We start from the raw sequence: 144,179 nt of genomic DNA, 5'->3' as shown, positions 1-144,179 counted from the left end.
ATAACGGTAAACGCCTTTGTAGGATTTATCCAGAGCCCCTCACATAGGCTTCCAACAGTGATTGCTGGGTGGATGGAGAAATGAACAGACTCATATCTAATTGAACTTATAGGTGAGGACTTTCAGGAGGCACAGCATTAACGCACTAGGATGGTGTCCCAGAGGGGGCGGATTTTCAAGCTTACTATTTTCCTTAGAGGCAGGGATAGGGTTTTCCTTCTTTAACCCAAGAAGCCAGCTATATTGAGCAGGTGTGGGGATAAGAGCCGCATGAGAAGAGAAGTGAGATGAAGATAGCTCTTTATCAGTTTTCTACCCCCATAAGCAATGACATAATCCATCATAGTTAAAGAATGCCCTAGAATCAGGACAAAGTTAGACCGGTACTTTATAATTTTATACAGAGTGTGTTACAGTTGAGAATTTGAACTCAACAGCACTTAGTTAGATAACTTAGGAAAATGGAAAAAAATAAAAAGCAGTAGGCTAAAAAGAGTGGGTTAGATTTTCCTGAATTTGTAGTGAACAGAAGCAGTATTATTTTTAGAATTTCTACAGCAGCATTTGAGGGTCTATTATGTGTCAGGTACCTGATAGGCACTAAGGAAAAAAATGAATGAAAGGAAAGCAGAAGGTGTATAAAGTTATCTGCTACTATTACATCTTTCTTTCCAGAAAATATACTTGGAGTTCCTGAAGGAAAAAAAAGACCATCTCAAATTTTTACCCTGCCTTCTCTTGAGAACTGAATGCCATTAACTGTGTTACTCTCCAAGTGCCCCTCCGCCATCAACCATCCAGGCTACTAAGATGTAGCCCCTGTATTCTGACACTTTCCTGCCCGCTGGAGCCCTGTCTTTGATGGAAGGGTGGTTATCTGTAACCGCCTATCTGTACTTCCACTATCATAAAGTGGAATTGTGAGTGAGAGTTACCAATCCAATTCCTTAGGCCCATTTTCCCTAACAGTTAGTTTAAAACATACATCTAGATCCTGTAGACAGATGCATGAAAAGGTTAATGGATTTTAGAGGGACAGAAAAATCATTTGTGAAAATCATGAATTATCTATCACTTACAAGGAACTTCTGTGATTTTCAGTGGGCCATTTGTTACTGTGGAAACGTCAAGATATAATAAGTTCCTTTAGTTTCTCTAGGTAAAGTTAGCCATTTGTTTTCAGGCCATGGCTTTGCTGAAGCCATTTTCATGTTGAATTGTAATGATTCGTTTTTGTGTTACATATTCACTAAAATGTGAGCATCTTAAAAGCAGGGGTCAGGCTCGGGCCAGTTTGTAATCCTTGTGCAGAGCCAAAAATATAATACTCGGTTACTATAGACGAGATAAGTTATAATGGAGTCCTTGTCCTCTAAGTTGTACAATCTCTAAGATAGACAAATAATTCAAGACAGTTATTTGCTAAGGACTAAAAGAGAACTTTGTAATAATTGCTAAAGAGATCCAGAAAAGAAAGAAGTTGCTGTGTGCTGGAGCACACAGAAGGTGTCTAGAGCACATGGTAAGAGATACAGAGGGAAAGAATGGATCTCCAAGCATACACAATGGCATAGCTAATATGTTGAGGCAGGAAAACACAGTAGCATATTTAATAGAGTTTGCTAATTAACTAATGATACTAATATATAATTAGAAATATTAAGGGCCTAAGTTTAGGTAATAATGCTAAAAATGGATGAAAAGTAAAAGATATCTTGTATATCTTAAGCCCAAGTTGCTGGGAGAATAGGCTTTCATTCAGAAGGCGTGATCAGTCATGATACAGCTAAGTACAAGGGTCCGGCAACACTTGGAAATGTGGAGAAGGCGCTCAGGGTAAAAGTTTCTAGAAGAGATATTAGAATAGATATTTGTACATCCACCATAGCAGCATTATTTACAATAGCCAAAATTTGGAAACAACCCAAATGTCCATCAACAGATGAGTGGGTAAACAAAAGGTAGTATATTCATTCAATGAAATATTATTCAGCTTTGGGAATTCCCTGACAGTCCAGTGGTTAGGACTCCATGTTTCCACTGCAATAGGCACGGGTTCAATCCCTGATGGGGAGCTAAGATCCTGTGTGCCACACAATATGGTGTGTGTATATATATATATGTGTGTGTGTGTATAAAATTATAATTCAACATGAAAATGGCTTTAGCAAGGTCATGGGCAGAAAAGGAATGGCTAACTTTACTTAGAAAAGCTAAAAATGGCTTATATTTCCTGACATTTCCACAATGGCAAGTGGCCCACTGAAAATCACAGAAGTTCCACATAGGTAATAGAATGAAAATATTTAATATTTAATTTAATGAAAATATAAATATTAATATTTAATTAATATTTTATTATATATAATTATATATATGTATATAATTCAACCTTAAAAAGGAATAAAATTCTAATATGTTACAACATGAATGAATCTTGAAGACATGCTGAGTGAAATAAACCAGTCACAAAAAGACAAATACTGTATGATTCCACTTACATGAAGTTCCTAGTCAAATTCATAGAGACAGAAAGTAGAATGTTGCCAGGGGCTGGGGGGAGGGGAGAACAAAGAATGATTATATAATGGATAGAGTTTCAATTTGGGATGACAAAAAATTTCTGGAGATGGATCGTGGTGATGGTTGCACAACAATTTGGACTCATGTAATACCATGGAGCAAGACCCTGAAAAATGGTTATCATGGTAAATTTTATGTTGTGCATATCTTACCACACAAAAAAAGAGATATTAGATCTGCATATTGTCCTCATAAAAGGGATCACTGATTCCATGGGAGAAGTGAGAGCTCTGAGGAAGAGTGAAAAACAAGAAAAGAATAGAATCCTAGGGAATGCCTAAAGGAAAAGAAGTTTAGAAAAACCTTCCAAGAGTTTGACATCCCTAATATTCAAACTTCTAGCCTACAAGTTAAATTTGAAAAATCTTAGTCTCATGGATTATTCCTGAAATGTTCAGTGGAGGCATTGAAATGTAAAATTGCTGGGGGATAGAAAAGATGGCAGTGATTTTAATCTACTTTTCAAGTTGTTACACTGACAACTCTATGAATATATTTTGAACAAATATCAGTAGCTGCTTGGCAAGAAATGAGTTCTTGATAGTCACTGGCTTCTAGCCAGTTTTTCTCTCAGATCTTGAAAAGAGAAATGAATACATCACAAAATATTTTCCTTTCACTCAGTAGCAGAATTGCGGTTCTGTGCATGTGGGATGTAAGGAAAGGATGAGTGTACACATGTATGTGTATGTGTAGAGAAATATAAGGAATATATGTAAAGAATAGACGACTTACAAAATACAGCACCTCAGCACCTGTAATTGTGTTTACTTAGAGAAACTTTGTTTTAAAAAAAAAAAAAAAAACAGGAATGTTAAAATGCTTTTCAAGGAGAAGTACTGATTGTCTTTTCTTTGCAATCCCATCCAGGTAGGCAGCTGAAACAAATAGGTCTCTAAATTGCAAATAAGACTTTGGTATGAAGAGATTTTTCTTCTTTTAAAGTTCATTTGAAATACACCAGATTTTTCTAGGAATATATACTAATAATTTTATTCTACCCCACGCCCGAGGTTGGCCGAGAGGAGCAACCCCACGTCCAAGGTAAGAAGTGGCGGCTGCGCTTTGCTGGAGCAGCCGTGAAGAGATACCCCACATCTAAGATAAGAGAAACCCAAGTAAGACAGTAGGTGTTGTGAGAGAGCATTAGAGGGCAGACACACTGAAACCATACTCACAGACAACAGGCCAATCTGATCGCATGGACCACAGCCTTGTCTAACTCAATGAAACCAAGCCATGCCATGTGGGGCTACCCAAGACAGCCAGATCATGGTGGAGAGCTCTGACAGAATGTGGTCTGGAGAAGGGAATGGCAAACCACTTCAGTATTCTTGCCTTGAGAACCCCATGAACAGTATGAAAAGGCAAAAAGATAGGACAGTGAAAGATGAACTCCCTAGGTCAGTAGGTGCCCAATATGCTATTGGAGATCAGTGGAGAAATAACTCCAGAAAGAATGAAGGGATGGAGCCAAAGCAAAAAATAACACCCAGTTGTGGATGGGACTGGTGATAGAAGCAAGGTTCAATGCTGTAAAGAGCAATATTGCATAGGAATCTGGAATGTTAGGTCCATGAATCAAGGCAAGTTGGAAGTGGTCAAACAGGAGATGACAAGAGTGAATATCGACATTCTAGGAATCAGCAAACTAAGATTGACTGGAATGGGTGAATTTAACTCAGATGACCATTATATCTATTACTGTGGGCAGGAATACCTTAGAAGAAATGGATTAGCCATCATAGTCAACAATAGAGTCCGAAATGCAGTACTTGGATGCAATCTCAAAAACGACAGAATGATCTCTGTTCATTTCCAAGGCAAACCATTCAATATCATGGTAATCCAAGTCTATGCCCCGACCAGTAACGCTGAAGAAGCTGAAGTTGAACAGTTCTATGAAAACCTACAAGACCTTCTAGAACTAACACTCAAAAGAGATGTCCTTTTCATTAGAGGGGACTGGAATGCAAAAGTAGGAAGTCAAGAAACACCTGGAGTAACAGGCAAATTTGGCCTTGGAGTACAGAATGAAGCAGGGCAAAGGCTAATAGAGTTCTGCCAAGAGAACACACTGGTCATAGCAAGCACCCTCTTCCAACAACACCGGAGAAGACTCTACACATGGACAGCACCAGATGGTCAACACTGAAATCAGATTGATTGTATTCTTTGCAGCCAAAGATGGAGAAGCTCTATACAGTCAGCGAAAAAAAAAAACCGGGAGCTGACTGTGGCTCAGATCATGAACTCCTTATTGCCAAATTCAGACTTAAATTGAAGAAAGTGGAGAAAACCACTAGACCATTCAGGTATGACCTAAATCAAATCCTTATGACTATACAGTGGACGAGAGAAATAGATTTAAGGGACTAGATCTGATAGACAGAATGTCTGATGAACTATGGGTGGAGGTTCGTGACAGTGTACAGGAGACAGGAATCAAGACCATCCCCAAGAAAAAGAAATGCAAAAAAGTAAAACGGTGGTCTGAGGAGGACTTACAAATAGCTGTGAAAAGAAGGGAAGTGGAAAGCAAAGGAGAAAAGGAAAGATATAAGCATCTGAATGCAGAGCTCCAAAGAATAACAAGGAGAGATAAGAAAGCCTTCCTCAGTGATCAATGCAAAGAAATAGAGGAAAACAACAGAATGGGAAAGACTAGAGATCTCTTCAAGAAAATTAGAGATACCAAGGGAACATTTCATGCAAAGATGGGCTCGATAAAATACAGAAATGGTATGGACCTAACAGAAGCAAAAGATATTAAGAAGAGGTGGCAAGAATACACAGAACTGTACAAAAAAGATCTTCATGAACCAGATAACCACGATGGTGTGATCACTCAGCTAGAGCCAGACATCCTGGAATGTGAAGTCAAGTGGGCCTTAGGAAGCATCACTATGAACAAAGCTAGTGGAGGTGATGGAATTCCAGTTGAGCTATTTCAAATCCTGAAAGATGATGCCGTGAAAGTGCTGTACTCAATATGTCAGCAAATTTGTAAAACTCAGCAGTGGCCACAGGACTGGAAAAGGTCAGTTTTCATTCCAATCCCAAAGAAAGGCAATGCCAAAGAATGCTCAAACTACTGCACAATTGCACTCATCTCACATGCTAGTAAAGTGATGCTTAAAATTCTCCAAGCCAGGCTTCAGCAATATGTGAACCGTGAACTTCCAGATGTTCAAGCTGGTTTTAGAAAAGGCAGAGGAACCAGAGATCAAATTGCCAACATCCGCTAGTTCATGGAAAAAGCAAGAGAGTTCCAAAAAACCATCTATTTCTGCTTTCTTGACTATGCCAAAGCCTTTGACTGTGTGGATCACAATAAACTGTGGAAAATTCTGAGAGATGGGAATACCAGACCACCTGCCCTGTCTCTTGAGAAACTTGTATGTAGGTCAGGAAGCAACAGTTAGAACTGGACACGGGACAACAGACGGGTTCCAAATAGGAAAAGGAGTACGTCAAAGCTATGTATTGTCACCCTGCTTGTTTAACTTATATGCAGAGTACATCATGAGAAACGGGATGGATGAAGCACTGGAATCAAGATTGCCGGGAGAAATATCAATTACCTCAGATATGCAGATGACATCACCCTTATGGCAGAAAGTGAAGTAAAGAGCCTCTTGATGAAAGTGAAAGAGGAGAGCGAAAAAGTTGGCTTAAAGCTCAACATTTAGAAAACGAAGATCATGGCATCTGGTCCCATCACTTCATGGCAAATAGATGGGGAAACAGTAGCTGACTATTTTTGTGGGCTCCAAAATCACTGCAGATGGTGATTGCAGCCATGAAATTAAAAGACACTTACTCCTTGGAAGGAAAGTTATGACCAATCTATATAGTAATTAAAAAGCAGAGACATTACTTTGCCAACAAAGGTCTGTCTAGTCAAGGCTGTGGTTTTTCCGGTGGTCATGTATGGATGTTAGAGTTGGACTATGAAGAAAGCTGAGTGTCGAAGAATTGATGTTTTTGAACTGTGGTGTTGGAGAAGACTCTTGAGAGTCCCTTGGACTGCAAGGAGATCCAACCAGTCCATCCTAAAGGAGACCAGTCCTGGGTGTTCATTGGAAGGACTGATGTTGAAGCTGAAACTCCAATACTTTGGCCACCCGATGAGAAGAGCTGACTCACTGGAAAAGACCCTGATGCCAGGAAAGATTGAGAGCAGGAGGAGAAGGAGACGACAGAGGATGAGATGGTTGGATGGCACCATTGACTCGATGGACATGGGTTTGGGTGGACTCCGGGAGTTGGTGATGGACAGGGAGGCCTGGCGTGCTGTGATTCATGGGGTCGCAAAGAGTCGGACATGGCTGAGCGACTGAACTGAACTGAATCTTATTCTCTGGCAGATTCGATGCCCACAAAAGTCAGTTGTAAGGGCAAAAGAGGAATATAAGGAATACAGGAAATACAAGACAAAAGTGATGTATGTCTGTAGTATAAAAACTGGCATGTTTGAGAGTTTTTTGATCTGTTTCCTGAATATCTGGAACTACTATTAATATATTGCCTTCACAGTGGAAAATCTTCACATAAAATAACTCTCCTGAAAAGCTAATCCACTGCCACACGTGATTGGATGAACAGTTTTTATATTATATATCTGCAAAATCTCTGCTGAAAAAGTCTCATAGTAAACCAGCAACCAAATTTTTAAAAATTTTAACTTTTAAGAATTAAAAAAATTTTTTTTTTACTTCAGAAAGTCCTCCTTGATGATCTAAATTTATGTCCTTTGGACTTTAGTTTTTATCCAATATGATAAAGTTGTACCACATTGATGACTGAGAACTGGTGGTCTATGGGCTGAATTAACCTAACAGATATTTTGTTAGGGCTGTGAAAAGAAAGTGAAACTGATAGTTACCTAGTCGAGTCCCACTTTTTGTGCCCTAATGGAGCCTACCAGGCTCCACTATCCATGGGATTTCCCAGGCAAGAATAACTAGAATTGGTTGCCATTTCCTTCTCCAGGAGATCTTCCTGACCCAGGGATCAAACTTGCATCTCCAGAGGATTTTTTACCACTGAGTCACCTGGGAAGTCCTAATTAACCATATATGTGTGAGTTGATTTCTAGGCTCCTTGTTCCATTGTTCCATCAATGGAATTCCATTGATTTATGCATCTGTTTTAAATGCCAATATCATGCTGTTTTGATTGCTATAGTTTTGCAATATAGCTTGAAATCCGTGACACTTCCAGCTTTGTTCTTTCTCAATAATGCTTTGGCTATTCAAGGTCTTTTGTAGTTCCATACAATTTTAACATTGTCTGATTTCTACAAAAACTGTCATTGGAAGATATGGAACTTCTATGGGCTAATTGGCTTAGGCCTGGGTGACTGTCCTTCCCTAAAACAATCACAGTGGCAAGAGGGATGAGATGGTGTTTATTATGAAGAATGCTTCTTCTTACTCCTGATATTGCTTCTATTAATGTAATTCTAGCCTCTCTGTGCTCCTGGGAAGATGGATATACTCATTGGATATGGCAATTTTGTAAAGACTGAGAACATTCTACTCAGCTCTGCCCTTCCTTTTGGAATAGGTTTCCTCTCAAAAATCAGATGTTCTTTTTTGTTATTCTGTGTTGCTGGACCCATCACAGTCCATCATGCCCTGAGTTGTATAATTTGGCGTTGAGTATTAGTAAGTCCACTTGGTGAGCAGACATGAACTATATGCCTCTAAGACAATAAAAGTGCAATTTGGAATCTTCATATTTACTCTTTGTTTTTTTTCCAAGTTGTTCAAAATGACGGCAGAGAAGAGATGACACTTACCAGGAACCTTCTTTCAATCTCTAAGGAAACCATTGATTAACTTAGGACAAAATAAGCCTAGCCTTAGAGCTGGAAGTACTACCCAAGTACTACCCATACTACCCAAGCAGTGACTACTCCAATGAGGAAGAGTGGGTTCCTCAAAGGAAAGTCTAGGTGCTGTCAAGATAAGAAAAAACCAAAATCTATTGGCTGAGAATCCAGCTGTTGGGTTATCCCCTAATGTTGTTTGATTGATAGTCTTTTTGCTTGTTTATGTCAGTTAAACAGGAAACATGCTCACAGATTTAGTGACTGTTATTACCTGAATGTTTGTGCCCCCCAACTTCAAAATTCTTATGTTTAAATCTTAACTGCCAAGGTGATAGTAGTAGGAGGTAGGGCCTTTGGGAAGCGATTAGGTCATGAGAGCAAAGCTCTCATAAATGGAATTAATGCTCTTATAAAAGAGGCCCCAGAGAGCTCCCTGGCCTCTTTCACACTGTGAGGATACAAGAAGTCTGCAGCCCAGGAGAGGACCCTCTTATGACCATGCCGGTACCCTGATCTCAGACTTCCAGCTTCCAGAACTGTGAGGAATAAATTTCTGTTATTCATAAGCTAGTTTGTGGTATTTTGTTATAGAAGCCTGAATGGACCAAGATAGTGCTGAAAGCGTTAAGGCCAAATCTTAAAACCAAAATTGTTTAGGTGGTGGACTTTTTCATATCCAGTCTCTGTTACTCCCCATCCTGATCTTCCTTCATTTAATGGAATACACCTTGCTTCCCTCTCTCTAGAGACTTTGTATACACTGTTCTATCTGCAAAATCTACTCTCCTGCACCCATTCATTCTATTTAACTCCTTATATCCTTCGGATCTTATTCAAAGATACCTCCTCACAGTATTAGCCCAAGGACTCTTTCCCATCATATACTGTCAAGCATGACATACTTTGTGTGTGAGAGAGAGACAGAGAAGAGACAGAAAGAATCACACTTCTGGAGCCCAGAAGCCCAAAAGTAAGATGTTGGTAGAATCTCTCTCCCTCCGAAGTCTTGAGAGAAGAATCCTTTGTTGCCCCTCTCAGCTCCTGGTAACCTGGTAGCTTGGTGGTTGCTAGTAATTCTGCATTCTCAGTCATGTACCTTTTATTGATAGCACTTCAAAGTTTGTAACTATATGTTTACTTGACTGATCAATAGGTGAATAAGTAGTGTCATCTCCATTCACTTTCCAAGTGGAGATTTATTTAAGGCATGTTATTGTTGTTGTTTAATCACAGTCATGTCTGACTCTTTGCTACCCCATGGACTATAGCACACCAAGCTCCTCTGTCCATGGAATTTTCCATACAAGAATACTGGAGTGGGTTGCCATGCTTTCCTCCAGGGGATCTTCCCAACCCAGGGATTGAAACAACACCTCCTGCATCTCCTGCATTGGCAGGCAGATTCTTTATCCACTGAGCCATCAGTTCAGTTCAGTCGCTTAGTCGTGTCCGACTCTTTGCGACCCCATGAGTAGCAGCATGCCAGGCCTCCCTGCCCATCACCAACTCCTGGAGTTTACCCAAACTCATGTACATCAAGTCGGTAATGCCATCCAGCCATTTCATCCTCTGTCGTCCCCTTCTCCTCCTGCCCCCAATCCCTCCCAGCATCAGAGTCTTTTCCAATGAGAACGCTTCGGATGAGGTGGCCAAAGTATTGGAGTTTCAGCTTCAACATCAGTCCTTCCAATGAACACCCAGGACTGATCTCCTTTAGGATGGTCTGGTTGGATCTCCTTGCAGTCCAAGGGACTCTCAAGAGTCTTCTCCAACACCACAGTTCAAAAGCATCAATTCTTCGGTGCTCAGCTTTCTTCACAGTCCAACTCTCACATCCATACATGACCACTGGAAAAACCATAGCCTTGACTAGACGGACCTTTGTTGGCAAAGTAATGTCTCTGCTTTTTAATATGCTATCTAGGTTGGTCATAACTTTTCTTCCAAGGAGTAAGCATCTTTTAATTTCATGGCTGTAATCACCATCTGCAGTGATTTTGGAGCCCAAAAAAATAAAGTCTGACACTGTTTCCCCTGTTTCCCCATCTATTTCCCATGAAGTGATGGGCCCGGATGCCATGATCTTCATTTTCTGAATGTTGAGCTTTAAGCCAACTTTTTCACTCTCCTCTTTCACTTTCATCAAGAGGCTTTTTAGTTCCTCTTCACTTTCTGCCTTAAGAGTGGTGTCATCTGCATACCTGAGGTTATTGCTATTTCTCCTGGCAATCTTGATTCCAGCTTGTGCTTCTTCCAGCCCACTGTTTCTCATGATGTACTCTGCATAGAAGTTAAATAAACAGGGTGACAATATACAGCCTTGACGTACTCCTTTTCCTATTTGGAACCAGTCTGTTGTTCCATGTCCAGTTCTAACTGTTTCTTCCTGACCTGCATACAGGTTTCTCAAGAGGTAGGTCAGGGGGTCTGGTATTTCCATCTCTTTCAGAATTTTCCACTGAGCCATCAGGGGAGCCAAATTTGAGGCATTGTTACAAGGAATATAACTGAAGCAGAATCCAAATGAAACAGTCCTCTGTGCACAATACAAATGGCCCAATCCCCAAATAGGAGTGTGGAGGCAAGATTGGAAGTGGGCTTTAGGAAGTTGGACAAGCTGTCCTCCATACAGCTGGTTGTTTTTCAGTCACTAAGTCGTGTTTGACTCTTTGTGACCCCATGGACTGCAGCACGCCAGGCTTCCCTGTCCTTCACTACCTCCTGGAGCTTGCTCAACCTTATGTCTGCTGAGTTGGTGATCCCATCCAACCACCTCATCCTCTGTCATCCCCTTTTCCTCTTGCTTTCAATCTTTTCCAGCATCAGGGTCTTTTCCAATGAGATGGCTCCTCACATCAAGTGGCCAAAGTATTGAAGCCTCAGCTTCAGCATCAGTCCTTCCAATGAATATTCAGGGTTGATTTCCCTTAGGATTAACTGGTTTGCTGGATTAATCCTCAGAACACTTCAGTGGTTCCCCATCTTACTCCGACTAAGCACTGAAGTCCTCACTGTGGCCTCCAGGGCCTCCACTGCTCTTTCCTCGTCTTTATGACTCCCTGTACCCCAGCACTTCTCTACTGTGTGCACCTGGCCCCCGTGCTGCTCCTCAAACCCTCCAGGCAAGTTCCTGCCTCGTGGCCTTACACTGGCTTTATCCCCTGCCTGCCTGGAATGCTTTTCCATCAGACCTTCTTTAGGCCATATGCCAATGACAACATCTTAGTAAGGTGTTCCCTGACCACCCCAGCCTTGGGGACAGCAGTGGGGGTCACTGTGGCTGAGGCAGCGGTTAGTGGAGAGACCCCCAAGAACGATGTCTCTGAGCCTGCCCAAAGCACTGGTGTCCAATAGATAGGAAGAACTGGTCTGGGGAGCAGAGTCATGGAGCAGAAAACAGCTGTAGCCATGAAGCCCACATGCTAAGTCGCTTCAGTCATGTTTAACTCTTTGTGACCCTATGGACTATAGCCCGCCAGGCTCCTTTGTCCATGGGATTCTGCAGGCAAGAATACTGAAGTGGGTTGCCATGCCTTCCTTCAGGGATGAAGCCCAACACGTCCAACTAAAGGCTTGGTGTCTCCCCATTGCTAGACAGGAAAACGACTACCACTCCAACCTGGATTTTTGGAAGATCCAAAGAAGAGAGAGAAATTCCCCAGCACAGCAGAGAGTGACTTTCCGAACACTTGCCTGTGAGGACTAGGAACTATAGTTGTTGGATTTAGAACATGTAGATAAGGTAACAATTCATACACCCAGTTGTTCACATGTATACCACTGCATTCAGAGCAAAAAGATGAGTATAAAAAGATGAAAGAGGGAGAAAACCATCAGGTTGTATACTTTAAATACACAAATTCTGTCAATTATACTTTAATAAAGCTGAAAAATATAATTTCTTTTAAAAAAGGAGCACGCAGAACAACAAACTCCTAATTATATGAAGTAAATATAGTATTTCCTATTTCATGTAAGTCACATCCATGGAGATGATGATGTTACAATAATCATACGCATATCTGTTGATTAACACAATGAAATACCTCAAATCTCTCAAAAACTTTGCTTTACTCTTTTATTATGCCAAAAAATCACTACTCAAATTAAATCTTCACCTCTCTGATAAAGCCTCAACTATTTTGTAGGTTTTCCTTTTTAGTGATGCTGTGTTAGCCAAAGAAATGTGCAAAAGTCCTGTATTCATAAATAGTCTGATACCAGTAACCACTTGTTTATATTGTAAATAGGTAGCCAGCTGAAAAATTTTGACAATTTAATTGCAGCTTGCTAGCTATGAAGACAAGCCAACAGGCTACCCTGCTGGCTCCATAAATCTGACTCACACACATTGAACGAGCTGCTTGATCTTTGATTGTTCACAAAAGACAAATCAGTAGAGAGAGGAATTCATAAAAAGAGAATAAAGCTTTGCAAAATTGAAACTGTCTTTGGATTTTCAGAAGTGACTAAAATATTTTAATAGGGTTCTTTTACTGTCTCTGCTTACCTATGAAATATTGACAGGTCTTCCTGACTGGAAAAAATAAAAACTCATTAAATTCTCTATGTCTTACTTGGTTGAATAAAAGGTAGAAAGATAGACTGGTTATTTTGAGAAAAGAGAAACAATAGAAAGTACGGAAATTGGGGCGCCAAACATCAATCTTAATTTGTGCATTCCTGAGCAATTTTCTAACTAGCCATCCCCTTCCCTTACCTCTGTGGTGAGCCGTTGTCTTCTGGGCATGCGGACCTGCCAACCAGCGCCTTCCAGTCCTTGGTGCCTCACAGGTTCCTTCCATTTCCAGTTTCTTCAGATATTCCCCTCCATGATATGTGTGTTAACTTCTGTTTTGAGACTAGGTCCAAATGACACCTACCCCGCTTCTGGATTGAAAGGGTACTATAAGCACAGGAAAGTCAGCTAAGAGCTCACCTGAAGACACAAGCCTTTGCTCTTTCTGATTTTTAGATAAATGGAATGTTTTGATGAGAGGGAAATGGGTGAGGGAGGTGATAACTCATGTCAGGATGAAGCAAATATTTAAAAAATCTGATGCTATTGAAAGACAAATACTACAGTAGGACTCCCACGAGGCAAGCTGTAAATACTAATGCTTTCTCCCCCCAACCCTGAGTGTTTGGCTCTTCAGATTAACAGCCTTGTTGTTAAGTTGTTCAGTTGCTAAGTTGTGTCTGACTCTGCAACCCCATGGACTGTAGCACACCAGGCCTCCCTTCTTTCAATCATACTTCTGATGACTAAAGCCTCAACATTTTCCTCCATCCTGGCCATCTTATTCATAAATAGATAATGTAAAATAAAACAGATTAAAAAAAAAACAGATAATGCAAAAATTTTGTCTTCTATTTTCATTCTTCTCACAGCTGTTGCAATTTCTTGCCTTGTAATTCAATATTTGTAGTGTTTTATAGCTTGCAATAATTGTTATATATATATATATATATATATAAAAATTTATATACAAGTGTTTTATAGCTTTCCGGGTAGCTCATCTGGTAAAGAATCTGCCGGCAATGCAGGAGATAGGTTCAATTCATGGGTTGGGAAATTCCCCTGGAGAAGGGATAGGCTACCCACTCCAGGATTATTGCCTGGAGAATCCCCATGGGCAGAGGATCCTGGTGGGCTACAATCCACGGGGTCGCAAAGAGTCAGACAGGACTAAGTGACTAAGCACAGCATAGCTTGAAAAGCAATGTACATATGTTATCTCATTTAATCCCCACCACTCTCAACTTTACAGATAAAGAAAACTGCAGATCAGAGAGGTTAAATTGCTCAAGGACACACAGCTCATATAAGAAAGAGCTAAAACCCAGGTAGGCCCTTATCTTCTAGTTCAGTGCTCTCTTCATGCACCAAATTAAAGAAGACGAAGAGTTTTGAAGTTCTGGATAAAATTGAAAGTGATGCTTATTTTCCAATATTGCTTATAAAAGTGTCTAGCTTTATGAGAAGTCTGAGAAAGATACAATTTCAGTGATTGATTCAAAAGCAGTAAAGAGAAAAAAGATATTATCCCATTTCTTCATTTTAAATTCAAGGTCTGTTGGAGAACAAGATAGCCTATAAACTCAAAATCCACTTAGAGCCACATAAATCACTTTTTTCTTTTTAATATGATATTCTGAATTTCATTTCTATAAAAATGTTCTGTTTTTAAATCCTCTGATCAAAAAGTTCTAGGGATTAGAAAATACACTTTAAAAATAATATCCTCTTACGTTTCCTTCCTCAGAAGTTGACAGATTAGAACGAAAATTCATATATTACTGAGAGTGAACTTTTTCCAACAAACAATCAAAATAAAATGTAATATCTCTTAACACATTATGCATTGTGACTATGAATTATACTTCCTATGATTTCTGTTTCATTTCCACAGTTTCTTGCAGATTTGCGAATTTCTCAATAGATTGAAAGAACATACTCTGTGCACTGAATAGGTTTTTTGAGAAATGTTATTGGGCTGCTGGACTCCATAAGTTCAGAAGTTTGGAAACTTCCCCTGTGTTTCTGAGTAACAGATCTTTGTGGGTTATGTGTGTGTGTGTATACATACATACATTTTTATAGTAAGTATAACACCATTATTATAATAATTATCATATATTAATAGAACATAAATCAATAATATAATTAATCATGCTGTATTATGCTGTTTTATAGTCTAATATAAATTATAATATACAGTTTAATCTCTTCCCTTTTAATATTGATAGCTGTTGATTCACTTTCTTTCCTTATGGCTTGCTAGAACCTACCAAAAAAAATCATTAAGTAAAGTAAAATGATTAGAATGGGCAGCTCTTCTTGTTCTCTACTTTAATGAGGATAGTATGACTGTTTCACAAATTAATAAGATTCTTGCCATTAGTTTCTAACAAATATCCTTTATTAATTTAAAACAATTTCTTTCTGTTTCTAGCATATAAAATTTTTTTATTAGGAGTAGAAGTTGAGAATGGAGTTTTGGCTAAGACATGGTTACCTCTAGGATCAGACCTGATCTACTGTGCTTTGGGCTATTGAGAAAGAGATTTAGCAACTTCAGCATCATAAAGTGAAAGCGAAGTCACTCAGTCGTGTCCGACTCTTTGTGACCCCACGGACTGTAGCCTACCAGGCTTCTCTGTCCATGGGATTCTCCAGGCAAAAATCCTGGGGTAGGTTTCCATTTCCTTCAGGGGATCTTCCCGACCCAGGGATCGAACCGGAGTCTCCCGCATTGAAGGCAGACGCTTTAACCTCTGAGCCACCAGGAAAATCTAAATCAAAACAGTTAAAAACAAATTGTTTAGTGCTATAAAGCTCTCAACCCAGAGGAAAGTGTTTTTTAAAAAAACAAACATTTTGTATGCATCCATGTCTTGAAGTGAAGTGAAGTGAAAGTCGTGTCCAACTCTTTGTGACCCCATGGACTATACAGTCCATGGAATTCTCCAGGCCAGAATACTGGAAGGGGTAGCCTTTCCCTTTTCCAGGGGGGTCTTCCCAACCCAGGGATCAAACCCAGGTCTCCCACATTGCAGGCGGATTCTTTACAGGCTGAGCCACAAGGGAAGCTCATCCATGTCTTGAATGTCTCCATATGCACTGAAGAAGGAAGCTTAATTTCAAAATAATTATAAAATAATCCTGACACATTCTGAATGTGAACTAGTTCTTATGCTACTTGAAACATAATTAAAGAACAATTTTTCTTAACTCATATATATGGAATTTAGAAAGATGGTAAAGACAACCCTATATGCAAGACAGCAAAAGAGACACAGATATAAAGAACAGACTTTTGGACTCTGTGAGAGAAGGCAAGGGTGGGATGATTTGAGAGAATAGCGTTGACACATTTGTATTACCATATGTGAAATAGATGACCAGTCCAAGTTCAGTGCATAAAACAGGGCACTCAAAGCCAGTGCACTGGGACAACCCAGAGGGATGGATCAGGGAGGGAGGTGAGAAGGGGGGTTCGGAACGGGGGGACACAGGTACACCCATGACTGATTCATGTCAATGTATGGCAAAAACCACCACAATATTGTAAAGTAATTAGCCTCCAATTAAACAAATTAATTAAAAAAAGAAAAAAGAACAATTTTACTGTTTGCAAATGATGCGACTGACAAGGGTTCAGTTTCCAAATATACAAACAGCCCATACAACTCAACAATTTAAAAAGCCCAAGTGAAAAATGGGCAGAAGACCTAAATAGCTATGTCTCCAAAGAAGACATATGGATGGCCAACAGGCACATGACAAGGTGCTCAACGTCACTAATTATTAGAGAAATGAAAGTTAAAACTAGAGAAATGAAAGTTAAAACTATAATGAGGTACCACCTCACACTGGTCATAATGGCCATCATTAAAAAGTGATTAGCAAATGCTGGAGAGGGTGTGGAGAAAAGGAATCCTCCTACATTATTTGTGGGAGTGTAAGTTGGTGCAGCCACAGTGCGAAACAATATGGAGTTTCTACAAAAAACTTAAAATAGAGTGGCCATATGATCCAGCAATCCCATTCCTGGGCATATATCTGGACAAAATTATAATTCAAAAAGAGACAGGCACCCCTATGTTCATAGCAGCGCTGTTCACAATAGCCAAGACATGAAAACAATCTTAATGTCCACAGACAGATGAATGGATAAAGCAAATGTGTTACAGATATACAGTGGAACACTACTCAGCCATAAAAAGAACAAAATAGAAACAGATTCAGACATAGAGAACAGACTTGTGGTTGTCAAGGGGGTGGGGAGGGACAGGGGTGAACCGGGATTAGCGGATGAAAGCCATTATATTTGGAATGGATAAACAAGGTCTGACAGCACAGGGAACTATATTCAATATTCTGTGATAAATCATAATGGAAAAGAGTATAAAAAATAATGCATATGTATGTGTAACTGAATCAGTTTGCTGTACAGCAGAATTAACACAACATTATAAATCAACTATACTTCAGTTTAAAAAAAGAACAATTTTTATTCTGGTGTCTTCTAGACTAATTAATCCAAACAGGTCATAAGAGCCAAAGTTATTTTGTGATTATTCTTATTGTTTTTAGAGTTCTTCACTGTTATAGAAAGCAATTTTACACATAATAGTTCACATTTCTGATACTCCATCTCAGTAAACATTATCTCAATATTTCCAGGCATTTAAAAAATGTGATTTATTTAAAGATATGTTTTTGAACTCTTTGATCTGCATTTTCACATTTACTAATATAATCCTCATCTATTTAGAAAAATTGTACACATTGGCTCTGGGCATAAATCCAGGAGCAGTTTTCTGAAGTTTGCTTTCTGTTTACTCTGTAGAAATACGTTGGTATTACTAAGTAGCCCTGAATAGTTTATTTAAAACAGCGAAAGTCATTCCAGCATGATAACACCAGCTTTTGGGGGGGTGGGCGGGGGGCATATGAGACTTTCGAGGTCTTATCTACCTGACCAGGGATTGAACCTGAAGCCCTCGGCAGTGAAAGTGCAGAGTCCTAACCATTGAACTCCCAGGGAATCCTCAACACCAGTTAATTATTACCAGAGAAGGAAATGGCAACCCACTCCAGTACTCTTGCCTGGAAAATCCCATGGACGGAGGAGCCTGGTAGGCTACAGCCCACGGGGTCGCAAAGAGTCGGACACGACTGAGTGACTTCACTTTCAGTTTCAATCATGGTGTTAAACAAAGATTAACTCTAAATGGATTAAAGAGCAAAATGTAAGATCTAAAAATATAAAATTCCTAGACTAGAAACTAACGTATCCCAGGGCAATTATCCCTCAACAATATAAGCTCTTGGTCATTAAGATTACAGAAGGAGAGGACAGACTCATTGCCATCCTTGGGAAGAGGAAATCAAGCAGGAAGATTGTATGTCCTGGCTGTCCTTCTCAGATGAAATTCCAGTTTGCCTTTCTCATATTATGCTCAGAATATAAATCAGCACTTCAAATTTCCTCTATTTCTTTCCTCAATCATTATGCTTTCACTAATGAGCTTTCTTATTTCTATTTCTTGATGTCACACTGACATTACTTTTTAGTATTTCATTTTATAGTCTTTAATAGCTTATTAATTATATCTTTTTTGTTTGTTTTGGTTTTATTGTTGTTTTGATGTGTACAGTATCCAGCCTTAATATCATAGTTTCCAAGTAATATTAATAATAATATTAGTAGTAGTAATGATAATCTACATACGGTATAAGAACTTTGCTTATTGCATGAGATCCATACAACAGCATTCTTCCATTTTCCTGTCCCAGCTTCTGTGCTATTGTTGCATACATTTTCTTTCTAAATATAGTTGATCCTCATTACTTGCAGATTCCATATTTGTGAATTCATCCACTTAGTAAAATTTATTTGTAACCCAAATCAATATTCATCGCACATTCATCACACTTTCTCAGTCATTTGTGGACATATGCAGAGGTGGAAAAACTTTGAGTCACCTGAGGCACACGGTCCCATCTGAGGCAAAACCAGGCAATGCTCTGCCTTGTTTGTTTCACCTCTTACAGGACCTCTCAAATAGTCCTATTTGTGGTCTGTTAGTGCCACCATTCAAAGTTTGTACTTGTTGGCTATTTAGTTGTTTAACATGGCCAAAAGCCTGTATACTGAAAACTACAAAACGCTACTGAAAGAAATAAGCACTACAGATAAATGGAGCAACATGTTCCTGAATTGGAAGACTTTGTATTATTAAGCTGTCTCAGTTCAGTTGCTCAGTCATGTCTGACTCTGCAGCCCCATGGACTGCAGCATGCCAGGCTTCCCTGTCCATCACCAACTCCAGGAGCTTGCTCAAACTCATGTCCATTGAGTCAGTGATGCCATCCAACCATCTCATCCTCTGTCAGCCCCTTCTCCTCCTGCCTTCAATCTTTCCCAGCATCAGGGTCTTTTCCAATGAGTCAGTTCTTCGAATCAGGTGGCCAAAGTATCGGAGTTCCAGCTTCAGAATCAGTCCTTCCAATGAATATTCAGGACTGATTTCCTTTAGGATTGACTGGTTTGATCTCCTTGTAGTCCAAGGGACTTTTAAGAATCTTCTCCAACACCACAGTTCAAAAACAGCAATTCTTTGGCCTTCACCTAAATAATCTACAGATTCAGTGTGACCCCTATCAAAACCCCAATGACATTTTTTTTTCAGAAATAGAAAATTTACCTTAAAATTCATATAAAATCTCAAAAGACCCCAAATAGTCAAAACAATCTTGAAAAAGAAAAATACAGTTGGAAGTCTCACACTTCCTGATCACAAAGCTTGACTATGAAGCTATGGTAATCAAAAGAGTAGTAGTGGCATCCAGACAGACATGTAGCCCAGTGGGAAAGAATAGATGACCCAGAAACAAACTTCAAATGATTTTCAACAAAGGTGCCAAGAGTATTCAATGAAGGAAAGGATGTCTCTTCAACTGCTTTCCAAACTGGATAAAAGAACAAAGTTGACTCTTACCTTAAACAAAGATTAACTCTTTATGGATTAAAGACCAAAATGTAATACCTAAATATATAAAAGTCCTAGAGGAAACCATAGGGGAAAATCTTTATGACATTAAATTTGGCAATGATTCCTTGGATATGACACCAAAAGAACAAGCAATAAAAGAAAAAAAACAGATAGGACAAATAAAATTTTAAAGCTTTTGTGCATCAAAGCACAGAATCAACAGAATGAAAGGCAACCTACAGAATGAGATAAAATATTTACAAAGCATATACCTAATATATAAAGAACTCCTACAACTAAAGAAACAAAAAAATCAAATAACTCAATTAGAAAATGGGCAAAGGGACTTCCCTTGTGGTGCAATGGATAAGAATCTGCCTGCCAGTGCAAGGGACAAGGGTTTGATCCCTGGATTGGGAAGATCCCCTGGAAAAGGGAATGGCAACCCATGCCAGTATTCTTGTCTGGAGAATTCTATGGAGAGAGGAGCCTGGCTGACTACAGTCCATGGGGTCACAAAGAGTTGACACGACTGAGTGACTAACACTTTCTTTTCACTTAGAGCTTATCACTCCTCTGTTCAAAATCCTCCAAAACCTTCCCAGTTAACTAAAAATAAAAGCCCAAGCCCTTATTCTGATCTACAAGTCCTGCTTCATAATCATTTCACTCCTACACACACACACACACACACACACATACATATACTCACTCACAAACTCTAGCATTCTGTCTCTTTACTGTTTCCCAACTATTTCAGGTGTCTCCCCACTTAGATATTTGCTTGGAATTCTTTATCTATGTTTGGAATTATCTTGTCCACACAAGCCACATGGTCAGTTCCTCACATTCCCTTCAGGTCTTTTTTTAAAAGTTACTTTTTCAGTTCAGTTCAGTTCAGTCGATTAGTCATGTCTGACTCTTTGCAGCCCCATGGACTGTAGCATGCCAGGCTTCCCTGTCCATTGCCAACTCCCGGGGCTTACTCAAACTCATGTCCATTAAGTTGGTGATGCCATCCAATCATCTCATCCTCTGTCAGCCCCTTCTCCTCCTGCCTTCAATCTTTCCCAGCATCAGGGTCTTTTCAAATGAGTCAGTTCTTTGAATCAGGTGGCCAAAGTATTGGAGTTTCAGCTTCAGAATCAGTCCTTCCAATGAAGATTCAGGACTGATTTCCTTTAGGATGGACTGGTTGGATCTCCTTGCTGTCCAAGGGACTCTCAAGAGTCTTCTCCAACACCACAGTTCAAAAGCATCAATTTCTCAGCGCTCAGCTGTCTTTATAGTCCAACTCTCACATACATACATGACTACTGGAAAAACCATAGCTTTGACTAGATGGACCTTTTCTGGCAAAGTAATGTCTCTGCTTTTTAATATGCTGTCTAGGTTGGTCATAGCTTTTGTTTCAGAGAGCAAGCATCTTTTAATTTCATGGCTGCAGTCACTATCTGCAGTGATTTTGGAGCCCAACAAAATAAAGTCTGTCACTCTTTCCATTGTTCCCCATCTATTTGCCATGAAGTGATGGGACCAGATGCCATGAACTTAGTTTTCTGACTGCTGAGTTTTAAGGCAACATTTTCACTCTCCTCTTTCACTTTCATCAGGAGGCTCTTTAGTTCTTTTTTGCTTTCTGCCATAAGGGTGGTGTCATCTGCCTATCTGAGGTTATTGATATTTCTCTTGGCAATCTTGATTCCAACTTGTGCTTCATCCAGCCCAGCATTTCTCATGATGTACTCTGCATATAAGTTAAATAACTTTTTCAGTTAGATGTTATCTAATTTTACTAAATATCTGTATAGCTTCCTGTGTTTTTCCTTATTTAATCCTCATCACCCTATAAGCAAGGTACTATTAATTATCCCCATTTTACAAATAAGGATAATAGAAGTTAGACAGGTTAAGTGAACTGCTCAAAGTCACACTGCTAGTAAATGGGTGAGCTTGCAGACAGATTCCAGAAGCTTCTCTAAATCCTACCTATATTTATTCTATCTATAGGATAGTTAGTCTGTTTATATATCATATATGTATCAGTCAGTTCAGTTCAGTCACTCAGTCATGTCCGACTCTTTGTGACCCCATGAATTGCAGCACACCAGGCCTCCCTGTCCATCATCAACTCCAGGAGTTCCCTCAAACTCACCTCCATCGAGTCAGTGATGCCATCCAGCCATCTCATCCTCTGTCGTCCCCTTCTCCTCCTGCCCCCAATCCCTCCCGGTGTCAGAGTCTTTTCCAATGAGTCAACTCTTCGCATCAGGTGGCCAAAGTACTGGAGGTTCAGCTTTAGCATCATTCCTTCCAAAGAAATCCCAGGGCTGATCTCCTTTAGAATGGACTGGTTGGATCTCCTTGCAGTCCAAGGGACTCTCAAGAGTCTTCTCCAACACCACAGTTCAAAAGCATCAATTCTTTGGTGCTCAGCTTTCTTCACAGTCCAACTCTCACATCCATACATAACCACTGGAAAAACCATAGCCTTGACTTGACGGACCTTTTTGGCAAAGTAATGTCTCTGCTTTTCAATATGCTATCTAGGTTAGTCATAACTTTTCTTCCAAGGAGTAAGCGTCTTTTAATTTCATGGCTGCAGTCACCATCTGCAGTGATTTTGGAGCCCCCAAAAATAAAGTCTGACACTGTTTCCACTGTTTCCCCATCTATTTCCCATGAAGTGATGGGCCCGGATGCCATGATCTTCATTTTCTGAATGTTGAGCTTTAAGCCAACTTTTTCACTCTCCTCTTTCACTTTCATCAAGAGGCTTTTTAGTTCCTCTTCACTTTCTGCCTTAAAGGTGGTGTCATCTGCATATCTGAGGTTATTTATATTTCTCCCAAGATTCTTGATTCCAGCTTGTGCTTCTTCCAGCCCACTGTTTCTCATGATGTACTCTGCATAGAAGGTAAATAAGCAGGGTGACAATATACAGCCTTGACATACTCCTTTTCCTGTTTGGAACCAGTCTGTTGTTCCATGTCCAGGTCTAACTGTTGCTTCCTGACCTGCATACAGGTTTCTCAAGAGGCAGGTCAGGTGGTCTGGTATTCCCATCTCTTTCAGAATTTTCCACAGTTTATTGTGATCCACACAGTCAAAGGCTTTGGCATAGTCAATAAAGCAGAAATAGATGTTTTTCTGGAACTCTCTTGCTTTTTCGATGACCCAGAGGATGTTGCAATTTGATCTCTGGTTCCTCTGCCTTTTCTAAAACCAGCTTGAACATCTGGAAGTTCACGGTTCACGTATTGCTGAAGCCTGGCTTGGAGAATTTTGAGCATTACTTTACTAGTGTGTGAGATGAGTGCAATTGTGCAGTAGTTTGAGCAGTCTTTGTCATTGCCTTTCTTTGGGATTGGAATGAAAACTGACCTTTTCCAGTCCTGTGGCCACTGCTGAGTTTTCCAAATTTGCTGGCATATTGAGTGCAGCACTTTCACAGCTGCAGGATTTGAAATAGCTCCACTGGAATTCCATCACCTCCACTAGCTTTGTTCATGGTGATGCTTTCTAAGGCCCACTTGACTTCACATTCTAGGATGTCTGGCTCTAGGTGAGTGATCACACCATTATGATTATCTTGGTTGTGAAGATCTTTTTTGTATAGTTCTTCTGTGTATTCTTACCACCCCTTCTTAATATCTTTTGCTTCTGTTAGGTCCATACCATGTCTGTCCTTTATCGAGCCCATCTTTGCATGAAATATTCCTTTGGTATCTCTAATTTTCTTGAAGAGATCTCTAGTCTTTCCCATTCTGTTGTTTTCCTCTATTTCTTTGCATTGATCATATATGTATATATAGCTACATATACCATATATGTATATATAGCTACATATATCATATATGTATATATAGCTACAATTAAATAAAGCTGTTTTAACCTCCATGTCTGAGGCAACTGGTAGAGACTTGGAAGTTGAATGATGCATTGACTCAGCTGCTATCTATTGGGTATCTACTAACTGCTAGGCATTGTGATGAATGCTAAGGATGTAGAGATGAAAAAATGCAGTTGCTGTCATTAACAGTTGGGAAAAGGGAAGAAGGCAGGCACCTAAAAGTCCCATGAGGAAAGAACTAGATAAGGACCCAGGGACAGAAATTATAAAGGAAGATTCTGATACAACAAGTAACTTTTCCTAATGGTCAAAGCTGTCTGAAAATGGAATAGGGTGATCTATTACAGAAGAGACTGACTCAGGAATAACATGGCTGATCAGCCACTAGGCAGTCACTTTGAGCTGGGATTTTTAAAGAACGATTTCAACAAAATGACTTCTTGCAGAGATGTGTGCAGGACCGAGGGAAACTAACGAGAATTTTGAAGCTCCTGTTGTTGTTGTTTAGTCGCTCGATGTTGTCTCTTTGCAACCCCATAGACTGCAGCACGCCAGGCTTCCCTGTCCTTCACCATCTCCCAGAGCTTGCTCAAACTCATGTCCATTGAATTGCTGATGCCATCCAACCATCTCATCCTCTGTCATCCCCTTCTCCTCCTGCCCTCAATCTCTCCCAGCATCAGGGTCTTTTCCAATGAGTTGGCTCTTCAAATCAGGTGGCCAAAGTATTGTTCCTAGGTACTAGCAGAAGCCAGAAGACGTTTCCACCCTTTTCCACGAAGTTGCAGGAAGAACCGGATTTAAAGTTGGGGCCTTGGAAAAGAAATTCTCAGAGAGAAAGGGAATTTCTGGAAGTAGCAGAATTTGCCAGAACTGGGACAATATGGTATCCCCAGAAACAATCAATATACTTCCGCTTCTCTCTCATCAGCTTATTCTGTTATTTGCTGTGCCACTCATTCACCAAACCCAAATGAAAGCCAGAGTCAAGAGGCTACAGGAAAGTGAAAGTTGCTCAGTTGTGTCTGGCTCTTTGCAACCCCAAGGACTATAGAGTCCATGGAATTCTCCAGGCCAGAATACTGGATTGGATAGCCCTTCCCTTCTCCAGGGGACCTTTCCAACCCAGGGATCGAACCCAGGTCTTCCACATTGCAGGTGGAGTCTTTACTTACTGAGCCACAAGGGAAGCCCAGAGGCTACAGGTGAAATAGTTAATAGACCATGTAATACAATCCATAGGGGCCAGTGTCTGCGGCCCCCACAGGGCAGAGGAGAGTGGAGATGGATCTAGACCAACAAAAGGAGACTAAACAGCACAGTTGGCTAAGAGCCCTTCTTTACTAAGAAGCAAAAACTTCTCCCTGAGATTTGCAAAAGTGAACAATTAGGAAAGTGAATATCAACAATGTTAGACAGCCAGTGGAAATTTACTGTATGATGCAGGGAGGTCAAATCCAGTGCTCTGTGACAATCTAGAGGAATACGGTGGGAGGTGGGAGGTGGGAGGGAGGTTCAAAAGGGAGAGGATATACATATACCCATATGGCAGAAACCAACACAATATTGTAAAGCAGTTATCCTCCAATTAAAAATAAGTTAATTAAAAAAAAAAAAAGAAACCTCAAGAATGGGAGAAAATTAGAGCTCAACAGAAAATCCGACTGTGCTCTTCCCAAGCCTCTTTGCCAGCGCAGCATCCCCCTGCTGCGCTCCAGGGTGCACCACCTGCCATGGCGTCTGGGTGAAGCATCGGTCAAGCGCAGCCTCCTTCCGGCGCCGGGTACCAAGACCATCCCGGCGCGGGTTAGCCCAGCTTTCCCAGGACGAGGAAGCTAGGCTGGGGCAGGCGTTCCGCCCCGCCCAGGCGCTGGTGCCCGCAGGGTCCGCCCAGCCGTGTTCTGTACGCTGAGTTCGCTGAGACCATTCAGAATGCCCGCTGCCAGACAAGCAGGGCTCTCCACGTGGGCAGAGGCAAGGCTGTCAGGTGGCAAGGATCCAAGGCGGAGCCTTCTTCCCCTCCGGGTCCACCCACCGCCCCTCCCCATCCCCGACCCAGAAAAAGACACGCACACAAAAAACTTTTGCCACACTATTAATATATTCGCGTTTCCTCCCACTTTCCCAATGGGCTACCAGCTGCAGAACTCCTGAATAGAAAGCTTAATTGTGCTTTGTCATGCAGAGTACCTCGATTTTCTATAGAAGGTTACAAAGGGCCATTTGAAGTATTTCTTTCTCGCCTAATAGTGAACCATTTGCATAGGGCACCTCTGCGCCTGCCAGACCCAGGTAGTTCTGCCCAAGCTCCCAGGGGCCCCCGGGTAACAAAACTCAGGGCGGTGTCCAAGTGGCGCCCCACCCCGCCTCCAATCCCGAGTTCCCACTCTTCTTTCCACTTTCTCGGACCACGGCCAACCCGGGCCGCCGATCTAGAGGATGTGAAGCTTGAGGCAGGCAGACCGCGGGGCCCGGCGCCTCCAGCTGACCTCTCAGGGCCTCGGGCTATCCAAGCCCTCTTCCGTGGACTGGGGCCTGCTCTAGGCCTGGCCTCCGAGCTCAAGCGGTGTTTTAAGCTCCTACCTGTGGGTCCAAAACCCAGGCTGTTACCCAAGGGAGGCCCTGTGTTCTCTAGCTTCTGGCATAAGGCCCAAAGGAGTTGCAGAAGGCACTGCCGCTGAGTTTGATTTGGATAGACGCTGTTCCATTTCTCCTGGGTGATTGGCAGGACTGCCTTCCCAATATCTTTTCTTGTTGCTTGTTTTGACAGTTCAAATCCAGGTCTATGTGACATATAAAGCTAATAAAATTCTAATTTCATTGTTAATCTTATTTCATTGCCGTATAGAAAGTTTTTACCCTCACACCTGCGTGGCAGGGTGTAATTCCATTAATAAAAAAAAATCAACATATTCATTGCATGTCTTTTCCCTGATGATATATTGTGAGCAGTGTGAGTTGAAAAAGAACCATTTATTCCCACCGTGAATGAGCCTGCATGGGGCGGGAGCTTCACCTGCCCCTCAGTCAATTAGGAATGTATCGAAAAGTCTAGCAGAAAACGAGTTAAATTAACCGTTGGCTAATTTCCTTGTGTCCCTCCTACATAATCCCCCCTTTTCAGCTTGCCCCAGAAATTACCACATGTTGCAAGGTTCAAATAGTGCCTAATGAAACAGGGACTAAACGCTTCTCTCTCCAGTGCCACCGACGGGGGAGCCTTTTCGCTGGCCTTCAAAGCCTGAGCGATTCTGGTTCTCAGGTCTCTTAAAAATGATCTTTTTTTGTTTGTCAGAAAAAAAAATTATTTTTAAGCTGTCAGTAACTCATGATCCAGCGGGTGAACACTGCTGCCCACTCACTTCCTGCCACTGGGGACGCAGTAAGATTCAGAGCTGTGGTGTCCTGACAGGGGCCGCTGGGGCATCCTCCCATCTCTGGGGACAGCTGGGGTCCTGCCGTTGGGAGGGTTGAGCCAGGGCCAAGGGAGATTGGAGGAGGATGGGGAGATCGGCCCGGAGAACAAAGAGGATGAAGATTCGGAGAAACAGAGACATACCAAGGCAGAAAGAGTATGAAAGACAGGAAGAAAAGCAGAGGCAGACACCCAGGAGGGAAGCAGATAGAGAGATACAGACAACACTGCCAACTTTCAACTTGCTTCTCCCAACTTAGAACCACGTGCCTGGCTCAAGCAACTCATCAGCCCCTGGGGGAAGGTGTTTTGAAGTCTTGAGATGCAAGGCCCTAATAATTAATCGTGGTCATTAATTAATTAAGGAGGAAAGGGGGAGGTGGCTTGCTGCTGCTTGACCCCAAACAATTTAAATTGGGCTTTGTGAAGGTAGACTCCGAAAACCTGCCCTCCCCCTCCTTCCTATTATTTCTCTTTCACGCTTTCAAAAATTTCCATTATAATCCTCAGCGGTCTGGGGCCAGCAGAGCTGAGAGTCCCTCTCTCAAGCCCTTCCTAGCAAACTGAGGCCAAACTGGCCTCCACTCCTCTTCTCCTCCTTGGAGCCGGCTGCCGCCCATGGACAGCGAGCTCTTTCCCATAAGGGGTAGCTCCCACCTGCCTTTTTTCTCTGCACCTGCTGCGGGTTGTTTCTCCCTGAACTTCAGAAACCAAACAGTTGCTTAAAGTTGAATTAGTCCGCTGCAGTGCTCACACAGGCTAAATATCACTACAGTCTCCCTCTCTCCCTCTCCTTCTCTCTCAGTCTCCTTTTTCCTCCCTCTCACTAGAGACTTGAGTTCCTTATTTGAAATGGGGCCGCTAATACAAAGTCATCAAAGCACTATGGTTCTTGTCTTAAAGTGACAGCCCTCTTTATGAGGCTGTTTGAAATACGCCCCCTGCTTTTCAATGTCTCTCTATCCATCTTTGTCTGCTCTTCAGAAAAGCGGACAATATAAAGCCCAGCCTGGCGAGCTCCCCACGCTCAGGCCTGGGCAGTGCCAACCTCCGCCTTTAAGCAGATTGAAATTGTCACTGCTTCATTAATCTGAAACTAGTTACTTTCCTAAGCACACAGCACACACTTCCGATCTGACCAGATTCACTCAGAGGGGCCCCTGGAGCCTTCCTGGGTTTGGGATTTGGAAGATTCAACAAAGGTAGGACAGAATTCAGAAACACATAGGGCTCTGCTTGCAGAAGTGCAATGCCTGGTGCAGAAGGGCAGGCACTGACCCCAATATAAGGGCACGCAAAACACCGTTTTCAGAGACAGTGGGATGGCCAAGCTTTTGGAAGGTGCACTTGAGAACAAGAAGTCTAGCTATGCGAACTGTTAAGGATATCTATCTCCATATAGAGTAGTTTATGGAAGGGATGTGAGGGGCTCACAGGCTTTGGATTTTCTGTCCCCAAACAGAATAAATTTGCTTCCAAATGGGAGCCAGGGTTGGCTGTTGTTTCTTCATCTGAGCTCTGCTTAGTTCTGTTCCTAAGAGATCTCTTTAAGTTCTAGTTCCCACTGTAGCCTGTGTTACCCACTCCAAGTGCCAGAGCCTTGGGTGAGGAGCCCTTCATTCCTGTGGAATTTCTCGTCTTCTGGGAGACAAGCTGACTCTTCTCTATACCTCCACCATTAACAAAGGACAATACAAATTCCTCTACTTTTAATATTTCCAGCTGGCTTAGAATAGCAAGTTTTTGGATTCTATTCCATCTAATTTAGGGGAGAGACATGGGCTTTTTTTTTTTTTTTTTCCAGAGAAGCTCAATCTTCAGTAATGTGAGCCTAAAGATTTATAAAATAGATTTATATTAAATTATGTTAATAGAAGCCTAGTAAATGCACCATTTAATTGCATGGAAAAAAATTTTCCCTTTTAAGAGGTCTGTCACCTTAACAGGTACATTCAAAGATTCCCTGTGAATAATGAAAGTAGGAACAATTGCTTTGATGCACTGAGCTGCATTCACGTCTAGGACAGCTTTAGGCTGTGTTTGGAGAGAATGGGAGGAGTTCTTTTTAAAGCAGTGATTGCTCCTTTAAACCCAATTTCCTCCAGCAAATAGATTCTATTGGAAGTGTCACTTTCCCCCTCTCTCTTACACCCTTAAGGCTGGACCTGAGATCTTACCCAGAGCTGTCATGGTGCTTTAGTTGTGCTAAGTCACGTCTGACTCTTTCGACCCCATAGACTGTAGCCTGCCAGGCTCCTCTATCCATGGGATTTCCCAGGCAAGAATACTGGAATGGGTTGCCATTTCCTTCTCCAGGGGATCTTCCCGACCCAGGAATTGAACCCAGGTCTCCTGCATTGCAGGCAGATTCTTTACTGACTGAACTACAAGGGAATCTTTTTTCCTCCTTCTTCTAGCACAACTCTCAGTGTCTTCCTGAATCCCTCAAAGAAATCTCCCAAGCAGTGCCATGAAAAATGAATGGAAACTGCAGAAAAAAAGTGGGAAGAAAAGAAAAAAGAAAAAAAAAATCTAGTAAAAATAACCCTTTCCTTTCCACTTACACGACTGCCATCAGGAGTTCCCCCCACATACACACACATGTATGGGTGCATGCATATACACACACAGACCCAGTTGCCCTCTGTGACCACCTTTCATTTAGAACAACCACCTTTCTGGCAGTTCTCTGACCACAGTCAGGATGGACCTAGCAAACTGCATTCCTAATCCTGATTAGATATAAGTGGGCAGCACTGGTGAGGAGTGGGGGCAAGGGGAGGAAAGAGGAAGTCAGAAGATCAAAGACGTCACTTCAAAATTTTTGTTTCTCCTAAACTATCTTTGGATATCCTTGGGGGGATATGTTGAGGGTTGGCAGTAGGGAGTAAACTATGATCGCCACTTCAGAATAAGGAGAGGAGTAGGATCTACCATCACAGTGTCTCTATCACCTGGGTCCAGGGGTCCATGGTGATCGTGCCTCTATCACCAAGGATGGCTGCCTTTGTTGTGGTTTGTAATCAAGAAGCCTTGCTGAGTGCCACTATTATTGTTAGGCCCTTGGCCTTGGGCTTGTGTTGGTCACTGAGTGGGAGGGTGAAGGCGAAAGGTCTCTTCTCTTCCTCTTTGCTGGGAATGTCTGGACTGGGTCAGGACACAAAGGCAGGAGGTCATTCTTCCTGCTGTCCCTCCTCCCCAATCCCCAGCTCTTTCCCTGTTTAAAGAGGTGGATTTATCCCTACTAATGGCTCCTGCTGCTCACTTCTTTTCTATTAGTGGAGCAAGGTCCTGATTTCTAATTATCATTTTTATTCTATTTATCTTTCCATGATGTGGTTATAGGCCCCCAAGAGGCCAAACTTTGTGGGAACAGTGTTCTGTGTCTCAAGGGAAAACTATTGAGAAACTAGCATCTAGTGCTTCCCAGGTAGAAAAGTAAGGGTGACTCCATACATCTTAAACCTTCTTCTTTTAACAAGTCTGGGGACAATTCTCTTAGAGTGGCTGATGTCAAGATTGTTGAGCAGAGTATGTGTACACCTGTGTTGGCTTAGGTGTTCTTAACCTAAGAAAAACTATAGGCCTTTAAAATCAGACAGACCCCCACAGCCTTATTCCCAAACTTCCTAAAAGCTCAGCTGAAATTTTTCTGGGAGGAAAAGGGTTGGGGGAGTGTAAAATAGTAGACAAGGAAACCTCATGGTCCACTTTGACAGTGACAAGAACATTCACTCTGCTCCAAATGTTCTAGGACAAGGAGGACCTCCCCAGGAACCCCGGAGAAACTTTCTTTGGAGAATGTCCAACGTCTTTGCCTGAATCTTTATGCCTCTGGTGCAGGATCCCCTGTTTATTCTCTCTTCCCTAAGGAATTTCCCCAAGAGGGGAGGGAGAGGTACGGAGACCATCCAAGGAGGACTGGTACCGCGTCTCCTTCTCAGGGAGGTGGAGTTGGGCAAGGAGCGGCATCCGGTGGGGCAAATGGGTGGCTCTGGGCGCTGGATCTGGGCGGGGATGGGGGTAGTCAGGAGAGGTGCAGATACTCAAATCTGCGAGGGCAGAGACTTGGGGAGGAACAAGCCCGGGGACTTGGGGAGGAACAAGCCTGGGGACGACGGAGGGACCGGGGCGGGTGCGGATGGAAGGGGATGGAGTCGTCTGTCCGGGAACCAGCTGAGGCTTCCCTTTGGGCAGGAGCGCTCAGAGGTGCAGCCGGGGCTCTTTGGCCTTCGGTTACTTCCTGCGAAGGGATTCTTCCTTAGACGCCCGTTCTTTGCGCTACGAAACTCCCTCCTTTCCACCCCTGTACTGGTGCCCAGAGATGCCTATCTATTAGGAAGGAGGAGGAGGGGATCTTCGGAAAAGGCAGCGGGCCAGCGCCCTTTCCCTTTAGCGGCGGCTCTGCCCGGGGCAGGAGCGAGCCGGTCGTCTGTGACCACTGCGCAGGCCCAGTCCCATGTCCCTGCACAAAGCACCAGCAGCTCCCTATTCAGGGCGAGCCGTCCAGCTTCACCCACCCCCACCCCCGCACCTCGCCTGCCCTGACTAGCACCGGAATAAGAGTTGACAGCGGGCCTCGGGAGTCTGAAAGGAGACTTTCCTTCTCCCTGAGTTCTCTGGAGAGAGTGTGTGTATGAGAGAGAGAGAGACAGAGAGAGAGAGAGAGACAGAGACAGAGAATATCTCTGGCCAGGGAACCCATGGTCACATCTTCCCCCCTTTTCCTCCTTCCCATACTAAATCTGCAACCTCACCTGTTGAGATTCCAGTCCCTATAGACCTAAAGTAAATCAGACCTAAAGTGTGAGTATGTGTTGTCAACAGTTCCCATGGCTTGGACCTTTGGGGTGGCATGTTTACAGAAAATAATCAGAAATAACACCAGTGGGTGTTAGTGGGACTCAGCCTTCGGGGAATGAGATCTCCTAGCTTCCATGTTCCAGCTTAACTCTCTCCATTAAAGGATACAACCTAGCTGTGCTGAAGAGAGAGTCAGGTTGCCTTGCTTGGCAGAGCCAGGGCAGAGCCAAAGTCTTCTCCAGGGCCAGGCTTGCAGGAGTGAACTCTGCAAGGTGATGGGAACAGTGGGACTAGAAGGGAACTAATTTAGGTGAAAAGGAGACAAGGAAAAAAATCCCAAAGTCCAAGGGCACCTCTGAGCTATTTTGGAAAATTGAGAATGTATATTTTTGGACAGACTAACTCCCTATTCCTGAAAAAATATTTTTTTCCACAGCAGTGGTAGAAACCAGCTAATTTCTTAGCTAGACAAACACTCAAAAACAGTATTGCTTCTAGTCACTTGTAGCATCATTCGTAAGTCTCCATGTGTTTGCTTCCAACCTGTTTGATGGATTGTTGCCCTTTCTAAAACAATTCCTACTATTCAGATTCCTTCATATAATTCAGGTTTTAGTATTTGAAAGAAATGAAGACAGAAAAAAAGGGAGGAGGGACTGCTACAGAAAATAAATAGGAGTAAGGGACTTTCAACTTCCCCTCCTAAATAGATTGAAAGGTTTGCCTGTCATTAATTGTCAGTGTCACTCTAAATGGATTTATCCTGTCAATTGTGAGGAAGAGAGCTATTTTAAGAATGGGGAGTACTACCTGGTAGGCAACATCATGACTGAAAGTGTCCTGGCAGAAGTTTTGGTGACACAAATCCTACAGAGTCACAAACTCCCTCAACCAAGAGACTCACATTATCAAATTACAGTCATTACTTTGCTGTAAATTCTCAGACACTTTTATTCTCTATCCATATGGGGAAGAGAGAGACAGGGGAAGTTGGTGAGAGCCAACACCATGAATTTAAAACCTTGATTTTTGTCTCATTTATTTAAATAAATATAAATATAAATTTTATATAAAACTATTCACAAAGAGACTTCAGTGACTTGGATTTGAGACTCTTCTCAGGCAGTTTTTCAAAAAGCAAGACCTTACAGGGTTTAATTTTTCTAAGTTATTTGTAACTCAATACCTTCATTTAAAAAAATAATCAAGAAACCCCATGTTCTTATCTGGTTCTGAAAGACAGGGAAAGGGAAATGACATGCGCTTTAAAAAAAACCGACATACAGTTTTAAACTTAAACCAATCCTGTTTTTCCTTTGTTATATGACAAAACTGAGTTGAATCTAGATTATTTACATAAAAAACAACAACGACGACCTATAACTGCGAGAGGAGCCCCAAACAGACAGATCAAGGAGACAGGAGAAGGGTCAGGCCCGGCATGCACATCCCCGGGGAATGCTCCTCTCCAGGTTCTCCAGGTGGGACCACCGAAAGGGTGAGGATTTTGGCCCCTGGGTGCCAGCCACCTCGGGAGTTAGGGGAGATGCCGGGAGCGCGTGGTGTGTGTGTGGGCGGCCCTCCCTCATAAGGGGGAAATCTCCTTGTCATCGTTGGCCGAGGCCGGCGACAAGGAGTCCTCATCCTCGGAGCGCGCGAAGTGCGCCTGGCTGCCAACGCACTTGCAGCCCGCGTGACTGTTCCTTTGCGTGCCCTTCCCTTCCTTCTTATGCTTCACCCTGCGGTTCTGAAACCAGATTTTCACCTGCTTCTCTGACAGATTCAGGTACGTGGCTATTTCGATCCTCCGGAGTCGAGACAGGTACATGTTGGAAGAGAATTCCCGCTCCAGCTCTAGGAGCTGCGTGCTGGTGAACGCCGTCCTCATCCTCTTGCCATTGGGTACCTGGCTGGTGTCCGAGCCCCCTGCAGATGGGCCAAGAGAGGGCAGAAAGGTAATTCTCCAGCGAGGCGCTCCCACCCCAGGGCCCTCCCTTGCAAACGCTGCCTCTCAAGGACCCACCCGCGAAGCTCAACCAAACACCTGTATCCATCCCTCACTCTTTCTCATTTGGAGACAAACGGTTACTTAGCCAGGAAGGACAGAGACGCCCAAAGCAAGTGAAGGCCTTTGATCTCGGGGATGTAAAGTCAGAGGATTAAAGTGGGGGCGGGTGAGGGGTTGGGAGAATCCTGCGGTCTCCTGTCCACCCTAGCGGAAAGGCAGGCAGGCTTAACCAAAAGCATCGAGATGCTTTTAGCCAGCCTCGACGCCCGATTGCCACACTTCAGTTCAAACACACCAACCCCGGACCTCAGTCAGTTAACCTCCGGTTTTTCAGCCTTCAAGTTCAAAGTCGCAAAGGACCCTCTACTATCCCAGACTCGAACACCAGGTACTGGAGTCGAGCGCACCAAGCTGCTTGGAGAGTCTGGCAAGGCTAACTTTCACCTCGGAACTTACGAGACGACTCTGCAGTTATTCCAAAAGCCCCTCCTTCGCCCCCTCCGCCCACCCCACAGGCTCCCACTTCCTCCACTGAAGGCGAGACGTTTTACTCCCGGGAGCCAGCAAGGCGTAGCGCGCAGGTGCCCAGGACCCGCCCTACCCATGGTGAGGCAGTGAAATCTCCGCGGGTCCGCCACGTTGTAGGTGGTGGCGGTGCAGACAGGTGCGTGGTGCTGCGGGTGCCCCAAGGCCGCCGCGGCCGCCGCCGCTGCCGCCGCGGCCGCCGCTGCTGCTGCAGCTGAGCCGGGCTGCTGGGGCTGGTGGTGGTGATGGTGGTGCTGCGGCGGGTGGTGGTGATGGTGCGCGTGGCTCACGCGCGGGCAAAACTGTGCGTCCCCGGGACCCGAAGAAAACTGACTCTTGAGCAAGGGCAGGGCCCCGGCGGCTCCTGCCGCTCCGCCACCCGCGGCCCCTGCACTCCCGGCCCCTGCGTTCCCGCCGCCGGAGCTCGCGGGCCCACGAGAGGAGTGCAGGTGCGAAGTGACGCAGAGCGGGCAAACGCAAAACGCTCCGCTCTTGCGGGACGCGCAGCCCGGCCCGGACATGGACATCACCAACGGGGACGGCATGCCCAGCGGGATGAAAAAATCTGGCCCGGGGTGTGGCTCGGGAAGCGAGGGCGCGGGCCGTGAGGAGTCCTTGATGATGAGCGAGTCGACATAGAAGGAGCGCGACATGTCGGGAGGGGTGGGTGGCTGGAGGGCCCGGCCGGTCGTGGGGCCCCCCTCTCCTGTCCAGAGCTCTGGCCCCGGGCGCGGCGCGGACGCAGGCGGTCAAGCCCTTGGGAACGCCGAGGTGTCGGTGCCTGGACTGCGAACAAAGGGGTCCCTGGAGAGGGCTGGTCCTCACGTCCCCCGCCCGACGCCCCGGCTCCGGGATTTTATAGCCCCCACCCCGACACGTGATGCTGCGGAGTACCGCTCGGCTCTTGCTCCTCCGCAGCTCCCCACCCTCGGGATAGGCTGCCCGAGTCACAACAGAAGCGGCGAGGAGGGGCGGGCGCGCGGCAGGGAAGAATTCGGAGGAGGGGGATGGGGGAGACTTTGCAAAGTGTAGGTTTTGTTAATTTCCCGGGGAGGCCAGCCTCTTCCCCCTCTTTCTCCACGCTTTCCCGAGAAATCACAGAGCTGCATCCTCCATCCCACCCCTCTCCCTAGCCTGGGCCCCAGACCAACTCCTCCAAGCTTCCGGCCTCACAGCGCACCAGGTGGGGACTTGGAGGCCTTTCTAATCGGAATGCCCCGTGCTCCCTGCTCCTCTGTGCCAGCCGTGGATACGGCACGGAATAGTGTGAGGCCTGAGGTTTAGAACAGGATTGTGCCGCTGTGGACTGGCAGCGGCCCAGTCCTGGAGCGAAACGTGGGACAGGCACACACAAGCACACAGAGTCCCCCAGCTTTTGGACTTGGCCAGTGTCATTCAGGTGGTTAGTTGTGAGGGATCTGGGAGGCATAACAGAAAGGCCTCCCAGCTAAGAAGAGGAACTTTTCATTTTGATGCTTGAGAAGTTCTAAAGTGCCTTTGCACTTGGGGCCTTCCTGGGACCACTCAGATCAACCACCTTTCCTTGTGCCTTTTTCTAACCCGAAACTCCCCTTTGGCAGAGAGAGACACTGAAGGGGTCACTCTTTTCTTTCTCCACGGGGTTCCATTGCTACATTTCCAGGCCAACCCTACAAACTCTATCCTAAGGACTTTGGAGAGAGGCCCAAACCCTGGCCCTTCTGGAAACTGGGCAGGGGCTGAGGGAAGCCTTTGCTCTGGGTCCTGCCATCTCCCACCCCTTGGCATTTTACAGATCTTAGGCAGCTAGAAGACTAACTAGGAAGCACTCTCTTCTATGCACCCCCTTTAAAGCCCATACAAATTAAAAGGAATTGAGACACTTGATGCCTCAGTAAGGGAGAAGTGGTTTGGTAAAGGAAACCTCCCTGAATGGCAGTGCAAGACTGGTGCACCAATGACTGTGCAAGAGACTAGCTGCCCCCCTAAGGGCTATTGATCTTTGGGGAAGGCAAGGCTACAGAAATGACAGCTTTCTCTTCTTTCACCCTGTAGAAAATCTGGCTGGAGCAGGGAGGGTGAGCACCAGCTCCAAGTCCAATCCTTTTCCTCAGACTGCAAACTTCAGGCCTGAGATCACAATGATGCGAAGAAACTTGGGGACCATACCCCTCCACCTGTGAGAGCCAAGGGTCAAAATACTAGGGGAGGCCAGCTTCTCAGCTGGTGACATGGCTGTCTCTATTTTTCTGTCTCTCCTTTTCCCTTTCCATCTCTGTGACCATCTCTCTTGCCTGCTAGAGAACTATAATTGGGTTGTAGGGACGCCCCGCTCTGGGGAGCCCAGGATTTATGGATGGCAATTAAAGTTTTATGAATTGCAGCTGAGGCTGGTTATTGAGCTATTTGAATGTGATTAGAATTCAATTAGAAAGCGGTTAGTGGACAGTGGGTCTCCAGAGTGTAAACAGACAGCTATTCCAGAAATGTGCTAATCCAACATCTTGTGACAACAATTAAGGAGTCTCAGGGCTTAACTCAGGGCAGCTCAGCTGTAACTACTTTTGTACCACAAGGTTTGCTGCTGCAGCCATCGCAAGCTCTCAGCTTCAACCCAGCCTGCCGGGCTCAGCCCATCTTCAAATGGGAGAATCCAGGCAGTCCCCAAGTCATTACAGCCTCAGAAAGAAGACTGGGAACTCTACCATTGGGAGGTGCCTAGTACCAGGATGTTTTTACAGGCCTAAATCGTCCAAATAGGTGACATGATTTTCCTGTTCATTTTTAAGTATATACATATTTTTTCACTTAAATTTTATATAATATATGCGTTTATTTATTCACTATGATCTGCAGTGGTTCTAGTTCTGTGCATGGGGAAAACTTCTATGCTACTATGCTGGGAGTTGTGCCTATGTGAGGACCATTTTATTTTAGAGAATCCTAATTATGATGCTTGAGCATCTAACTCAATTAATGTCTGACTACAGAAACATCCGGTTGGTGTGCTGGGGAATTTTGAAAAAAGTGAGAGGCCCCTGGGGTTGCTTAGGACTGCAAGGGGAGCAGCGGCTTGGGGCCGGACTGAGGCTGAACGCAGACCGCGACTGAGCAATGTGTCTATTAGGGTACTGGGTTAATGGCCAGAGCCCACCACGAGCAAGCATTTTGGAGTCATGATCCACACTGGAGTCTCTCTTTAGTTCTCTTTGAATCTCTCTCTCGGTCTCTCCTCTTTCCCCCACTTCAGCCCCATCTTCATAAGCTCCTCTTCCATGTGTGTTGCCCCCTTATCTCCCCCCAGGGCCCTGGACAGCTCTGTGACTGACCCTGCTAGCCCTGCCCTTGCTCAGAATAGCAGCTCCTCCAACCCATTTGAAGCAGAAAGGGACCCTGGGCAGGCCATTGGCGTGCCCCTATGGGGCCCCCGCTGCCACCCAATTTTATTTCTCAGTGATCCTGTCCGATAAAATTTCATCGTCCATTAAGTAATCCCCGAAGTGAGAGCTCTTATGAGCCTATAATGAGCTCTAATTGCCACGACTCGGGGAGCCACGTGGAAGGATTTATTCGGCATTAAGCAGTCGGGTACAGAGTACAGGCTGTTACCTAAGCCATTGCTTTCATAATTCAAGGAGAAAATTAGTTCTTTTGTGGGGGGAGAAATCCTTTGATTTTTTTTTTTTCCTCCCTCTTGCTGGGGATGATAGAGGATGGCTTTGCTTTGTCTTTGATGATGTCACAAATGCAAAGGTAACAAAAATTGTCCCCCACCATCCCCCAACCCCTGCGCAGTCGGGATACCCCATCCTTACCCTCAACTGAGGGGAAGAAATTCCCCTCATTTCAGTAGAGCCACCTTTTTGCCTCTAAACTGTCCAACTCAAGTCTGGATGAGTGGTTTCCTCGCAGCTCAACCTTGAGATGTGAATTCTTGGATATAGCTTTCAGAAAGTCTTCCAGTACTTTCCCCCATCTGGGATCACACCAGACCTGAACCCCACGTTTTCCTCTTCCTGTTTCCTGTCACCAGCAAAAACAGGGAAATAAGAGGTGGCATGGACTTAGCATTACTTATTCAACAAACGTAGAGTTCTGACCCACTGACGTGCTTACTGTTTTTTTTTTTCCGGCGGCTGTAACTCCTACTTTGCCCCTCCCTCTGCTCCCCGCCTCCCCCAACTCCAAGTCCTTTTTTTTCCTCTCAGTTTCAGCGTTTGCCCACACGGTTCTCCTGCCGGATCTTCTGCCCGATACGGAGGAGGCTGGGAGCAGGGCCCGACAGCCGGGAGTTGGCCGGGCCTCCTCGGATTTATTTGCTCCTCTTACATTGATTTCATATTAGTTTCCAAAGCGATGAATGATCTCAAAGCTGGGTTTTGTTAGACGAACACAAACAGGAGACAGGACTTACTTGCCCCCAGCTCCCTTTAATGAGGTCATTATCAAAGCGTGAACAAGTCTATGAATGTTTTATTGAAAGCGCATCGTTAACTTGTATCCATCCTTTTCTCCGAGTGGCATTGTGATATTGCTGTCTGTGGCACATCTTACCCGATATAGCCCGAGATTTCCCCATTCTCTGTAACCAGGCAACCCTTTCTGAATACCCCAAAATTGAAAAGAACCGCTTAGTCTTCAAGAAAGTCCTCAATAATAGTGGAAAAGAACAAAGATCCAGGAGACAACAAAATGCCACAGGGGTGACTTTTCATGAGCAATTATCTCTCATTAATCAGAAGAACAGCTGCAATATTAATTTTCTCTCTTTCTTCCTCTCTTTTCACAGTCCCCAACATTTGAATAATCATAAATTTTGATTTTATGAAGGAGTCACATTTCAGGGGCCGCAGGAAAGCAGCTACCTAGGTGAAGACAAGGAGAAAACGCGCTCATTTGATTTTTGTTGTTGTTGTTTGGGTAAAGCTGCCAATAAAGCAAAATGGAAAAAAATATATAAATAAGAGAGAAATACGGGAGAAAACGGTCCTCCCCCACCACTTCTTCTTGTAGATGGTGACTGAGAATCAGGACTTTTCCCACTCCCCCTTCTAAAATCTCCCCCTCCTCCCCCTCCTCCCTTGGACCCACTCCCCAGTTGTGTTGTGAGCAGGGCGGAGGGAAATGCCCCGGCGTCTGGCGTGGGAGTTTCGGCAGGGTTTCTGCCCGTTTAACTTGCAAACGTGAAGCCAAGCGTTGTCGATATGACCAAAGGGACACTCTTTGGGCGTAACTTGCATTGTGGCCATCAAAAGCCCGCTGGCTTTGGATGAACCGAGACGTGCATTCAGCAGAATTGGGGCGCTCGCTCGCTTTTCAGGAGCCAGAGAGGAAATTGTTCCCGGGATGTGTAGCCAGAGTGGAAAATGAAGGTCCCCAGATTAGGCTGTAACCTGCAAACGGGCTTGGGGAAGTTGAAAGAATCTCATTAAGGCCGAGGCTGTAATTACCAAAGACACACTCTTAGAGAACCCAAGCCCCTCTTGAAAAGCCCCTAGTGGAGAGAAAGACGGGCAGTTGGGAGTCAGTCCCCACATTCCAGCGCTGGCTGAGTGGTGAGGACTCAGGCCCTGGCTGCCCCTTCAGCTGCCCCAATACTGTTACTTTTAATGCATGGCTGGGAGAGGCCAGTCCATGGAGAGCTCAGGCTGCGGACCTTGTCCTCACCCACCACCAAAAATGATCTTGCCTGTCCCCACTGTTTATTCAGAACCGATGGGCCTTTGAGAAACCTGAATTCGCCTTTGTGCTCACCACAGGCGCACGAGTTCAATTCGGCCTTCAAGAGAGGAAGGGGTGGGGGAGGTTCTGGGAAAGAAGTGAGGAGTTTGGCCGAGAATTTCAAGAACGGCCTTCAGAACAGAGTTTTGATGGCACCCAGTCCCCACCACACAGCCCTTCTGCTCCCCACTTCACCTTAATTAATATTCACCCAGTCCCAAATCCTTAAGCCTAACAAGGCATCCCTCCCCCATTTAAAGCTCTCCTCTGTCACCAGAATAAAATTTATTGAGCGCCTTCTCAGTGCCCAGCGTGTGCTGGGCTCCACAGGGAGCAAGCCTGAAAAGGCCCAGACTGTATCCTATAGAATATTGTTTCATTTTAGTAACAATGGTCTGAGGTGGGGAACAATTATCCAGATAATTGAAGCAAATGCTGCATCTCCCTCCCTCTCCAGTTCTCTGGGCGCTTGCCTTTTTTTTTTTTAAGTGGGTTTTTCAAAGTTAGCGGTTTTGGTTGGAAGGGGGGAGATGGGAATATAAGGGGAGGGCTGAATTAACACCAATTCGCCACTTTCCTTGGCCTAAGTTTCCTGAAAGCACTGGCCCAAGTGGCTCCTTAGTAATGGGATTCAGGACGGTTTTTTATTTTTTAAAAAAAAGTTTCCAAAAAGAGAATGAATCATTATAATTTATAGCAAGCTGGCATTTCTGGTGTTCAACCTTGGCCATCTACAAAAATCACCTGGGGAGTATGGATGCCCTAGAGATTTCGATTTAATGGTGTGTGGCCAAAACACTGAAATTTAAAACAACAAACAAAAACCATGGCGCACTTTCTACGTGGTCCTGATGCTGGTGAGGGCTGAAAAATAATGGATAAATCCTACTTTCACTTATCCAAAATAATAACCGCTTTGAGTCCCATTGAACAACTGATAGTGGTTGAAAGTGTGTATTGAGAGCCTACTATATAACAGGTTCGGGACTGGGGGATCCACTGCACAAGGCCCGTCCCCTGGAAATGTCCACTTTGTCGAACGAAGCGGTAAACCAACTCAGAGCTGGTGAATTACAAAAGGTCGCGTGAATATAAAAGCAAAGCCCTAGCGGCTCTGGGAGCGGAGAAAGCCCAAGTGTGAAGTGACCTGCGGGATCACCGGCTATCTTCGGCCTGGGTCGGGATTGGAGGGAATGTCAGGCCACCCAAAGGCGCGCCCAAATGCCGAGAGGAGTCTCTTTGGGCTAACTGAAAGAATTGAAAGGAGGTCTCCCTTAGACTGGTAGAAGAATATCAGGGTCAGCCTCTGTGAACCAGGGAAAAAAACGCCCGCCGCTTTCGAGTCTTTTCGAGGAATTAGGGGATGCCCCTAGCACCCGGCCTGGTGTTTAGTGAGAGTTCGTGGCGTCTCTTGTTTTCTGTAATTATCTGCGATCTGCAGCTCCACGGATCCTGAGGTTTGGGAAGCAGGTGCCAGAGCCCAGGGTTTCGTAGTGAGTAACCAGGAAGCCGGGGCCTCTGCCCAATCACCACTCCGCCCCCACACGCCTTTTCCCGGCGGGATTTGCCAGCTAAGGCTCCTCCGCAGGCCGGCGTCTTCTCCCTAAAGGCACTCAGTCCGGTGGTTTTTCCAGCCCTCTATTTCTGGGCGAACAGTTCAGTAGCCTCCTCAACCTGGGCCCGCCAGGAAAACCTCGCCACCTCCTATTCTCCACGCTCGTCAAAGGCCTGGAGCTCTATCTTGGCAGTCCCTATTTAGGACTGCGCTCTAAATTTCAAGGCTCTTTTGGCCTGGAGAAACCTTACAGCTTTGAGGACGGTTTTATAGAGGAGGAAACAGGAGGGTATGAGCACCTCTATTTCCCGAGTTCTCACTGTGTGCCTTGTCCTTAATCAGGAGCCTTGCCCACAAAACCTCATTTAATTTACATAGCTGCCCTACCAGATAAAGCACTATTTTTCTGTTATTTCTCCACTGAGAATCCTGAATCTTATTTAAGTTCAAAGGCTTATCTAAGGTCACAGAGCTAGAGATGAGGCAGCCAGGACTCAGATCCTGTCTGTAGAATGTAAAAGTCGGAAGTTTTAAGCACTAGGTAATACTATCTCCTAATAATATATCGGATATTTATTGTGCACCTACTATATTTTTAAAAAATGACCTTTATTGGAGTATGCATGTGTGCTCAGTCGTGTCCAACTCTTTTCGACCCTATGGGCTGTAGGCAGCCAGGCTCCTCTGTCCATGGGATTTCCCAGGCAAGACTACTGGAGTAGGTTGCCATTCCTTTCTCTAGGGGATCTTCCTGACCCAGGGATTGAACCTGCATCTCCTGTATTGGCTGGCAGATTCTTTACCACTGAGCCATCTGGGAAGTATTATTGGAGTGTAGTTGATTTACAATGTTGTGTGCTAGTTTCAGGTATACAGCAAAGTGAATCAGTTAAACATATATCCACTCTTTTTAAAATTCTTTTCCCCTATAGGTCATTACAGAGCATTGAGTTCCCTGTCCTATACAGCAGATCCTTATTTGTTATCTATTTTATGTATAATAGTGGAGCACCTACTATGTCCTCAGTTATGAGTTAAGCCTTTAATGTATCATTTATTTCTCATAGTGACCCTGTGAGGAAGATACTTTTACTATTTCGAATTTGTTTATTGTCCACTCCTTGGTTAATGTGGCTTTCCTGCAAATTAAAGATTACAAAGGCCAGTCTGCTGCTGCTGCTGCTAAGTCGCTTCAGTCGTGTCCGACCCTGTGCGACCCCATAGACGGCAGCCCACCAGGCTCCCCCGTCCCTGGGATTCTCCAGGCAAGAACACTGGAGTGGGTTGCCATTTCCTTCTCCAGTGCAGGAAAGTGAAAAGTGAAAGTGAAGTCACTCAGTCGTGTCCGACTCTTAGCGACCTCATGGACTGCAGCCTACCAGGCTCCTCTGTCCATGGGATTTTCCAGGCAAGAGTACTGGAGTGGGTTGCCATTGCCTTCTCCGAAGGCCAGTCTAATGTAGCCCATATTACAAAAAAGGCATAGACTGGAGTGGGATGAGATAGGGAATATGACTGTTTTTATTCACTTGCTCCCAGAACATAGTGCTAAAGACAGTCGACCAGGTGAAAGCAACATGTTACTCTTATTTCAAAAGCTGTTATCATAATCGGTATTTGTCTTCAGGTTTATTTCAGTGCTGGTTGAGCATCTCCCCCAGTTGACTGCAAGCTGCACTGGGCAGAAACTGCATCTGTTTTGTTTATTCACAGGTGTCTATAAAACGTCTAGCCCAGAGGTGGCATATATTAGGAGTGGAATAAATACTTGTTGAATGACTAATCCCTCATTTTGCAGATAGGATAAATGAGGCTCAGAGAGGCTATGCAACTTGTCCAAAGACACGCAGCTTAGAAGTGGGAGAGGGAAGATTCAAACTGATGATTTTCTAACTGCTGACCCCGTCCCGCTTTTCACCCTGGCTCACAGCTTTCTGTGCTGTGTCCTCTGGGTCACAGGGACTGGCGCTGCGTGGCCAGGGGCTGTCCCAAGTCCACGTCCAGTCACTCCCTTCCCCAGGCCGAGAGATACAGAAGCTGTCGGAGGCCGGAGAGGCTGCTCCCTAGACGCGGTGAATAGGCACTCTCCGCGGGTCGGCCCCTACCAGCTGCCACCGCGGGAAACCTGCAACCCACTCCTTCCTGGTGTCCGTCTCCATCTCTGGGTCTTGATCTGCTCCTCTCCCTGGGTAACTTCTCACTGGAAAACGAAGCGACTCTAAGAGATCGCCTTGAACCCATAACCTGCAAACGCTTCCATCAGCAACAGTCTCCAAACTCCAAGCACATGGGCATCCACGCTGGGCACAGCGTCCTCACCATAGCAGGTGCGCATGCGCAAGCGTGAGTGCTGGGCAGGAGAACCGTGTGACTCCGTGCGTGCGCAAGCGCGGGGGAAGCGTGTGTGAGAGAGTGTGGGGGTGAGTGTGAGTGAGTATGAGAATGAGTGCATGCTGGAGGGTATGTGTGATGTGCATGTATGTATCAGCAAGTGTATGAAGAGGTGAGGAGTGTGAATAGCGTGTTAGTGTAAAAGTGAAGAGTGTAGGTATTTAGGAGCTTGAATGGGGGTTGTAAGCATAAGGGTGGCTGTGAATATTGGGGTGTGTGGATGTATGAATGTGAGAATTAAAGAGACAGTGTGAGGATGTATGTGTTGCCGAGGGTGCATGAATGGGAGTGCGACTGTGAGTTTGTGAGAAGTGTGGGGTCCCATGCGTATGTGCGAGAGTATGTGTGTTTGTGGAAGCACGTGCGTGCGCGGGCCCGCAAGTGTGTACTGAAGAGTATGGGGAATATGAGCGTTTGAGTATGAGTGTGAATGTGGAAGAGAGCGTGTGTGTGTGTGTGTGTATGTGTGTGTGAAGTTGGCATGTGAGACCACCTGCCTTCGTGGGGCGCGTGCATGGGGTTCGGGTACTTCCGCGGGCCTCATAGCTGCTCCCTCCAGCCCACCCAGTGGGCATCCTCCTTAGCGCAAGCTCCTCCTCCTACCGGGGGCCTGGGAACCTGCCAGGTCAGAGTCGGGGTGGGGGAAGCAGAGCCTGGAGAGAACCTCACGGTGAAGCCAGGACCTGCTAAGTGGGAGCGGCTTTGGAGCAATGCCTCCGGGAGTCCCCTTCTTTTCTTCACTGCCTGCCTCCAGTTTCCCTCACTCCTGCCTGGATCCTCTTTCCATCCATTTTCTCACTCAGTGAACATTTATGTGTCCTCTGCTTTAGGACATTTAGACAAAGCCAGGCTCTGCTTTAGGTGCTGGGGAAACCAGGAGAACTAGATAGCTTAGGTCTCACTCACTATGCAGTTTTCACAGGGGTTTCTGTTCATGAGTAACTGCTTTGCCAAATACTGATGATTTGATACAAACTAAAATTTTGGCCTCTGCCCTCAAGCAGAAGGGCATGGAAGGCTTTTAAGACAGACAGTGATATCAGTAAGATAATTCACTGAACTAAGTGCCTGTGCATCCCGGCTCCATTCCAGCCTCAACCCTTTCACTGCTCTACTGAGCTTGGGCTTAGGGTTAGGAGGTCCTGGGTGTGAAGCTCCCCTCCTTTGACAATGAAAATAATCATGACTCTTCTCATAGGGTGGCTGTGGGTGTTAAATGAGTTAAGTCATGATAACTGTGGGAAAATGCCTGGCACACGGTAAGCACTCAATATGCCAGCTATGATGATGGTGATGATGATGTTCCCCAGGTCACATGCAATGTGGGAGAAGGGGAGATGCTGTGTTTGTGGGGTACAAGTTTAAGAGATTATCCAAGGATTTAAATTAATCTATGTATGATTATCCTGCATTCCTCTCCAGAATCAGGCTGTATCAGATACCTGGTCTTCAGTCTTCTCTAGTAACTTCTTTATTTATTTATTTTTATTTGGCTGCACTGGGTCTTCATTGCAGCATGTGGGATCTTATTAATAGTTGCAGCATGGAAACTCTTAGTTATGGCATGTGGGATCCAGTTCCCTAACCAGGGATCGAACCCAGGCCCCCTGCATAGGGAGTGTGGAGTCTTAGCCACTGAACCACCATGGAAGTCGCCCTAGTGACTTCTTATGCTCCAGAACTAATGACACCAATAGTGCTGTTGTCAAAAAGAAATGATAAAGCAATGAGGGAAGAAAGCAAGAATCTACAGGAGCCGAATGTTCTTTCAGGCAACCTTAGAAGCTTTTCAAGTTCACTCATGTACCATTAAAGTGAAAGGGAGTATTTTAACAGTGACACAAAATTTAACTTGTGAACAAGATTTCTGATGAAATATGACATAGGAAATATGTTTCCTGATTAGCTAGGTAACTCCCTGGAACAAGATACTGTATAAACAATTGCAGGACGTACTTTTTTTTTTTTTTTTTTTAAGAAATCTGTCTAATTAACATTCATTTTTTGATGTTCTAACTAGGATTCCAAAATAATTTTCTTTTAAACCATAAAGGGCATGTTCAAAGATTGAATTTCCTTATTGAGACTTTTTTTTTGGAGGAAGAAAATACATCAAAAATAAATCTTGAAAAGTGTGAGAATTGGTGGCACCATCTACATTCTTGAATTTAGCAGCTGAAATGAAATTTTGCCGTTATCCTGCTGGCTCATTTCATATTACAACTAGAGAAACTGAGGTCCAGGGAGATGAACTAGTGCGAATTGTCAGTCCTTCCATCAATCACCAAATAGATCATTTCAATCTTGTTCCGCTAGGCAGAGTTTTACATTTGCAGGAAGAATTCCTGCAGCTAGGAGGGAAAAGGGAGGAGTTTCAGCTCCCTTCCATATGGGCACATCTCTATTGCTGGCAGCTCTGCCTTCTGGTCAGTCAGACCCAAATTTTGTAGTCTTCCTGACTCCTCTCTTTTTGTACATTTAATCCACTGGGAAGTCCTGATGGCTCTATGTTTAAAAATATCCAGAACCTGACCCCTCTCAACATTCCCACCACTGCCACACTGGTCTACCTTACATTCTAGTCTCCTGACTAGGCTTTTTCCCCCTATGCTTGTCTCTACAGTCTGTTCTCAACCCAGCACCCAGAGGAGCCTCTAAAAATAGGAGTCAAATCAGGTCAGAGCTATACTGAAGATATTACAGTGGCCAAAAAGGCCCTCCACGATCTGGCCGTGTGTCTCTCTGACCTCCTCTTCTTCTATTGGCCTACCTGCCTGCTTTGCCTTCCTTGCTTGGCTGGCCCTCTCTTGCACTGGCCTTCCCTTCTGCTGAGAATTCTTCCCCACAAGCTCACTTCCTCACCTTCTGGTCTTTTCTCAAATGCCATTTTTTCACTATTTAAAAAATACCAAAGCCTCTACTATGCCCTCTGTACTCCCAACCCCCTTATTATGCTCTGTTTTGTTCTCTCATAGCACTTATCATTTTCCAACATGCTGTATAATGTACTGTGTGTGTATGCTTATGGCGGAATCTCCCTGCAAGAATGAAAGCTCCTGGAGAATGTTTATCTGTTGGGATCTGTTGGGGTCACTGAGAACAGAGCCTGGCACAGTAGGCGGTGCTCAAAAATACTAGAAACAGGATTGAAAGAAGAATGCCAGTATTCTAGGTAGATGCCTAAACACAACTCATATCTTACATCTACATACATTTTGGAGTTTACAAAGAATATGTTTGAAACGTATCTTAAATATGTTATGTCACTGGAGCTGCACAATTAATATAAGCTAGATAGGACTATTTCCCCCCAGTTGTTATTTCCACAATGAGGTATTCAGAGGTTAAAAGACTTGCCCAAATCAGATCCAGGACTAAAATCTAAATCAGGGTGTCTTTTTGGGTGAGAGACACTTGGCTCAATGAGGAAAACTAATAAGTTACTAGATTCATAGTAGACCCTTCTAAATGCTGCCCCAGGATGAAGGCTGGGGTCCTCCCTCCACTGTCTGCTTTTCAGCTAAGTGGTGCTTGGGGGAACATAACACAATGGCCACATCCTCTTGTGTTTATAATTTGCACAGAGTTGAAAACAAGAGATATTGTCCTGTTGGCTCAAGCTTATTTGGAGTCTGCCCTAAAACTCTGGACTTGGCGGGATGCCCTCCCTTGTCTAACTGCTCTGGGCAAACCAACATGCCGTCTTAGTCAGTGTATTACAGTTCTTTCCTCATGTTTGGGCTCTCTGTCAGTCCATCAGATTTAGCTGATGAGCTCATTGACTACAAACTGATTTAGCAAGATAATATCCCTCATTCTCTGGGCGTACACAGCGCTATTGTCTTCCACAGATACTAGTAAAAATTGACATCTCCTTTCGAGAGCATTGATGTCTCAATAGCCATTAATCAATAATTGTTTTTAAAGCAACAAATTATCATATTGAACTACAAAAGGAGTTAAAAAAAGAAGTAATACGATTCAGAAAATAGATGTAAATATAAAATTAACAATTCTGAACAAAATTTTAGAGATAATACTTTTTCCTCAAAGATGTTCACATTTAATAAAATAAATGACAGTTGCTTCTTTGTTATTCCCCAACTGGCATAAATTTTTACTTTTTTATGTGAATGGGAAAAATTTAAACATTTCGAGGCAAGAAAAGGAAAAGAACAATTTAATTGTTTATTGAAATATTAATTCAATGTTTGGTTATTCACAGATTATCTCCATGCCATCTCCATTTAGAATACTTGTCTCAGTTATACACTATTTTTTAGTTCCAGGTGCTCTAAAGCAACAGAGATGTTAATTATGAATGCAGAAGGCATAGTTCAGAAAGAAACAATGGCAGCCAAAATTAACTGTATCACTGCTGCTCTAAAGGGGGTTTTTTACCTGTTCTTTTTTCTGAGATCAGGCAAATTAATGGAATTTCCAACAGTGTACCTAATAATGATCACAATACCATTTATATTGGCCAGAGAATGATTCTTACCCAGATAGGATTCTTGGATATTTAGTTGTAAACTCTAAAGAAAGCATATCAGAATAATGGCCAATTTTAAATATAAGGTCTAGGCCATATTGCTAGAGGAACTTCTGGAAATAGAGCTGCAGTTGCTATTGAAATTCAAATCAGTTTAATTCACCATTATTTCCTGAGTGCCTATATGTGCTAGGTACTAGGGTTACAAAGATGGCCAGAATCTAACCACAGCCTTCGATGAGTTCTAATGGGATACAACAGTCTATGGCACCATGGAGAACAGAGCCCTTCTTTCTTCTAGCTGGCATCAGAGACTCTGGGATTGGGACTTGAACTGTTTGTAGGATATGCTCAGCTTCAAAACAATGCCACCACCACAACAGCCGTGAGAGAAGAGACTTCTAGGTCAAAGGTCTGCTGGTGGGCACAGGCCTAGAAGATGGATGTTCCATCATGTGGCAGTGGAATGACTGCACACAGCAGGGTGAAACAGCAAGGGCTGCTGAGAGGCAGAAAGCAAAGGGTCTAAGTGGCGGGTGAAGTACTAGGAGATATCTCTATATTCAATGGACAGTCACTGAAGGTGCTGAGCAGAAAATTGCAATGATTATATTATAATCATTGAAAAGGATGGATTGGGAGAGAGAGAAACCAGAGGCAGTTAAAGTCTTAAAGTCTGGTCCTGAGATGATGAAGGTCACATTAATCCATGGTGGCAGGAAAGGAAAAGAAAGGATAAATTCAAGAGCCATGTGGAAGGAACTACAAACAGTCCTTGGTTACCAATTGGTTGGAACATAGGTACAGAAAGAGAAGAGGCAGTGGGAAATTTATATTTCTATCTTAGGTGTCTGCATTGATGGTGATGATGTTAAATATTAACGCAGTGGTTATAGCTGCAAGATAAGCTGGTTTTTTTGTTTGTTTCAGAGTGGGTGGAAAAGGAAGAAGAAAAACTATTTGGTTTTAAAGATTTTGAGTTGTAAGTGTTGTCTGAACCACCAAGAAGAAATTTTTTACATATAGTAGTGTTGTAAATATGGATCTGAAGTTAAGAGAAATTGGGGTTGGAATAAAAATGGCATTCACCTACAGTATTCAAACTGTATTTATATAATAGTTGCAGCATTAAGATAAGATGAAATTACTGAGGGTTGAGGTGATGGTTAGTATGGTGGTTGGGAAAGGCCTTAAGGTTGTTATTTTGGTATAGTGCCCATCAGAGTAAATGGTACACAGTATTTAACATATTTGTTGAGAGCTGATTCTATTCCAGAGTCTCATTTCTTTGTCCTCAGGCACTATATAATCTCTTGGTCACACTATCTTGACAATGGAACTGGAATACAATAGATTTGAAAATCAAATCAAAGTTGTAAGGCAGCTTGGTAGAAATATGGGATTAGTATTCAAAAGAGTCTCCTTTAGCCAACCAGGTGCCTTAGAAGGTTGGCCCGAGCACTCTTCTCATCCTAACCCATCTAATAGAAACAGAGCAAAGTAAAGAAGTCCTAAGGTAGTATTCAGATAACTTGCCTTGTTTTCTTTCCAAAAGACTTCCTTTTCCATGTAGACCTTAGACGTTTTCTGATGAATATGATTTTTTCTCCATGGGGCCTGTTGACAACTTAGCCTGCCAAGGACCCATCAAGTAGGGCAGTCAGATGTTTATGATCTGGTCCTGAGCAGCAGCATCACCCAGATTCCCAGTGTGAGTCAGAATCCCACATGACTGTTCCAGGTCACAAGATGTTTGTATTTCCTTAAAGACTTCAAGTGCTTGCAAAATGGTCTGTCATAGCCACCTCCAGAAAGAAGGTTGCTCATCTTTGAGTTCCCCAGTAGATGAAAACAGCAGGGAGAAATGGTAAATCAATGCACAAAATCATACACCTTTGCACATACTTTTATTATCAGCTATAACTTTTTATTTATTTTCCATTCATCACCTCATTACCTAATTGCCCACATCCTAGTACATTCTGGACCAACTTCTTTGTTTTAAACAGTCAGGCCTGTTTGTGGTCCACAGCACATAGAGTTCTGTGTTTAGGGCTTCCTACTGAATCTTTCCCCCACTTAAAGTGCCTCTACCCTTTTCTTCTACCTTTTTCTTCCTAATAGTGAAAACTCAGGTCATCTAATAAAATTCCTCAATGTTTACATAAATAGTAGCTATAAGTTTTATTTCTACATAGTATATACTGGGGTGTAATTTCTCAGGTTCTATTTACACAGATGCTAATCTTTCAAGAGCAGAATCTTATAGACTAGCCCTAGCATCACCTTGAGAGATGGTTGAGTTAAATGGACTATTCAACTAAGTCAATTTGAAGTTTCTTAAATGATGAGTATAATAACAATAGTAACTATCATTTATTAAGTGTCTACTATGCCAGACTAATGGAGACAGGCATGCCAATCCATTCCAGTATTCTTGCCTGGAGAATCCCATGGACAGAGGAGTATGTCAGGCTACAATCCATAAGGTCACAAAGAGTCAAACACAACTGAAGCGACTTAGCACACACACATCTGTGCCACACACACATGCCAGACTAAACATTTTGCTGTGTTATTACATTTGATTGAGTGAGAAGATACCCTCCTCATTCTACAGATGAGAAAATGGAAGTTTAGAGACATTACATTGCCTGCGATCACATGATTAATAAGGATCAGAACCTGGATTCAAACCCATGTCTTTGAGACTCTGCCATTCATAATCTTACCAAAACACCGTATTTTTAGTGTTCATTTTTTAAAGAACAGAAATAGTTTCTGTATTTTCTTGATCTCTTTCCATTCCTCCTTGTATAGGGCTGAGTACTGAATGCTGCAATTAAATGGGCTATTTTTAGTTACAGGAACACACAGATACTCAATTTTCCTGTGTGGATTGAGTGTTTTTGGTAAGGATTTGCCAAGGGTATATCTCAGCAAATGTGAAGCTAGACCAATGGAGAACTGGAAAAATTGTTTCATCGTATGCCCATTTCTTTCAAAAAGGCTTACTTAGAGACCTATGGATCCTCCTTCCCTTTGAGAACAAAGCTTGCTAATGTTTGGATAGAAGAACCTTTTTTAGAAATTAGTTTCTTCATTAATTCCACAAATATTTATTGAGTGCTTATTATATGTCAAGCAGTCTTCATGGCACTAGGGCAAAGAAAAGAGATATAGTTTTCTCCTAATTGGGCTTATTTTCTAATAGTTCCTTATATTAAGTTTTAGAGATATGCTGATAAATCTCATGCGGCTCATGTTTTCTTAATGCTTATTCTACAGGTTTTGAGTCTTCTCCATTTTTAAGATTGTACTTGAATTAAGAAGCAGGTATACGTCAGTATTTCCCAAATTTATTTATAGTGAACATTGATTAATTATTTCTACAGCATTCATAGTGTTTGATTTCAGCCTTGGAATTCTAGGGAAGCTGACACTATCTATGGCTCCAAAGAAGAAGCTGTAATCTGGACTAAACTGATCAGAATATATTATCCCTTCCATAATGATTGGCTTGGTAAATAGCTTATAACCTGAGCGGGTCCAATAAGAGCAAATCTCAGAACTTCTGTGGGTAGGGGGAGTTTAAGAACATTTAGTCTCTCACATGCTCTGGAGAGTGTGATTTGTAAGCTGGATCTGCTGCAGTCATTTTGCAGAGAAGAGGAAAAACCTAATACACAGATATAAACAGAGTTCAGAAATGGAGCTGGAGGTCTGATCAAATTGTACCATGTCTGTCCCACCTCTAGTCTTTAATCATCATGAAGTCAACAAATGTCTACTTACTGAGACAGTTTGAATTCAGTTTCATTAATTACAACTTAAAGCATAACAATTGACGCCAAACAACAATGACAAAAAGGAAGAAAGGAAGAAAAGGAAAAAGAAAAAATACTTACCTTCCCTTTTTGTTTTTTCTAGAAGCATTTCACAGGACTAGATATTCTCGAAGTGAATTCACATTGGGAAATGCTGATTTTGACAAATGGTGGCTATTACCCAATATCCTAGAGAGGAGAAAATATGTGTCCCTTTGATCAAGATCTTTCCACGTTTTAAGAAATATCTTTATATCCACTGTTCTGTAATCTAAGTGCAAAGAGGTATTATTAAAAGCTAGTCTTAAAAAAATGGCATGTAGTTTAAATTTTTAACAAAATTTTTCAGTGAGTGATTAAAACATCTTTGAAATATTGCATGAATGCATGCTCAGTCACTCAACCATGTCTGACTCTTTGAGACCCTGTGGACTGCAGCCTGCCAGGCACCTCTGTCCTTGGGATTTTCCAAGCAAGAATATTGGAGTGGGTTGCCATTTCCTACTCCAAGGGATCTTCCCAACCCAGAGATCAAACCCATGTCTCCTGTGTCTCCTGCATTGGCAGGCAGATTTTTTTAACCATTGCACCACCTTTGAAATATTACCTAAGGAAAAAAAAAGAAAAACAGAGGATACTATAATTATGATGAAAGAAATAATATATCTCAGGGGAAAGAAAATATAGAAAAGTTGGAAGAAAATAAAGGTAAAGATAAAAATCAATTTTCTGCAAAGGGAAGTTTTAACCCTAACCTAGAAGAGAAAGTATGTAGTAAAATTTGTAAGGTTGTATAATTTTAATGTCATGTAGGAAAAATATAAAGATAATAGTTAATAAATCATAAGATCTCTTAAGATTGAGTGGACAGAAAAATGAATAGAAGGCTCAATATAGATAAATATAATTCAAATTATATTAATAAAGTTGTTTCCATGTTACTTTAATTATGATACAGAAACAAAAAAGGGATTAAGGATTGTAGGAGTGTTCCTTAATGTTATAAACCTAATCTGACTCAATTAAATCAGATTGAACAGCTCTTCTCAACATAACCATCAAAATGTTGTTTTTGATCATTTTAGGAATGAAAACAGAAAGCAATATCTGACTCTGGCAGTGGCATTTATCAAAATGACATTTGATGCATATGTGATGGTAGGTCCTGAGCAACTCAAAGTTTGAAAACTCATTTCAATAACCTGAAAAAAGTCTCTATTCAGATCAGATCAGATCAGTCGCTCAGTCGTGTCCGACTCTTTGCAACCCCGTGAATCGCAGCACGCCAGGCCTCCCTGTCCATCACCAACTCCCAGAGTTCACGCAAACTCACGTCCATCGAGTCGGTCATGCCATCCAGCCATCTCATCCTCTGTCGTCCCCTTCTTCTCCTGCCCCCAATCCCTCCCAGCATCAGAGTCTTTTCCAATGAGTCAACTCTTCGCATCAGGTGGCCAAAGTACTGGAGTTTCAGCTTTAGCATCATTCCCTCCAAAGAAATCCCAGGGCTGATCTCCTTCAGAATGGACTGGTTGGATCTCCTTGCAGTCCAAGGGACTCTCAAGAGTCTTCTCCAACACCACAATTCAAAAGCATCAATTCTTTGGCGCTCAGCCTTCTTCACAGTCCAACTCTCACATCCATACATGACCACAGGAAAAACCATAGCCTTGACTAGACGGACCTTTGTGGGCAAAGTAATATCTCTGCTTTTGAACATGCTATCTAGGTTGGTCATAGCTTTCCTTCCAAGGAGTAAGCGTCTTTTAATTTCATGGCTGCAGTCACCATCTGCAGTGATTTTGGAGCCCAGAAAAATAAAGTCTGACACTGTTTCCACTGTTTCCCCATCTATTTGCCATGAAGTGATGGGACCGGATGCCATGATCTTCGTTTTCTGAATGTTGAGCTTTAAGCCAACTTTTTCACTCTCCTCTTTCACTTTCATCAAGAGGCTTTTGAGTTCTTTTTCACTGTCTGCCATAAGGGTGGTGTTATCTGCATATCTTAGGTTATTGATATTTCTCCCGGCAATCTTGATTCCAGTTTGTGTTTCTTCCAGTCCAGCGTTTCTCATGATGTACTCTGCATATAAGTTAAATAAACAGGGTGACAATATACAGCCTTGACAAACTCCTTTTCCTATTTGGAACCAGTCTGTTGTTCCATGTCCAGGTCTAACTGTTGCTTCCTCACCTGCATACAAATTTCTCAAGAGGCAGATCAGGTGGTTTGGTATTCTCATCTCTTTCAGAATTTTCCACAGTTTATTGTGATCCACACAGTCAAAGGCTTTGGCATAGTCAATAAAGCAGAAATAGATGTTTTTCTGGAAGTCTCTTGCTTTTTCTATGATCCAGTGGATGTTGGCAACACTAATTATACACTTATATGCAGAATACATCATGAGAAACGCTGGGCTGGAAGAAGCACAAGCTGGAATCAAGATTGCCGGGAGAAATATCAATAACCTCAAATATGCAAATGACACCACCCTTATGGCAGACAGTGGAGAGGAACTAAAAAGCCTCTTGATGAAAGTGAAAGTGGAGAGTGAAAAAGTTGGCTTAAAGCTAAATATTCAGAAAACTAAGATCATGGCACCTGGTCCCATCACTTCATGGGAAATAGATGGGGAAACAGTGGAAACAGTGTCAGACTTTTTTTTTGTGGGCTTCAAAATCACTGCAGATGGTGACTGCAGCCATGAAATTAAGACGCTTACTCCTTGGAAGGAAAGTTATGACCAACCTAGATAGCATATTGAAAAGCAGAGACATTACTTTGCCAACGAAGGTCCATCTAGTCAAGGCTATGGTTTTCTCAGTAGTCATGTATGAATGTGAGAGTTGTACTGTGAAGAAAGCTGAGCGCTGAAGAATTGATGCTTTTAAACTGTGGTGTTGGAGAAGACTCTTGAGAGTCCCTTGGACTACAAGGAGATCCAACCAGTCCATTCTGAAGGAGATCAGCCCTGGGATTTCTTTGGAGGGAATGATGCTAAAGCTGAAACTCCAGTACTTTGGCCACCTGATGCGAAGAGTTGACTCATTGGAAAATACTCTGATGCTGGGAGGGATTGGGGGCAGGAGGAGATGGGACGACAGAGGAGGAGAAGGGACAACAGAGGATGAGATGGCTGAATGGCATGACCGACTCCATGGACGCGAGTTTGCGTGAACTCTGGGAGTTGGTGATGGGCAGGGAAGCCTGGCGTGCTGCAATTCATGGGGTCGCAAAGAGTCGGACACGACTGAGCGACTGAACTGAACTGAATTAAATAATTAACATGTTGGAGACATTGCATTCAGGGTTTGATTGGTATCACTCATAGTTGATCTGAGATTGTCATTTAAAGCGCTTTTGATTTTGGATTCATTTGCCAAGGTGCATCATTCATAAAACATCTCAAATCAGGCATGACAGGATAGAACCACATGCTGGTACTATGGAGTGTAGCTGGGTCTGAATGGACCCTGATTTAGTCAACAATCATGTTTTCATCATGAATGATCAGCTGCTCTATGGTACTAACAAGAATGATCACCTGCTTGTGTGACACGCCCTTAAACAGGGCCTCATAGTTGGTGGTGGATGGCAGGAGGGCTGCTCTGGGAATGAAGTTACAGTAATCTGACAGAAGGAGGGCGGAGCAGGACTCTGAGCCAGCGTGAAATCACTTCTAAGGTGAGTGGGAGCTACAACAGGACAGCAAGGACATTTGGAGGAAGCAACTCCTTCAACTGCTCACACACTAATCACTATGCTAATACACAACAAAGCAGTTTGTCCATTCCTTAGATGAGACACACATTACCACCTCAGTGAGCCTCTTATAGATAAGGTAAGCTGTTGGGTTAAATCTCAGAAAACAATTGAGTCAAGTTGAGTGTTCCTTCTAGTTCAGGCATTGAATTTTAAGTTGCCAGGCAACTGTGTATATCTGAAGGGATGGCTACTCAAAACCCCCTTCACAGCTCCACAGTGTGGCTTTGCTCAGAATGTCAAGGAGGGAGAAAGAAAGGGTGAGAAAAATGGTTGTGGTGTCTTCTTATATTTCTGTAGGGCTTTGCAGATGCTCAGAACATGATCCAACATGGTGAATTATTTCTGCAGGAGCAGCTAGGAAGGAGTATTGCCTTCATTATCTAGATAAGGGTATTGAAGGAAGATAATTTAGAGTAGGTTGATTATAATGCAGCATGCAAATACATGTCTACTACTCTTTATTCTAGTATTCTCTCCACACTGATTAAAATGGCATCATCATCATTAGTCATAACAACTAGCACTTATTGAGTACTTATCATTCTTTACAGGTATTATCTCATTTAACCCTCCCAACAGCTCTGTGCAATAAGCATTATAATTAGCTCTGCTACATAGATAAGGGTAACAAGTATTGAGTCAACCCCAGTTTCCTGTTTTTTAAGTATCATCCTGGGATTGCTAAGTGTTTGGGGAGGTAAAGAATTTTTTTTTTTAATAACCACTCAGCAGTTCCTCATTATGTTGCATAAAAATAGTTAGCCTTGTTTTCTCTTTAAGTTTCTATTTTTTTCCTTCCTTGTGGTGGAAACTTACCCTCAGAATCAAAAAGAGTCTTAGGTCTTCATTGTATCTCAGCCTTTTAGGAGCCAGTTGAACTTGAGTCTCTCATTTAACTTCAGCTTCCTCTGAAATGTATAGAATGGAAATAATATCCCTCTGTTTTTATTTCACTGGAGTGTTGTGATGGTCAGATGAGATATTCTAAGTGAAAATGTTTATGAAATGATAAGCACTATGTAAACATTGATATAAATATTTATTCTACTTGTAAATTGTCTTTTTTCTTTGCCTCATTTTCCCTTATTTTTCTGAAGAACATTGCATTCTTTTATATGTTCATATCCAAATGTCTTCTGAACAGTGCACTTAACTGTAACACAAAAGATAATAGAAAGATTCCTGGAAAAGTTCACTTAGAACTATTGTGTTCCTCCAGATCTAAGTTTTCCCAGTGGTAATGGGTACCTTTAATTTTCAGAGCCTCCAGATTACCTCGCAGCAAGTTACATCTTCAAAGGACACTTTGGTGGTCTTTAAGTACATCAAGTGCAGAGTTCCTAGATGATTTCCCCAAACCTAAAATTATTCATGCATCTTCTTAGGTGCTTAGCATCACTAAGAGCAACATAATGTGTTGGGTATTGAAGCCCTGAAGTTCATTTACTTGAGAGAATTTGTTCTTTACAATTTTAGTTCTACATAAAAGTAACTCAGGTTTTACAAAGAGGCTGAATCATAGTAGGCAATGAAAATAGAAAAGAAAGAAATTTCAAAAGTATGAATATAAAAAGCAGGTATTCAAAAAGAAAATAATGAGGAAAATATAATAAGAAAACAGCAGATGTGATTAAAAGCACATCATTGAGCATTGCAAGACTATCATGTATGTGTTGGGGGTTCAGTGAGCAGTGGAGAGAGAGAGAAAGGCCAGCAGCAAGTTCTCTCCTAAGTTCCCATGTGAAGTTGGGTGTTGTCTAAACTCAATCATGTGAGAAGTCCAGCATGATTAGAACCATTAAGTCCCAACTCTTCCCTGTATCATGTTCAAAGAAGCGGAGAAACACCTAGACATTAGTGAGTAGGAAGGCCATTGGTTCCCAGTGAGAGTTCCCAAAAGGTAGAAAATAGATTTCACCACACCCAATTCAAGAGCAAAGATTGGTTATGTCCCTCAGCCTTAAAGGTGAAGCCCAATATTGCAAGTTATGTATTGAGTGTCTATCTAGGGGGGCTTCCCAGGTGGCGCTCGTGGTAAAGAACCTGCCTGCCAGTGCGGGAGATGAAGGAGATGTTGGTTCAATCCTTGGTCGGGAAGGTCCCCTGGAGTGGGGCATGGCAGCCCACTCCAGGATTCTTGCCTGGAGAATCCAAAGGACAGAGGAACCTGGCGGGCTACTGTCCATATGGTCGCAAAGAGTCAGACACAACTGAAGCAACTTAGCACACACGTAAGTATGGCATTGTGGCAACGTACAGAAGCATAAAACAAAACAATCTAACTACAAAAGATACCGAGCAAATGTTTACACATGGACACATATACACAAATTTCCCCAAAACTGTACAAAGTAATAGTTTCATCAGTCCATTGAATCTGTTTTTCTTTGTCTTTTTACTGTTGCTACCAAAGTCAAGAAGGAAATGTTAGTCTCTTTATCTTCTGAGTTGGCTTTAATAATCGTGTATCACAGCATAACAGATTACCCCAAAACTCAGTGGCTTAAGACAATAGTAGATGTTTGTTACTTTGAGAGTTTCCATGGACTAGGGATTGGTGGTCTGGCATAGGATCTCTCATAATGTTGCAGTCAGCATGTTAGCTGGGGCTGCAGTCATCTAAGGGCTTGAGAAGGGTTGTTTTCAGGATGGCTCACTCACAGGATTGGCAGGAGGCCTCAGTTCCTCTCTTCGTGAGCCTCCCTGTAGGGTTGTTTGAGGGTCCTCCTGACATGGCAACTGGCTTCCCCCAGAATGAGTGAGTTAAGACAATGAAGTATATATTGCCATGTCTTCTATAACCTAGTGAGGGAGGGGTCTACAGAAAGGTGTGAATACCAGAGGATGAGGCTCATTTGGGATTGTCTTGGACATTGACTATCACACTGGTCAAATCACAGTATGTCTGGTCTGAACCCCAAATAACAAAATGGCTATTGACCCAACAAGGCTGATAAGAGTCAGATATAGACTTTGAAAAGAGTCAGAAAACTTGAAACTACCTTCTTGGAGGAAAAATTAAGTAAATGGGCATGTTTAGCTGAAAGAAAAAAGATTTTTTTCACTTACTTGAAGGACTGTTACATAGAAGAAAAACTAACTTGATTTCTGTCTCTCCAGAGATTACAAAGAGAATTAATAGAGGAAGATATAGTGAATGACTCTTGAATTCCAGGCAATAACAAAGGGCTTGGAATAAAAAAATGAAGCCAAGACATAGTCCCAGACCATAAAGAATCCAGTCTTTAAGAACTGTGGAAAATATAATAAAGCATTTTTGCATATATGCAGTACATTACAGATATTTAATAAAACTATCAAAGATGTTCAGTAGAGCAGGACATACCACATGATTTAGGCTGAAGCATGGTTTTGGAGGTTAGTGTGGACAAGATGACTTCTAGACTTCATTCTGGTTTTATGAGCCTATGATTTTAGGAATAGACTCTAGACCTTTGTGGATTTGAAAGATGGCAATAAGGAAAACCCAGTACAACTTACATGTCATATTTATAGCATTGGTTTAAATCAGGTAAGCAGGTATAGATAATTATTCTAGTGTAATCTAGGAGATTGGCTTAAAGTTGGCTTAAAGCTCAACATTCAAAATAAAGATCATTGCATCTGGTCCCATCACTTCATGGCAAATAGATGGAGAAACAGTGGAAACAGTGGCAGACTTTATTTTTCTGGGCTCCAAATTCACTACAGATGGTGACTGTAGCCATGAAATTAAAAGACGCTTACTCCTTGGAAGAAAAGCTATGACCAACCTAGACAGCATATTAAAAAGCAGAGACATAACTTTGCCAGAAAAGGTCCGTCTAGTTAGGGCTATGGTTTTTCCAGTAGTCATGAATTGATGTGAGAGTTGGACTATAAAGAAAGCTGAGCGCCGAAGAATTGATGCTTTTGAACTGTGGTGTTGGAGAAGACTCTTTAGAGTCCCTTGGACAGCAAGGAGATCCAATCAGTCCATCCTAAAGGAAACCAGTCCTGAATATTCATTGGAAGGACTGATGCTGAAACTGAAACTCCAATGCTTTGGCCACCTGATGTGAAGAGCTGACTCATTTGAAAAGACCCTGATGCTGGGAAAGATTGAACGCAAGAGGAGAAGGGGACGACAGAGGATGAGATGGTTGGATGGCATCACCGACTCAATGGACATGAGTTTGAGTAATCTCCAGGAATTGGTGATGGACAGGGAGGCCTGGCGTGCTTCAGTCCATGGACTCACAAAGAGTCGGACACGACTGAGCGATGGAACTGAATCTAGGAGAATCCATATGGATTTTATAGATTTGTTATAAAAATATTTGGAGATCAGACATTGAACTAAATATGTATATACAGTATGAAATGATCAAAGAAAAAATGAGAACGAGTTCCTGTGTGTAGTCCCTAATATTTATAAAGGTGTTGGGAAAATGAAAGTGATCTGAATATTTCTCTGCTGGTGTTTAAGATGGGAGAGCTTACTGGTAAGATCATGGGGTGAGAAAACATGCTGTTTAGGCTCAAATCCTGGTTCTACCATTTCCTAGCTGTGTGACTTTGGGCCAAGATACTTTAATTTCCTTTTGCTTTAGTCTGCATATATATGTGTACAATAGGAATGAAAATGGTACCTATGTTAATGGGATGTTTGTGAGGCTAAATGGGTTGATACATGCAAAGTGCTTAGAACAGTGTCTGGGATACTATGTATGCTATATAAGCATTTGTTTCTTTTCCCAAATAGAGTAGATTCTGCCCTTAGGAAGCTCCCAGTCTAGTTTATATCACCTTCTTTCCCCCTTCCTCAATCACCACAGTTATTCAGATGACTGTGGAAGCAAAAAAAGATAACTGTTCCTCCCCAAAGGCCTTTCACATGCTTGTATTCTTATACATGACCTTTCCCTAGGTGCTGGAATGCAGGGCTATTTTTCATTAGTTATACTCTGAGCACCACAAACTTGAGGAATTGGGACACAATGTGCCAATTTTATGTCAAAATTTTTTTTTTACAATTATCAACGTGAGTTGAAAGAATTAATTTCTTTTTTGGAATTATGTCTTTGAGTGAAGACATTTTGTTTGTTTTCCTGGAGAACCAAGAAATTTGAATTTCTCCAGATAATCTAAAACTCTCCTGATGCAATTAAAAATTCTTCTTTTTTAAAAAAGTTTTTGTTTTAAAATATTAATTATTTGACTGTGCAGGATCTTAGCTGCTATATGCAGGATCTTTAATCTTTGTCTTGGCCTGTGGGATCTTTAGTTGCAGCATGTTCAGTTTAGGCATGCAGGATCTAGTTCTCCCTGAGCAGAGATTGAAGCCTGGCCCCCAGCAAAGAGAGATCCGAGTCTTAGCCACTGGACCACCAGGGAAGTCCCTTAAAATTCTTCTTACCTGAGTACTCATGGCTGACACCAAATATTTTTTCTCCTAAGGCCATGTTCCTTAATACAACATCTATCCTATCCAAATATCTAAATAAATTAGGCTCAAGAACATACAAAATCAAATGTTATTATTGATATTATTGTTCCTATCACTCTTGTTATACAGTAATAGAGACAGAGTAATAAGAAGAAAAATAGCTAACATCTTCTGTGTAATTATCAGGATCTAGGCACTATATTCTTGGAGAAGGCAACGGCAACCCACTCCAGTACTCTTGCTTGGCAAATCCCATGGACAGAGGAGCCTGGTAGGCTGCAGTCCATGGGGTCGCTAGGAGTTGGACACGACCGAGTGACTTCACTTTCAGTTTTCACTTTCATGCATCAGAGAAGGAAATGGCAACCCACTCCAGTGTTCTTGCCTGGAGAATCCCAGGGATAGGGGAGCCTGGTGGGCTGCTGTCTCTGGGGTCGCACAGAGTTGGACACGACTGAAGTGACTTAGCAGCAGCAGCAACAGCAGCAGCAGGCACTATATTCTAGATCCCGCTCATTTGCCTTTTTTGGAGTTCATATACTAGATATGATTCCTCCTTCAGCTAATTTCTTAGGTTGGCCATTCCTATAATACAAGTGTGGTGTAAATTTAGACATAGCAGTAAAGCAGGGTGCAGCCTGAGGCTTTGATTTTTCACCAAAGATCTTTATTTCCCCAACCCAGAATTCCAGTAGAAAAATCTTTTGCATTGCTTCCTTGTCCCACGGACAGAGTTTTTTTGGTCTCTCTCCTGCAGCCTTTCCTGGTTGGTTGTTGTCGTCCTGCCTTGATCCTTCCCAGGGTCAAGTCTCCTATCACAACATGTTAAAACTCCTACCTTTAGCAGCTGGGACCTATTTCTGGTCCAGTAATTCTCCCATCCCTTTCCCCTTCTAGCCCCATAGTGTATTCTATGAGTCTATTACTCAAGCTTTAAGCTTTATCTTTGCTTCTGGCACTAAAAAGTTTCTCCTATCCTTTGAATTCAGTATTTGCTGTACTACTAACTTTTTAAAAAATCAGGCTTTATTTTTTAACAGCTCTTTTTAGACTATAAGGGAAATTGAGAATATAATACAAAATCTTCCGTATACTCCTGCATGCAGTTTTTCTTTATTATTAACATCTTACAGTATGTTTGCTAAAAATTATGAAGCAACATTGATACATTATTATTAACTAAAGTTTATAGTTTATTCAGATCTTCCTAGTTTATACCTAATTTCCTTTTCCTGTACCAGAATCCCATCCAGGATGCCATGTTACATTTATTTGTCATGTCTCCATAGACTCTGCTTGGCTGTGACAGTTTCTCAAACTTTCCTTGTTTTTGATGACCTTGGCAGTCTCAGGAGTACTGTTCAGGTATTTTGTAGGATGCCTTGCTATTGGAATTTGTCTAGTGTTTTTCTTTGATTCTATCGGAGAAGGCAATGGCACCCCACTCCAGTACTCTTGCTTGGAAAATCCCATGGACGGGGGAGTCTATTAGGCTGCAATCCATGGGGTCGCTAGGAGTCGGACACGACTGAACGACTTCACTTTCACTTTTCACTTTCATGCATTGAGAAGGAAATGGCAACCCACTCCAGTGTTCTTGCCTGGAGAATCCCAGGGACGGGGAGCCTGGTGGGCTGCCGTCTCTGGGGTCGCATAGAGTTGGACACGACTGAAGTGACTTAGCAGCAGCAGCAACAGCAGCAGCAGGCACTATATTCTAGATCCCGCTCATTTGCCTTTTTTGGAGTTCATATACTAGATATGATTCCTCCTTCAGCTAATTTCTTAGGTTGGCCATTCCTATAATACAAGTGTGGTGTAAATTTAGACATAGCAGTAAAGCAGGGTGCAGCCTGAGGCTTTGATTTTTCACCAAAGATCTTTATTTCCCCAACCCAGAATTCCAGTAGAAAAATCTTTTGCATTGCTTCCTTGTCCCACGGACAGAGTTTTTTTGGTCTCTCTCCTGCAGCCTTTCCTGGTTGGTTGTTGTCGTCCTGCCTTGATCCTTCCCAGGGTCAAGTCTCCTATCACAACATGTTAAAACTCCTACCTTTAGCAGCTGGGACCTATTTCTGGTCCAGTAATTCTCCCATCCCTTTCCCCTTCTAGCCCCATAGTGTATTCTATGAGTCTATTACTCAAGCTTTAAGCTTTATCTTTGCTTCTGGCACTAAAAAGTTTCTCCTATCCTTTGAATTCAGTATTTGCTGTACTACTAACTTTTAAAAATCAGGCTTTATTTTTTAACAGCTCTTTTAGACTATAAGGGAAATTGAGAATATAATACAAAATCTTCCGTATACTCCTGCATGCAGTTTTTCTTTATTATTAACATCTTACAGTATGTTTGCTAAAAATTATGAAGCAACATTGATACATTATTATTAACTAAAGTTTATAGTTTATTCAGATCTTCCTAGTTTATACCTAATTTCCTTTTCCTGTACCAGAATCCCATCCAGGATGCCATGTTACATTTATTTGTCATGTCTCCATAGACTCTGCTTGGCTGTGACAGTTTCTCAAACTTTCCTTGTTTTTGATGACCTTGGCAGTCTCAGGAGTACTGTTCAGGTATTTTGTAGGATGCCTTGCTATTGGAATTTGTCTAGTGTTTTTCTTTGATTCTATCGGAGAAGGCAATGGCACCCCACTCCAGTACTCTTGCTTGGAAAATCCCATGGACGGGGGAGTCTATTAGGCTGCAATCCATGGGGTCGCTAGGAGTCGGACACGACTGAACGACTTCACTTTCACTTTTCACTTTCATGCATTGGAGAAGGAAATGGCAACCCACTCCAGTGTTCTTGCCTGGAGAATCCCAGGGACGGGGGAGCCTGGTGGGCTGCCATCTATGGGGTCGCACAGAGTCGGACATGACTGAAGTGACTTAGCATTTCTTTGATTAGAATGGGATTATAGATTTAGGGGAGAAAGATCGGAAAGGTTCAGTGCTATTTTCATCATATCATAAAAAGGCACATACTATCAATGTGATTTATGGTCAACATGATGTTGACCTTGATTAGCTGGTTCAAACAGTGTTTATCAGTGTCCCACTGTGGAGTTAGTTCCCCACCCCCGCTTTTCCTTTGAAAGAAGTTACTATGTATGGTCCACACTTAAGGAGTGGAGAGTTATGCTTCCCTTTATTACTGTTTTTTTTTTTTTTTAGCAGTTATATGTAACCAAGGGGTTTTTTGTTGGCTCTGTCTGTCAAAATGCTACTTAAAGAAATTGAGTCCTTTCTCGGGATCTTCTGTTCTCTTTAATACAGCTGACACTGGTTACTATCTTACCTTATTTCTGCAATGTCTCACAGGAACAGTTACTACTTCCTTCTTTGACTTTTCTCTTTCTTTACTTGAAACACCACACTCTCTCCGAGTTGCATTTTACCACTTTGGTTGCTGCTGCTGCTGCTAAGTCATCTCTGTCGTCTCCGACTCTGTGCGACCCCATAGACGGCAGCCCACCAGGCTCCCCTGTCCCTGGGATTTTCCAGGCAAGAACACTGGAGTGGGTTGCCATTTCCTTCTCCAATGCATGAAAGTGAAAAGTGAAAGGGAAGCCTCTCACTCGAGTCTGACTCTTAGCGACCGCATGGACTGCAGCCTACCAGGCTCCTCTGTTTATGTGATTTTCCAGGCAAGAGGCTCTCTCAACTTCCTTTGTCAGTTCTACCTCATCTCCCCATTTCTACTCGCTGAAATTCCTTCATCCTACATCCTCTTGTCTTCACTCTCTCCCAGTCACCTCACCTCTTAGCTTCTGAGCCATCAAGGTCACTACTATGGCTAACTTCACCATCTATGAGTTGATGGATCCCATGTATTTATTTTCTACCAAGATTTATCTTTTGAGCCTCTCCCCCAACTCATTCTTTCCCCTTTCCTCTCTCTGTTTTATCTATCTCTTCATTTATCTACATATCCATCTATCCATCTATCCAATATCTCTGTCTATCCATCTATGTTCTACTGGACATCTCCACTGGGTGTCTTTTATTTCACAAACTAAATCCATTATCCTCTCCTACAAACCTGGGAAATTTAAAGTGTAGCTGAACTCAGGGGACTCAGGACATTATCATTAGGAAAAGTTATGTTTGCTTCATCCCTTGCTTCTGCTTTCCTCAGCGCTGGAATCATTCTTAGACTATTTCTACCATAAGAACGACATGGTTCCTAGTAGATCATAGAAAAAGAGGTCCCCTTCTTCCCAATAGTTCTATTAAAAGTCCTGATATTGTGAGGATTTCCCTGGTGGTGCAGTGGATAAGAATCTGCCTGCCAATGCAGGGGACACAGGTTCAATCCCTGTTCTGAGAAGATTCCACATGTTGCAGAGCAGCTAAGCCCACACTCTAGAGTCTAAGAGCTGCAAGTACTGAGCCCATGCATCTAGGGCCTGTGCTCCACAACAAGAAAAGCCACTTCAATGAGAAGCCCATGAACCATAATGAAGAGTAGCCGCCACTCTCCGTAACTAGAGAAAACCCATGTGCAGCAATGAAGACCGGCATACAACCAAAACTAAATAAATTTTTTTAAAAAGAAAGAAATTTGAAACCACCCAAGACCACTCAACTAGATAATGTGAAAATTTGGAAGTTTTCAAATCTAGGAATATTTGCCTTAAAAGCAACTGCAGATTTGTTGCCTCATGAGGCCCCCCCAAGGCATTATCCTGTTTGGCTTTGAACCATTTGGTGTGAAGCTAAGTGTGAGAGTGTGTGAAGCAGGGATGGAAAGGGGAACTCAAATGGAAAGGAGTCCATACTTCAGAGAGCAGGAGAGCACATAACAGTGAGGGAAAATACACTGAGAAGGGAGATCTGTCCCCAGGAAGAGACTGGGGAAGGCATGTGACAGGAAGTTGGACTCTGGAGGGCTGGAGGTGGAATTTGGGATTATGATGTCAACCATCATCAGGGAAATGTTTGATTCATCTTCCCTCACCCTCTTGGCATTGTTCCCAGGCCCTATATCCTTTTGCTGGCTCTGACAGGTTTTTCAGAATAGGACAAAGAAGCGCAAAATAGGAAGAGCAAAAATAAGGTAGCCCCCACCTTACACCGAGGTAGTGGGAGTTACAAAGATCTCTCTGCTGCATAGATCTTAGAATAAAGAACATTTCTCCCACACAAAACCACTGTTAAGATAAGGGTGAGGTAGGTTCTCACAGTCCAGGGAAGCCTAATGAACTCATGATGTTCTGGAAATAGCACCAGTAACAATGTATCTCAATTCAGATAACATTTATTGAGCCCCTTCTTTGAAGCAGGAGCTGCAAAAGTGCTGTATATCACTTCCCCTGCCCTTGGGAAGTTGTCAGCTATGTGATGATTTAGATATTTTGGAGCATCAGCCCCTTATCTTGGCCACTATTTCTACAGGAAGGTGAATTCTCAGTCACGGTACACAGGGTGGGCCATGTGTGCAACATACTGACCTTTCTTCCTCAGGTTCCCTTTGCTCACTCTCCCATTTGCTACCATTCCTTTAACTGAGTGCAGCCACTTGGCCTTCTAGTTCCTGCCAAGAAGGAAATTCAGAAGCTCTGCCTATCCAGTGCACTGAATTGAAGCCCTGAGTTTGACTCTTAAGTAGTTATTTGGCTATAAGGCAGTCATGTAGCATCTCTGAAGCTAAGGAGTAAGTTACAACCTTGGTTACCTCGTACAGTTTTGGGGGAATGTTAAATGATATATGTGCTTCATAAACAGCAAAGCATTCAGTTCAGTTCAGCTCAGTAGCTCAGTTGTGTCTGACTCTTTGCGACCCCATGAATCGCAGCATACCAGGCCTCCCTGTCCATCACCATCTCCCGGAGTTCACTCAAACTCACGTCCATCGAGTCAGTGATGCCATCCAGCCATCTCATCCTCTGTCGTCCCCTTTTCTTCCTGCCCCCAATCCCTCCCAGCATCAGAGTCTTTTCTAGTGAGTCAACTCTTCGCATGAAGTGGCCAAAGTACTGGAGTTTCAGCTTTAGTATCATTCCTTCCAAAGAACACCCAGGGCTGATCTCCTTTAGAATGGACTGGTTTAGATAATGCAAAAAAACTGAGCTGATCCTCAGAGAGTTAACTAGTTGGATGGGACCATAGAGATACCCTCTTGCCACCCAATATTTACTATGTGCGAGGCTTTCTTCTAAGCATTTCACATGTAGTGACTTGTTTAATCTGCAGAGCAACCCAGTGGGGTAGTACTATTACTATCCTCATTTTACACATGAGGAGCAGAGAAGTTAAATGTCTGGTCCAGAGTCACATTGTAAGTGACAGAGCTGAATTCAAAGTCAGGCAGCCAGTGAAGTCACTCAGTCATGTCTGACTCTTTGTGACCCTATGGACTGAAGCCTACCAGGCTCCTCTGTCCATGGGATTTTCCAGGCAAGAGTACTGGAGTGGGTTGCCATTTACTTCTCCAGGGGATCTTTCCGACCCAGGGATCTAATCCTGGTCCCCTGCATTATAGGCAGATGCTTTTACCGTCTGAACCACCAGGGAAGTTAATCACCAAACCAAGCTCCCTCCTGTGTGCTCTATTACCACCCTCTCTATACTTCTCTGGGAGCGCTCAGCAGGGTTATGATTGCTTGCCTTAGTGATAAATAAGCTACTAGAAGGCAGAAACTATACCTCATCATACATACACACCACAGTGCCTGCCACATGGTTGGGGCTCAGTACATATCTCTTGAACGAATAAATGTCCTCAGGAGAGACACATACCAAGTTTGATTTGATCTACTATGTTTTTCTTTAATCTTTTCTTAGCTAACTATGTTCATTTTTTCCAACCATTACTAGTAGGAGGTTCTTTGGCATTGCTCACTTGCCCTGATTGCCCGCCTTTGCACTTTCTCAACTCAACAACGAATCATCTAAACTGGTAGGAAGTGAACACTGTACTTAGGAGTATATTCTGACCAGCACCAGGTCCAGTATGACTATCCTTTCCTGCTGTCAGTATATATTCCTTATCCTGGACACTCTCAGGAGCCCACTCCTGCCCCTGAACTATTTGTTTGCCTGGGCAGGTTCTTGACTATGAATATAACCAAGTACCCAGAGTGAACCTTGGGCCTTTAGTGATGATCTAGGCGGGTGAGAGGAATCCACTAAATTCTGCCTCCGCTCTCCTCCCTTCACCTTTTCTTTCCTGGGAGGAGCTGGAAGGAAGGGAAAGGGATTCCCTAAGTTCTTAAAGGAGAAATGAGGTTATGGCTTGTGAAGAAGTTGAGGGAGGCAACTGCATCTTCTAATCTGGAATCCAGAGTTTGTTAATTTTGTGTCATGGCCTGACTACAGTGAGTTTTCTCCTAAGAAAAAAAATGTATCAGCACCACTGGCCTCATCTATTGGACTATATTTAAGGGGACGATGGGACAAGATGTTTGAACTGCGCATATTTTGAAAAATCCTATATTACGGTGGGCAAACATATTTGAGCTGTGTCTGTTGGGTTCCTCAAATTGGAAAACTACAGACTCTGATTCTCCTCACAGACTAAAAAAACTGACGAAAATTAAGATTCGATTATTGGATAAACCGGCAACCACATGCACAATAATCTATTCCAAACTAGGGCCTTTATTTTTAGTTGTTTTGGTTAGAGATTACTCTGGGGAACCAAGTGCCCCACTGGACACTCAGAGCTCTGTTCTTTGGGTCGGGGGTCAAAGCCACCAGTTTCCAGAGACAATCTCTTTAAGCGTCAGCGACTCTTCTCCTGGAGGGCGGGGCCGCGCCTGCGGGAGCGCGCTCCAGGAGTAGACCGCGGGTGGAAGAGGAGGAAGGCGACCTGGGGAAGGGCGCGAGGCCTCACGTGCGCGCTCCCGCCCGCCAGCCCGCGCGCTCTCGCGCCCACGCGCCCGCTCACCCGCCCGCCTGCTCCCGGGAAGTCTCGCGATGTCGTAGCCGGGTGCTCCCGCTGCGGGAGGCTCTGGCTGTTGCTGTGGTTGCCTGAGTTGCTGCTGCGGCGGTCGCGGCAGTGCTGGTGGAGGTGTCGGCCCTTGGGCGGATGTTGACATTGTGTTGTTGTTATTGCTGACGGTAATGGCGGCGGTGCCGCCGACGGCCAGGACCCCATCTCTTCTGTAGCCGAAGCCGAGACTACACAGAACGAACTCCGCGGCCTCGGAGCCCGCGGTAGCGACTCCTCTCAGCCTTCGCCGTCTCGCCAGCCCGTATCTCGGCCTCCGTCTCTGGACAGGCCCCTTCGGTCCGAGGGTCTCGGAGTCTCAGGATGGCGGATTTCGACGAGATCTATGAGGAGGAGGAGGACGAGGAGCGGGCCCTGGAAGAGCAGCTGCTCAAGTACTCGCCGGACCCGGTGGTGGTCCGCGGCTCTGGTCACGTCACCGTGTAAGGCCCGGTGGAGGGCGAGGGCGAGGACGGGAGGTGCAGGGCTGGGGTGGGCCCCTTACTCCGCGGGGGCCTTCTCTCCCGGTGTCCGTCGGGTGTCTGAGGCCTTCGGGAAGAGTAGGCGACCAGGAAGTGAGAACTTGCTTTATTTTCATTTGTTTCTGTCCCCGGAGTGGGGACAAACGCTGCCCTCCGCACCCCACCTCCTCCTGTTAGCAGGCCCCATGGGCCTGGGCGCTCTGACGGATCCCAGGAGGAAGGTTATTCTTTGGGGTCTGCCCTTCCGGCCACCCCTTCAGCTTCGGGGTGGAAATACACGTATTTCTAGGTGCCTCCCCCAGTTTTCTCATCCATTTACCTTGTGGTTCTCTTTCCTCGTTTGTGCCTTTGAGCCTAGTGACATATGGCTCAGAGGCCGGATCTGGGCCGGGTGAGACCCTGGCGACGATCGGTAATGAGTGGTTCCCTGTCTTCGTGTCTGTTTCACTCATACCCACAAGTCTTCCCAGTTTCTTGCAGAGTCAGTTTGTGCGGAACCAATGCAAGTTCCTGTAATTGTATATGATAAAAAAAAATGTATGGATGAACATATGTATTTAAGATGCAGAATGATGTATGTTTACATATAATTTTAAAAAAATCTACGTGATGGGCACACACTGCTCAGGTTACTCAGGGTTCTCTGTAATCTAAGCCCTTCCTTGGGGCACGAACTCTGGGATGGTTTCTTCATTTGATAAGGGTTCCTGTAAGTTCAGTTGGCAACATTTTAAAAGTCTGATATTATTCAAACAATAAGGAAGGAGCACTTTCTGAAAGGTCATGACTAATAAAGGAATGTGAAGACTTGAACCAAATAATGAGCTGTCCGGAAGCAGGAAGTTTTGTAATGTTTGTCGGAGAAGTTCAGAGTTTTGTACAAGTTGAAGAATTTATGCCTTTTCATTTTAGATCTCTGTTCAAATCCTAGGTCAAACTTCATGCTGTCAGACATCTCTCCACTTTACCTTTTTAGTAAAATACAAAGGGCCAGTAAGTTTGAAATTGCCTGGAACACTTTATATTTTATTTTTGGCTTAGGGTGAGTGGGATGTGCAGTGAATAACTGTTAGTGAAATAGTAGGACTTCTCATATAAGACTGTCAGCAAAATCTTTTCACTTCTCAAAACATGATATGACCAGCCATATTGTTGTTTGGGTGTGCTTATGTAATGCTTTGATTTCTTTAGCACCTGTTAGTTTATATTCTGGTGACTTAGTATAAAAACACTGCATTATCTCTGTCACAGTGCCGTGAGAAGACAATAAAATATCACCGTACTAACAGTTACTTAGTATTTTAAGTGTCATCACTAGCATCATTAAGACATATAGCCAAATACTATGGGATATTAAATCTTTTTAACATATATCACAGAAATGTTTACATCTCAGAGCCTGCCATTTGTTTTGTTTGACTATTTGAACCTTAATGCATTCTTTTAAACCTAAGGAGTGCTTAAAGATTGGTTTTCAAACTTTATCATGGTATCTGTCCACCCTTCCCCATAAATTCCTCGTATCAAAGAAAAGCTGGCAAAATTTTATTTTAAAAGGTGCAGCTATAGTTATAATGTTTCCTCTGAGTAAAAGAAAAGCTAAGTACATTGTTGGGCCTGATGGAAAAGTCAGAGAGCTCAGCACCGAATAGGTGATTAGTAAATTTGATTTTAGTTGGCTACTTACAGAGGTTAACAGAGTGGGAGAGAATTATTAGTGGTTCCCAATCTTAATTGCCCATTGGAATCACTTGGGGAGTTTTTGTCATTGCCCCAGTGGAAGCCAAGTTTCTGAGTGAGGTCCTAGTTTGTTTAAAAAGTTCCACAAGTGACTCAAGTAGGTACCCAGGATTAAACACCACTATTCCAGAGTATTAAGAGAAACTAAATGCCCGCAATAAACAGTATGCCTTTCTACATAGAAGTTAATTTTTCTATGCTCTCTCTCAACTTCACTTTCTTTCCTGTTACTTTGGTTCTAGGCTCTGGGTTCAAATCTACCCTTTGCCACTTCTTGGGTAAATTATTTATCTGTGACTCTTCATTTAAAATGGGGCTAGTTGTAGTCCCTAATTGTTAAAATTAAGGATTGAGACAGTACGTGCAAAGAATTCATCACATTGTGTGGTACTGTGCTCAATAAATATAGCCTTTATTAATTATCATCCACACATATAGTGTTCCTCTTTGAGAAACATAGGTATAAAGCACAGTACTAAGAAATCCAGACTGCCTTTCTCAAACTTAATAGTGACTCACTTTAGTCTTATTTTTCCATTTCTGGGCGATTTGTATGAGGGTAAATTGTGTGAAATATTTCAAGGAGAATTAATAAGAATCTTCTACATTGAAGGCCTAATCCTGTTTTGTGGGGACATAGATAAGTACAGTTAATAGTAGTACAAAACTTTTTGTATCATTCACTGGCATACTATGCAAGTAGGAGTCAGTTAATACCTATAATGGTTTTTGAAATTGGTGTTTGTGGGTTGCTATAATTGTTGAGCATGTTCAGTTTTTCTTGCCTGCAAGTATAAATGGGAAGAGCTATTAAAACAGTTGAAAGACTACTGGTTAAGCTTATCACTACAGCTGTCCTATCTGCTCCTTCTCTATTTAAACTAAGGAGCTGCTCAGAGCTGTTTTCCCTTACTGGTTTGGAAGTCAATATAATGTAATGTATAGAATCATCTGCAATCCACATCAATCTGAAACTATATAGATCTATTCATGTGTGTTTTTCACACATGTCACTTTTGAGTAGACCTTCACGATTGATTATTTCTACTCTTTTCCCCTCCATGATATAATACATCATGTTATATTGCTGTTATTTTAGAAGTCACTGTATTCTCGTATAGAAGAAGGCAATGGCACCCCACTCCAGTACTCTTGCCTGGAAGATCCCATGGACGGAGGAGCCTGGTAGGCTGCAGTCCATGGGGTTGCGAAGAGTTGGACACTACTGAGCGACTTCACTTTTACTTTTCACTTTCATGCATTGGAGAAGGAAATGGCAACCCACTCCAGTGTTCTTGCCTGGAGAATCCCAGGGACGGGGGAGCCTGGTGGGCTGCCGTCTATGGGGTCGCACAGAGTCGGACACAACTGAATCGACTTAGCAGCAGCAGCAGTATTCTTGTATGACATAATGCGGCATGTCATTATAGTGATGTGAGAAAGTAAGTCATCTTTCATTTTCTACTACACAGGCAGGGCTTAGTTAGTTTTGTGGCATAATCAGATATTGGGCATACAAGTATTTAAAATGTATAATTTGCCTAAATGAAGTTTGCTTTAATGTAGTTTCTAGTATTTTCATATTGACCACAAGTCAGGCTTAAACTGTGTACTTCCATTAAGATCAGTATTCTTTCTTGATATTTTTCTAGATGAGTGTAATAATTTCCTTCATTTTTAGATTTGAATGTAGCAATATGGAACAAGCTGGCAGCTCCAATAGGAAGAAATCTTATACAAAATAGTATTTTGAGGAAAAGTGTTTGAAGGAAGAGAGGGAAATGATAAGTTCCTGTTATTGCATAATTTTTATGTACATCTAATTTAAAAGACTGGAGCTCACAGTTCAAAGATTTTTCTGTGTGTGTATGTGTACTTCTCAGTTTATTATGTAATGAAGATGAAGGAAAGGTGATTAATTTATTAGGTGTTAATTGGCAAAATTGGTTAATATTTTTTTAAATTATGACATTCTGTTCCCCTTAGAATAAATTTTTGTAACTATCATTTGTTGAAGAGTTTGATTTTTCACAGTGATGATAGCAGTGTGCTTAATATAAAAATTAGAATTTAAAACTAGGTTTTAGGCCAGTATTTCCTGTCTAATCTGTCATCATAACTGACATTATCAGTTCCTATCTTGTTTCATGCCCTCCCATATAAAAATCAAACTTGGAGCCTCCCTAGGGAATGTTTAATTTTTGACTTCTAACATAAGCCTTGTCATAGAACCAGCTTATTTTTAGATTTGTTTCTGATGTTATTCTCCTAATTTCACTAAATTACTGTGTCTTCGGATACTTTCCTCTGAGGTATAATCTTTCTACGATGTCCACAAAAATTCCTCATCCTTTACCAGCTTTTATCAATGGCTGTGAGACATCACTCTCTTTATCATTCATCTCAGGTAAGCTGTGGAAAATTGAAAGATTTAGAAATGTGACTTGAAATAATATGGATAGGACCTTTGCATAGGAGACATCACAGAACACCTCAGTATATATTGACCTTTCAGATAGTAGAGTTAAAAAAAATTCTATCTTGAAATGTACTGGACCAAGATTGCTACAGCATGCTGTGGTAAGCAACAGGAGATTTGCTTAAATAACAGATTCACTTCAGTTAAATAATTTTATAAACTTTTGTAACTCTCACCTTATCTCCACTCAGCATAATTATTCCATTTTTAAAGATTACATTTTTTGTTTGGAGACTTTTAAGGTTCTTTTTGATATTTCTCCACAAAGCTGGATAGTTCTTTGAAGGCAGGAATTATGTTTATTGGTTTTTATTTCTCCACTACTTAATGTGGTGTCTGGAATAGTGAAGTGAAGTGACAGTCACTCAGTTGTGTCTGACTCTTTGCCACCCTATGGACTATATAGTCCATGGACTTCTCCAGGCCAGAATACTGGAGTGGGTAGCCTTTCCCTTCTCCAGGGGATCTTCCCAACCCAGGGATCGAACCCAGATCTCCCGCATTACAGGCGGATTCTTTACCAGCTGAGCCACAGGGGAAGCCCAAGAATACTGGAGTGGGTAGCCTATCCATTCTCCAGTGGATCTTCCCGACCTAGGAATTGAACTGGGGTCTCCTGCATTGCAGGTGGATTCTTTACCAACTGAGCTATCAGGGAAGCCCTGTCTGGAATATGATAGGTTTTGAAATGTTCTCTAAATAAATGAGGTAATTGCATACATCTTTGGATCTTGTCAAACTTGTCAAAATAATAACTGTTTTGTTTTTTTGGTACCTCTGAAACGAAGGCAAACTATTGTACAATAGAACTCTTATAACCACATTCATAAGATAAATGGCTTATCATTTTTTACTTTATTTTTTTATTTTTGGCTGCACTTTCAGGATCTTAGTTCCCTGGCCAAAGATTGAACCCTGGCAGTGAAAGCACAGAGTCTTAACCACTGGACCTCCAGGAAATTCCTTGGTTTGTCTTTTTCTAAAAAGCAAATTTGGTGATTGTGAGAAAATTGTCTGTTTAAAGTAGATATTATTTTCCCAGAGATTTTTCTTGCTCCTTATAATTTGAGAGGAAATTACTTTGATTTAGAACACAGCATTGAGCAATTTCTGACACTATAAAGAAAAAAGTGCTCAATATCTTAACTGGACCAAGTGCTAAAACTTCTCAGTGAGTGAACTTTCTTGAAGAAATGAGAAATATGGTAGTAAGCTTGTTTCAAAATTTTACTGTAATTTGAAATTCACGTGATCAGTTCAGTCGCTCATTCGTGTCCGACTCTTTGTGACCCCATGGACTGCAGCACACCAGGCTTCCCTGTCTATCACCAACTGCCAGAGCTTACTCAAACTCATGTCCATCGAGTCTGTGATGCCATCCAACCATCTCATCCTCTGTCGTCCCCTTCTCCTGCCTTCAATTTTTCCTGGCATTAGGGTCTTTTCCAGTGAGTCAGTTCTTTGCATCAGGTGGCCAAAGTATTGGAGTTTCAGCTTCAGCATCAGTCCTTTCGGTGAATATTCAGGACTGATTTCCTTTAGGATGGATTGGTTGGATCTCCTTGCTGTCCAAGGGACTCTCAAGCGTCTTCTCCAACACCACAGTTCAAAAGCATCAATTCTTTGATGCTCAGCTTTCTTTATAGTCCAACTTGCACATCCATACATGACTATTGGAAAACTCATAGCTTTGACTAGATGGACCTTTGTTGGCAAAGTAATGTCTCTGCTTTTTAATATGCTGTCTAGGTTGGTCACAGTTTTTCTTCCAAGGAGCAAGCATCTTTTAATATCATGGCTGCAGTCACCATCTGCAGTGATTTTGGAGCCGCAAAAAATAAAGTCTGTCACTGTTTCCATTGTTTCCCCATCTATTTGCCATGAAGTGATGGGACCAGATGCCATGGTCTTAGTTTTCTGAATGTTGAGCTTTAAGCCAGCTTTTTCACTCTCCTCTTTCACTTTCATCAAGAGGTTCTTTATTTCTTCTTCACTTTCTGCCATAAGGGTGGTGTCATTTGAATATCTGAGGTTATTGGTATTTCTCCTGGCACTGTTGATTCCAGCTTGTGCTTCATCCAGTCTAGCATTTCTCATGATGTACTCTGCAGGCTATGGTTTTTCCAGCAGTCATGTATGGATGTGAGAGTTGGACTGTGAAGAAAGCTGAGCGCCGAAGAATTGATGCTTTTGAACTGTGGTGTTGGAGAAGACTCTTGAGAGTCCCTTGGACTGCAAGGAGATCCAGCCAGTCCTGGGTGTTCTTTGGAAGGAATGATGCTAAAGCTGAAACTCCAGTACTTTGGCCACCTCACGTGTAGAGTTGACTCATTGGAAAAGACCCTGATGCTGGGAGGGATTGGAGGCAGGAGAAGAAGGGGGCTACAGAAGTTGAGATGACTGGATGGCATCACCGACTCGATGGACGTGAGTCTGAGTGAACTCCGGGAGTTGGTGATGGACAGGGAGGCCTGGTGTGCTGCAATTCATGGGGTCGCAAAGAGTCGGACACGACTGAGCAACTGAACTGAATTGAACTGAACTGAACTCTGCATATAAGTTAAATAAGCAGGGTGACAATATATAGCCTTGATGTATGCCTTTCCCAACTTGGAACCAGTCTGTTGTTCCATGTCCAGTTCTAACTGCTGCTTCTTGACCTGCATACAGATTTCTCAGGAGGCGGGTCAGGTGGTCTGGTAGTCCCATCTCTTTCAGAATTTTTCACCATTTGTTGTGATCCACACAGTCAAAGGCTTTGGCATAGTCAGTAAAGCAGAAGTAGATATTTTTTGGAACTCTCGCTTTTTCAATGATCCAACGAATGTTGGCAATTTGATCTCTGGTTCCTCTGCCTTTTCTAAATCCAGCTTGAATATCTGGAAGTTCACGGTTCACATATTGTTGAAGCCTGGCTTGGAGAATTTTGAACATTATTTTGCTAGTGTGTGAGATAAGTACAACTGTGTGGTAGTTTGAACATTCTTTGACATTGCCTTTCTTTGGGATTGGAATGAAAACTGACCTTTTCCAGTCCTGTGGCCACTGCTGAGTTTTCCAATTTTGCTGGCATATTGAGTGCAGCACTTTCACAGTATCATCTTTTAGAATTTGAAATAGATCAGCTGGAATTCCATTACCTCCACTAACTTTGTTTGTAGTGATGCTTCCTAAGGCCCATTTGACTTCGCATTCTAGGATGCCTGGCTCTAGGTGAGTGATCACACCGTCGTGGTTATCTGGGTCATGAAGGTCTTTTTTGTGTAGATCTTCTGTGTGTTCTTGCTACCTCTTAATATAGTCTGCTTCTGTTAGGTCCATACCATTTCTGTCCTTCATTGTGCCCATCTTTGCATGAAATGTTTGCTTGGTATCTTTCATTTTCTTGAAGAGATCTCTAGTCTTTCCCATTCTGTTGTTTTCCTCTATTTCTTTGTATTAATCGCTGAGGAAGGCTTTCTTATCTCTCCTTGCTATTCTTTGGAACTCTGCATTCAAATGGGTATATGTTTCTTTTTCCCCTTTGCCTGTAGCTTCCCTTCTTTTCTCAGCTATTTGTAAGGCCTCCTCAGACAACCATTTTGCTTTTTTGCATTTCTTTTTCTTGGGGATGGTCTTGATCAAAATTTTGCTGTAATTTGAAATACACATGGATATTCCAGTCCAAACAGTTCATTGTGGGATTTCTGCCTGCCAACAGATGTGAAACTATCTAGTACTTAAAATGTTATGCGTTTAGCTAAGTGGAATATAGGAACTAAATGGTGGAAAGTAAATGATAAGAGATTCTTTATGATGGTACAAAAGCTGTTATTATTCTAAATAACATTATTCTAAAGAATAATATTTTTGATAGCTGCTCTTGAATCCCAGCTTGAGTTTATATTCCTAATAGGTTAAATGCCTAGGATATTAGATCAACTGTGTACTCAGAAGGGAATCTTTTTTTCTTTTTTTAATACTTTTTATTTATTTTATTTTTTGTGCTGGGTCTTTGTTGCTCTGGGCTGGCTTTCTCTAGTTGTGGTGAGCAGGGGCTATACTTTGTTGCTGAGCATGGTCTCTAGAGCTCAGTAGTTGTGGCACAGACTTAGTTGCTCCATGGCATGTGAAATCTTCTCAGATTAGGGATCGAACCGGTGTCCCCTGCATTGGCAGATGGTTTCTTATCCATTGCACCACCAGGAAAGTTCAGAATGGAATCTTTTAAGTCTTTTTAGTATCTATGGCTTAGCTTTTTAATCTACTATAAAGCTACTTAAGATATTATTCTCAATGAAATTAAGCTTTAAAATATAACAGCAACAGTTGCTTTTAAGTATCTTACTCTGATGTCTTCTGGGTAAGATTTGTTGGTGACTTTTCATAATTTGTTTCAGAATCCATTTGTAAAATCAGATGTTATACCAGTGTTTCCATGTTCATGCAATCTTGCTTAATCTCAGTACAGTATTTCTTAAACTTGCCTGATTATTAGAATCACTTGCCTGATTATCAGAATCACTAAGGACATTTTAAAAAATACACATTTCAGACTTCCTCAATCAGAATCTTTAAGGGAAGAGTCTAGGAATTTTTATTTTTGATAGGAGCTTGGGTGATTCTTAGACACGTTTGGAAAGCAAGAGATGGTTCTGTGGAAAGAGTGGTCTCTGATGTCAAGCAAATTGATTTCAGTTCTCAGAGACTTCTGAACTGTAGCCATTAACTTTTCTTAACTTTAGTTTTCTCATCTGCAAAAGGGATATCTATCTCAGGGATTAGGTGTGACAGTCAGAAATAATTTATCTGATTACCTGAACCCATAATAGACATTTGGCAAATTATTGCCATATATTTTTATATTTATCCCTTCATGTGTATTTTTTGGTTAATCTTTATCATTGTCTTGAAAATCAGTCGGAAACATGCTCTCCTGCTTTAAGATCCTGTCAGAATTATCTGTTTGAGTAGAGGAAACTTTTAATCAAAAGAAAATCTTGACAGATTGGTACATTGTGGTGTTCTTAGAGGCCATTGAGGTATTTTAAAGTTTGAGGATCTTTTTTTTCTAAATGGCACTTTCCTTTTGAATTTGCATATGAGAGCTTTTGCTTTCTGTTTATGTTCTTCTTTTCTTTCTAATTGATCAGCTGTAAGTTAGAAATGAGACAACCAACCTTATAAGACCAATGTATAAAGTAAGAAAAGTTGGTTCTGAGTGCTGGATTTAGATGCTTGAATTTTAATACTTGGGTTTTGAGATTCTTATCTCCTCAGAGTATTTTTCAATTAATCCTTCATTATCAACTGTCTTGTTGAGGTTTCCTGATAAGTAATTTAACAAGTATTTATTAAATTTTATGCCCAGTATTATTTGAGGCTCTGAGTTTACAGTTATGAATGAAACATACATAGTTCCTCTGCCCTTCAGGAGCTTACAGCAACAGATAAATTATGTCTGAGAAAGTTACTGCGAAGGAGACATTAGCATCTGTGGCAGAAAATAATGTGATATAGAGAACCCCTCTGAGAAGGTAAAGTTTAGGAAGGGTGAAAGAGTCCTGTGAGGAGCCGCACGGGTCTGGAGAACAGCAAAATAAGTTTGGCTTGCCTGAGGAGCTGAAAGGATGCTGCTACTGCATTGTGGCCAGAACATAGGAAACAAAGGAGATAGCTCCTTGAAATGAGATTGGCAAGCTCAGTAGGGACCAAAAAGGATTATAGAGAGATTCGAGTGAAACTGGGGAGAGTAGTTGGGAGCTGTTGGAACAGTAAAGATGAGATGATAGTGGCCTGGTTTAGGGTGATAGACTTTAGATAAAGGAGGTGTTACAATTCTGGCTGTAAGCCATCAAATTTAGCAACTTTTCTATGAGGTATGGCAGAACATTGCATCGGTCACTTTTGCCATCTCATTTCCCAGTTGTGTTATTTTTTGTTTTCTTTTGGTCTTTGTTTTGGCTTTGTGAACCGTAAGGTCAAAGATCAGTGGCTGCCCTTACTGTTGACTTGAGACTGTCATGATGACATACCTGCATTTCCTGTTCTGCTGCCACAGGGCAGCTAAGTATGACAAGAGAACAGTGGCTACTCCACAAGATCGTGGCTTTCCCACAAGACGGTAGATTTTGAAATGAGGACCTTTGTACCCTTTAGCTACAAGATGTATGGTGTTTGACAGTGATCTGTTCATTAGATTTGAGGAAAAGACTGCGTTTTACATTTTTACTCTTAAAGCTGAATTGTCTACATAAGGACTGAAATTTGCTCAAAAATCTGGAGAAATGATTTTCTTGACGCTCTTTTCCATTCTACATTTAGTAAGTAAAGTTTACTTAGCGTAGAGTTGGTTGGACTATTGTTTTAACTTACTTTGTTTTTTGATTGATAAGAAGTGAATGTGTGTGTCTGTATCTCTGTCTGCCTCATCTGTCTGTCTGTCTGCTTGCTGCGAGAGTAACTGGTTTTATTCTCTTTTGTTATGCATTGCAATTACAGTGGAGTCCTTGATTAGTCCAGTGAAGGAGTTCCTATGTATTCAGCCTTCTTTCTCTGCCCTTTCTAAACTGCTGCTGCTGCTGCTAAGTCACTTCAGTAGTGTCCAACTCTGTGTGACCCCATAGACAGCAGCCCACCAGGCTTCTCCGTCCCTGAGATTCTCCAGGCAAGAACATTGGAGTGGGTTGCCATTTCCTTCTCCAAGGCATGAAAGTGAAAAGTAAAAGGGAAGTCGCTCACTCGTGTCTGACTCTTCGCAATCCCATGGACTGCAGCCCACCAGGCTCCTCCGTCCATGGGCTTTTCCAGGCAGGAGTACTGGAGTGGGGTGCCATCACCTTTCTAAACTATCCAGTTATAAATGTTGGAGGTGGGAGGGAAGCTCATGAGGAGGGAATATATGTATGCATATAACTGATTCACATTATTATATAGCAGAAACTAATATAACATTGTAAAGCAATTATATTCCAATTAATAAATTTAAAATTTTTTAAAAAATTGTAAATGTTACTTGAAGTTGATATTTTGGTAGTCTGTACTGTAAACCAGTTCAACCGTATATTGCTTCTTAAATGGACATAGTTTATCATCATTGTGTTGTTCATAATGTTATATAAATATGAAGCATATTCTAGACTGTATACAGATTAGATATATAAAATCTTTTTTCCTTAGTCTGATTCAGATAATGTAAAGTAGTTGAGTTAGATTAGTTGCATCCCTAATTATCAGAAGTAAAACCTTGAAGTTTAATTACTATATATTTATAAAACTTTCACTGCTTAACAACATATGTAATTGTCTGATGAAAATATAAGCTTAATAGTTGAAAACTAGTAAAATTCTAATACTAGAATATTGTAAAACTGTATAGTGATGAGGTATAGTGATGAGTGATTGTAGTACATGATTTAAGTAAGTTTTTGATTTCACTAGTTTATGAATGAGATTATACTCTCACAGAGCTGGTGGAACTCAAATGTATAGAATTTTGTCACACAGTTAGAAATTTTTAGAGTTATATTCTGAGACTCATATATTTGTGTCTCCAACTCCAGGGGTTCTGTATCTTCTGGGTACACTTTCAGTTCTATCCTTCCATGAGCCACATTGATATTTAGATGTGTATTAAGGTAGCCAGATGAATTTAAAGCATGATTTTTATATATTAAAACCTATTAATTTCTTCTTTGATTATGACTTCATCTCCCAAAATAGCTAAAAAGTTGACTTCATTGAGCTCAGAGTTCGGCATTAGAAAATAAGTGCTGTCTTCACTTGCCATTTGTATAACCTATGTGTTCAGATTGTATCTGAAATTTCTGGTTTATATCTCACACGCTAGCAAAGTAACGCTCAAAATTCTCCAAGCCAGGCTTCAACAGTACGTGAACTGTGAACTTCTAGATATTCAAGCTGGATTTAGAAAAGGCAGAGGAACCAGAGATCAAATTGCCAACATTCATTGGATCATTGAAAAAGCGAGAGAGTTCAAAAAATATCTACTTCTGCTTTATTGACTATGCCAAAGCCTTTGACTGTGTGGATCACAACAAATGGTGAAAAATTCTGAAAGAGATGGGACTACCAGACCACCTGACCTGCCTCCTGAGAAATCTGTATGCGGGTCAAGAAGCAACAGTTAGAACTGGACATGGAACAACAGACTGGTTCAAAATTGGGAAAGGAGTATGTCAAGGCTGTATATTGTTATCCTGCTTATTTAACTTATATGCAGAGTACATCATGCGAAATGCTGGGCTGGAAGAAGCACAAGCTGGAATCAAGATTGCCAGGAGAAATACCAATAACCTCAGGTATTCAGATGACACCACCCTTATGGCAGAAAGCGAAGAAGAACTAAAGAGCTTCTTGATGAAAGTGAAGGAGGAGAGGGCAAAATTTGGCTTAAAGCTCAACATTCAGAAAACTAAGATTATGGCATCCAGTCCCATCACTTCATGGCAAATAGATGGGGAAACAATGGAAACAGTGTCAGACTTTATCTTTTGGGGCTCCAGAATCACTGCAGATGGTGACTGCAGCCATGATATTAAAAGACGCTTGCTCCTTGGAAGAAAAGCTGTGACCAACCTAGACAGCATATTAGAAAGCAGAGACATTACTTTGCCAACAAAGGTCCATCTAGTCAAAGTTATGGTTTTTCCAATAGTCATGTATGGATGTGCGAGTTGGACTATAAAGAAAACTGAGCGCTGAAGAATTGATGCTTTTGAATTGTGGTGTTGGAGAAGACTCTTGAGAGTCCCTTGGACTGCAAGGAGATCCAGCCAATCCATCCTAAAGGAAATCAGTCCTGAATATTCATTGAAAGGACTGATGCTGAAGCTGAAACTCTAATACTTTGGCCACCTGATGCAAAGAACTGACTCATTGGGAAAGACCCTGATCCTGGGAAAGATTGAAGATGGGATAAGAAGGGGACAACAGAGGATGAGATGGTCGGATGGCATCACTGACTCAATGAACATGAGTTTGAGTAAGCTCCGGGGGTTGGTGATGGACAGGGAAGTCTGGCATGGTGCAGTCCATGGGGATCTCAAAGAGTCAGACATGACTGAGCCACTGAACTGAACTAATGTTCATATGTGTTATCATATTGACAGGAAGATAAAATTCTTTTGAGTCTATAGATTTGTATGGGTTAAGTGTCTCAGAGTCCAGAATATCCAAAACTGAGTTTGTATTCTTCCCCCAAACTCAGCTTTCAAGTGCAGCCTTCCTCTTCTCAGTTGATGGCAGACCTGATATCCTGTTTGCTTAGAGTAGAAAAAGTCTTTGACACATCCTTGATGTCCCTATTTTTCTTTTACTGCATCTAATCTATCAAGAAGTAAATCTCTTGACTCTGTCTTAAAAAAATATCCAAAATCTGACAACTTTTTGCCATCTCTGTACTGCTGGTGTGAGTTGTCATTGTCTCTCTTCTGCCTTATATTACATACTTTTCTTCACCCTGCTCCCACCTTTGCTTCTTAACCTTTACAGTTTTTTTTGGTACATCTGACACAGAGATTCTTCTAAAACACAAATCAGATCATGTCTCTTTTCTGTCAGAACTCCCCATCTTCAGAGTTAAAGTTCCTTTTAATGGCTTGTAAGACCCTACCTGATGTGGCCCATCATTATTTCTCTGACTTCTACCATTCTTCACTTGTTTACCCTAGTCTAGTCACACAAGCCTCCTTTCTATTCACTGAATTATTCTAGGCACACTTCTAGCTAAGGGCTTTGCACTGTTTGGTTCCACTTTCTGAAATATCCCTCTGCCCCAGATACCCAAATGGCTAGCTCCTTCACCTTCTTCAAATCTTTCACAATTATCTTATGAGTCCTGTCCTCCTTTCTACTTAAAATTAAAACTCATCTGCTTCCCCTTACTCTGTGCTTCTCTTTTTCCATAGTGCTTTCTCTGTCAGAATGTGAGATGAGCCACACTTGGTAAAGAGTACAAACTTTAGCAAGGAGGAAAACTCTCAAACTTTGTTGATAGGAATAAAGCTTTAAAACTTTCTTCCATTTTTTTGTAGTAGTTCTGCCTATAAAATGTGAATCCAGAAAACCTTGCTATTTTTTTTCCTTAAAAACTTTGAAATTGCATTTGACCTTTGGGCATAAGCGACCCTGAGAACAGGTTGTTTTATGTGAGGCAAACAAACCCAGAAAATTTGCTTTCTTGAGATAACATATCTAGTTGATATCTGAACCAGGGTTAGAATTCAGGCATTCTGTTTCTCCATTGTGTTGCTCTTGTATTTTCACCACAGTAACTTCTTTGTACCTTTCAACCTTTGTCTTACCTGCATGGATTCCTGGCCTCATGCTTGCCCATATTAGCTCCAACTGTTTAATTTTTCCTAGCTTTCCTGAGGGGCGTTTCTGGTGGCTCAGAAGGTAAAGAATCTGCCTGCAGTGGGGAGACCAGGGTTCAGTCCCTGGGTTGGGAAGACGCCTAGGGAAGGGAATGGGTACCCACTCCAGTATTCTTGCCTAGAGAATTCCTTGGACAGAGAAGCCTGGTGGGCTTCCTGAACCCAGCACCTCTCTGTGTACCCTGTTTCCTCCACATTAACCCTGACCTTGAAGAGGTTGGCAGAAGGTTGGAATACCTTTGACAGTTAACATTAGTTTTATCATTGGCTGTTTTATTTGCTAAGCTGTTTGAAGAGGGTGTTTGTGAAGTCATTGTGATCTGGACTTTCTCTAGTTTATCGTTATCTATAAAAAGTGAAAGTGAAGTGTCTCCGTTGTGTCTGACTCTTTGCGACCCCATGGACTGTAGCCTACAAGGCTCCTCCAGCCATGGAATTTTCCAGGGGAGAATACTGGAGTGGATTGCTGTTTCCTTCTCCAGGGGATCTTCTTGACCTAGGGATTGAACCCAGATTTCCCATATTGCAGGCAGACGCTTTACTTTCTGAGCCACCAGGGAAGCCCCCTATCATTATCTATAGTGGACGTTAATGATAATATTGTCAGCTTTATTAGAAGAGTGATAACTGTAATAAAAACATAGCATACATTTGCATTGTTATAGCATATTAAAAAGCAGAGACATTATTTTACCAACAAAGGTCCGTCTAGTCAAGGCTATGGTTTTTCCAGTGGTCATGTATGGATGTGAGAGTTGGACTGTGAAGAAGGCTGAGCGCCGAAGAATTGATGCTTTTGAACTGTGGTGTTGGAGAAGACTCTTGAGAGTCTCTTGGACTGCAAGGAGATCCAACCAGACCATCCTAAAGGAGATCAGTCCTGGGTGTTCATTGGAAGGACTGATGTTGAAGCTGAAACTCCAATACTTTGGCCACCTCATCCGAAGCGTTCTCATTGGAAAATACTCTGATGCTGGGAGGGATTGGGGGCAGGAGGAGAAGGGGACGACAGAGGATGAGATGGCTGGATGGCATCACCGACTCAATGGACGTGAGTTTGAGTGAACTCTGGGAGTTGGTGATGGACAGGGAGGCCTGGCATGCTGTGATTCCTGGGGTCGTAAAGAGTCGGACACAACTGAGCAACCGAACTGAACTGAACTGATAAAAGCAGTTAAACATATGGAGTTTATGCAGTGTATTGTTGGTGGTTTATGTATGTGAATTCATTTAATGAGTTAGAGGTGGTTATCCTTGGTGTATAAATAGGGAAACTGAGGCTTAGGAAAAGTAACTTGCTCAAAGTGACACATCTAGAAAAGGCAGTGTCAAGATTTCAGTCCAGGCAATCTGGCTCAAGTCTTGTTTGCTTAATTGCTTTTATTGAACCAGAGCAGCAAACTCAAGTGTTCTCTATATAATTCATCAACAGAAATACTTACAGGAAAATCCTACATATGTGGGGATTTTAGATACAAATGTGAAAAGCTCAAAACCAGATTTTTCCCCTAGATCCATATGAGAATGTTAACATTTATTGTGAGCTATTTTTTAATGCATTCTTGTAGTTTATCAGCATTTTAAAATTTATTTTTAAAATATTTATTTAGCTGCACTGGGTGTTGTAGCTTGTAGGATGTTTAGTTGCAGCATGCAGAATCTTATAGTTGCAGCATGCAAACTCTTAGTTGCTACTTGTGAGATCTAGTTCCCTGACCAGATATTGAACCTCAGGCCCCCTACATTGGGAGCGTAGAGTCTTAGCCACTGGACCACCAGGGAAGTCCCACGTGTTGTTTTTAATTTTATAATTTCTATTTGATGGAAAAAGTTTTTTTCTCTCCAGTTCCCAAATATTTTCTCAATTTAGAGTTTCTAGTTCAAGGAGAGAAAGTTATTAGAGGCATTGTCCAGTAGTAGAAATTACCCAGGCTTGGGTTCAGGAGAATAAGGCTCTAGCCTAGATCTTACATGTTAATTAGTTATGATACCCAAGTTATTTGCATTCTATGCATCAATTTCTTCATTTGTAAAATTAAATATTTGGACCAAAGGATGGTTGTGGTCCCTTTTAGCTCTCAGATTCAGAGATTCTATTGTGGAATTAGGAATTTTTTTTTCTATTTAATTTTCAAATTTTTACAATTTATTTAACATATATTTAAATATACTTTAAAAATCCTTAAAGTATGCCCTGAAATACACTTTAAACTAGTAGAATTATCTTGAAATCTAAACATGTCAATTGTGTGTATATTTCCTTCAGTTCAGTTCAGTTCAGTCACTCAGTCATGTCCTACTCTTTGCGACCCCATGAATCACAGCATGCCAGGCCTCCCTGTCCATCACCAGCTCCCAGAGTTCACTCAGACTCACGTCCATCAAGTCAGTGATGCCATCCAGCCATCTCATCATCTGTTGTCCCCTTCTCCTCCTGCCCCCAATCCCTCCCAGCATCAGAGTATTTTCCAATGAGTCAACTCTTTGCATGAGGTGGCCAAAGTACTGGAGTTTCAGCTTTAGCATTATTCCTTCCAAAGAAATCCCAGGGCTGATCTTCAGAATGGACTGGTTGGATCTCCTTGCAGTCCAAGGGACTCTCAAGAGTCTTCTCCAACACCACAGTTCAAAACCATCAATTCTTCGGCGCTCAGCTTTCATCGCAGTCCAACTCTCACATCCATACATGACCACTGGAAAAACCATAGCCTTGACTAGAAGGACCTTTGTTGGCAAAGTAATGTCTCTGCTTTTGAATATGCTATCTAGGTTGGTCATAACTTTCCTTCCAGGAGTAAGCGTCTTTTAATTTCATGGCTGCAGTCACCATCTGCAGTGATTTTGGAGCCCACAAAAAAAAAGTCTGACACTGTTTCTACTGTTTCCCCATCTATTTGCCATGAAGTGATGGGACCAGATGCCATGATCTTAGTTTTCTAAATGTTGAGCTTTAAGCCAACTTTTTCACTCTCCACTTTCACTTTCATCAAGAGGCTTTTTAGTTCCTCTTCACTCTCTACCATAAGGGTGGTGTCATCTGCACATCTGAGGTTATTGATATTTCTCCCAGCAATCTTGATTCCAGCTTGTGCTTCTTCCATCCCAGCGTTTCTCCTGATATACTCTGCATATAAGTTAAATAAGCAGGGTCACAATATACAGCCTTGACATACTCCTTTTCCTATTAGGCAAGGTTAAAAATAAAAAACTCCTTTATCTACTTTTTTTCAGGTTTAATACTTTTTCTAATTCTAATAAAAGCGTAAAGATTATTAAAAATTGAAAAGTAGTATTTCCCAGCAGAAAGTAAGTCATCTATTATCACCAAGAGGAAAAGGTCATTTAATATTTTGATGTACTTGTCCCTGATAAAATATTTGGTTTAAAGTACATATATGTAATTATTGAAGTTTTGGAGAACATGAAATTGTGAAAGTGAAATGCCACCCATAATATTATTGCCTAAGATTAATCAGTATTTTGATAAACTTTTTCTGTTTTTATGTTTATGTAAATATTTTTGTTAAAAAATTGAGACCATGCTTATAAAGTACTTTGTATTCTGCATTTTTCATTTACTATACTAGGAACATTTGCCAATGTTATTACCAGTTCTTACATAGTCTGAAGTATTAGGCTCTATTAGATTTCCAAGAACAGAAACACTCGGGGGTCCTTTCGTAGTGCAGATTTTTTTAAGAGTGCATGGAGACTAAAGAAGACAGGAAACTTTGCGATTGTATAGCCAGACTTCACGGAGACTGGAATATTATTGTTTTGGCTAATTGAGTGCAGCTCTGGTGATGAAGTTATTGTGTCATTTTTCTCAGCAGCTTGTGTCCTTTGGTCTAGTGGTCTGTTACAGCGACTTACCTTTCAGTTCTAGCTTCTGCTGTTGCCTCTTTTTCAGACCTCTTTTTCCTTTTATCTTAACAGTTTCTGTTTACTGTTGGCTTCAGCCTATTCTTTTTTTTAAAATTTGTTTTAACCTGTACTTACTCATAACTTTACTGTATCTTGGCTTTCATTTCAGCTTCTTGTTACCACCTGTTGTTTCTTTCTCAGATACGTCAAGAAAGAGGATCAGATTGAATTAGTTAATGTTGTCCAGGTTGCGTAGCCCTGGCCATCCCACAGCCCAGGAGTTAGTTATTCTTAAAGCAAATGCCCATTTGTGATCTGATTCACCAGAGTTTAGGGGGATCCTAATTAGGCATGCAAAGTAACAGACTACTCTCTAGTGTAAATGGTTTTGAGCTGTGTAGTATTTTTCAGATTAGTGTATCATAATTAATTTCATACAATTGTAGTTTTTCTTCTGTTTTAAAACTTTCACTGTTAAAAGTAGCACTGCACTCAAGAAACAAGGAAAATAAACATAGAACAAAACAAAATTGAAGTCAGATTGTTATACTTCTTTTATTTAAAAGGCAAAATTCACTGTGAGTTCAAAACATATTTTAATTCAAAATAACAGTGCACCACTGGATTCTAAGAGACATTAATATGAGGAGATACAGGAACACAGAAGAATTAAAGTTAAAACAAAAAGGATGAGCTTATATGGACTAGAACTATAGAAAAGGTTGAAGTGCATCCAGGAAAGCTGATTAGTGAACCCCAAACTTCTTTTTTACTTATGATAACATACCTAGTTAGTACCAAATAAAAGATTCAAATATAAGAAATTATGTTGATGTTATTATATGTTATAAAATACTTTTAATATATTTGCTTGTATATCTACTGAAAAATAGATCCTATTTTAAGAAACAACAAATGAAACAAAATGTGTTTAGATCTCCGTCACCAAAATAACACTGCAGGGACTTCCCTGGTGGTCCAGTGGTTAAGACTCTGAGCTCCTAATGCACGTGGCCCAGATTCGATCCCTCCTCAGGGAACTAGATCCCACATGCCACAACTAAGACCCAAGGCAGCCAAATAAATAAATATTTAAAACAAACAAACAAAACAGAAAAACACTGCATAATATTTGGTTATTAATGAACATATCTGTGCCACTGTAATGAATTTTTTTAAGACCCTTTGTGTGTGTGTGTGTGTGTGCACTCAGTTGTGTCTGTTTGCAACCCCATAAACTGTAGTCCAGGCTCCTTTCTCTATGTACTATCAAATTGTGTGCTTGAAGGGTTTATGATTTTGTAAGGTTTTCTCTTTTACGTTCTAGATCATATGCTCTGTGTATGTTTTTGTATTTTTTGCTTAACAGTATATTATATGTGCTTTCCATATTATTAGTTTGCAACCAGTATTCCTGCCTGGAGAATCCCATAGATGGAGGATCCTGGTGGGCTATAGTCCACGGGGTCGCAAAGAGTCGGACACGACTGAGCGACTTCATTCACTCACTCACTCATTTTTAATAGTTGTCTAGTATTCTATTATGTTGAGATACTGTAGTAGTTTACTTAATATTCCCAATATTTTGTTTATTTTTCTCTATTGTGAATAAAGTTTCAGGAAACTTAGTTGTGCATATAATTTTATTCACATTTTGGATTATTTTTTAGGCATGATCCCTGAAAGGAAAAGTTACTGTACCAAAAGTATAAATATTTTTAATGCCAAATTAATTTCTGGAATGGTTGTAATAATTTATAGTTCACTGACAGTACATGGATATTTTCCATCTTAAGACCTTCTTGCCAACATAAAATGTTTTTTAGTTTTATCTATTAGTCTCTGTAGCTAACTAAATTAGGATGCCACCCATCTTGAATTATATCTTAAAATTATTAAGTGCTGCTTCCAGTTTTTTGGATTAATAAAATGTTAGGTTATTAGGTTGAATTCAGCTTCCTACCCATTATTCTTCTTTCAAGCATGTTGAATTATTATTTTAAGAAATTTGATCTTTTTATTACTGTCCATGGCCAATTATACTTTGACTTAGAATAAAGTAGATTATTATTATATTTAAGAACCTCAAACTTGAAGGAACATAATGGATAAAAGGAGTAATTTCTGATGCTGTTAATTTAAACTGAAACAGATGTCACTTCACTGCTAACAAACCCACCTCCTGCCAAACTTAAAAAAAGCAAAAAAAACAGCCCCTCTCCTCCAACCCTCCTGCTGAACTAGATCTAAGGTAGTATCAAAACTAACCTATGTCACATCAAAATCATTAAAGATGGTATTTTGTAGTTAGCAAACATGAAGTATGTGGCTTTTTTTGTCCATTTAATAAAAAAGGATGGTTTCATTAAAACTTTATCTGACAATATTGCTTTGGCTGGAGTAGAATAGATTTAAAAAGCAAAGCTTTGGCAGAAATAAAAGACATAGCAAAGAAAGTATTTGCTGTAAGTCAAATGGGCCTTAGAAAGCATCACTACGAACAAAGCTAGTGGAGGTGATGGAATTCCAGTTCAGCTATTTCAAATCCTGAAAGATGATGCTGTGAAAGTGCTGCACTCAATATACCAGCAAATTTGGAAAACTCAGCAGTGGCCACAGGACTGGAAAAGGTCAGTTTTCATTCCAATCCCAAAGAAAGGCAGTGCCAAAGAATGCTCAAACTACTGCACTCATCTCACATGCTAGTAAAGTAATGCTCAAAATTCTCCAAGTCAGGCTTCAGCAATATGTGAACTGTGAACTTCCAGATGTTCAAGCTGGTTTTAGAAAAGGCAGAGGAACCAGAGATCAAATTGCCAACATCCGCTGGATCATGGCAAAGGAAGAGAGTTCTAGAAAAACATCTCTTTCTGCTTTCTTGACTATGCCAAAGCCTTTGACTGTGTGGATCACAACAAACTGTGGAAAATTCTGAGAGATGGGAATACCAGACCACCTGACCTGCCTCTTGAGAAACCTATATGCAGGTCAGGACGCAACAGTTAGAACTGGACATGGAACAACAGACTACTTCCAAATAGGAAAAGGAGTACGTCAAGGCTGTATATTGTCACCCTACTTATTTAACTTATATGCAGAGTACATCATGAGAAACGCTGGGCTGGAAGAAGCACAAGTTGGAATCAAGATTGTCAGGAGAAATATCAATAACCTCAGATGTGCAGATGACACCACCCTTATGGCAGAAAGTGAAGAGGAACTAAAAAGCCTCTTGAAAGTGAAAGAGGAGAGTGAAAAAGTTGGCTTGAAGCTCAACATTCAGAAAACTAAGATCATGGCATCTGGTCCCATCACTTCATGGGAAATAGATGGGGAAACAGTGGAAACAGTGTCAAACTTTATTTTTGTGGGCTCCAAAATCACTGCAGATGGTGATTGCAGCCATGAAATTAAAAGACGCTTACTCCTGGAAGGAAAGTTATGACCAACCTAGATAGCATATTAAAAAGCAGAGACATTACTTTGCCAACAAAGGTCCTTCTAGTCAAGGTTATGGTTTTTCCTGTGGTCATGTATGGATGTGAGAGTTGGGCTGTGATGAAAGCTGAGTGCTGAAGAATTGATGCTTTTGAACTGTGGTGTTGGAGAAGACTCTTGAGAGTCCCTTGGACTGCAAGGAGATCCAACCAGTCCATTCTGAAGGAGATCAGCCCTGGGTGTTCTTTGGAAGGAATGATGCTAAAGCTGAAACTCCAGTACTTTGGCCACCTCATACAAAGAGTTGACTCATTGGAAAAGACTCTGATGCTGGGAGGGATTGGGGGCAGGAGGAAAAGGGGACGACAGAGGATGAGATGGCTGGATGGCATCACCAACTCGATGGATGCGAGTTTGAGTGAACTCCGGGAGTTGGTGATGGACAGGGAGGCCTGGTGTGCTGCAGTTCATGGGGTTGCAGAGTCAGACACGACTGAGTGACCGAACTGAACTGGTACCAAATAAGACATTCCCTACTCTAGTAATCAAGTTGTTTGCTAGGAGAAAGCATGCTCTATAAGTAGGACTCCAGGAAAAGAGTCTTTTCAACTATTCTGTTGAGAGCAATCTCATCAGTAGAGAAATTTGGATTACATCCTGGATTGTAGTGGTTTGAATAATGAATGGGAGGTGAGATAAAGAGATCAATGTGGAAGACTTTTTCAAGACCCTGGATGAGGAAGGAAAAGAGATGGATGCCATCATACGTTGAGGGAGAGGAAAATAGGAGTTCAGATTCTCAGGCTGAATAGACTTAGGCAATTTTGTAAGCTTCGTGTAAGGAGCCCCAAAAGAGGGAGAAATGAGTAGATTGCAGAGGAGGCTGAAGGAGATGCACCGTATCAAATGATTAGCTTGCCTCCATTGAGAAAGATGATAAAGTTACTGAAGTGAAGTGAAGTTGCTCAGTTGTTTCCGACTCTTTGCGACCCCATGGACTGTAGCCTACCAGGTTCCACCGTCCATTGGATTTTCCAGGCAAGAACATTGGAGTGGGTTGCCATTTCCTTCTCCAGGAGAGCTTCCCAACCCAGGGATTGAACCCCGGTCTCCCGCATTGTAGGCAGAGACTTTACCATCTGAGCCACCAGGGAAGAGGTAAATCTAAACATGAAAGGGAGAGAAGGCAAAGCAGTTTTTTATTTCATTGGTCTTTTTCTCTTTGGTTGGAGTTAAGGAACTATGGTTATCTGCAAAAAGAAAAAAAGTGCCTTGTGAGGATAAGGCTGAGCATACAGAGGAGCAGTTGTGAAGTATGGAAAAGGAAGCTGATTATGAATGATTTAAGATTGTTACTGCATTAATCTAACTGAAGTTAGATGTAATTTATGCTTTTTTTTTTTTTCCCTAATGTAGTTCCAAGCAGTGAAAATTGAAGTAAAGAATGTAAACATTTCTATTGGATTGACAAAAGACCCTCTAGAGGTGCAGAAGATAAAGGGTTCTTTTTGAGTATGGTTAAATGATTGTGTATTTCTGGCAGGTAAAGAGAAAGTAGAGTCATAGGGAGCAGATTTAGAATGGAAAGCAAGGAGGAGTAGTAAGGAGGAATGGGTTACAACCAGACACAAGGAAACAAATTTAATAAAAGTGGAAGAAATGAAATGATTGATGGTTTAGTGGTAAGAGGAGAAATTTACAGTTCCGAATTTCAGGATATAATTATAAGTGTTGATGTTGGTTGCTGATTTAAATAGAAGTGACTTTCCTCAGATTAGATAAGGTCAGTTAATAGTTAGATTTTGGTGCTGAAGATTGAATTATTTGGGATAAAAACAGGAGTTGTTGTAGAAAGGAAAAACTGTGACATAAATGTCTGTGTCCTTAGAGAGTGTGAAGTTGTGCAGAAAAGAACATAGCAGACTTGAGACTGCTATCCTTAAAAAGCCTTGTTTGCTGTGTTGGTTTTTGGTTGGTGTCTGAGAACTTGTACTTTGGAAGTGTTCCCAGTATGCCCAGAATTGATAAGAATGGCTCACTGTGCCTAAACTGTTTGTACAAATTATGTGGTTTATACTGAACGTCTGCTTTCCTTCTGGAAAGTTTGTACATGTGTCTGGAATTTTGGTACATGCTAAGTCGAGGGGGCCTATGTGACTAGTCCCTGGTAAAAGCTTTGATACTGACTCTCTAATGAGCTTTCCTGGTAGACAACATTATATATATGTTGTGAAAACTAGTTCCTGGAGGAACTAAGCACATCCTGTATTCTTCATTGAGAAGAGATTCTTGCAGGCTTGTTTCTGGTTTCCTCTAGACTTCACCCCATATCCCTCTTCCCTTTGCTGATTTTGCTTTGTACCTTTCTGCTGTAGTAAATCTAGCTCTGAGTACAATATGTTGAGTCCCTTGAGTCTTTCTAGTGAATCATCAAACCGGAGGATGATCTTGGGGATCCTCAACACAGAGGGAGTGACCTGGAATACTGAAAATGATGGTTGGGGCTTGGAACAATGTGAGAATCATGGGCATCAGAAGAGAGAACAGTGGAGTGGAAGTTTGCAGTGAGGAGTTAATAAAATGTAAACCACTTTTCTGGCTTGGAAGTTAATTTATTTAGCAAATATTTATTGAATATTTATCAGGCATTGGGCCAGACATTTAGAATATAAAGAGAGTTAAGATATCATGCCTACCTATAACCATCTCACTGATTATCAAGATAGGGAATTAGGCTTATGAAATTTTTATAGTGAGACATGATAATTTGCTATGCAAGAGAGAATATAGTCAAGTATTATGAGAACATGGAAGATGGAGTCTGGAAGATGGACTCCAGAGAATGAGCTGTAGTTGAGAATTTCTAAGGAGAGATTGTCATTTCATAGGAGAAAATATACCTATTTAAGGTATCCAAGTAGCAGATCAATAATTAGAGGTTCCAAAGTTAAATATTAAAAGAAGTTTGGAAAGGGTAGGATCTATCATGAAGAGAGGTTCTGAATTGGATGAAGATGAGAGTGCAGAGTAGCAGATTAGAGTCGCTTACTCTAAGTTTTGCTTGTAGATTAGGAATGAGGTGACAATGATATGAAAGTAGGTGAGGTATGAGTAAAAGAATCCTATTTCAAGATTCCATTTAAACTTAGGTGTAAAGTTTCAGTGCCTTTGCAGAACTTCACCAGATATAAGAACTTCCTTGGAAGAAAAGTTATGACCAACCTAGATAGCATATTGAAGAGCAGAGACATTGCCAACAAAGATCCGTCTAGTCAAGGCTATGGTTTTTCCAGTGGTCGTGTATGGATTCGAGAGTTGGACTGTGAAGAAAGCTGAGTGCTGAAGAATTGATGCTTTTGAACTGTGGTGTTGGAGAAGACTCTTGAGAGTCCCTTGGACTGCAAGGAGATCCAACCAGTCCATTCTGAAGGAGATCAGCCCTGGGTGTTCTTTGGAAGGAATGATGCTAAAGCTGAAACTCCAGTACTTTGGCCACCTCATACAAAGAGTTGACTCATTGGAAAAGACTCTGATGCTGGGAGGGATTGGGGGCAGGAGGAAAAGGGGACGACAGAGGATGAGATGGCTGGATGGCATCACCGACTTGATGGACGTGAGTTGAGTGAACTCCGGGAGTTGGTGATGGACAGGGAGGCCTGGCATGCTGTGATTCATGGGGTCACAGAGAGTCGGACACGACTGAGCGACTGAACTGAACTGAACTGAAGAACTTTCAAAATTACCTCACTTTATATAAAAGTAAGAATTGGAGGAATTTCCTGGCAGTCCAGTGGTTAGAATTCTGCACTTTCACTGCCACGGGCCCAGGTTCAATACTGGTCAGAGAACTAAAATCCACCCCATCCCCCACCCCCACACACATGCAAAAGCTAAAAATTGGCCTCATAAATGCTTTCTTCCTTAAAAAAATTTTAAGCTATGCAAGACTTCCTTTGTAGGATTTTGTGATCATGAAATGTTACATAGAACGTCCTGAATAGTTTGATTTGAATGAATTCTCTTTTTCTCCAAGTTCTAGTAGATCGTAAACTTGTAGTATATAAGAGTAAAATAGGCTAAGTTTGATGTGTTTTATCTTTTTGCCATTCTTTGAAAACAGTTTAAATCTTTTATCACTTCTAAAGCAATGATTATTTTAACAGTGATTCAGGACAAAATCTTTCAGGTAACAGGAATAGATGTAGATGTAGCTCAACTCAGTTCAGTCGCTTAGTCGTGTCCGACTCTGTGACCTCATGGACTGCAACACACCAGGCTTTCCTGTCTATCACCAACTCCCAGAGCTTACTCAAACTCATGTCCATTGAGTCAGTGATGCTATCCAGCCATCTCATCCCTTGTTGTCCCCTCCTCCTCCTGCCTTCAGTCTTTCCCAGCAACAGAGTCTCTTCCAGTGAGTCAGTTCTTCGCATCAGGTGGCCAAAGTATTGGAGTTTCAGCTTCAAAATCAGTCCTTCCAATGAATATTCAGGACTGATTTCCTTTAGGATGGACTGGTTGGATCTCCTTGCAGTCCAAGGGACTCTCAAGAGTCTTCTTCAACACCACAGTTCAAAGGCATTAATTCTTCGATGCTCAGCTTTCTTTATAGTCCAACTCTCACATCCACAGATGACTGCTGGAAAAACCATAGCTTTGACTAGACGGACCTTTGTTGGCAAAGTAACATCTCTGCTTTTTAATATGCTGTCTAGGTTGGTCACAGCTTTTCTTCCAGGGAGCAAGTGTCTTAATTTCATGGTTGCAGTCACCATCTGCAGTGATTTTGGAGCTCCCCAAAATCAAGTCTGTCACGGTTTCCATTGTTTCTCCATCTGTTTGCCATGATCTTAGTCTTCTGAAAGTTGAGTTTTAAGGCAACTTTTTCACTCTCCTCTTTCACTTTCATCAAGAGGCTCTTTAGTGCTTCTTCACTTTCACCCATAAGGGTGGTGTCATCTGAATATCTGAGGTTATTGATATTTCTCCCGGCAGTCTTGATTCCAGCTTGTGCTTTATCCAGCCCAGCATTTCACATGATGTACTCTGCATATAAGTTAAATAGCAGGGTGACAATATACAGCCTCGATGTACTCCTTTCCCAATTTGGAACCAGTCTGTTGTTCCATGTCCAGTTCTTACTGTTGCTTCTTGACCTGCATACAGATTTCTCAGGAGGCAGGTCAGGTGGTCTGGTATTCCCATCTCTTTCAGAATTTTCCACAGTTTGTTGTGATCCACACAGTCAAAGGCTTTGGCATAGTCAGTAAAGCAGAAACAGATGTTTTTCTGAAACTCTCTTGTTTTTTTGATGATCCAGCGGATGTTGGCAATTTGATATCTGATTCGTCTGCCTTTTCTAAATCCAGCTTGAACATCTGGGAGTTCACAGTTCACGTACTGTTGAAGCCTGGCTTGGAGGATTTTGAGCATTACGTTGCTGCCGTGTGAGATGAGTACAATTGTGCAGTAGTTTGAACATTCTTTGGCATTGCCATTCTTTGGGATTGGAATGAAAACTGACCTTTTCCAGTCCTGTGGCCAGTGCTGCATTTTCCAATTTTGCTGGAATATTGAGTGCAGCGCTTTAACAATATCATTTTTAAGGATTTGAAATAGCTCAACTGGAATTCCATCACCACCTAGATGTAGCACATGTCTACATTTTCTTTCAAACATCTAATGGACTGATAGGTAGTAAGTATTGAATAGTAAGTAAGACAGTTTTTGGTAACACTTTGTCAGTCTTCATTTTCTTCTTTGTTTCTTTTCTCTTTCCTTGTTTCCAACTTTTCCTTGCATTTTTCCTTTTATTGCTTATGGCTACGAAGGACACTTGTTAAAACCCACAGCTAACTGCCTGTCTCCAACAGCAACATTCAAAGCTAGGGAGAAAGTCATCTATTAAAGTAATATGTTTTGAAGTTAGTTTTAAAGATGTTAATGGTAGCTTAAATTAAAGCAACCATTTTCTTTTATTTATATACTGCTGGTTATTCACCCTCTTTTCTAAAGTAAAGACTCACTTCTGGTAGAACAGCTGATAGCATTTGTTGTGAATAATTCCAGCTTTCAGATGAAAATTAGAATTTTTGGAAAACTTATGTCTGTCACTGTGAGCTTGACAACTTCCCCAAACTTTTGCTGAGATAGGTAGTTATGGTGTGATGATTCTGGTATCACACAATGACGTGTATCAACATTTGGAAATCTGCATCACTCAATCTACCAGTGTTTTCCAAGGTACAAATATATGAACTTATAGAATCAGGTATGGGTAAAAAAAAAAAAAAGCTAGTAAAAAAAAGATATACAGTGGATTTTAATTTAACAAAGTATTAAAAGTTCATTGATAAAATTTTTTTCCGCCTTGCAAAAAATTCTTAATAAGCTACCACTTATCAAGTGTTATAATAGCAAAGAATATACAGAATTTTTCAACTACGTATCTGGTGAAACTCAATGTTCTTTATAAACGTTAACCAAAAGAGCATGGGGGATTACCTGGTGGCTCCAGTGGTAAAGAATCCGTCTGCCAATGCAGGAGACATGAGTTCCATCTCTGAGTAGGGAAGATACCCTGCAGTAGGAAATAGCAACCCACTTCGGTGTTCTTGTCTGGAAAATTTCTGTGGACAGAAGAGCCTGGTGGGCTGCAGTCCATGGGGTTGCAAAGAGTCAGACATGACTGAGCACTCATGCACACAAAAGAGTGTGTTACTACTGACTGAATGCAGAAAGAGATGTAAAAATTCAGCTGTCTCCCATTGTTGGACATTAAAGAGATATGTGAAGATCTCACTAAAGTTTTTTGCTTTGAAAAATATTTGTCATAAAAACATTTTCATTAGCATACAGTGGACTCATTTATGAAAAAATATTTTAAGTGTTTTAGGGGTTTCCGTTCTAATGTATAATCCAAAATAGTGATAAATATAAATCGCATAAACTTACATTCAGTGAAGTCCTCAAGGGTTTAAGAGAGCAAAGAGGTCCTGACACCAAATGTTTAAATATAGCAGAGTACAAATGGAAAGGGTGCCTGGTTATCATGGCTCGATCTGCCTGTAATCGCGAAGTACTTGATTCAAATGTAAATATCTTTTTAAGACTTTTAAAAGGAAAGCAAATTGCTGTTGGGATTCACTCCTGTGGGCTGGGGAGACTCCAAGCTCTTCAACAGCAGTATCTTTTTGATACTCTTTATAGGTATTCTTGTTCAGAAGGTGGGAAACCACAAGTGAGGCAAAATGGAAAAATTATTGGCACGAAGTTAAAGGCTGGTGGCAGAGCTAAGCAGTCCCATCTATTGTGAACACGTCATTCTTTTGGGGGCGAGATGAAGAAAGAAGGGTTGCTATCTGTTCTTAAGACACATCAAAAGTATGAAGAGGGGAGTGCCTAAGGAAAGTCCTTAGTTCTTACTCAGAAGAATAACTACTAGCCTGACTTAAAAGGAACCTTGACTTACAGGAACAGCAGGGCAGTTAGTTGGTAGTGCTTCCTGGGTAAAGCATCAACACCCAGCCACTCAGTCCTGTTGTAGGGAGTATCCAGTCTTGGGAAAGAAAGGAAATAGATGTTTATACTCATGCTGGACTGCTGCCTCCAACATAGCGTATTACCTGGCAAACTATTGGTATTTGATAAAATATTCTGTTTTAAATATTTAAGTATATTAAATATTAATGGCTGAAGATGGTAGGGGAAGACACTTACCTTTAGGAGACTTGGAGGTATCTGGTTGTTGCTTTTCTAAAAAAATTTCAAAACCAGTTGGAAGGAGATGGTTAATTGCAATAATAAACATGATTGAAATGAAACCTGTTAATTGAAGGAGAAAGTCATCAGACAAAAGGAGATGACACAAGAGATGGAAATGTATAATTTAGAAGCCAATACTCAGTAAATGGCTGGATGGCATCACTGACTAGATGGACGTGAGTCTGAGTGAACTCTGGGAGTTGGTGATGGACAGGGAGGCCTGGCATGCTGCAGTTCATGGGGTCGCAAAGAGTTGGACACGACTGAGCGACTGAACTGAACTCAGTAAATATTTGTTGATTATATCTCCTCTAAGAGAAATAGATGAAAAGGAAGTCCATTATCTAGAGACCTCAGAACTATCAGCAAGCACTGTATACCTTTTCCTCATGCTAGGACCTTTGCAGTTGGGGGTGAATTATCTATAGGGGCAATCTCGGGTAGAACCACATTGTTCTGAGGCCCCCATATTAAAAAATAGGTTTAACTCAGAGTCTTAGAAAGAGAATATCACCAATACCAGAGTTATATTAAATAGTAATGGTTTATGTTTAGTGTGAAGAGAACTTTGTCTTGGACCTAGGTAATTGTATTGTAGTTTTTTCATAAATAGTATCCATTGTTTATAAAGACATATTGATGTTATTTCAATGCTACTATTAAATAATTTTTGAAAGTACTTTAAGATGATGACAGGATAGTCTCTGATGCCACCATCTAGATGTTGTGGAGAAGTCTAGGTCATGATGCAAATGACAGCCTGACCCACGGAAGTGCTGTGATTAACTTGCACACTATTTTAAAGGTGGGAAATTTTGCATAGAGGTCTGGTTTTCTAGCTCCTCCTAGAAAAAGAAAGTCATACAGACTGTCAAAGTTAGGCCTGCATTCTAGTGTGACAGTAGTCAGCTGGATCTGACTCATTACATTCACGCAATACCTGGCCAGTCTCCAACACCCCTTACTGCCTTAACACAGAATACCTACTTAATTTCTCTCTGTGGCTTCACTGATGGTTGAGTCAGAAACCCTGGCCAGCTCTTTCATACAGAATATCCCAGGGGATCCCTCTTATCAGTGCCAGCTATTTAAGATGCAGTCTTGTGTATTCAAGACTGGCTGCTAAGACAGTGAATTTTAAGCATTTTCTTCACAAGAGAAAAAAAATATGTGTGAGATGAATGGATATGAACTAGTGAACTTACTATGGTAATCATTTCACAGTGTATGCATGTATCAAATCATTTGGTTGTATATCTTAAACTAATACAGTTTTATATGCCAAGTAAATCTCAATAAAACTGGAAAAAAGATTTGGCTCCAAAATCCAGTAAAAAAATTATCATATATAAACATCTCAATTTTATTTCCAGGGTGCAGTCTGCTGTTACCAATGTGTCTATGAGTGTTTTTTTTCTTTCCTGCTAACTTATGCAAAGAAATAGTCAAGTGCCCAGTCAGTCTTCATGATCTGTGCAAACATTTAAAAGCTTAAAGATGTTAAAATGTACTACCTTGGTTTCATTTCTTTGGAAATAATGTATAGCAAATGTCTTAGTATTTGAAAGTTAAAGTAGCCATGTTGTTCCAAATATTTTTAACATTCTCTAGGTGTAATAGCAGTGTAGATATGCTGGTCTTAGAAAATGTTATTTGCATTCTTAGACAAGTCACTATTTTGTTGAGTATTAACAAAATACTCTTAACCTAAAGAGTAATTAATAGCAGAGATTTTAGCTTTCGGTTACTTAATTGGAAGAATCTTAGTAATTTTGACAAAATTGGACAATTGTGTTGTTTTCTGTTTCATTAATATTTGGCTCACAAAGATAACTCCAAGAAAAATGATGTCTATATATATTCTTAACCTCTTGTATAAAAGTTTTGATTCAGCTGCAGAATTGCTTTTTGCATTTCGTAAATTGCTAATTATAATGTCTTAAGCTTCCATTGTTATTCTGTGTATAAAGTTATAAAGTTGTGCTCTTATTTACTTGACCTTTTATTAAGTTAAATGGTCTGTTTTTTTGCAACAGTGACATATAATAATATATTTTTCTTTTTTTTAAAAACATAGATTTGGACTGAGCAACAAATTTGAATCAGAATTCCCCTCTTCATTAACTGGAAAAGTGAGTGTCAATTATTTAGACATTATTTAAATACCTCAAAAATAGTCTTTTCCTAACAAATTAGAAAAAAATTTATGTTAGACATGTTTATTGACATTAATGTTTCAGTATTGTTATTTCTTAAAATTTTTCTTTAGGTAGCTCCTGAAGAATTTAAAGCCAGCATCAACAGAGTTAACAGTTGTCTTAAGAAGAATCTTCCTGTTAATGTACGTTGGCTACTTTGTGGCTGCCTTTGTTGCTGCTGCACTTTAGGTTGCAGTATGTGGCCAGTTATTTGCCTCAGTAAAAGAGTAAGTTGAATTATATATTTTAATTTAAATTTAGAAGTAGACAAGCGAGATCTTGCACTATCTAGTTTTTATTTTTTGTATTGAATGAGTCACTATTCTGAATAATATATAAAAGTAATTTGATCCAGTAGAGAAGTGATTGACCATATACTGTTATATTCAGTAGCCATCTAAAAATAACATGTAATTTTTATGATGTAAGACATTACGTTAGAATGGAGTACAGCCTTATCTATATATCCATTGATGGTGGTAATTGAAAATTTGTATTAAGGTCTGCCACTTATCTCTGTGACCACCTCGAATGTGTTTTCCTAACCTCTTTAAACTCTAGTTGACATATCTGTAGAATGGCAATATTTATCCCTACTGAATAGGACTGTTATAAGGATGAAATAGTGTTTGTAAAGGTTTTAGCTGAATAGTTCAAAGTAATAAATATTGATTAATAGCATTATTACTGATCTATAAGATAGTACCTCAGAAAAAAATGGTAACAATGTTTGTTAAAATTGTGGAAAATTTGATTTTCTCTTTTTATTTAAAGAGTTTTTGTTGTTGTTATTTTACAAGTTTCCTGTGATGAAATAGTAATCTTATAATCTGAAAAAAATGGTCTGATGGTGGTAGTGGTTTGGTTGCTAAGTTGTGTCCAACTCTTGCGACCCCATGGACTGTAACCCTCCAGGCTCCTCTGTCTGTGGGATTTTTCCAGGCAAGAATACTGGAGTAGGTAGCCATTCTTTCTCCAGGGAATCTTCCTGACCTAGGAATCAAACCCAGGTCTCCTGCAGTGCAGATGGATTCTTTACTGACTGAGCCACCAGGGAAGGCAAACAAATGATCTAAAGACTAATAATTTTGACTGCTTATAATAAAAAATTTCCAAGATATGGGTAGAGGTATGGCAAATTAGTACAGATTGAATGTTACATTTTTTTGTTATAAAGCTTTAAAAATTATGGTAATTATATGTATAAAAATGAAATACATTGGAAGAGAATGAATAGTTTTGTGTGGCTACATTTCATTTTGTCATCAAATAATCATAAGAAATATAGAAAAGCAAATTTTATTTGTCCTTTTTTGTCTTACAAAATAAGATGTGTATTTTACTGGAAAAGGTTTTTAACTAGTGCATTTTGTTGATAGGAAGTAGATACTGCCTTGTAATAGAATTGCTATTGTAATATTTAATTTTTTATATTCGAAGAATATTTCTTTTTTCCCCCAAATAGTACTCACCAGATCATCTTCCTACCATAGATTAAAAGAAAAAAATCTGATTTTTCCTGCATCCACAGTTGAATTTGTAGTTCTTGTAGTTAGATCCCCTCACTCCCTCCTACTCTTTGGACATTTCCAGTGCTTATGTGACTGCTGTAACTTCCTTACTTGGTTGGTTGCTATTATTTAACCCAAGGAATTAAAGAGTATTATTACTATAGAAACCTTTGAAACAGTTATTTTTATTTTTTTTTTAATGAATAAATAAGATATTGTAATGTGTGCACAGTGTAGGATTTAGAAAACAAAAAGAAACTTCCTACCCTTTTCCATGCATTCTTAGTAACAAGATCATATTTTGGATGCTTTCATTGAATTCTTTCTTATTTGAGACATAAGGTAGATTGACTTTTTTAGGTTATTTCAATCTATAGTTTCAGAAAGTATATTTCATTCAACTTGTATTATTACCTCTGAAGTCTTTCTTGTATATATGTTTATGATTTAATTTTATATGGACTCTGCTGTCCAGTTGGCATAAACAAATAATGATTACTGGTTAAAAAACTGTTTCCCTGTCATGGGTATAAGCTGTTACATAATTGGAGAGAGGGACCCTTCTTGCATATATGAAGGGTGTTGCTCCTGCTGCTAAGTCCCTTCAGTCGTGTCCGACTCTTATGTTAGAGGCCCTGAAAAAAGGGATGTTTTGTCAGATGGGGGTGGGATTTAAAGCAGGGATTTTTAACCTTTTATTTATCATTTGCCCTTTTTGTCTTACAAAATAAGACAAAGTAAGCTATAAAGTATTATAAATAAGACCACATGGTATTAAACTTAAGATGGACCCATAGCAATCAATAGAACAGAACCGATATGTAGGAATGTGAGAAGCATTCTCTTGTTTGGATGTATTACAATTTGTTTATCCATTTGCCAATTGAAGGACATCCTTTGTGAGATCTTTAACTTGCAAATATATTTTTCCAGTCTGTAATTGTTTTTTCATTCTCTTAATGTCTTTGGTAGAGCAAAAATTTTTTATTTTGATTAAGTCCAGGATATTAATTTTTAAAAAATTGTGTGTTTGTCATCATATCTAAGAATTCTTTGCCTAAATTAGGGTCACATTTTTCTCCTATGATCTTTTCTGTATTTGATGACCCATTTTGAATCCATATTTGTATGGGTGTGAGATACAGGTCAAAATTCATTTTTTACATATGACTTCAAGTTTTCCAGGATGATTTGTTGAAAAAAGTATCCTTTTCCTATAAATTGCCTTTGTATATTGTCAAAAGTCAGTCAACCATATTTATGTGGATCTATTTCTGGACTCTGTTCTATTGATTTTTATGTGCCTATCTTGATTTTAATACCATGTGGTCTCATTTGTAGTAGTTCATAGCTTTGTAGTATATGTATTTGCTATAGTACTATTTGTTGTTTAGTTGCTAAGTCATGTCTGATTCTTGCACCCCCATGGACTGTAGCATGTCAGGCTCCTTTGTCCATGGGATTTCCCAGGCAAGAATACTGGAGTGGATTGCTATTTCCCTCTATCTTCCCAACCCAGGGATTGAACCCGAGTTTCCTGTACTCTCAGGCAGATCTTTTACCTTGTAGCCACCAGGGAAGCCCCGCTATAGTACTGTACTACTACCATAAAATTATAAAGTATTATAAAAGCATGTGTGTGTGTGTAGTTTAGCGCCTTATAGCTTTACAGAAAGTGTTGAAATCAGGTAGGACAAGTCTTCTAAACTTCATTCTTCTGTTTCAAGATTGTTTTGGCTATTCTCTTTTCATTTTCCACACAGATTTTAGAATCAGCTTGTCTTATCTTTTAAAAGTTACAGTTTTGGTTGGTTTGAAATTATAAATCAATTTGGAAAAAATTGACATCTTTAACAAGTCTTCAAAACCATGAATGTGTTATATACCTCTTCATTTATTTAGATCTTTGATTTCTTTTTCATCAGTATTTTCTAATTTTTTTGTGTAGAATACAGATCATGCACATATTTTATTAGCTTTATGTGTTTCTTTGTTTTTCATGTTATTAATGGTATTTTTAAAATTTTGATTTCCAGTTGTTCATTGCCAGTACATAAAAAATGCAGTTGAGTTTTGTATATTGGCATTGTGTTCTATATGACCTTACTATATTTCAGGAATATTTTTATAGATTCTATGGGATTTTCTACATAGATAACCATGTTGTTTTATTTCTTGTTTTCTAATCTGTATGCCTTTTATTTCTTTTTCTCTTTTTTTCATTGGGTAGAATTTCCAGTAAAATGTTGAGTAGGAGTGATGTAAGTGGAGTCCTTTAAGGCCTGATTTTTTTCTATTTTTCTGTTTTTAATTTCATTGTTTTTTTTTGCTCTTATTTTTACTACTTCTTCTCCTTGCTTTGGATGCACTGACTAGAATCTCCAGAAAATCTTTGACTGAAGTAGTGAGAACAGGGACTTCCCTGGTGGCACAGTGGATAGGAATCTGCCTGCCAGTGCAGGGGCACAGGTTCAATCCCTGGTCTGGGAAGATTCTACATGCCATGGAGCAGCTAAGCTCGTGTGCCACAACTACTGAGCCTATGCCCTAGAGCCCACATGCTGCAACTACGGAAGCTCCCATGCCTAGAGCCTGTGCTCTTCAACAAGAGAATCCTCTGCAATGAGAAGCCCGCTCACCACAACAAAGAGTAGCCCCCACTTGGCGCAACTAGAGAAAGTCCCCGTGAAGCAACAAAGATCCCGCAGAGCCAAACAATTTTAAAAAAAGAAAAAAAAGTAATGAGAATAGATGTCCTTGTCTTACTCCTGATATTAGGGGGAATGTATTCACATTTTTATCATTCCATATCATATTATGGGGTTTTGTAGATGTTCTTTGTCATATGAGGAAGTTTTATTCTACTGCTTTGTGGGGAGTTTACATCAGGAATAGATGTTGGATTTTGTCAGATACCTTTTCTGCTTCTTTAGAGTGGTTATATAGTTTTTTATTTTTAGTTTAGAAATATGTGGAATTGATTGAATTTTTAGACTTCAAGTTTGTTTAGAAGTCCTCTGTCTGTTCATGAGGGATATCTTTCTGTAGTCTTTTTTCATAATATCTGACTTTGGCATTAGGGTAGTGATAGCTCACAAAATGAGTTGTGAAATGTTCTCTCCTTTTCAGTTTTCTGAAAGAGTTTGTGCAGAATATGCATTCTTTCTTTCTTAAGTTTTAGGAAAATTCACCAGTGAAGCCATCTGGACCTGTAATTTTCTTTGTTGGAATTATTTAAACTACAAATTCAGTTTATTTAATATATATGAAACTTTTCAGGTTACCTACTTTATCTTCATTGAGCCTCATAGTTTCTGTTTTTCAAGGGATTTGTCTGTTTTATTTAAGTAGTTGAATTTTCATACAGTTCATAATATTCATTATTCTTTCACTACTTGTAAAATCTCTAGTAATACAACTGCTTAATTCCTAAAATTGTTAATTTATTCCTTGTTCTCTCTTTTTCCTGACCAATCTGGCTAGTGGTTTATTAGTTTTGTTAATTTCAGAGATCAACTTTTGATTTTATTGTTTATATCAAGTTAATGTTTAATATCTCATAGGTTCCACTCCACCTTTTATTCTTTCTTCTTCTTACTCTGTTTGGTATTTTTTTTTAAAGTTCGAATCAAAGGTCATTGATATATTTTGATATTTAATGTTAAAAATTTTCTTCCTGAGTACTGCTTTAGCTATATTGCTCAAATTTGGTATGTTGTGTTTTAATTTTCATTCAGTTTCTTTTACTTTCATATTTCTCTTTTGGTTTTTTTTTGTACAACCAATGCATTATTTAGAAGTATTTTATTTGGCTTCCAGATATTTGGGGGACTTTTATAGATATCTTTCTGTTGCCAATTTTTAATTTCATTGTGATTAGATAATACTTTGTATGTTTTGAATCCTTTTAAATTTTTTAAGATTTATTTTATTACCCAGAATATGAACTTTGTAGGTAAATGATCTTTGGGCACTTGAAAATAATGTGTTTTCATCTTCCTTTGGGTGGTATGGTGTGTTTTAATTGAATTACATTAAGTTGGTTAATAATGTCAGATCTTCTATAGTCTTACTGAATTTCTGTCTAGTACTATTAGTTATCAAGACAGGGATATTAAACTCTGTGACTGTAACTATGTAACTGTAGATTTGTCTATTTATTCTTAGCATTTTTAAAATTTATTTTGACATTGTAATTAGGTACATAAGTTTCAGATTTTTGTGTCTACTCCGTGAATTGACCTCTATCATTATGACATTGACCTTCTTTATTTTTTCTCCAAAATACACCTTTTTCTAGTTTTAATATTGTCATTCCATCTTTTTTTTGATTAATGTTAGCATGGCATATCTTTTTCCTTCTTTTACTTTTAACTTAGTTGTGCCATTATTTAAAATTTGTTTCTTATAGGCACTGTTAAGTCTTGATTTTTGTTTTCAGTTTTTATTCAGTCTGACACTCTTTGTCTTTTAATTAGAAATTTTGCACCATATACATTTATTGTAATTATCAATTTGGCTAAATTTAAGTCTTTCATTTTACTATTTGTTTTCTTTTCTCCTAATCAATTCTTGGTTTTCATTTTCAGCCTTCTTAAATTTTTAAAATAATAGTTTATCAAAGTGAAATTCACATAACAAAAATTAACCATTATAAAGTGAACAGTTTAGAGACTGTTCTAATGGTCTAATGGTTAAGACTTTGTACTTCCAGTAATTCCTTGGTGTCCAGTGGTTAGGGCTTCATGCTTCCACTGCAGGGAAATGGGTTCAATTCCTGATCAGGGAACTAAGATCCCACATGCCTTGTAGTGTGGCTCCCCACCACTGTCCACAGACTGTGTGTGTTCTATCTCTATGGATTTATTTATTTTGGTTATTTCGTAAGTTAAATCATACAGTATATGACCCTTTGTATCTGGCTTCTTTCACTTGGTGTAATGTTTTTAAGGTTCCTCTGTGTTGTAATAGATCTCAAGTCTTCATTCTTTTTTATGATTGAATAATATTCCTTTATATACACCATGCATACCATGCTGTGCTTAGTCGCTCAGTTGTGTCCGACTCTTTGCAACCCCATGGACTGTAGCCCGCCAGGCTCCTCTGTCCATGGGGATTCTCCAGGCAAGAATACTGGAGTGGGTTGCCATGCCCTCCTCCAGGGTATTTTCCCAACCCAGGGATCAAACCCAAGTCTCCTGCATTGCAGGCAGATTCTTTACCAGCTGAGCTACCAGGGAAGGAAGCCCATGTACACACTATCATAATTTGTTTATCCGTTCATCCATTGATGGACATTCAGATTTTTTCTGCCCAATAGTGCTACTATAATGGACATGGTTGTATATGTATTTGTTTGATACTTTTTTCCAGTTCTTTTGGGTATATACCTAGGAGGGTGCTTAACTTTTTGAGTATCCATAGCAGTATTTGATCTAGGGCTAAACACTGGTAAGGCAAGATCTTTCTGGTTATTCTACTCAGTAGCTTGTTAATTGTGGTGTTCTCTATTCTGGCTAATGGAAAGAGGCTTTGTGCTGTATCTTTGTCAGATCTTTGTGCTGGATCTTTGGACATTCTTACCTCTCATCCTTTCTAGTAGTTCTTTGCTCTACCTTTGGTAGTTCCCTTACCAGCATGTACTGCTCAGCAGTCACCTTAATATTCAGTGTGGACTGTCTGCATGCAGATCTTTGGAGTTCTTTGAAACACTTTCCTCTTTGGTACTCTGTTCTGTGGCTTCAAGTTGCCTTGGTTTCTCAATTCTCTTGTCTCCTTAACTCAGAGTTGCCAGGCTTTGTCTAGGCTGTCCTTCCATTTACTGTGGCCTGGAAGCTCTCTGACATCAATAGTCTTGCTTTTTGAGTTTCTGTTGTTTTGTTTGTTTTGGTAGTCTCAGGCCAGAGGGTAAATCTGGTGACTATTGCTGCATCTTTGCTGAAAATGAAAGTCTGAATGTCCTAAAAGCATTTTTGACAAATCCGTACTGTGCTTGGGATTGAAAGATTTATATTAATGCTATATTGAAAAAGCATGTAGTCTGGAGAACTGGCTAGGTGAGCGCAGAAATAGTTCAAGTTTATAAGTACTTGTTATGCTTTTTCCATGAAGTAGCTCTAATAACGGAGAAGGCAATGGCACCCCACTCCAGCACTCTTGCCTGGAAAATCCCATGGACGGAGGAGCCTGGTGGGCCGCAGTCCATGGGGTCGCTAAGAGTCGGACACTACTAAGAATCGGACACTACTGAGCGACTTCACTTTGACTTTTCACTTTCATGCATTGGAGAAGGAAATGGCAACCCACTCCAGTGTTCTTGCCTGGAGACTCCCAGGGACGGGAGCCTGGGGGGCTGCCGTCTATGGGGTCACACAGAGTCGGACACGACTGAAGCGACTTAGCAGCAGCAGCAGCAGCTCTAATAACAAAAGACAATAAATGTATGTCCTAGAAATATGAAGTAGCCACCTGCAATAACAAAATATTTTTGAAGTCTTGTGTTATATCTCAGACACGCATTTGAATTTTACATTCTATTATATAATATTTATTTGTTTTAATAGAAAATGTTTAAAATGACTTACTGAATAACATTGGAACGCTTAGAGTATGAACATATCTGTCTTATGAAATTGCTGATTTTAGCTGCCATTAGTTTAAGCTGTTGGAGAAGGAAATGGCAACCCTCTCCAGTATTCTTGCCTGGAGAATCCGGATGGAGGAGCCTGGGGGACTGCAGTCCATGGGTCCTCAAAGAGTCAGACACAACTGAAGGACTAAGCACTTTAAGCTGTCAATACACCATTCTCTGGAAGTTACTTTTTCATTAATTCAATTAATTATTTCTAAAGCCACACTGTGGGCTTGGTATTGCTTCAAATGATGTTTAGAGGTTATATGTTTACTCTTGTGGACTTAAAAAATAGACAAAAAGGCAATTAGGTAATTACAAATAGTGATAAATGCTTGGAAGACAATAAAGGAAACCTCAGCCTTTTGGTAGTTCTTAGTGTGAGTCTGAGGAGCTTACAAGCAGGTACAATGCTTCAGCTTCATTAAATAGATTTTATGACATTTACTTTGCAAAAGCTTATTTTTGTTAATACTTTTGTTTATACTTTGCTTCTTGATTGTGCCTTAATTTTAGTATTATAGTTTTGAAAATTGATATCTAAGTAAGTGAACTCTTTATGACTTTTTTGGTTTTAGCCTGGCTCATTTATTGAGGAAAAAATTTCATAATTTAACTGTACATTGTTACAGTGTTTTTTGTTTTCCATCCTAAAGTAACTATTAGTTTCAGTCTTTTGAGATTTTGCATATATATATATGATGAACATATATAATATCCCAACTTTAGTGATTTTTTGGACTTTGTTTATATGTATGCTCAGCCATTGTCCTTTCTGATTGAAGAACTCTAAGTTTTAGAATGTTTATATACTGACTTCTTAATCTTGTGAGTTTTGTACCTTTTTTTTTTTTTTAGTGCTTTAACCTCTTACCTATAAGGAATAAAATTGCATGGCTTTCTAAAAGTGTTCTCAATATGAATTTGTTGTACATAGTGTATATTTCCATTCTCTTTGTACTCTTCTGTATTTAGACCTATATCAGGGAATCACTTCTTTAGGAATAGGGAAGTAGGCTGCAACATGTGGTAGCTGGGACCTGGACTTTGATGCTGGAAAGAACTGGTTTGGAAAGTGGCACTTACTCAGAACATTAATCAGTTCACACTCTCTAAACCTCAGTTTTTACCTCTCTAAGATGAGGTTAGCCTCTTAATTGCAGTATTGTTTTTTTTTTTTTTTTTTTTTGGTGGGACACGAAGCAGTATTGTTTTAAAAATAAGAGCAAGTTGCTTAGTTAATGGCTGTTGCTATTAAAATCACAGTGCCTCTCATCTGTTTTGTGTTCAATAAATGTTTACTGAATGAATGTACCTTTTGGCTTTTGAAATTCTTGAGTAGTAAGATCATAACATTTCAGAAGACATAGTCCTCACTATTCAAAACAAAATTCCTAAGAAAATGAAAGCGTTTGTCTTCTAGAGTAAATAACAGACATTTTTTTCTGCAGGGATAGTGTGATAAAGTATAAAAGATAGTAAATCACTGTGTGAAGCTGAGCGACTTTGAGTCACTTAAAACCTCTCTGAGCCTGAAGTTTCACCACCTTACCCCCTACTTTATTTTTCTTTTAATCTCGGGAGAAGAAAGGCTGACTGATCTCTCTAGGTACTCTCCAGTCCTGAAAATCTATAATCCTTTGAAAACTGAGCTGTGTAAGTCAACAAAAACATCCTTATTTTCAAGCTCTAAGTAAAGAAGTTCTCAATATTGATTTTTATTTCCAATCTAAAGATTGACATTTTAGTATTTTCTTTACTTTTAAATTTTTTAAAACATTTATTTTTTTAATGAAGGATAATTGCTTTACAGAATTTTGTTGTTTTCTGTCTTTAGTTTTTGGTCCTAGTTTTTCTTTTACTTTTTTGGCTTCTCTGAGGGGTTTTTTTTGTTTGTTTTTGTTTTTAGATTTTGCTATTTAGTTTTGAAACTTAGATGAGATACAAGTCTTTTTTTTAATCAAACTTTATTTCTTTTACTTTAAGTTGTAATGTGCTTAGATTTACTTCTAAATGTCTTTTCTCTCAACTTCAGATTTAGTTATTCAATAATAGTGAGTTACTTTGGTTGGGGTATATAGTAGGAGTAGAAAATCCAAATGGGAGAGGTCAGGAGTCGAGGGTTTTAAGTGAGAATGCAGCCTTGTAGGATTTAAAGAAATTCAAGAAAAAGTGAGCCTGGGAGAATCATAACCAGAAAGCTGCAAATATTTGTGTGTGTGAGGAACTTGGAGTGTACTTACTCAGTTATAACACCAAGATTAAAAGATACCTAGAACTTTTAGAACTCTAATTTATTCTGTTTTGGATTTGAGCAGTTATATTCACTTACTCTGAATCATAAGATGAGAATTGCGGTGAACATTTAGATGAAGAATTAGAAAGATGCTTCTAACATGTTGCAGATAATGAAAGCAAAACAAAAGCATCATAACAAAATTTTAGAGAAGGAGGGGATCTTGAAAAGTTTCTGGTAAACGAGATGGTGAACTAAATGTATTCTTATGACATTATTATAGACTGAAGGTTTAGGAAAATCAGTGCTAACCTTTTTTTAAAAAGAATGCTATCCAATTACTTTATTTCTATAAATACAACATAATTATTAGGGTATTCATGTGTTCAAAATAAGTATGCACCTGTGACACCATCATTATAAACGATGCCATAAACCTAACCATCCTCTAGTAATTCACTCCTTTCCTCCCTCTTTTTTTGTATGTATAGGTGTGATGAGAACATTTAACATAAGATCTACCCCATGCATTCTTTTCCCCCCAGCTTTATTGCCCCAGTGGCTCTGCTGTAAAGAATCCGCCTGCAACACACGAGCCATAGGAGACGTGGGTTTGATTCCTGGGTTGGGAAGATCCCCTGAAGGAGGGCGTGGCAACCCACTCACTCCAGTATTCTTGCCTGGAGAATCCCATAGACAGAGGAGCCTGGTGGGCTACAATTCATAGGGTTGCAAGGAGTCAGACACAGTTGAAACGGCTTAGCACACATTCACATGCGCACACAATTGACACATAACACTATGTAAGTTTAAGGTATACATTGATACAATATTTTGATACACATATATATTGCAAAACCCATATGTTCTCTTTGAATCTTTACAATACCTATGTGGTAAATATCGTGGTAACATCTAATAACTAATTATTGAATGTTCACTGTACACCAGGGATTGAGTTAATCAGTTAACTTGTACTGTGTCATTCAGTCTTCCCCAAATTCCAAGAGTAGACATTCATATTATTCTTATTATAAGGACGAGAAAACTGAAGCTCAGATCAAACTGAGATCCCACTGTCTACAAAGTTAGGCCATAGTTAGAACCCTAGGCTTAAAGCTCCAGATCTCATACTTTTTTTTTCACTCTTTGATAAGGATACAAAATCAGTTATTTTTTTATGCTTTATTATAGTTCAGTTTTAATCGGGAAGCCAGGGCTATTTTAGAGGTTTTAAAGGAACTTAAAAGATCATTATTTCACATAACAGGAAATTCAGGTCCATAGAGTGTTGTATAATAATTTACCTAAGTTTATCCAGTTGATTTATAAATGGTAATAATGTTCAAGCATTTAATATCAGCTTTTGCAATACTTCCAGTTGTTTGGCAGATTTAACTTTCCTGTTATTTTTTCCCCTAATAATTAAACAAATTTGTATTTCTTGAAAATACAAACTCACAGTAAAGGAAGGAGGCCATAAAAGAAATAAAGATGCAAGAAAACAGTATATTTTAATCAGATTTTATACTAAATTCCAGTTGGACAAATGAGAGTTGATACATTGCTTTTGCTTCTGTTTTACTTTTATAAAAACAAAAAATCAGTATCCCTATATTTGAAAAATTATCAGGTTCTCACTCCCTAATAAATAAGTACATACTATTTCTGATAAAGTTTTTATTGTTTCTAATATTATACCCTTCCTTAAAACTTATATATTCACTCTTAGATTGAGAATGTCATGTAGTGAGTTAATGCATTGTAGGAGGGACAGGAACTCTCACTGAAGGTAAAATTGGGTTTTCTGATTCTAATGCTAGGTATTCTGTTTGCAGTTTTTTTGCCTTAATTCCTCCTGTATTATCATGATACAGAAATAGGTTTAACCTCTTTCAAATCTTACTTCAGTTGCTGTGGGAAAGGGATCTCATGTAAAAATTTTATGACCAGAAGAATATATTTATTGCTGTTTCATTTTAAAAAATATTTTAGGATTGAAACTTGGAAAACTTTCTTACATAAACTAAATTACTACCATTAGTGTGAATGGCACTGATTGTTTTTAGTTGGAGGGAGACCTTGATGCTGGAAAAGATTGAAGGCAAAAGGAGAAGGGGGCAACAGAGATGAGATGGTTAGATAGCATTACCAACTCAGGGGACATGAATTGGAGCAAACTCTGGGAGATAGTAGAGGACAGAGGAGCTTGGCATGCTGTAGTCCATGGGGTCACAAAGAGTTGGACATGACTTACCAACTGAACAACAACAACTAAAATAACTTGTTAAGGCTTCCCTGATAGCTCAGTGGTAAAGAATCTGCCTGCCAATGCAGGAGATGTGCGTTCAATCCGTAGGTTGGGAAGATCCCCTGGAGAAGGAAATGGCTACCCGCTCCAGTATTCTTGCCTGGGAAATCCCATGGACAGAAGAGCCAGATGGGCTACAGTTCATGGGGTTGCAAAAGAGCCGGACACAATTCAGCGACCAAACAATAAAAACCTGTTACTAATTTCTCATTATAAAGGAGGATAATGCAAAAAAGCAAACTTTGAATCTTAAATGTGCAGAGATGGCACTGGGACTTTAAAGATGTGCTGCTGCTGCTGCTGCTAAATCACTTCAGTCGTGTCCGACTCTGTGTGACCCCATAGACTGCAGCGCACCAGGCTCCCCTGTCCCTGGGATTCTCTAGGCAAGAACACTGGAGTGGGTTGCCATTTCCTTCTCCAATGCATGAAAGTGAAAAGTGAAAGGGAAGTCGCTCAGTCGTGTTAAACTTCCTTAAAATGTGTTTTGCTGAGAGCTGACCGACATCCAGTTCTTTCTGAATATTTATGACATAGTATTGATGTGGTGATTTGTAGAAAGCTTTGCTCATCTTCCTCAGCGTCCAGTCTGTTCTTACCCTACGAAATGGGTTCTTAATTTCAGACGCTATTTTTTCAGTTCTACAAGGTACATTTGATGTTTTTATAGTGTAGTCTCTTTTGAAATTCTTTATTTTTTCACCCATTTTGTCCATTTCCCACTATAATTGAACATACTAATCATAGTTAATTTAAATTCCTGTCAACTAAGACCAGTACTTGGATTATCTCTGGATTTGTTTCTGTGGGTTTTTTCTTTGGATTATTGGTCATATTTTCCTGGCTCTTAAAGTTTTTAATTTTATGTTAGATATTATAAATAGAGTGAAGTAGAACTTCCAGGAGAAATCTTCAAAACCAAGGGTCCCATCTATCCTCTTTCAAGCAGATCAATTCAGTTCAGTCACTCAGTCGTGCTGACTCTTTGCGACCCCATGGACTGCAGCACGCCAGGCTTCCCTGTCCATCACCAACTCCCGGAACTTGCTCAGACTCATGTGTATCGAGTCACTGATGCCATCCAACCATCTCCTCCTCTGTCGTCACCTTCTCCTTCCGCCTTCAATCTTTCCCAGCATCAGAGTCTTTTTCTGATGAGTGAGTCCTTCACATCAGGTGGCCAAAGTATTGGAGTTTCAGCTTCAGCATCAGTCCTTCCAATGAATATTCAGGACTGATTTCCTTTATGATTGACTGATTTGATCTCCTTGCATTCCAAGGGTCTCTCAAAAGTCTTTTCCAACACCACAGTTCAAAAGCATCAATTCAGGCAGATAGGGTAAGGAAAAATGATCACTTTGATCTAATCAGAGATTGAGCTAGGTTGGACTGGTAAGTGATTCATCGTCAATACCTAGTTTTCTGTTTCTTGGTTATGGCCCTTCTAGACTTTTGATTGAGGCCTAGCAGGTCTTTGCCTCCTTTCCTCAGAAAGTTGTATGTATCCTTTGGATATTTTGAGTTTAGATTTTATGCAAGTGTTTTGAGGAGTATACCAATTTTGAGTTTGTTGCAGATCCTCCTCCCTCTAGCAGAATTTTGTCTCCTAAGTACTGAGAGACTATGAATAATCTTTTTCTGCCTGTTTGTCTTGGTCCTGCACCCTTCTATGCTACCCCAGAAGTCAGTAATGTCTCTTGGGAAAACTGGCTTTGCATTTTAGGGTACATCTAATTTCCAGTCCACTGAGCCAGGCTGTGCAATCTGTCAAAGCTCTCTTGATTTCCTCTTTCCTTAGTAAGAGTCCCACTGGTTGTGTCAAACCTAATCCTTAGCTGATTTCTCTAATCAACAAAGAAAGAAAATGGTTGGTACATAATCATCAAATGATTTAGAAAAGGTGCTTTCCTTCTCTGGATTTTATTTCATCCAGGCCTTGTTGCTTCCCAGAATGTTCTGATGTTTTAAAAATAATGTTTTTTTTTTTAGTTTGTTTTTGTTATTTCTTCAGTTTATCCATTTCAGTTTGTGGTGAAAGTGTTGGCTTGAGTGTGCACATCCTACCCGGAAATACAAGTCTCTAGTTACCTTGATTTTACATAAAGAATTGTGCTGTTCTTTGCATATTGGGAGTGAAAGAACAGTGTGATTATTATTATCTTGCTTTTTTAACATTTTGTTTGAAATTTCTTCATATTTGAAATTAAATCATATTTTAAGGACACTGTATTCATTTTATGTTAGTGCCTTGAATGGAAGGATTTAAAATTGATTTCACTTAATTTATATGCAAGTGAAAGTAGTTAGTGCTTGCTGATCCCAGGTAGAAAGCATGTTTGGTTTGGAAATCTGAGTTTGAATCCTATCATTACCCTTATTGGTATGTGACCATGGGCAAACCATTAATTTTTGTAAATCTGTGTACTTAATCTATAAAATAATGATATGCCTCAGTTCACGTTTAGTTGCACAAAGCAAGTTATAAACAAAAACAAAATACATTTTGGATAAATCTCATTGAGACTTAAGAATAGAGTAGAATGAGTATTTCCTAGACCTCAGCTGGAGAAAATTTTAGTTTTAGATTAAGTTGGCTGTTCAAGGCCAATAGCTGAGTTAGTGGTTTAAAATACTTTACATGTCATAGAGGTGTTATCCAACAAATTAAAAATTCTTTACAAATTTGTAGCTTCATTGAATAATGGAGAGAGCATATTATTGAAATCCTGTTTCAAATCCCACTTCCACCATTTCCTAGTGTGGCTCTAAGTTTCTTAACCCCACTAAGAAACAGTTTTCATATGTAAAATAAAAGTTATACAAGCTGCCTTCTAGGTTTATTGTGAAGATTGATTGAGAAAACAGGGAAAACAGTTAACATGGGGTCAGATCCAAAGTGAGGATCAACAGATATGATTCCTTACTCCTTTGTTTCTCTAATTGTCATTATAATCAATCAGCAGTATTTTCCCCCCTGCCTGTTGTGAAGTAATTCTTCCTTGTGAAGTCATACAGGTTTTTAAAATCTCCGATAGTAATATGTTTGACTATTATATAGTCAGTTTTCTGAGACGTTATCAGTATTTTCTGAAAAGTTATCAGAGACTTATAGATAACCCCTTAAAATTGTGTGCAAAATTTTTATATATTGGTGCATAAATGCCTTTTTCATCAAATCCCAAAGTAGTCAGGGTAACCTTAAGAAGTCAAGAACCACTAGCCTAGTCATAAACTCTTGATTAAAATTGTGCTTAAAATTAGTATTTGTAGGTCACTGCTCAGTACTAAGTTAAAGGGAATTTTTGATACACAAAATGTTTACAGTTGTTTAGCTTATCTTCATCTGAAAATAGTATTTTTAACAAACAGAATGAAATGATTTTTTTGAAAATACTTTGATGGATATTTAGTTTATCTAGATTACATAAAAGTTAATATTCACATAAAATTATTTTCCTCTTTACATACTATACTTTTTATTTATTATGTTTTTTAAAACTTTTTATTTTGTTTTGGGGTATAGCCAGTTAACAATGTTATGATAGTTTCAGGTGAACAGCAGAGGGACTCAGCCATTTATTTATTTATATATAAAACCATGTATCCATTCTCCCCAAAACTTTCCCCTCCCATACAGGCTACCACATAACATTAAACAGAATTCCATGTGCTATACAGTAGATCCTTGTTGGTTATCCATTTTAAATATAGCAGTGTGTATATGTCAATCCTAAACTCCCTAACTATTCCTTCCTCCATCCTTACTCCCCCTCCCCCCAGCCATAGTTCTTTCTCTAAGTCTGAATATTCACATAAATTTTTTTGAACTATTTTTCAAGTCTTTATTGAATTTTTTTACAATACTGTTTATGTTTTGGTTTTCTGGCCTAGAGGCATGTGGGATACTAGCTCCCTGGCCAGAGATTGAACCCACAACACCTGGATTGGAAGGTGAAGTCTTACCACTGGACCATCAGGGAGTTCCTCCACACATAAAATTTTTAAAAGGGGCATTTAAGTACAGGAAGGGAATTTTTTGAGGAATTTAATCATATTCTAGTTTGTCTTTTGGTGAATCTAGATTTTTCATATATTATAATACTGAGATATGCCATTTAATTTTCTGCATATTATTGCAATATAAATTTATATTAATCCAGGACAGAGATAAATCAAGTAATTTTCTCTTAAGTTAAAATAATTCATTTAGAGAGGAGCAAGGTCGTGAGGCAAGGAGCGGTAGGTTTGCAGCCGCCATTTCTTCCGCCTCCGGTCTCTGGATCTTTTGTAGAGCGTCCAACAGCGCTATGTTGGGACAGAGCATCCGGAGGTTCACAACCTCAGTGGTTCGTCGGAGCCACTATGAGGAGGGTCCAGGGAAGAATATACCATTTTCAGTGGAAAACAAGTGGAGATTACTAGCTATGATGACTTTGTTCTTTGGGTCCGGATTTGCTGCACCTTTCTTTATAGTAAGACACCAACTGCTTAAAAAGTAATCATGAGACAGATAGGAAGAGAAGCATATTAAGAGGTGCAGTCTCTTAAAAGGATCAATCCCTTGAATTCAGCATCCTAGATATGTTTGTAAATAAACTTATAGCATAAAAAAAATAATAATTCATTTAAAATTTTGCATGCTTGCTTTCTAATGATTTATAACTGATAACATTTTTGATTCATTTATTTTAATGATTTGAATTTGCACAGATGTCAAAAGATAAGTATAGTTCTTATTTGAAAAATACTTAAAAATTTAAAAAATTATGAATACATTGAAAGCATTATTCTAGTTAAAGCTTAATGCATTATAAACTTAGGAGTTTAAAATTTGTTTTAAATAAGAAATTGAACATTTGAAATTGCACTCTGAACTCTGTGATATGAATAAATCCTATTCAAAAAGCTTTATTTTAAGTTTAAATAGTTAAACTTTTATAAATAGTTATTAGTGAGCTATTCATACATTTTGTTAAATATTTTAGCATATTATATTCTGAAGACTGATAAGAATGCTCTTTCTTTGGGGGAAATTCAGAGAAATTTTGTTACAGCTTCCACATTTAACATTTTTCCTTTGATTTTAAGTACTTAAAAATCCATGAGGTTTCTATTGATTTTATCAGCAAGTTCTAGAAAACCACTTCTTTGAAAAAAATTTTTTTCAAAGGACTGTGAGTTAGTGAATCATTGGTAATGAATATACTGTTAAATAAGAGTGGTAACAGTGGTAACAAAGTAGGGAAGTAATACAGAGAGAACTTTCTAAATGATTTGCTGTCCTGAAAGACTTATTTATTTCTAATAGTGCATAATTCATTTATGAGGAATAACAACATATTCATTAGTAAGTATGATATTTAGAAAAATTACAAAAAATGTTTCTTCTCATAATAAATCAAATTTGAATTTTCAGAAAATCCTAATTTTCAGTTGCAGTAGCTTACTATATCTGGGTGTTTCATATGTATTTTTCTATTGTAAGCTTACTTTAGATGCTTCTTTGGAAATTGATAGGGATTTATCAACCTAATATTAATTGTTGATCAGTTGTTATTTAATTAGCATTTTTGTGAATTATCCAGGCTGTTTACCGCTTTTGCATTTTCCTGGTTGACTTACTTCCAAATTCTACCAAAAATTTAAAAGGAACCAAATAGAAGCCAAAATTTCTGTCTATTATTATTACTTATTCAAGTTGTCTATTTAATAAGTCCATTTGTAATTGAAATGATGTTTTTTTAGTTTTTATTATTTTTTACTTTAATGTTGCAGAATGGTTATATTAGAATTAGTTCACCAGTGAGAAAAATACAGTTAGCAAAGTGTTGAAATGAGGAAATGTGTGACAAAAAAATAAAGCGAGCTCTGTGAAGAGAAGGGGGGTTCAGAGTCCAAATGCTTAGAGTGGTTCTTTTTCCAACCAAGTTAGTTGACATGATGTTATTTTCATAAAAACCTTGTTTTGATTACATGGTGTGGGTTGGTGGTCTTGGTCCTTTTAACTAAGGGTAAAAATCCACGATAAAATTAGATTTCTTGTTGATCATCTTTTGCAGAATTGAGGATGCATTGGTTAAGAACTGCTAACCTGTCCTCTAGCCTCCAGGGTGTGAGCACTGAAAAGGATTAAGGCCCACTGTAGGGAAGCTTGCACTGAAGCCTGCACTGCCCTTTCCCCTGTTCTTTCAGTTAAATAGAAGATTTTTAGTTCCCATGACTATCAATCTGGTGCTTTTCACAAGCACCAAATTCTTTTAAGAAAATTGATTATTTTTAGATCCACTGGCCTAGAACACTGAAAGATGATTTTTTAAAAAAGTATTTCCTGTTGATAGACCCTATACATACTGTTTTTTCTGAGGCATATTAGTTTCCTTTAATTTATGTCGATTTGGTGATCGATAGAAATACTTTAAAAAATCAAGGACAGGTTTTTATATGGTTAAGTTTGTTTGTCCAGTAATAATTATAGAGTTTGGCAGTGTTTAATCTTATATTTTGTGATAAATAGCTATCTGACAACCCTGTGGACATAAACTCTTAACTTTTATTTCTAGAGTACTGCAGTAATAAAGTACTTTATTTTCATGTTTAAAGGCTTTTAAATAGATTTTTATAAATGCTGGTGTCATTTTTTAAAAATATCTGCCAAATTGGTGTTGTATTTAATCGTGAAAATATATTTTGATTTTGTTAACTGAAAATAATTGCAAAGTATTAAACATTCTCAGAAGTTAAAGCTTCCCCACCCCCCCCCATTTAATTTGAGCTTTCGTTGTTACTAGCAAATAATTTGTGGCACAGTTTCTTTTTTTTTTTTTTTAATGACTATTACAGTTATATACTTGTCACCTTAGTGTGCTAGAAATGTTCCACTCAGATCAAGAGTTCCTTTCTGGTTTTGTATGTTCTCACCTGCTCCTCACTGTAAATCACTGAGATGTCAAGTGCAATGATTAATTAAGCTACACGTGCATGTGCTTTTTTTTCCCCACCTGTCAAGCAGGAAAGAAGTCTTATATCAATAGCAAGATTAGATGCTGCAAATTCACAGCTATTACTCCAGACTGTCAAGTGTATAAAAATATTTTATGTTTAGATGCTTATTTGGAATATGGCATACCACCGTTTGGTTTAGAGTTCTTAAATATTGTTTAAGATACAATTATTATATCAAATTCTGTCATTAAACTTCCAATTAGAAGCAAAGGATAAATTTGGCATTTCTACATAAATATTTTGGAATTTAAGGTTCATACTTTATACTTGTCTTTTAATCAAATATGGGTAGTTGATTTGAGTTATTTAAAGTAAATATTTTAAGTTTCTAAAGTGATGTGTGTTTGTGTGTATGTATCATATACACCATGAGATCCATTCATAATGTTTGTTCTTGTTATAGTATGGGTTTAAATTTGTGATGAATGATTGTGGAAACTACACTTTTTTTCTGTGTGTAATGCGTATTTGCAGAATGTAATGTTAAACTTTTAATTTTTATATATTAATATGAAACAACAGACTTGAAAGCTTGTTCTCCTCACCCTACTTCTTTCATACCTCCTGCCCCCTTTTTAAACATCAGCAAAAGTAAAACCTCAAATTGTATAGTAATCTTAATCTATTATTAAAAGGTCCTAGAAAGGAAGATTACAAGGTAGATTCAGGTTTTGAATCGGTTTTGCCATTGGTTTAGCAGCGGGTGGGCAGGCAGATGCCTGCTCAGAGTAGAACCTATTGCCATTTTTCACCATTGATAGAGTAGCCTTTCAGAGTCAATGAGCTCTGTCAATGTGAGCTTGTCAAGGCTACAACTTCATAGACCTGAGAGGCGGTTTGAGAGGTCAGCCCTTTTCAGGTTCGCTGTGATGCAAATGAACTTTAATGCTTAAACAACTATTGGAATTTTTATGTCTGCTCCTTGTTCTTTTTTCTTCACAAAGTCATTGACGAGACATTCAGTGCTTTTTAAATTGAAAGTTGCATTGTGCTAAAGACCTAGTACAGATTTACGGAGGGCTGAAAGCAGTTAGATCATGTTCTTTTCATGGTGCGATTAGAATCAAATCGATTTCCCTACAGCCTTCAGCATTCAGATGGCAATTTTAACAAAGCTTGGGGGCTAGACAAGGGACAAAACGACTGAACTGAATGTTAATTACACTCTGCAGCCTTATTTTCTTTTGATTTGGGGCTGACTGGCAACTAAATTAACAAAAAGTGTGACCATAACTGCTGCCCTATTTTCATTTAAAAGGAGAGCTGCCTCTAAAAGGCTATCTTTACAAAGAAACAAGTGAGGTCTGCTGATCATTGTTAACAAGGGCACTTTTTTTCCTTTAAAATTCTTGCCAAAAAAACTGTTCAAAAAAGTAATGTAATAAATTAGTCATTGGCATATTATTACCCAGGGAGTTAGTTGAGTTTCTGATTTTTTTGACATAAGCTTGGAAAATGTAAGGCAGTAAGTGGTAGTTATGAATTATAATTGGCACCTCTGTGACTGTGGTGTGTATTTAGCATGTTCCACATGCTAAAAGGTAATATGGTAACTAGATTACAGTAGATGCCTTAAATAGATACTAAACATTTTATTTAACATTAGAGTATTCAATATCAGCTTGGTCATAACAATTTTTCACCTCGCTCATCCTTGCTTGATAGTCAGATTTTCATATTTGATGATTAGTACTTATTTAGTTGTGCCACATTAATGGAGCTGGATGCATTTTTCCTTTCCTTGCAAGGAAGCTGCAGCTGCAGCAAGTTGCATTTGCTTCTTGTGGCCACACTGTCCTTTTTGCACCTGCAGCTGGGTCAGTCTCATCCTAACACCTGGCACCATGAATTATCCTCCTCTTTATTCCTCCGCAAGCAAGAAACATTTCATGCTGCATAGTGTATACTGCAAAAATCAAGTGACCTTCAGTATAAATTTCTTAGTTGATTCCCTTAACAGTAGTATTGAATAAAGTTTGATTTTCAAATAAAACCAATTTTATTTGAAAACCAACAAAAATGATTGGATTAAATGCAGTTTTGCCTCTGAAAATCTTTGTGAAATAATAAATAAGCTTAGCTTTTAAATTTGGACATTATTTTTAAGTATGATATAAAAATTAGTTTGATTTGATACAGATTGATATTTTTTATTAACTTTTAATCATTTCCTTTTTTAATTTAGACTAAAGACCCTTTTCATTTTGTTAATATATAAATAGCTTTGTTTTAAAATATGTATTAAGGTATTCGTATTACTACTAAATATTACAGAAATATTTTTGAAAGAAATGGGGATTTAAATTTGTATTTTTTAGTGGATAACAGTAGCTTTCTAGACTTAAGTAAATCAGAGACTAGTAAGTTTAAAACAGTTAAAAAATACAGTGCCCAAAACCAAAACCATATCTTTATCAAAACAGTACTATTTCTGTTCAGGCTACTATTTAGTGCTAGAATGTCACTAATGTTATAGACCACTCTATACTCAGTCACTGTCTTATACCTCTTTCCTTTTCACACAAAAAACAGCTGCAAAACCACGTTTTTCTAAAACCAGTCAGGAGTAAACTTTTTTCTCATTTGTCTTCTAGACACGAAGATCGATTGAGAAGTTATTAGAATGGGAAAACAATAGGTTATACCACAAGGTGAGTACCACGGGGAGCAGCTTCATACTGTTGAGGTCTGAACTGCACAGTATGGAAACAGATGCTTTTGTTGAACTAAAAATATGAAAGATGGACAAATGGGTTAGTCTGTGTGCTGCAATAAAATAGAGCTCATTTTTCTTCTTTTACTCTCCTACTTGTCTAGCTGTGCTTGCACTGGAGACTGAGCAAAAGGAAATGTGAAACGAATAACATGATGGAATATGTAAGTTAAAGGGCTGTTTTGTGAGTTTCTCTATTAAATGATCATTTATTTTGCTTCTGATCTTATTCTTTCCATGATTATTAATCAGCAAAGGTGTCAGAAGCTTAATCTCCTGAGTGCAAGGATTTTCTACGGTTCACAGATGCATGGTTTCATGTGCAAGACTGATTTATAAAGTTATGAATGACTTGAAAACAAGGCTTCACTGTGTTCTGAAAAATAATAAATTAATTGCCAAGATAAAATAGGCTGAACATGTGTTGATGGAGTGTGAAATTTTAGATGCTGTATAAAGAATAACCACAACTTTGGTTACGCAGCAAGTCAGATATGGCTTTTTTATATAATGCTAATCAGGTTTCCAAGTATGGAAGAAAACCTTTCAGCCAAGCCGCTGGAGCTTAAGAAACCTTTAGCCTTTATAGATTTTAACTGCCGATACCTCAGTGGCCTTTAAAGAATCTTTCAAAGTGTTGTTGGGATATTATTCTGTAAAAATTATCTTAAAAGTAAACAGGAGATAAGATGTTGCTCACCCTGTGTTTATTCTTTAAAAGATATCTAATGGGTATGTGTATACAGTCAGTTTTAGAGCTTAGAATAGGATTTAATTTACCAACTACTTGATTTACTTGAAAATTTTTTCTCAGTTTGAAAAGTTCAGAATAATATAGAAAAAGTGTCAATTTTTATTCTCCCTTGAGCCTGGGTGTTTTATGTTAAATGTGAAGATTAATATATGAAAAGAAGAACTGAGCACGGGGTTGAGTATCTAGCACATCATTTCTGACAAATTTTGTCTATTCTTTGACACAGCATAGCCATCATAGGTAGCGTGTGTGTGTGTGTGTGTATAAAAGATTAATGAAAACAGTGCCTGGATACTGGAAATAGTTGGAAATTATCATAAAATCATTTTTCTCGGTAGCATTTTCTCTTTCTTTCATTATCACACAATCAAATCCCATTTCTAGCCTTGAACATAAAAGATGTCTTTAAAATGTCTCTTTTTTCATAGAATAGCTCTATTCAGTGAACTAAATAATGTAAATTTTATCATTATCTATTATATCAAACATGTTAATTTATGATGGTAAAAAGGCACTTGATACTTTTGTATAATGATAAAAGCACATTCAAATAACTTGTTTTGAGATTGACCTATGAAAATACTAGGCTTGTATTTTCATCATAGATGAAAACTCATTGGTGAGAGAGTTTATGTATTTTATGAGAAGGGATGGATATGTAAGTGATTTAAAGAATTTTGTGAAAAAATATTTGCTATATTTTTAAACCCAAACACTGAGCTTATTAATAAAATAGAAGCTTTTATTTATTTATTTAGCACACTTCTAAATTTACTTTGGAAAGCAAAGCATAAAAGTATTCCCAATACTATTATTTCCAGATAGGACTATAAGATCATTCATTCATAAAATAAGCTCATTCTATTTAATGTTTATTTTTATGATGTTGTAGTATTAATGAAAATAATGTAACCTTCCAAAACATTATGAACTTATGTGCTCTGTAAAATATGTGCTCTTATTGCTCTGTTAAATTGTCATTAATTTTTAGATAAACACTTTTGTCCTAAAGCCATTATATTTTCTTACCATCATAGAAGATATCTAGAAGAATAGCTTTTTAAAGACTAAAAATTACTTTAAAATGTATTCTTCTTCAGTTTTCTTGGAGTGTGTGTGTGTTTGTGTGTGTGTATGTGTATTTATGACAGTTGAGTGGAGGAAAAACATAATTTTAAAAACTCCCTAAAAATAGTTTTGCAAAGTTAAAATAGAAATAACTCTATATCTGTTTGACTTCAAATTTTCTTTAATTTACAGAAATTTCATTTGTTAGTTAAAGGGAAATATTTCTCCTTGGTTATGTTTTGATTATTGGAGTAAATCTATGAAATACACCAAATTTTCTTTTATTCAGATATGGCAAAAGAAATGAGACAAATGGTTAACTTCTGTGTATGGCTTCTGAAGGGAAAAAGTTTGTAGGATATATTCTTTTAAAACTAGTAATAATTCAGATAGTCAAAGATAGCTTTTACTATTCATTGTATAATATATACTGGAAAATATAATTTAGTTATCAAATTTTAGAGCTACAAAGAATCTTGCCATCTCTCCAATCCTTTCATTTTATAGGTGAGGACACTGAGAAACAGGATTCTAGCTCAAATAAAGAAGCTGGGTAGGAAGCTAGTGAACATTTTGTAGCCAAATAACAGGTCAGGAGAGTGGTACAGGGGGCACCAAATGATGAGTCAGCTAGGGGAGGAGTATATTGGAGCCACATATAGAAATACCTTCTTTATTGAGACAGGTCAAAAATCAGGAGAACTAAAGAGTGAAAATGAAGATTTGTGGCTCAGATGACTAAATGTAGAAAAGTATCCAAACCTAGAGGTCATATCAAGACAGTTTCTAAAAAGACTGAGGAGTTCCTCAAACTGGAAACTGTTCAAATTGAATAATTTTTTGTTTAGCATCCATTCCATACAGAGTTGAAACAAGGGGGAAGATTGATTCTAATTTAAGACAGTTCCAAGTTTGGAATAAAAATTAGCTCTGGTCAACTTGTGTCTTTCTGTGTTACTGTGTTTTGTTTTTTGATTGATTTTCGTTTAGTTTCCTAGTAAAAAGTCCTTTGGAACAGATTTTAACCTTTAATTTTGCTAGCCTAACTTTTAATTCTGCTAACCTAAAAAGAAAAGAATGTTTTTAAAAAATTAAGAGAGAGAACCAACACTTGGTCTAGAGATCACATGTACCTGGTACAGTAAAATGAGAACAGCTCTAGAACCTAAAGACCCGAGGAACTGGGCTGTAAATAAAAGGGAGGAAGCCTGTGGAGCTGAATATTAGGGTCAGCTGCAGCCACCATAATCTGTGGTGTTGTACTTCTCAAATCATCAGGTTTCTCGTCTATAAAGTGAGTATGATAATACTTGCCTCATTGTCGGGATTAAATAGATGCATATAGTATGAAATATTTGGTATGTAGTTAGCTCTCAGTATATGCTAGCTCCCTTTGCTCATTCATTCATGCATGCATTCTGCTGTTTGTCAGAGGCACTATAAAAATTGTTTTAAGTGATGGAATATAACTGAAGTTTTTTTAAGATAAAATTTTAAAGAAATCCTTTTAAAACTTGTTTTCTCCTTCTACAGGTCATCCTCATAGAATTTTTACCAAAGACACCGATTTTTCGACCAGATTAGCATTTACTTTATTTATAGAGACTTTCCAAGTATGTTGTCTTTCCAATGGTGCCTTGCTTGGTGCTCTCCTGGTGGTGACATAACATTGGTTCTACAGAATCGTGTGGTGTTTTTTTCTGTTTTTTTGTTTTTTTTTTAATAACCGCATGTTCTAAGTGTGCATTTTTGTCAAACTTTGCAACAGTTATTTCATACAGATGTTTAATACTTAAGTTATTGTGCTCTTTCTGTTATGTATTCTGATTTTCAAGGATTACTTTTTTGTATTATCAAAAAAAAAATACATTTGAACTTAGCATAAAAAGTGGCCAGCTTTTTATTTTACCACCAAGGTATACACAGTCCTTTATTTATTAATTCCTTAATATAGAAAAAGACCTTTGTAAGGCTCTACTTACCTATTATTCTAGCAAGCACACTCTGTATTATTTCTCTTGCTTTTTAAATTTATTGTCATTATTTTAAAATAGTGTTTTCTTTCATAGCTTTTTGAACCATAACATATTCCTTCTCATACAATTCCTAATGCTATGTTTACAGCAGAAATATCTGTAACATTGTAAAGACCTGTCAAAAAGTTTTGAAAGTATTTCCGTCTTCAAAAGTCGTAAGGCAGGATTAAATTATTTTCATTAGAATAGACAAATCAGTGAATGGTATGCATGCATCTAATGTTTACTAGAGCTCAGGATCACAAAACATAGTAGCATTACAATCTGTATATTTTTATCAAGGTATTAATAATGGCCTTATTTGGGTTATTTTTTATTGTTTTATCAAATCTTATGTACAAAAGTATAGGAATACTAGAAATACTCCTTTAAAAAATTTCTAAGGAAAATATCTCTCAATCTAACAGCAATTGTAGAATGCGTATGTGCTTCTGAAAAGTTTCGAAAGAAAACAAACATTATAGAATTAAACTGGTGTTTAATATCCCATTGATATTTAAAGCAGATTATTACTAAGAAATGGAGGGCGTATCTAGTACTGTTTTAATCCACTAGTTTGCTTTCAGTCCAGTTATGTAGACTTTTTTGATTAAGAGTATGATACACAAGTTTGAGTCAGATCATTTTGTTTCTTTAAAATATGTACAGGCATACATTTTTTTTTCTCCTCCTTTTGGTTGTACATATCTCCATGCATTTTAAAACTTTCTAAATTTCTGAATGGCCTATGTGTAAATTTTTGTTTTTATAAACCTTGAAATTATACAAATTTTGTGTGCGTATACAACATGTTCCATACAACTGTGGTATCGAGCAATAATGTGAATAACTTTTGAAATTATATAAACTATGCTTAATTTGTATTAAGAATTGGTACCACTATATAATACTTTTTTCCTTGTATTAAATCTTTTAAATACCAGTTTCATTAATTTATATACCTGTATTTTTAAAAACTATTTCTTTGTACTTCTCCAAAGTACTGTAATTCTATGTGAATTTGAATAATTTAATGACATATCCTATATCATATATTAGGAACTATCTTAAAAATTAGGATTTTTGGAGAGGGGTGTGTCCTGAGATTTATTTGTTTCCTTTGCTTCCCAAAACACCAACTTGAATTTATAAAACACTTTTCCTATGAAGAGCTCAAAGTACAGAGAATTCATACACTTCTCATTTTATTTACCTTGTGTCTTGGATATGTCCTATCACCTTAAAGTAGTGCAAATTAAAAGATAATGCTATTCAGAAACTCTAGTATTCCTCTGTGGTTTCCCTGTGACAAATTATCTTATGGAGAACACTAATTTTGCCTCAGGAGGATTCCAAAAGAACAGAAAAATATGACTGTAGACTCTGCAGCACAGTTTTCCAAATCTGAAATTTTGTAAATTTGTGGAGCATCATGTTAATCAGCTTTATATGAAGAAATGTACCCATTTAGGCATAATTCTTTTCTCCTATTAATCTTCTATAAATTGTAATTTTAACATTATATTCCCATAAGAGTATTATTTTTAACAGGATAGTTTTCATACTTGATAATGTTAACTATAGGATTTTAAAATATTTTCCTGATTTTATTGAGAAATATGTTGCCTAAAGAGTCCCTAGAAATGGGCGTTCATATTTCTAATGAATATATGGAAAAGAGCTGTGAATGCTTAATATGTGACATTACCATAAGCCAGTTATGCTTTGTGCAGTTAGATTTCCATGCTTGGGTTTTCATTAGTAGCCCCCAGTGTAAGCCCTTTGGTTTACCCATTCTTGAATCATGAATTTAAGTGTCCATGTTACTGGAAGTTAGGAATGTTGGAGATGCCTGTGTTATATGAACATTAGTCCAAAGGAAATGTTTTAAATGATGATCTTTAGTTTCTGTTTTCTAACTTAAAGTTTGTGAGACATGAACCATAGTACATAATTATAAAAATGGCCAAGAAAAGGTATTATCGGCAGAAAATCTAATGTATAGATTTTACATAGGTTAAGTAAATATCTTATGATCTTCATTCATATATTACTGGCATTTTACAATTAGTCCAGCATCCCTTTGTAGAAACATTCCTTTATCAAACATTGTACTTTGCAAACCCTATTATATTTTAGGGACTTCCCTGGTGGCTCAGACGGTAAAGCGTCTGTCTACAATGCAGGAGACCGGGTTCGATCCCTGGGTTGGGAAGATTCCCTGGAGAAGGACATGACTTTTGTATACCTGAATTAAAATGTATGGTCATCCAAAATCTAATGACTGTAGTAAAACTGAAGTAACATTTAGCTCTTAAGGTAAATAGGCCCTTCTCGCACAACCTTACTTATGTAAAATGGTCCTCAGATGCTCTATTATGACTCTTTAATGACTAGGTTTCATCCATTTAAAATATAAACATGTAATTTTGGCCTGAAATCAAGAAGTGTTCAACCTTGAAAACTAGTAAACAGTGATTTCCTTTCCTGACTAGAGAAGCTAGTTTTGTAATCGAATAATTTAAAATCAGGAAGAACCACAAGTTTCTCCATAGTTGTATTTTCAGTGTTACACATAGAGAGCTTCCGATTGCCTCTTTATGTTAATAGACACAGACCAACCGTATAAAATATTGACTGCATTCCATATCAATCTTTGGTTATAAAATAATGATATTAAGTAGTAACATGTACAGTTGAATCCATGACTGCATCCATAGCTGCATGATTTCAAACTACACTACTTTTGTTATTGTTGTTGCTCAGTCATTCAGCCATGTCCAACTCTTTGTGACCCCATACTTTTATTTATTAATATGTATATAGACTGTTTCAACTTTTATGGTAAGTGCTTCACTATTATAACCATTAGCTGCTTGCCTTATATGTTTCACTGTAAATATTTTCTTTGGCTCAACTCTTGGTCACTAGTACTTAATCAGAAGTACAGTGTGTTTAAAACTGTCTTTGAATTCTAGCATTTACTCCTGGACTCTCTTTCAAGCTTCTCCTATCCTATTGAAGTATTGTGGGTCCTTTTGCTGCCCTCCTGATGTCCAGAATCTTCACCCAGTTGTGGACATAGTTCAGAATTGCCTTTCTATCTTCCTTACTCAAAGCTTCCAGTAAGAATGTTAATTTTTTGGCGCTGTTAGCTAGGTGTTTAGAAAGCCAATTAAAGTGAGTCAGTGACATTAAGTGATGAATGGCTGACACTCTGAATTCTACTAAAGTGGTACTTGCATTTTTAAAAGGGAATTTCTTAACCTAAATTTTCAATTGGTTTTCCTTTTCAAAACACCCTATCAGTCTGGACTTTCCCAGGAAGGAAGTAGTAGAATGGTTGCATGTGAGGCTTCTCAAACCATTATTTCTGAAGAAAGCTGATTTGTATCTAGTAGTAGGGTAGAAAGAAAAGGCTCAAGACCAATCCCAAACCAAACTATTCGTTATCCCATATAGTTTGTATTCAGTTCAGTTCAGTTCAGTCGCTCAGTCGTGTCCGACTCTTTGCAACCCCATGAATCGCAGCACGCCAGGCCTCCCTGTCCATGACCAACTCCCAGAGTTCACCCAAACCCATGTCCATCGAGTCAGTGATGCCGTCCAGCCATCTCATCCTCTGTCATTCCCTTCTCCTCCTACCCTCAATCTTTCCCAGCATCAGGGTCTTTTCAGATGAGTCAGCTCTTCGCATCAGGTGGCCAAAGTATTGGGGTTTCAGCTTCAACATCAGTCCTTCCAATGAATATTCAGGACTTATTTCCTTTAGGATGGACTGGTTGGATCTCCTTGCAGTCCAAGGGACTCTCAACAGTCTTCTCCAACACCACAGTTCAAAACCATCAATTCTTCGGCACTCAGCTTTCTTTATAGTTCAACTCTCACATCCATACATGACCACTGGAAAAACCATAGCCTTGACTAGACGGACCTTTGTTGGCAAAGTAATGTCTCTGCTTTTTCATACGCTGTCTAGGTTGGTCATAACTTTCCTTCCAAGGAGTAAGCATCTTTTAATTTCATGGCTGCAGTCACCATCTGCAGTGATTTTGGAGCCCAGAAAAAAAAGTCAGCCACTGTTTCCACTGTTTCCCCATCTATTTGACACGAAGTGATGGGACCAGATGCCATGATCTTAGTTTTCTAAATGTTGAGCTTTAAGCCAGCTTTCTCACTCTCCTCTTTCACTTTCATCAAGAGGTTCTTTAGTTCTTCTTTGCTTTCTGCCATTAGAGTGGTGTCATCTGCATATCTGAGGTTATTGATATTTCTCCTGGCAATCTTGATTCCAGCTTGTGCTTGCTCCAGCCCAGCATTTCTCATGATGTACTCTGCATATAGGTTAAATAAGTATGGTGACAATATACGGTCTTGACGTACTCCTTTTCCTATTTGGAACCAGTCTGTTGTTCCATGTCCAGTTCTAACTGTTGCTTCCTGACCTGCATACACGTTTCTCAAGAGGCAGGTCAGGTGGTCTGGTATTCCCATTTCTTTCAGAATTTTCCACAGTCTTCCAACAACACAAGAGAAGACTCTGCACATGGACATCACCAGGTGGTGGACACCAAAATCAGATTGATTATATTCTTTGCAGCCAAAGATGGAGAAGCTCTATACAGTCAGCAAAAACAAGACCGGGAGCTGACTGTGGCTTGGATCATGAACTCCTTATTACCAGATTCAGACTGAAATTGAAGAAAGTGGAAAAAAACCACTAGACCATTCAGGTATGACCTAAGTCAAATCCCTTATGACTATACAGTGGAAGTGAGGAATAGATTTAAGGGACTAAATCTGATAGAGTGCCTGATGAACTATGGATGGAGGTTCATGACAGTGTACAGGAGACAGGAATCAAGATCATCCCCAAGAAAGAGAAATGCAAAAAAGCAAAATGGCTGCCTGAGGAGACCTTACCAATAGCTGAGGAAAGAAGAGAACCTAAAGGCAAAGGAGAAAAGGAAAGATATACCCATTTGAATGCGGAGTTCCAAAGAATAGCAAAGAGAGATAAGAAAGCCTTCCTCAGTGATCAGTGCAAAGAAATAGAGGAAAACAACAGAATGGGAAAGACTAGAGATCTCTTCAAGAAAATTAGAGCTGCCAAGGGAACATTTCATGCAAAGATGGGCTCGATAAAGGATGGAAATGGTATGGACCTAACAGAAGCAGAAGATATTAAGAAGAGGTGGCAAGAATACACAGAACTGTACAAAAAAGATCTTCACGACCCAGATAATCACAGTGGTGTGATCACTCACCTAGAGCCAGACATCCTGGAATGTGAAGTCAAGGGGGCCTTAGGAACCATCACTATGAACAAAGCTAGTGGAGGTGATGGAATTCCAGTGCATCTATTTCAGATCCTGAAAGATCATGCTGTGAAAGTGCTGCATTCAATATGCCCGCAAATTTGGAAAACTCAGCAGTGGCCACAGGACTGGAAAAGGTCAGTTTTCATTCCAATCCCAAAGAAAGGCAATGCCAAAGAATGCTCAAACTACTGCACAATTGCACTCATCTCACATGCTAGTAAAGTAATGCTCAAAATTCTCCAAGCCAGGCTTCAGTAATATGTGAACCGTGAACTTCCTGATGTTCAAGCTGGTTTTAGAAAAGGCAGAGAAACCAGAGATCAAATTGCCAACATCTGTTGGATCATTGAAAGAGCAAGAGAGTTCCAGAAAAATATCTGTTTCTGCTTTTCTTGCCTATGCCAAAGCCTTTGACTGTGTGGATCACAATAAACTTCAAAATTCTGGAAAAGTTCGTGTTAAGTAAACTCAGACTCTCTTTTTAAATAAAGAAACTCTTCATTTTCCATAGATACAATTGCCAACTATATATTGTTTATAGGATCAGACCTTTTGTAGAAGTTGAGGTTTGAAGGAGATTTATCTTTGAGATCTGAAGGATATCTTGAGTTACCTTGTTCTGTACTTTTATAGGCTTTTTAGATAGTTTAGCAGAAGTTTAGCTAGTGTTTACATTATTATAATTCTGTGTACTTGATTCTGCCATAGGGAGCAATACCCCCCTGCCCCCAACCCTCACCACCTCACCTTGGTAAATTAAAACAACAGAGATTGATTGTAGCTTTAATAGACAGTAATGAAAACAGAAGTTCAGATTACTAAACCTGATTTTGAATTGATTTCTCATGTCCTGCAAGATCAAGTTTACTTGGGCTCTTCGCTTTTCATTTTCATGGAAGGATACTATGACTACCTCATATTTTTTAATCATTTATTTTGCTGTTATTTATTATGTCCTATATGGACATATAGGACATATGTCCTATAGCTAGATGTTTAATAGTAATGATTGAGTAGCTTTTTAAACTTAATGATACCAGCAGAAACTTGAGTTATTATCAAATTTTGCTTTTAAAATTGAAGAGTTATAGTCAGTACTCCTTATATATACTTATAATAATGTTTGCTTATTTAAAATGAGGTAAACATTAAATATAATATTTGAGAAAGATTTCTTTCTAATAAGACCTTTTAAAATGTAATTATATCTCTGATATTTAACCAAATTATGCCTTTGTTTTGGTGTGTTTTAACATTCTACGTCATAAACATGGTGCTCTGAATTTAAGAATTGACAACTTTTTTCACTTCATGAAAGATACATTGTATATTGATTTCTTAGCTCTTTATCTCTGAAATATTTCATTGAATTAACTATACTAATTCTCAACTTTGGCAGATAGGTATCTATTCCTTAAAAAAAAAGGAAAAGAAACAACCACAATGTCAACCAGCCTTCAAGAGAAAATGAGGAACAGGTCACTGTTTTGGCCACTCTCCTGTACTGGACCATAATGTACCCTTAAATTGCAGATACTTCTTTACTATTATTTTTCCTACTGGTTCTTAATTTAGTAGGAGTGGTTAGATTTTAAACATTTTAGAAGAAAAGTATACTCTAGTTTGGCAAGAAACCTTTTGTACTAAATAAAAGACCACCTCCTCTTTCTTCCCTTTTAATAGCAGCTTATTTAATTAGGTAATTACTCCAATCTCATTGTATTGCCATAAAGTCTTCATAAACAGAAGTTTGTTGTAACTGAAGTTATCAAAGCCCTTTTAAAGTCTCTTCTTTTTTACAGTAATTAGAGCTAATGACATTTTGACCTCTCAGAAGAGTTAAGCGTTGTAGACTACAGGTGGAAAGCAAGGTAGATGATTGGAAAAATGTGTGCTGAATTCTACTGTTGGAGAGAAATAACTGCATTGTTATCCTACAATTTGGTTTACAAAGGGGAAAGTTATGCAATGGCCAGGAATTGCACACAGCTTTATACTTCCTTTTATATATGCTTTATGTATTACAGGGTACTGGGAAGTTTTTTTTTTTTTTTTTTTTTAAGAAAAATATTGTTCTAAAGTTTTCCTCTTGCTATATAATGTTTTATGAGAAGATTGGAGGCTACCTTGAATACAGTATTCTTCTGTTTATCTTTTATAATTTAAGTGTGACAAACAGTTTGAAGAGTACCAAATAAAGGATTTTAGGAATTTGTTCCTATGTCCTTAATGAGCATGGAATAGTTTTCAAATAAACTAATTCATTAAAAATTTTTGATGAGTGAGCAGTTATGCAGACCCATGATCAAGGTCCCTATGAGTTATACCTTCAGTTTATTCTAATTACCCCCAGCTAAGTCTAGTAATGAAAATTATTGGTAAATTGGTAAATATGCAGTTGAATTTTAAAGATAGATATTTTTCTTTATTGAGAAATTAAAGCCATTGTCAAATGAGTATCATCTGTTTTTGTTGATGAGATTTTTCTTTTGATAAAAATTTGTTGGTTTTTATAATTGTGAAAAAAATCTGTATTTAAGGTGGCTTGGTCTTTGTTCCAGTCTTGGCTGCAGAATATTTAGTCGTGTAAAATTAAGTCTTCATTGACATTGATTTTTTTCTAGTAAACAAATGGAGACCTAATTTGAGCTAGGCGTTTTTTGTTTGTTTGTTTTTTACTTGCTTACTTTGCCTAGTTGAGTTTTTATTATTCTTAAGTGAATCTGTTGTAGCACATGACTTCAAAACATGATTCTATGCTCAAAACTGAAATATGGGCTAATTCACAGCATTTGGTCCCTAAAGACTATATAACGTGTTAAATAAAAATTTAAGTCAATTTAGGTGAAGTTGGAAAAGGGAGTCTGGAATTTAGAAAGCAAATCACTTTAAAAGAAATTGACCAAAGGTAGTCATGTCTGTTGAAATGACTGTGTGAGTGAATACACACGCACATGTTTCTGGGAATAAAATATTAGACATTACAAATATGAGTTTAGGAACTGTGAGCAACAAACTTATTAAAGAAAATTGTATATTATTGTGTTCTTTATAGTTGGAACCTTGCTTTATAGTTGGAAAACAAAAGTACAGTTTTTATATTAGCTTTTTTTCCCTCCAAAGATCTTATTTAAGTTGTCCTTAAGTTTTAAAAGCCAATATAGCTATTAAAGTTTAGCATTGATATTTAAGTTTTGGGGGGAAACATATAATTCTAATCACTACTCCTGTAAATATACATATTTAGCACTTAGGTAAAGTTTGTTATACTGTATCAAGTGACTTTTTGTCATATAAGCTATTTTTTTCATTTTACTAGATTGACCCAGGTTCCAGTGCAAACCTTTAAAAAGTTCCGTATATACGGAAAAAAGTGTGTATGTGTGTGTATATACATACATAATTCTAAAATAGAATATTTATAAGTAATTATATCTCGGTTCATTAGGACATCTCTCCAGTCAGCAGTATAGATGCTTTTACACTCTATCACCTGGATTGTTGTAGTTAAAGTGCAAAATGACAATTGATTCTATTTAAAGCATTTAAAAACAAAGAGAGAAATTTTGTGCTTGTGGATTATTTTTGTTTCCTTGAATCATCTCAGTATTGTAGTTTTGAAAGAATTGATCTCTTGTTTTCTGAATTTTTAGTCTTTTACTCTTTTTTCTCCATGCTAACAAGAAAAATGCAAATGTTCTCAAAAGTAAATGAAGTTTCCCTTTTCGCAGATGGAGACCTAAGCAAAAATGCCATTACTGCTTGCATTAGTTACTATCTTAGAATCCATCACAGAAAGCCCAAAAGATAGCCTAACCTTTTGTACCTATAGTCTTAGATATTGTTAGATAGCCATTCAGTTTTCTTTACATCATGTGTGAGATGAATATTTCTTTAGACTTTTTTGTTTGCTTTACTAAAGAAATCAACGAAGGGAAGAAAAAGTCCAAAAAACAAAACAAACAAAAAACACCCTGTAACTCATGTGAAGCATGCAGGGTGTTGTAATTTCAGTTTGCAAAGTGGTGTGATACAATGTTACTGAGGCAAAAGCACACGATAGATTTAATGTAGCCAATTGTATACTTTTGAAAAAAAGAGTAACTGTTCCCTGTGAGTTAATTTTGGATTTTTTCAAAATCTCTCTTTTAGGCTTTGTGCTGGATTCTTCCAGACAAATGCGTATTCCATGTGGGCCACTGTTCTGCTAAATGCTCTCAGTTCTCCTTTTGCAATCAAGATTATGTTGCTAAGGAGATTTTGCTTTTATTGGTGCCATTGATTTGTGTTAATACGTTTTGAATACCTCTCCGTATTCTTCCATAGACAAGGCCAAAAGAAAAACTTCCCCGAGTTTCCCAATTTACATTACAAATGGAGCGGTGGTGTAATGAAGCCGATATAAAGTGGCAGTTGAAAGGGAACTAAAGAAGGGCACTCAAGTGAGAAATGAAGAAATGTGCCGGGTGTAGTCTGTGGGCTGCCTTTGGTCCAGCTGCAGGAACTGGCTCAGGCCATAGGTAGACTGAGTGAGCACCTCCCTCTGCAAAGACCACCCACTTTTTGGAGCCCAGGCTAGCACACCGCAGATTACCTCCTTGACTGATACAGGGCCATTTAAAAAGTGAGAAACTCTTCTTCTGAAGTGGCAAAGAGATGATTCTCTCTCACCCTCAGATCTCTTTTTGAGTCCTTCCTAGAGCATGACTGAGGCTAGACTTCCTCTGCCTTATGAGTTCAAGTTGTCTTTTAATGGAAGCCTAGTGGATGATTGTGAGGACTAGCATTTTCAAGTACTGCTGGTATGTCTCCAGGTGGGAAGGATGGTAACTAGATTAAGGGTTTAGTTATATGCTCCTTCCTTTGTATTATATCCTGGACTCCAGAGATGGTCTTCTAATTAAAAAAACTCAAATATTCTGCTGTGAATGGAAGGGGAATCCAACTTGATACGTCTTAAATCAGTGATTTACTCACAACATGGTATCTGAAGGTGCCAAAGAATACCTCTGTGGCACAGTCACACCCTTTTGGTTTACATTGTTCAGACAATCTGTTATTAACCCATATGGTTTTGTTTTGTTTGTTTTTTAATTAAAACGCAAATTCTGCACTGATAAAACGTGAAGAATTTTCAGACATTTTAAATTAGAAATGCAAAGAATTAGGAACTATGAAAAAAATTGCTATATAAGTCTGAGAAAATAAACTGATCACAAAGCAATGGAACAAGCTTGAGTTATTTAGAGATGAAATATGACTGTTTCTGTCAAAATAATTTACTGATTACTTCAGCAGAATAAAAGTCTAAATTATCAGTCCTTTAATGTTGTATGTATGATCTGGGCAAAAAGCATAAATTGCAGAGGCATTCTGCTTCAAGTGGGAAATACAAAATTCCTGTAAACATCTGAAAAGGAAAAATCTTATTTCCTATATTAATGGTGTCTCCTCAGTAGTTTCTTTTCCCCAAAAGATGCTTGTCAACTACTGTGTTTCATGGTTAAAATTCTAGTTTGCACACTAAATGTAGTAAGAATTTTTGTCTTATGTCCCAGGATCTTTGTCTACTTGTACTTCTGGGGCATGGTTTTCCTGTAATTTTTTTTTAAGTCTTTTAAAAGTAATTAACTATAGTTTAAAGACTAAACTTGAAAAACACAGGGATGAATTTATATATTCTGCCTGGTATTTTTGGCTGTATTTCTCAATGATTTCTGTATTAGTGATACCATTCTTCCGTGGTATAATCTTACAGAATTTATTATAGGTAAAAGGTAGTGAGACAAATAACACAATACTTTTGTACTATGTATTGAGAACTTTTTTCCTCCAAATTGGAATTAATCTATGGAAATGGACTTAAATTACTTTAAACTTATGCTTAGAAAGACTGACCTGAAGAAATAGGCAGATGTGTTCTATTTGTGTACATAAAGCATAAGCAATATAGTTTTACTCTGTACATCGAACATGTAACAAAAACTAATGAAGTTATTTTCCAAATATGACTAAAATTTATCAGACATATTCTAAGGTTTATGAACTTTGAAAAACCAGTTCTTCATAGTCTTCTGTTTATAATATACTATTCCTGCTGGAAGGTATTTCTGTATAAGAACGCAAGGGTAGCAAGTCAATCATTCTGCCCAGCTTGTCTGACCAATGTTTTTTCTGTCTACTACTTAGAGCAAAGATGAGTTAGATGCTCTATGAACACATAGTACATGTTTAAATACTATCAAAGCCGTCAATAATTAGGCTGCACCAGGAGAACCTTGCAGAAAGTGTCTGTCTAGAAGGGCACTATCTTCTTTTCCAGTTCTGTCAGCACTGGGTATTGCTCTTTAGCCATATAGGCCACATCCATTTTAAAAAAGAATCTCAGAGCTGGAAGAAACCCCTGTGGGTGATGTACCTTGGAATCAACTGGGAAGTTTTTGTTTTTGTTTTTTCAAGTTCAGTTGGCTGTCCCGTCACTCCCACCCATTAGAATTGGGAGGAGAGGGAAGGAGAACATGTATATTTTGAAAGATTTCTCTGTTATGATGACATCGTCCCTCCCCATTGTAACCTTATAATGACCTAAGGAGTTTGTCATTTATCTATGCTCACAAGATTGTTTGTGACAGAGCTTTTGTGGGGGGGGGGGAGGGGCAGGGGGGGCGGTTTCCTGCAGTAAATGTATAATATAAATAGAATCTTCCTTTTTGCAAATTTAGCAATTTGAAAAAAATCCTAAAAGCTATTTATCATTTGAAATCAAGAAATGTTACCAAAATTTATTCTTTGCAACTAACTGAAAGACTGTCACCTAGAGTACCTAAAGGCAATTTGTTGAAGAAAAACAACCCCAAATTGTTATCTCCTAAGTGGTGAAATTCTAGCTCTATGTACTGTCCAACCTGAAAACTGTGACTTAAACATTTAATTATTTATTGCTAGTCCATGTGAAAACATTTAGAATGGCTGGCAGCCTACCAGGCTCCGAGTTAAACATTCTACAGCCTGACTAGATTTGCTGGGTAGCCAACTTCACATCAGATTAAACACATTCTCTTCATGATGAATAGCTTGGAACCTAAAAACTTGATTTTGTTACAGGAAAACGCAAGGGGTGTGTTGTTTTCGAAATTAAAATTATTTTATGTTTTCCTGCCACCATCCTATTTGTGATTGTCAAAAGTATTTTCTTTGGTGGTGGTGAGATGGAGGAGAAATGGACAATAAGGGACTTTTGGTACTAATAAAATATAAAAAGGACTCCAACAAGGTTGGACACAATGCAGCTTAGAGATGAACATTCATGAATTTTGTACAGAAAAAATTTACATTTCATTAACATTTTAAATTACAAAGGCAGGTCTACAAATACTCATTTGTGTGCTTGTGTGTTCTCATTGCATTTTCTAAGCAAATGGTGAATAATGTAATGCTAACTATATTCTGTTTCCTTACCATTAACTTCCCTTTTAATTTTAAAGTTTTAAGCTAATTGTAATGCGTAGTAACTAGTAACACTCATTTTAGTGAATCATACTTTATGGATCTATCCATATAAGCTCTATGTAATGTTCCCTTATGTAATAAATGCTTAGGGATAATGAAGGGTACTCTGAGCATCACTGCTCAGCTATGTTGTACACCAGTTCTCCACAGACTTACCATTCTAGTTCTGCATCCACATGGAGAGAAATCAATAAACTGTCTCGATAGTGAATGACAATAGGAAAATACAATATTTGATGATGAAATTCACTAGACTAGGATAGAATTCAATCGAGTTTGTTGTTCTTTCAAATATGTTACTTTGGGAAATTCTGTGAAATTACAAAGAATTTGAAAGGGTTATAGAGGAAATGGTGACTGACTCTGTAATGAGTTGAAATGTTGGAACTAAGAACTCTGCTCAAGGGAGCTGGCTGTCCAGCAGGCTGCCAGTTGAGGGTAATTGACAAGCAGGTGCCTGAAAAAACCACAGGAAGGGTCCTATTTTTAGTTATTGGCATCAATAATGACATTATGGCTTTAGGCCATGATCGAAGAAGATATTTTCTGAGAGTAGTGTATCTTGAATTTAAAGTGTATTAACTGTTCAACTGCAGAAAGTTAACGTCTAAAAATTTTTAGTAACTGAAAGCTCTTCAACCAGAATCATTCATTTAAAAATTTATTCATGTGCAGTTTAAAATCTTAGCAGCTTAAAGAAAAATCAGCTTTAGATATTTTTTTTATAAAATGTACTTTTAAAATCACAAAATGTTTAATATTTTCATGAATGTGTTGTTTCACTTATTAAATGTTTGGAGCACTCAGAAATATACCTAGTTTTGGAGTTCTCAAGGAAGCAGCCATTAGTCAAGAATATTGGTATTGCAGACTTTAGTGAACTCTGATATTTGTCTTTTTTACACTGTCTTCTAGCAGGATGGAGTCCTTATAACTATGCTTCAAATGTGCTATGATTCCTAAATGCCATGTTTTCAACCATGAAAGGGTAAACATGAACAATTTTTGGTTATTTCCTTTTTTTTCTGCATTGAACTACCATGATTTACTCATCAAAATTGCATTCTTGGAATAATTTATATCAAGATCACAAATGAAATTTATCAAACCATTCAAAATCAACTGGAAATGTTTTTAATTAAGAAGATGAAGTATAGGAATTGGCAATGTTGAAGCCTAGATTCTTAAATAGTATGTTAAAATTTGTTAAAGTATGCTTTGGGGGATAAATTTGCATAGCTTAAAACAAAAAGAATACAAGAAAAATGATTTTTGTTTTTAAATAATTCTAAGTATTGGCCAGAGATAGAAAGTCAGTGGTGATCCTACTTTGAAATAATGCTTAGCTTTCAAAATTAGAGTTTTATTTTTATTTATTTATTCTTACAAAAAGGGTACTTTGCTTCCTTCAACAAGAGAGTGTTTAAGATTGAACTTTTTGAAACTGCTAGATGAAATTTTTTTTAAAAACAAATACTGTAGAAATAAAGAGAATGTCAAATATATTTCAGACAAACTTATAACAAATCTGTTTACTCACAGAATTGCTTTTCAAAGATACCTCAAAAAACAAAAGGGAGAAACAAATTTTTAAGATTTATTGTCATTTTAGTGCCACTTAAAGCATGTTTGGGCTTCCCTGGTGGCTCAGCTGGTAAAGAATCTGCCTGCAATGCGGGAGACCTGGGTTTGATCCCTGGGTTGGGAGATTCCCTGGAGAAGGGAAAGGCTACCCACTCCAGTGTTCTTGCCTGGAGAATTTCATGGACTGTATGGTCCATGGGGTCGCAGAGTCAGACACGACTGAGTGACTTTTACTTCACTTAAGCATGTTTTTGACCCATTTTGTTCTTAATAATTTTAAAATACATGATGGTAATATTTTTTCCTGAAACAAAAAGGAATCCAGCTCAACTTTTAAAATCTACTTTTAAAAGCTGCCCTGTTAACACACTTTTCTTAATAGGATTATCCATCACATTTGAGTGGATAAATAGTTGCCTCTTAATTGTTTCACACTGTCTATATGAATTTTATTTCATTACCTCTAATAGTTAAAACTTTAGCTTTAAAGAATAGTTTTATCAGTTTTTTTTTCTTTGCATCTATTCAAAATTCAGAAGATAAAAAAGAAAAAAAGGTAAAAAAGAGAGTAGTGGCTAGTTTCTATTCTCTTTAGTTTGCTTTCACAAATTGGTCCTTCTATTGTGAATTTAGTTTTATTTTTGTTATTAGTATTTATTTTCCATTGTTTTGAAAGAGATTTGTTACTGAACTATGTCCTCAAATTGTGTTAACAGTCTGTGGCCTGGAACAGCAGATGAAAACTTCCTTTAAAAGTATATTAGTAAGTTTATTTCCAAGAGAGAACACTGCTGTTCCTGGGTGAGAAAAATAACCCAGTTAATATCTTCCACAATAGATCTTAGGAAAATAGTCTGAATACCAGTTGTCCACCATCATGGCCAATGCACAGACTGAAAGTGCAAGTGTTAGATCCTCAGTCATGTCCAACTCTGTGATCCCACGGACTGTTGCCCTCCAGGCTCCTCTGTCCATGGAATTTTCCAGGCAAGAATACTGTAGTGGGTTGCCATTCTCTTCTCTAGGGGATCTTACCAACCCGGGAATCGAACCCAGGACTCCTGCATTTCAGGCAGATTCTTTACCATCTGAGCCGCCAGAAAATCTCAGTTCACAGATTACTAAATCAGTAATGTCGATTTTGAGTACCAGGTAAAAGAGCTAAAAATACTAACAAAACTGGAGACACTTGACTTGTTCTTAATAGAGCCATACTTTAAATTGGTTTGGTGAGGGAAGGACTTAAAGAATGTGTGTTAAGCTTGGCCTATTCCCAGGGGCATTGTGCCAAGTGCAAAGGATATCAAGAGAAATCACATCACTCTACTGAAGACTTGAGGCTGGAGGAATAAATGTAATGTGGTATAAGTGCCAGTAATCAAGGGAATTAGTTGGTATGGTGGGGCTACAAAGAAGCAGTAAATTTTGTGTTGGGTGAGAAGGTCAATGAAGTCCTCAGAGGAGATAGTTAAGGTGATTTTGAAGGATCAGTTGAAAATGGACAGATGCAAAGGCAGAGAGGGTTATAAATATGTTGCATTCAAAGATGGGTTC

At 39.5% G+C, this 144,179-nt stretch overlaps 3 protein-coding genes across 3 annotated transcripts; 2 read left to right on the top strand and 1 right to left on the bottom strand.

Moving 5' to 3' along the window:
* Positions 1-33,583: 33,583 nt before the first annotated feature.
* Positions 33,584-35,184, bottom strand: GSX2 (GS homeobox 2). The gene is made up of 2 exons (XM_070372942.1): positions 34,608-35,184; positions 33,584-33,924 (listed from the first exon to the last, which is right to left on the bottom strand). Exons 1-2 carry the CDS (start codon positions 35,182-35,184, stop codon positions 33,584-33,586), a joined length of 918 nt encoding a protein of 305 aa, XP_070229043.1.
* Positions 35,185-69,663: 34,479 nt separating this feature from the next.
* CHIC2 (cysteine rich hydrophobic domain 2) lies at positions 69,664-140,120 on the top strand. The gene is made up of 6 exons (XM_005907635.3): positions 69,664-70,072; positions 101,850-101,904; positions 102,042-102,197; positions 124,256-124,312; positions 124,479-124,538; positions 127,730-140,120. Exons 1-6 carry the CDS (start codon positions 69,954-69,956, stop codon positions 127,778-127,780), a joined length of 498 nt encoding a protein of 165 aa, XP_005907697.1. The 5' UTR covers positions 69,664-69,953; the 3' UTR covers positions 127,781-140,120.
* LOC102282881 (cytochrome c oxidase subunit 7C, mitochondrial) lies at positions 118,851-119,173 on the top strand. Its single transcript, XM_005907634.3, has one exon. It carries the CDS (start codon positions 118,967-118,969, stop codon positions 119,156-119,158), a length of 192 nt encoding a protein of 63 aa, XP_005907696.1. The 5' UTR covers positions 118,851-118,966; the 3' UTR covers positions 119,159-119,173.
* Positions 140,121-144,179: the final 4,059 nt, after the last annotated feature.

Source organism: Bos mutus, chromosome 6 (assembly GCF_027580195.1).
Source record: "Bos mutus isolate GX-2022 chromosome 6, NWIPB_WYAK_1.1, whole genome shotgun sequence".
Lineage (NCBI taxonomy): Eukaryota > Metazoa > Chordata > Mammalia > Artiodactyla > Bovidae > Bos > Bos mutus.
This window is presented reverse-complemented; position numbering and strand designations above follow the sequence as displayed.

Bases quoted from the DNA above. Each gene is read 5' to 3' on its own strand.
- GSX2 (XM_070372942.1), bottom strand. From the start codon at position 35,184: ATGTCGCGCTCCTTCTATGTCGACTCGCTCATCATCAAGGACTCCTCA. The intron at 33,925-34,607 runs GTAGGGCGGGTC...GCCCATCTGCAG, and splicing joins ATTTCACTGCCTCACCATGG to GGGGCTCGGACACCAGCCAG.
- CHIC2 (XM_005907635.3), top strand. From the start codon at position 69,954: ATGGCGGATTTCGACGAGATCTATGAGGAGGAGGAGGACGAGGAGCGG. The intron at 102,198-124,255 runs GTAAGTTGAATT...TTTGTCTTCTAG, and splicing joins TTATTTGCCTCAGTAAAAGA to ACACGAAGATCGATTGAGAA. The intron at 124,539-127,729 runs GTAAGTTAAAGG...CTCCTTCTACAG, and splicing joins CGAATAACATGATGGAATAT to GTCATCCTCATAGAATTTTT.
- LOC102282881 (XM_005907634.3), top strand. From the start codon at position 118,967: ATGTTGGGACAGAGCATCCGGAGGTTCACAACCTCAGTGGTTCGTCGG.